Genomic DNA, 144,179 nt, shown 5'->3' with positions numbered 1-144,179 from the left:
AATGCAGCCCTTTTTCGTGGGGCACTTTCATTGCACTACCTGACAGCTTCTTTGCCTTTGCGCCCGTGTACATAATAAGGTGCGGGCAAAGAAATTCCAGCATTTGCATGTGGCCACGCCTCATGCAAATGAAGGAACACCCTCTTGAGATAGCGCTGGCACTACATGTGAACCAGAGCTATCTGTATAACAGAAGGTGCCACACAAGTTCCAGGGCCGCACAAAGAGGGCACAAATGCCCGTTGCACTTAAAGGGCACTTTCTGTAATATAGCCCCAGGACAAATTCATCATGTTTATATCAGCCCAGAAATAGCTGCTGGAACCAGGATCCAGCGGCATTCCGTCTACTTTCTGATAGTATATGAACATTAAAACAATTGAACACAAGAAACATTGCTCCAAAGGCCCAGCACTCTCTTCTATTTAAAATGCCCTTTTTCCAGTTGTAGACTACCAGATGAGGCGTGGACCACTTTATCTCAAATAAGATCCCTTAAAGCTGCAAAAAAGATTTGTAGGCCCACCATAAATCCAATATGGAAATGCAGCTCTTCCCACCGCAGAGATGTTTTCATTAATATGCTGAGTCAAATCAATAAATCCAGTGGATTAAAAAAAATTGTAATGTTTTCTAATGAGAATTGCGTCAGAGTCTTTCTTTGGAAGGTTTTATTCACATCCCATTTCTTTTTCATTTACACCGAACTGATGTCCAGAAAAATAGCAAGTAACATTAGCCTGAGGCTAACACAGATGGCAAGTACTGAGCAAACAAGGGTAAAGCTGGAGACCAGCAAGCTAGGCTCATCTGTCATGAAGAGGTAGGGAGGAGGTAGACATCATAGTTAAGTTAGTTCTATATGTAGTCGCAGTACATGTGAATGACTTCTGCTTAAAGAAAAGGGGCGTATTAAAGTCAGTATTTCAAATGTTTCCCAACATGAGCACCTTTTGATAGCTTGATCCTGGCAGTCCATCAAGACTGTCACTGAGCTGAATTTTCGGAGTTGTGCACTGTACTTTGTTATTGTCTGTAGGAAGCAGCGTTGGGTGGTGGGTCAATGTCCATAGAGAACAGTATCAGCGGAATCTATTGCAACATGGCGGCCTGGTGATCATAGGATGCAGCGATGTGTGCTGCGTTTATCTCCCTGATATGTTGTGCTATGTGCGGGGCCAGTAAAGTCTTAGCCAAGAGATTACATGTCAGATGCCACTTGATCCCGTTACAAATAATTCATAATGTAAGCTCTACTGAAGAAATGCCTAAAAGATATAACATTCCATCTAACTCAGCTTTGACATTGGTAAGTCAAAAATGAACACCGATCACAGTCCTACAACCAGAGCTGGAATGGCCATTTATTTTATTGGGCATTTCTACAGTCATCTTCCTGATGGCCAAGAGAACTCTGTCCTACTGCCTCTCTGTCTCTCTCAGTTTGAACTATGGGAATTATCCTTGGCCACAGATGTTCCTTCTCGCAAGTCAGCCATGTAGCAGTGATCTGTTTCTCCATTCTCAGAATGCTCGTAAGGCCATCCCCTTTCTTCCTTTGACAGCAGGTATGACAGTGGTCCAGTAGTTTATTATTTCATATCTGAACTGAAAGTCTCCTCATCTAAGGCTACCGATGGTTCAAAACAGCTGCCTGGGGGTTACCTAATCTGCCCCTGTGCGCCTCTATAATGAGTCACTTAAAATACCTTCACTGGTTTCATATCCAAAAATGTTCTTTCAAGGCACTATGCATTGTCCATCATGCCATCCCCAACATGGGCCCCTTCTAATTTCAGACAAAGATTTCATACTTACTATTTGCTGCATTCCTTACATCTTCTCACAATTTATTAAAGGCCTCCCGTATTTTCTGCATCCATTCCGACAGCAGATCCTTTTCCTTCCTTTCTCTATAGACTTGTAAGTACCATCTGCGAAGATAAAGAGTACTCAGCCATCTGTATTTCCAGAAAAAGTAAAAAATCTGGCTTTTTTCACATAACTACCTGGATTACCTTCCGTCAACCTCTAGCACTAGGACACTATTCTGGTATCTGTTGCACTTAACACATTTGTTCATTCATTCACACTGTTGCGTAAGGTTTAGACTACCCAGTTTTGGACCTGTATTGTGTGCGAGTCTCACTACCTGATACGCACAGTGACTTCACTGTAATTGGACTGAATGTGTTAACTGCCACTGTTTGCATTTTAAGATAAGTCCACAGCAACACAGCTAGGGTAAGGGACATTCTGCTGGTTACTCTTGAACGCATGTGCGGGCTCCACGTGAGACACTACCATTGTGCGTGGCTCTATAATTAAGGACAGGTAGCCTGGCACAGAATGGACTTTGCAAAGATAGGTGCTGATCCAGGGTAGCCCTTCTACTATTAGTGGGCGTTTATAGTTCGGTCAGTAGAGTTTACTGGAAAGTCAATAGTCAGTACCTGTACAATACATATAGGCAACATCTGCCTTAAGGTGCAGTTTCACTCGACTTAGGCCTACACAGTTCAGCAAAATGTCAAACTGGGGTAAACGATGCATGCTGAGTTTGAAATTGCAGTTGTCAACAATATATATAAATCTTATGAGATTTCAGGAATTGTAACATTTCTCTGACTCAGCTCTTAATTCCAAGAGTTTATCCGCTCTACTGAGCCACCTTAATCAATCTGATACCCAGAAGAGGGAACAAAGGCCTCCTAACAAAAAAGGGAGCAGGTATCAGTGTTTGACCCAGTACCTGGGAGAGGAAAGAGGCACGGGGGAAATCTGTATCTGATAATTAGTTTGCCACATTGCACCTGGACTAGGACAGCCCAGGCCCACCGAACAAAGGAGCAAGACCAGCCATCTGAGCCAACACAGAAGGCGCTAGCCTTTGAAGTTTTGGTAGGAAGGGATCTGGCAGTGATGTCAGCTAGGAGTCAAGCAGAGGCCCTCAGAGGACCTGTGTCCAGAGAAACCTTGAGATCACCATTTAGGATTGTCTGAGAATGATTTGCAGGAGGGTTCGGATAAAGTTGGAGGGATGATGTGGCTTCCTAGGATTGGTCAGGGGTGCCTAGCCTCTAGTAGTTTCCATCCCAACTTAAAAGCTCGCCCCTGTGCAAGGGAGACAGTAAGTGAGATCCTGGCCCTGGGAGATGACAACAGCATAAGAATGACTAGCTGGAAAAAGAAGCCACCTTAAGCCCTGTAAAAATGAACAACTTTTTTTCCCAGCTGAACCTCAGGACTAGGATAGGTCTCTCCGTGGCCAGGGGCACTAGTACCTAATGCACAAAGAACTAAATGGTGGAAGACCTGGACTCCACTGCCACCCCTGTGTGTCCTTAAAAACAGCCAGGAGGCTGTGGGGCCTGGAAGTGCAAGCAGGAGGTGTTCTGCTGGCTGGCAGTGGAATGGCTGCAAGATATGTCCCTATCAGCTGGAGAGGAGCAACACAAGAAAGGCAGAGGAGAAGGCTGGCTCTGGGAGCCAGTAAATTCAGCTCCCCGCAGTGTGCCCTCTTAGTGGCCAGGAGGTTTGCTAAAAATGCTTCTGGTGGCTAGAGCTCAGCACGAGGAAAAAACAGAGCCCAAGAAGGAGAAAAGTGGTCCAACAGGGACACAGATATCCACCTGACCTTTCACCCTAAGCAAGGAGAAGCACAAAAGTCTGAGCGTTACACTCAGCCATCTTTCTAAGAATTATCCCTGGAGATGGCGGGGGGGTATTTCCACAAATATACTTATTTAGTTAACTGGGGAGCTGGGCATGTGGGGCCTCCCTCTCCGAGCCAACTTTTCACGCCGGGAAGGAAATTCCAGGAAACCCATTCCCTGGCAAAACAGATACTCTAGCGTGTTGATACAGGTGCCTAGAGTCCCAGGAACCCCTTTCCCTGGGACCAGAAGTGAATTGGAACACCGCCTTCTCGCTCCCTGTGACTGGGGGAGCAGGAGAGGCACAATAGTAACCTTCCAGCAGACTCAGTGTGGCAGCTTCCACACTGGCAATGAATAATGGATAATGCATGCTGGGTGGAGAGCTGGCACGTCCATGGGGTCCTTTGGACGACTCCTGTGGCTACCCACAAAAACACAAATGAGGACACCTACAAAAAAAACTCAACATATGCCACAAGACCACACTGAAAGAAACAGTGGATGAACCCAGTGATCATAAATTTACTACTCCATCTCTGAAGCACACCATGATTCTCTGCAAGGGATTTATTTACTTAATTCCTCTTGCTCTGTGGTTCTCCAATCTGGTTGAGAGTGCCACCAACTTGTTTTACAAGTGATGTGGGGGGCTGCAGGAAGTGTAGCAGCTCCCCTTTAACTTCTAGAATCTGACCCTAAGTCTCCTGGGGCCTAGCATCCATGACACAAGTAGAGCCCTATTTCAACTTCAAGCAATACCAGAGCTGAACCTTTTGCTCTTGAGCCCTGGAGTACAGAGACCCCTTGTGATTGGCCCTATGAATGCATTATGCTGCCAGACAAGGTAAAAGATAAACTGAGACGCACATGTTTCTGACTGAATTGAAATGCATTATTATTAGTACTTTATTGACAATGATTTATGAACATTGCAATGCTTCCCTTAATAATGGATGCAATTAAATATGGTTGATTCCATTGGCTTTCATGGTGAAGCATAACATGGTTATTGATATTAATGTGATGACCCCTTGGCAAAGCCAATAGCCCTGCCTGATATATATGAGTGAGGTTTTCTGTATTTAAAATAACACCCCTTGTATTGTAATGTAGCACCTCCTATACATGGTGTCAGGAGATTACCCAAAATGTCAAACTTCCACAGGAATAGATGCCTTTTACCACACTCCCTCCAACAGATGCGTGCTCAGACTTCACTGATTATCTGAACCCTGCATCTGCTAGGGGAAAAGGGGAATGGGAATAGAAAAAGAGAAACCGCCTCCAGATCCAGTTCCAACCTGTGTTTCCCACTTGAAGATAGGATATTCAGTGTGTGCTTCTGTAACCTGCACCTTTCTTCTTATTGGGATTTCTTTACAACAAGGACCTGCACTCAGGTGATAAGAGCATAGATAAGTACATTCCTACTGTGCATTCAACTGTTCAGCCATTCACATTCACACAATTCTATTGTTCTCCTAAACTGGATCTTTTGAGAGACTAGCCTCTCTCTAAGAGAACAATGTTAACTTAATATCTTCTTTTCTCCAGGAGTCAGAGGTATCCAAGGTTCTCTGGAGAACAGTTCAAAGGTTCACAAATATACAATCTATTAATGTATTTTACAGGAAACAAGAACTCCTTCTCAAGGTTCAGTTTTCTCAATCACAGTCTCTAGGAATTAGTCTGAGCACTGAGGGTTGTCTCTAAAACTGGCAAGTCTGCAAGGCAAAGGGTTTTTGAATATATATGTACATATATATATTGGCAAGTCTGGAAATCATACAAAAGGATCCCTTACTGCAGTTGCTTGAAGTTCTGTTAAGCCAAAACAAATTCTCCTCAGAAAGCCAATAGCCAGTTGTCAGAAGAAGGAAAAAATGCAGCTTCTCCAGAAGGGAAAAAGTAGCTGGTATGCACACCGTAACAAGAAAAATAATTAATTATTCAAAACTGGAAGAATTCTCTATGAAACGAAGCACCTCAGGAACACTGCTCATTCTCCTCACGATGACAGTTGAAGTGCACAGCTCCCAGAGAGAAACAGCTTGAGCAAAGCTTCAGCACAAGAATAAGGTAGAAACACTAGAGCGCTGACCTCACAAAGATTTGCGGCCACCATCTTGAGTGGCAGTTAAACCTGAAGAATCTAGGGCCAGATGTAGCAAAATGCAAATTTGCGACTTGCAAATTGCGAGTCCCTGCGACTCGCAATTTGCAAGTCGCAAATTGGTATGCAGTACGGTGTCTCAGACACCGACTGCAACTCGCTATGGGGTCGCAATGACCCACCTCATCAATATTCATGAGGTGGGTCGCAAATTGCGGCCCCATAGCGAGTATAGGCACTCGCAAACATGGAGGCCTGCTGTCGTCAGCAGACCTCCATGTTCGTGACTGCTTTCAATAAAGCAGTTTTTTTAAGTGTAGCCCGTTTTCCTTTCGGTATTTTTTCAGGGCAGGGAGTGGTCCCTTGGACCACTCCCTGCCCTGAAAAAATATTTGTGGGTCCAGTCACAAACTGGAAGGGGTCCCATGGGGCCCCCCTCCAATTTGCGAGTGGGTTACCATCCACTTGAAGTGGATGGTAACTGCGATGCCATTTGCGACCGCGTACGCGGTCGCAAATGGTATTGCATCCCACTGCGAGTCGCAAATAGGAAGGGAACACCCCTTCCTATTTGCGAGTCGGAAATGCATTTTGCGAGTCGGTTCCGACTCGCAAAATGCATTTCTGCATAGGAAAGTGCGTTTTGCGACTCGCAAACGGCAAATTTTGCCGTTTGCGAGTCGCAAACAGTTTCCTACATCTGGCCCCTAGTTCTTAGAACAGCTTCCGCAAGTATCACTGGGAGTGGGGATGCCGCTGCAAGCAACGTGAGTACAGGAAAAAGGCGAATCGTTTTTGCTGAGGGAATAATATAACAACACTGGCAATAGTTTTCCTGACAGTACCGCCCTACAAAGAACTCCCTCCCACAGAAGGTTTGTTGGGAAAAGTGTTGTGAAATTGCTTTATCAACCTTGGAGCATGCACATTTTGGAAGGCTTCCCAGGACCTTTCTTCTGGGCCAAAACCTTTCCAATCAATGAGGTAATATAATGTTTCTTTTTTGAACTTTGAGTCTAAAATTCTATTCATATTCTAAATGTGAATCTACTTGGATAGGATCTGGAGGGGTGTTTGTCCTAACATTGGGATGGCTTCTTTTAAGTAGCGAGACATGGAATACTGGATGAACCTTAATCTGAGGAGGCAAGGCGAGTTTGACTGTTACGGGATTTACAGTTTTCTTAATTTTAAAGGGTCCTACATACCTAGGCTGGAATGTTTTGTTCCCTCTTAAATGTAAATGTCGAGTAGATAGTCAGACCTTCTCACCCTCGCAATAACCAGGATTGCCTCTCCTCTTTTTGTCAGCATGCTTCTTGTAAGAGATCTTGGCCTTAGTAAAATGCCCTCTAGCGGATTGGTAGGTCTTTTGCATTTTCTTACTGAACTCATTTGCAACTGGGTCTGAGCCTCCCGACCTTCCTAAGATAATGTTTGGGTGCCTACCAAAGTTCAAATAGAAAGGAGTATAACCCGAGGTAGGCAAGAATAGCATTGTTGTACGCAAATTCTGCTGTCCAAATGAAATCTGGCCAATCATTATCTTGGGCGAAAAGATATAAGCGCAGGTACCTCCTGGTTAACTCTTTCTGTCTGTCCATCCGTTTCCGTATGATAACTAGTAGAATAACGTGAGTCTATTCCATTGTTTCATAAAGGCCCTCCGGATTTGGGAAACAAACTGGGGACCTCGATCTGAGATTACAACCACTGGAATGCCATGAGCTCTCAGTATGTGCTGTGAAAAGAACTGTGCTAACTGATAGGCTTCAGAGAGATGAAATGGCTCATTTAAAAAAAGGTGTCCACAAAAACTAGGATTGTGTGAAAACCTTGACTTGAAGGTAAATCTACAATCAAATCTATAGTAATGGTGTGCCAGGTATATGGTGCAATGGGAAGAGGCTGAAGCTCACCTTCAGGAGCTAGTCGTGTTGTCTTTCCTCAAATGCATTTATCACAGGTTTGAACGTATTGTCTTATTTGAGGAATCATGGCAGGCCACCAGAAATACCTCTTAATTAATTCATCAGTCTTCAAAATTCCTTTATGGCTAGCTAAAGGATCATCATGACACGCTTGTAGCTCTAGTTCTTGCAACTCACAAGCTGGCAAATATAAATAATTTTCAACAAAAGGGAGATTTTCTAGAACCTTTCTTCCTTCCTTTTTGTTGGCCCAATCTGAAATTTCTTAGTCAGACATGGATTCTCGAACCATTCTTTTTAGTTCGGAAAATTGTAAGGTACAAACAAACTTGTCTGCTGGAATAACTGGAATCTTTTCAGCTTCTCCGGCTCCAGGTATATTATTCATTCTCAATAACGCATCTGCCTTACCATTGTCAGAACCAGGTTGATAGGTAATGGTAAAATTCAAATCTGCAAAGTACACAGACCATCTCAATTGCCTTGGAGTTATTGTCTTAGCAGTCTTTAAAAACTGAAGATTTGTATGATCAGTGAACACAGTGACTACATGACAAGCCCCTAATAAATAATGCTGCCATTCCTGAAAGGCATCCTTCACTGCCAATAGCTCTTTGTCAGCAATTGGATAATTTAATTCAGGGGGAGTTAATTTTCTGGATCGAAATGCCACTGGGTGAAGTTGACCAGTTTCCTTTTGCCTCTGAGAAAATACACCACCAATTGCTTGGTCGGACGCGTCAGCTTCCACAAAAAATGGCTCCTCAGGGTTAGGACGGAGAAGGATCGGAGCTGTCGTAAAGGCTCTTTTGAGAAACTCAAAAGGTTCTTCAGCATCAGTTGAATGGAAGGGTACTCCTTTTCTCAAATGGTTTGTAAAGGGGACCACCCTTTCTAGAAAACTCGTTTATAAACCGGCGGTAAAAATTGGCAAAGCCAATTAAACTTTGCACCTCCTTCACCGTTTTAGGGGAAGGCCCCTCTAGGATTGTTTGAATTTTAGTAGGATCCATGGAAATTCAATTTCCCAATAAGACAACTCCCAAGAATTCTACTTCCTTTGCATGAAAGGCACACTTTTCTAACTTCACCTATAGGTTATTTTCCAACAGTTTCTTTAGAACTCCTCTCACGTGATCTACATGGTCTCACAAATTCTGTCAGAAGATTAAATTATCATCAATGTAGAAACATCGTTCACAAAGTGTTGGAAAGCGGCCTGCGCGTTACAGAGCCCATAAGGCATCACTTGGTACTCATATAGACCAAACCGGGTACGAAAGGCTGTTTTCCATTCGTCTCCCTTAGCAACTCAAACTAAATGGTACACTCTGAAGATCTAGTTTGGTGTAGATTTTTGCATCTTTTACCTGATCTAGCAGTACTGAAATCAAGGGCAGGGGATATCGATTCTTCACCGCACCTTGATTTAACACTCTATAATTGATACAAGTTCTTAACTCGTCATCAGCCGCGGCCGTCCTTTAGGGCAGAGGGGCCACACCTCCCCACTTTTTGCCACTCATGAAGAGTGGCTGTCAAGTATTTAGTAGTACTTGTGTAGTCAAATTTGCTTTTCCTTTTTTTAAAAAGAAAAGCATTCACAAGACAGTATTTTTTTTGGTTATGTTGTTGTGTGCCAGACAATTCGGATTGCTAGCCCACACCAAACCACATCACCTAAATAGGCCTTGGACTGGTCAACTTTGCTACCCTCAGAGAGTCAAATGGTACAATCTTGTACTTGGTTTACAGTAATAAGACAATTGCAGATGTATTACTTGGGTTAGACACACATCCTTTGCAACTAATAACTCAATCTCTTACACCACAACCAACACTATAAATAAATAAATAAATAAATAAAACACATGAAAAATGAATTTGTTTTGTCATATTGTGATAATGTATAGTATGTTGATGGTAAAAGTCTAATAAATTGTCAAAGGACATGGGCATTTAAAATCCAAGTTTCTGCATGTTCATGTGAGTACCACATTGTGACTGCCATGCTGGGTCATACAAGAAAAACATAGCACTATGCCACTTGCTTTCACGGATCCATAAAGCTAAGGGTTGTTCCACTTCGTTTTCCCAAGACAGGTCAGGCACAGTCACAGGGGCTGCACATGGAATTCTTTTCCCAATTTCACTTTCACCAAGACGTAGTGACAAATGGTTTAGTTTTAAGGAATAATTCTCTGTTAGGGGGTATCGAGCTTGCCTTTTACTCATATTAGTGAGTCATATCACTCTTTCCCTCACTGAACTGGGAGTTAAGGCTTAAACAGGATTAAAGTTTCAGAATTTTTTATTTACCACATGTGGTTCAGTTAAGTATTATTTATTAATTTAAAAAGTATGTTTTTGGGAATCCTGCTTGAAGTACTAAAATTCTCTATAATGGGACATTTGCTTACTATATCTGCCACCATTTTAGTGACCCACCGTCTAAGATAATCACACGTTATAGGAACACATTCTAGGCCAAACCCAGACGGCCCATAGTGCCATTTCTCATTGAGCCTTCTGCTGTTGGCGCAGGACAACTCATGAAAGAAGGTCATAAGGTGGAACAAAAATATTTCAGTGTCCATACCTTGAAATATGTAATTCTTTATCTTGATGCTTTTTTTTTTTTTTACTTCTTTTAAAAACGTATTTTAGATGGTGTTATATGGATCATGCTGCTGTCAATCGTTCGATGAACTTGGAAGGCCATGGTTAACATAGTTCTTGGAGAAAAATGGATGCACTTATGAAGATTAAAACTAATAATGACTGGAAAAGGGTCTGACCATGGTATATATAAACATCTTTGATGAAGAATATCTGATCAAGTAAGCAACAACATGACCTTGAGGAACGATAAATTTAATCAAGCGATTTACAAAATATGCATTGGTTTGGTTCCTAGAAGAACATTTTCTGTTATGGTTTCAATTCCCATGCAATATGTGGATTTTCTTAATTGTTTAGGGGGTTGCTTAATGCCCAACAAATGGCTATGACAGCAGAGGCATCTTCCAAGTCTCCACTAGCCCATCTTATTAAAAGATGTCACCAGGTCGTTTTTTTTTTTTTTTTTTTAACCGAACAGCTTTGCCCAATGGCAGAAGATGCTTCAGTTTAAAGATAGTGACATGTTGTGGCACTTTTTATTCCAAAAACAGATCTGCGAAGCGGGAGTCCGACTTTGAAAAATAAAAACCTAACACCCCTGTCATGATGGGAGGCCACTAAGCATGGGGCATACGTTTGCAATTGTCATGCCTTGGACCGCCACGGTTGACATTGCGGACACAGATGAACACGTTTCTTACATTTGGTAGTGCTTTTTTGGTGGATTCCCCATCTAACTGCAGATTTCTCACCTTGTGAATACCTGCAGGTGCTATTTCTCAGCAATTCCCTCGTACATTGGTAAGTGGCTTCATCTGGCTCTGCATTGGTATTGTCACTCCAAAGAAGTGACATAAGGATACCTATATAGCCAGTGCTTAATTTGTAAATAAAAACGCGCCGGTGCTCAAAGCATAATCCTGAAGCCATCTCGGGCCACTTTAATCCATTTACAGCCACTCCCTGCCCCTTCAACTCACTTTTCCAGATTTCTGCTTTCTCCCATTGTGAAGCTTTTTTGTTTATCTCTTCCTCCGTCTTTCCCATATGTGTATTTTATTCGCAGCAAATGCTTGAGGCAGAAGAATAAGCACCGGCACTCAAAAATATGTGCCGGTGCTCAGCACCGGAAAAAACAAGCACAAATTAAGCACTGTATATAGCTGACACCTCCAAAGGAGAGAATCAGTTTCTTTCAGATCTCTATCCATGCTGTCAAAGGTAGAACTTTTAGATATCAGATTGCGTCAGTGTGCAGCTCTCTCAAGTGAAATCATATTAATATGGACTAAAAGAGTCCATTCCACAGAAAGGGGAGGAGGGTGGTTTGGTGATGAATGTGTGGTAAGATAAAGTATCCACCAGAAAAAGTGTTACCGAATGCAAGTAACTTATTCTTCTGAGGGATACTTCTAACCTCTGATTCTTCACCTTGTTAATAGATACCACAGAAGTACCCCCCCAGGTGGTGAGTCTGTGGAATGGCTCAGACTAGGAAATTATGCAGGACAGAAGAGGGATATAATGGGTGAAATGCCCTCATCCCGAACCTGGCTATCCAAACAACAGTGCTATATGAATGTGTAAAGTGACACCCACATAGTCACCTGGCAAATGTTAAAAACTGGTACACCGTGGTCAGCGCAGTAGTAGTAGCCTTTGCTCTGGTGGAATGATCATGTAGGCCTTCTAGAGGATGTTTCTCAGCCAGTCCATAATGAAAATAGTTATTTTTTGTAAAGCTTTCCCCATTTTCATCCCAGATATCCCAACAAAGAGCTGATTGTCCACCCAATATTCTTCGGCACGATCAGTGTACAAGCTTAGAGCTATCTTTCGGTCTAGGTGATTAAGTCTTTCTTTCTATATAGATGGATTAGGCGAGGCAAAGAAAACTGGCATGGTGGCAGACTACCAAATACAGAAAGATGTGACAATCTTTTGGAGAAATGCTGCTTTTGTCCTGAAAACGAGCTTGTCGGGGAAGAAAGTGGTACATGGCTGCTGGCCACAGTGTCTGCAATTCAATCACATGACGAGCCGATGTAATCATTTTGACAGTTGTCTTCAGTGTAAGCAGGGCCAAAGAGCAGGCGTGCATTGCTCCAAATGGAGCATACATAAAAAAAGTGAAAATAAATTAAGGTCCCTCTAAGGCATCATAAATGGTGCTGGTGGGAACATATGAGTCTGCCCTTTCAAAAAAAAAAAAAATCACAACAGGTGTTTGGAATAAAAATCTCTGATTAGCTTAGTGTAGGAAGGCCAAAAGGGCCAAAAGATAACCTTTAACTGGTGCCACAGCCCGGCCTTACTGGGCTAAAGAAAAACAATACAATATATCGGACAAGTGTGCCTGTAGATGCTGAATATTTCGGGTGTAACACCAGAAAACAAACTTCTCCCAGCATCCTGCATACATTGTTTTAGTGGGGGGATGCCTGGCTACTGAGATAACATCTACTACTTTGGGAAGAAGCTCAGACATCATCAACTGTTTCTGCAAAATTTCAAAGCATGGAGGTTTAAGTTGTGCAGGCTCAGGTGCAGGTCCCTGCCCAGCTGCTGTGACCAGGGTCCTTCTGAATGGGCAGCCGGATCGAAGAACAGATGCTCATGCCCAAAAGTACAGGTGACCACTTTCTCCTTACCTAATCTTGAACCAATAGTATGACTTGCACTTAACTTTTCCTGATGATCTTCACAAGAGGTGGTGGACCTGTCATCTTTGTCAAGGATAGGGATGTTATAGTGCTGTGGTAGAGTCTTGGAATCACAGTAGGCAAGAGGATGAGGTGGTTGAGGCAAATCCACCTACAAGTCTGAAAGAGCTCCTCCTTCGGCCTTGGTGCGGATGCATTGGGCTGCAGCGTTGATTATATAGGGCTCAGTGCCAACCTATGAGTTGGGACTAACCCCTGTAGATGGGCTGAGGCCCACAGCTAGCATCATGGATGGATCTGCCGGAGATAATCCGACTGAAAGTCCACGCAGATTCTTAAGGCCAGCAGAATACCAAACTCTTCTGAACTCCTGGATCTGCTGCAACGTCACTGATAAACTATGGAATGTTGGTTACATCGGCAAGAGGACCAGGGTCAGTTCTGATGACAGAGATCGGGTTTGTGGTCTTACGGTAACTGGGGCATCAGGAGACTGCATGGCAGAAGTGGCGGGAAGAAAGGGAGCCGTGTTTGTATTTCATCATCTTCTTTGACTTTCCTGATGAATTGGATCTCAATTAAGAATGGCCCTGGGATCGACCTTGAGATCGAGAATGCATCTGCATCCTAGACTTTGAGCAGGACCAGGCCTGTCTGGCTTTTTGCCGATGTTTTGCAATGTATAACTTACATATAACTTGTCCTTGTGGTCCCAGGTGGCCTTCGGATTCAACTTCTTGTACTTGTCATACAAGGCTGATTTATGTGAGAAGCCTAGACACCAGAAACATACCTTGAGTGGGTCTTTCATCGACATCTGCTTGAGGCAATCTTTACAAAGTTTAACCCCTGTTATTTTTGGAGAGGACAAGTCTCTTGCACACAAGGGAAAATTGAAGGAAACAAATTTGTCAAGCCTGACAGAGTTTGCAGGAGTAAGCTGCAGATACGCATCAAACAGCGCTGAAGGAAAGGAACTGATGCCAGTGTGCAGTGGTGGCTGCTATGTAGTGCCATGATGTCACTTCTGGAGCAAGAGGAACCCGATGCAGAGCAGTACAACGCTACCTACTAATGCGTGAGGAAATTGCAGAGAAAATTCTCAGGATTCAGTCTGACGCCTGAATGTATTCACAAAGTGAGGAATCGAGGTTTAGAAGCATTCTTCAGAAAGGGAAATCACTGGTAAAACTGGCAAGTACCTCACCTGGAGGATTTTCTGAATGACTTTGCCACAAGGAAACTGCTATCCATAATCCCCTAAGGATGTGGGAGTTGCAACGAAGGAAAGATGAGAAATCCAGTAGTTTTTGTGAAATTGTGCATAAAAGCCCACATCTAAATGGAGTCCTTAGTGAATGAGTGGCGATTATTTTCATTCCTCTCGATCATTATAAAATTCTGATGAGATTATGCTGCTCTGTGGGTTGACAAACTGAGTTTGTGTTTTGGATTCATTAAGCACTTCACATAAGCTTATGAATTACCTTGAGGTTGACAAAGTGCCATTTGCGACTAATTACACTGGCATGGAGGAGGCTGCATGAAATGCACACCCTCTCCCTTACTGCAATTCACAATGAGATGTTGGGATACCAACACCCGGCGGATAATGTTGCTTTGATTCAGAAAGGGGAAGCTGTCCCTGTCCAACAACATTCCAACGTGAATGGCGGCTGCCAGTTCCAAGGTAGAAAACAGTAGCCCAGGGGAACACTGCCATTCCCTCAATGTCTTCCCCTGCATGACTATCTCCCCTTTGTAAAAAAGAAAAAAAGGTAACATACATGGAATGCAAATGCAGGGATGGGTGTATGCTGTCCCTTTTGGGTCCCCATTCCTACATTCACAGCCTTTAGCATGGGGGTCAGAAAATGCTTCCTGTCTTATGCCCTTATCCATATGAATAAAGCACAGTTTTTTTCACCTCATGTGAAAGGAGACTTTGCAACACGATTAATTTGTACATAAGTGGCATTGCAAAATAAACAACAGGTTACAAATCAGTCAGTGTGCAAAAACATTGATAACTTTGCACCCTGGCCTTAGTACACCGGACTCTTAGGGGCATATTTATACTCTGTCTGCACCGAATGTGCGTTAAACATTTTGACACACATTCAGCGCAAACCTTGCCCCATATTTAAACTTTGACGCCTGAGCCCATGGATGTCAAAATCCCGCCGTGTGCGTCATTTTCTGGATGCGGGAAAGCGCCTTGCGTTAATCATATGCAAGGTAGGCTTTCCCGTTCAAAAAATGACTTAAACGCCCGTGTGTCGTATTTATAGTTCCGAGCAAAAATCCCGCACGGCCGGGAGGCGGAGGCGGAAAATGACACACAGCCTGATTTGCGTAAAAAATTAACACCTGGGTCAGGGCAGGCGTTAAAATGGGGCAAACACACCTGTATTTAATCAGAACACACAGAAGCAACAGCAGAGCAGCAAAAGGGAGACATGGAGGTGCTTCTCATCCAGCATGCACAGCAGCTACCACAATACCAGCAGGGACCCCAAAGGCAACGCAGAAGGCAGGAGAGGATATTCCACACCAGGACAACCCTTGATGGCCGCAGAGAACATGACATCATCCAGAGGTACAGGTTGAACTGGCAAGCCATTCAGCAGCTGCTGCGCAACATTGAGCCACAGCTGGCACCCAGCTTGCTGACACCCCGCACCATCCCAACAGAAACCAAGCTGCTAGCTGTACTAGACATGTTGGCAATTGGCTCCTTTCAAACCACTGGCACCCTGGTTGCTGGGATATCACAGCCATCATTCTCCGCCTTCTTGACCAAAGTACTGGATGCCATCATCGGACTCACACCTCGCCACATCTGCTTCCCAAACACACAGCAGAAGCAGCAGGAGACAAAACAGGGGTTTTACCTCATTAATGGATTCCCACACGTCCTTGGTGCCATTGACTGCACACATGTACGCCTTGTGCCACCTGCTGCAACTGAACACCTATACCGCAACAGGAAGCTGCAGGCCATTGTGGATCACCAAGAATTGATCACCAATATCGTGACAAAGTATCCTGGGAGTGTCCATGACTCATTCATCTTCCGTCACTGTACCATCAATCAGCACTTCCAGGATGGACGATATGGCAATGGACTACTTGTTGGTAAGTACAGAAACCTACTTATATACACACTGCACAGCAACCCTCTAGGACAAATAACACATACACCACGACATCGACATGTGGACAGGAACACACTGAGGTTGTGACACCGCTAGGCATGTTTGATAGGTCTGCAGTGAACGTGTCACACATCTGAAATTAGTGTACAGTCTAATGTCAAGACGTCAATGATCACAACGTATGGAGAGGTTTGGCTAATTGTCACCTTGCAAAATGTAAGCATCTCGCTGATGTTAAAATGAATCCATTGCATATGTCTAAAGGTATGGAATGTCCAGGGTACATAGATGCTAACGTGTTACCACCACTGTCAAATTGAATATGTGTATAGAACCATCATCTCACCCCCAGTGAAGACACAGGAACACCTGTATCACAAGTCACAATGCTAGGGAGTGCACACTGTACTGCCAATCCCAAAACATACTGCTGACAACCGGTCAGCAGGCAAACACTGGTTCAGCCTGAAGAACCAGAACTTTATGGGCCTGGCGGCGCAGGGTACGCCTGAAATCTCCTTGGATTCACCTGCCTCAACTAACAGAGACACGGGACACTCTGTCAGGCGTAAAAGATCAGATTTTATTAGCTGCAGCTAGTACAGTTGTCCAAGAAGTACACAAGGTATGTTCTCAGGAGACTGCCACTTTACTTTGTGGCGCACAATCTTATATACCGTATAAAAACCATTTATTAACTACATACACTCCCAGAACACATAGAAAGGAGCCAGTAAGAATAATGTAAAGATAGAACAGAGCCAATAGAAATGTCGGAAAACAAGACAGCACCAATAGAAGGAATTGGAAAACAAAGTATCAAGTGACTTAAGGTTGCCTCCCCTCCAGCTGTGTTTGTCACCCCTCCCTTGAACTAATTCATTAACCGATCCACAACGAAGTTGCATGTGGTGCGATAAGTTTGTGTGCGTTTGGAGGACAGTTGTGAAATGAGAGAATACTAGCAAAGGACAGCGAAGGCCAGACGATAAGATAAGATCGGCGGAGAATAGTGTGAGCCTACAGATAGTTGAAACAAGGATTAGAAAACCAGACAGGGATTAGTGTACTCGGTCAGACCTTAATACCAGCCTTGTAAAGATAGAGGCAGAAGGCTGTTTTGAACACCATGTTGCAGAATAAGCAGAAAAGGCAGAATGGACTTCGTTCGCTGTGCTGCCTGAGTGAAGGCAACATAAAATGGCGGCGGGCCACAAAATGGCGGGTCGATACGATCGTATTAAAAATCGAATTTCCTCAGACCCTCCTTTTGCCAGAACTCAGGCAAGATACACAAACTCATGTTAATCTGAGTCGATGTCTATGGCCATGAGGTCATCAAGCTGTTGCTGTACCATCATTTTGATATTCTCTGCTCTTTGTGACTTGGGTTTGGGAATACATGCAGTAGCACATAGGTTGCAGATGGCAGGACCGCAGTGCATACAAAGACAACAAGAGAATATAAAAGCTAAAATTACTCCAAAGAATGTCAATACCTTCCAACCCCATTTGGACAGTAATCCCCAAAACCACTCTGAAAAGGACCAATCTCCTTCGTCCTGATGAATCGACTCGGAGATTATGTGTAACTTAGAGATAGCTTGGTATACTGTCGGATCGTCATTAGGTATGAAAATACAGCAACTTGATCCGATCAATTTGCATACTCCACCACGGTCCGCAAGAACAAAGTCTAAGGCAACACGGTTCTGCAAGGTCATAAGACGATCAGCCTGTAGTTCAGCTGTAATGTTACTTAAAGCTCCTACAGTGATGTCTATGGTGGTTTCTACGACACGAACCAATTGCCTTATATTTCTGCTGTTGGCCATTGGACCCCAGAAGGGAAGAAATCCTTTGAGGAAATCTCCTCCCTCTTGTCCTGCTGTGTCTTTCGAATCCACAATCCCTCTGCCATATCTATTTTTATGATGGTTCGCAGGAGCGGTGTATGTAGGGGGAAGAAGAAAGGCTATATAACAAGTACCAGAGAAATCAGCTGGCAACCATGTATAAGCCCTATCGTGGCAAACGAAGTATGTACCTTGAGATGGTACTAACGGCAGTGAATTCAGGGCTGAATAAACATATGTATGGGAACATAAACTTTCTCTTTGTCCGGTGTTTGGAGTTCTACCATTTATTTGCAGACAGAAATTTCCTTGTTGGGGTATGACCCGTATCGGAGGAGATTTTCCTTGCTTAACCTTATCATTGAGGCTGGAAATATAATTAGTTATGTTCCAATTGGTATATGCTTTTCTTTCATCTATGGAAGCTTCACTTTTTTCCATGATTTTAGCCATAGCTACCATTCCCTTTATCAATAAACTATGACTGAAATTTGAACCAACACTATGTGAACTGACAGGTTGTTTAATTTTATTTTGATATGCATTAGTGAAAATGACAAAATAAGCCCAAGCGGAACCTTCATAGGAGAATGGAAGAACTAAATATGGCATTCCTTTTTCTACCGTATGTGGTATGAGTCCACACACCCAACAGTCAGTTGTATTGATCACTAACTGATGTTGATGTAACAACTGGACGAAGGAATTGTTAAAGTATTCAGTTCTTCTGATGAGTTCATGCTGGGGAAGAGTGTGAAATAGGTGCGGAGAGATAGTAGAAGAAGATGTAGAGGTAGGAGAAGAGACAACTTTTTGCTGCAGAGTAATAATGATCCAGTTTACAGATGCCAAAAGAATACACGACAATATAATGACGCATAGAGCAATACTACAACGACTACATATTTCTTTACAATTATTCTTTACATTTTTACTTTCTCTTTTATCTAATGTAGCCTCCATCTTTCTAAGTGGATGCTCACGGCAATCTTCCTCAATCACTGTAGTCACGATTATCTACCGTCCTATGACACTGTGAGGTCCTGCAGGCCTATTGCCACTTACTCAGGTCGTAACTAAGACTCCTACCGTGACCCTGCAACCGGGATAGAGTACTACATAGGAGAGAAATTTACAAGTTCTTTGGTCTTGGTCTCAAATTATAGCGTTCCTGTCCAGAGGCAGTCTGGTTTTGAAACAATGTTCCTGGATTTGTCGTGTTCAAGCGACGATGCGATGGTATTGCTTCTTGAAGGATGTCGTCGTCCTCTTTCTCAGAAAGTGTTCCAATTAGACGCGCATCACTGAATGGTACAAATTGCGGAACTTTCTCACTTTCAGAGTCACTGATGCCTCTACGGACCCACTGATCGAAAGGCAAGGGCAAAGGCACTTTCTTGCAGTGCACGGCATGCACCCAGTTTTTCTTTCCTTTGACTTTAACTGCTGTTCTTGTGGTCAAAAGAACCAGGCGTGGCTCTCTCCATCTGGGCTCCAAATTTCTCTGTCGTTGGAAATTTTTCGTGCAGACCCAGTCACCTGGTCGGATGGAATGACCTGGGTCTGTGGAAGCCTCTGGTAGAGCACTCTGAACCTGTTGATGTAGAACACGCAATTTAGTTGTAAGGTCATGCAAGTAGTCAATCAACATCGGGTATGGCAAGTCTGAGTATTTCTTAGGGCGAGGAACTCCCCATACATTAGCTGGGCGACCAAATATCACTTCGTAAGGGCTAAGCCCCAAACGAGAGTGTACTGCTGTTCTGGTGGACAGAAGAGCCAATGGTAAAGCATCAGGCCAATTAAGTCCTGTGCTAGCTTGCACCTTAGCAATTTTAAGCTTCAAGGTTCCATTGTAGCATTCTACTAAACCAGCCGACTGTGGGTGATTCACCGCGTGGAACTTCTGTTTTATGCCAAGACCTGCACAAACTTTTTGCATGACTTGACCCACAAATTCGCTCCCATTGTCACTCCAGACAATGCGCGGCAAACCAAACCTAGGGAAGAATTCTTTCAAAAGTATTTTGGCAGTTGATAAAGCAGTATTGTCCTTCAGAGGGTAGGCTTCTACCCATCTAGAAAAAGCACATACTACCACCAGAACATATTTGAGGTTGTTGCATCGTTCCATGTGAATATAATCGATCTGCAACACCTCAAATGGATATGTTGGAGGAGCAAAATGACCTGCTGGAGTTGGGGTTCCCTTTCCCGGATTGTACATCAAGCAAACAATACAATGTTTTACTACATTATTTGCACACTTTGGGATCCCCTCATTTTGCCACACTGGAGCCAGAAGTTTACATATTCCTTTTGCACTTAGGTGAGCTGGACCATGTGCCATAGTAACTACAGGTAGTACATAAGCATCTGGTAACAGCCAACGTTGATGTTCTGATAATTCAACCCAACATCCCATCTCATCTAACATTCCTGTACTTTCCTTCCACTTTCTCAACTCATTCTCCGTAGCCTCTCCTTGAATTGATTTCACACTCTCTACTGTATCTTCACACATTCCCTTTTCTCTTACGCAGTTTGCGGGACCTACAACATACATTCGACTTGTGTTGTCTCTGGCTGTCTTTTTCGCTACCTCATCTGCAAATGCATTTCCTCGACCAACATCGTCCACAATCTTTTTGTGTGCACTACACTTCACGATTGCTATTTGAGTAGGCATTGTAAGTGACTCAAGAAGTTCAGTCACTAATTGACCATGTTGTATCTTAGTACCATGGGAAGTAAAGAATCCTCTTTCCTTCCATAAGCGCCCAAAGTTAAACGCTACACCAAAAGCGTATTGGCTATCAGTGTACACGTTTACTCTTTTTCCTTTGGATAACACACACGCTCTAGTTAAGGCTATCAATTCAGCTGCCTGAGCTGAATTATGTCTAATGCGTGCTGTCTCCACAATCGTATGCAAAGTAGTAATAGCGTAGGCTGAAACTGTATCTCCATTCGGGAGCTTGAAACAAGAACCATCTACCCATAGTGTTCCATCTGGATTCACTAATGGCGTGTCTTTTAGGTCAATTCTACCCTTAGTCTCTTCTTCAGTACGGAGAAAACAATCATGCTGTTCAGAGACATCTCTTTCTTCTGGAAGAGGCAACAAAGTAGCTGGATTCAGGGTATTACATCGTTTGATGTGTATGTGACTAGCCAAAAGCGTCAGCTCATATCCGGACAACCGAGCACTCGTAAGATGCTGCGTTTTTGTCCTATTTAGTAAAGTATCCACTGCATGTGGCACCATAACAATGAGAGTATTATCTAGCACTACTCCAGCAGACTGTCGAATAGAAATTGCTGCTGCCGCTGTCGCCTTAAGACAACTAGGCAATGCTTTAGCTACTGGATCTAACGTAGCTGAGAAATATGCGCATGGTCGCTGTTGATCTCCAAAACGCTGCGTTAAGACTGACAATGCACAACCCTCTCTTTCGTGGACATAGAGCGTAAAGGGCTTACTGTAATCAGGAGTACCCAATACAGGAGCAGAACACAAAGCAATACGCAAATCAGTAAAACTCTTCTGACACTCGTCAGTCCACGGAAGAGGCTGAGGCGTATCTTTTAAAGTTAGCGCCAACAGCGGTTTAGCCAATAAAGAGAAACTCGGAATCCACTGTCTACAATAAGAAGTAATGCCCAAAAAGGCATGTACCTCTCTTTGTGTGGATGGCACTGACATTTGTGCAATTGCCTGAATTCGTTCGGGGGTCAATCGTCGTCCCTCCTTTGACAAGAGATGACCCAAATAAGTCACCTCGCGACAGACATATTGTAATTTAGAAGGAGAAACCTTGTGATTCAGATCAAACAAATGACGCAACAGTGCAACGGTCACGTTTTTGCAAATCTCCTCTGAATCAGCTGCAACTAATAAGTCATCCATGTACTGAATGAGAGCGGCACCGGACGGTAAGGAAAAGGCATCAAGATGACATTTTAGAGCTTGACTGTAAATAGAGGGACTTTCACAATAACCTTGAGGTGCGCGTTTAAACCGGAAGCTTCGGCCTCCGAGGGAAAAACCAAAAATATCTCTACTCTCTTCGGCGATGGGAATACTAAAGAAAGCATTCTTTAGATCAATAACTGAAAACCAAGTCGCTGTAGAAGGTATCATCGTCAACAGAGCAGTGATATCTGGGACTACAGGAAACTGCGGTACGACAATCTTGTTTACCTCCCGAAGATCAATTACAAAACGATAAACAGGAGGCTGAGAAGGATCAGTGCGTTTAAGAACCGGAAGAACAGGACTGTTACATGTATTTCCTCTCGTTTCCTCAACCACACCCTTCTGAATCAAATCATGGACAATTTCCAGAAGTGCTTTCTCACCTTCAGTAGAGATTCTGTATTGCGGAATACGTGGCATTTCAGCATTGGGCTTAAGAGTAACAACATAAGGTGGGATCTCAAGACAACCAACGTCATTCGGACCCGTAGCCCAAAGCGTTTCGGGAAGAGAAAGCAATTCAGGTGGGAATTGATCTTTTGATAAGTACATTGGACTAGTCATTTTCTGTCCTAGAGTGAGGTATACACCAGAAGGTGAACAATATATCGTAGCATGCATTCTTTTTAATAGATCTAAACCCAACAAATTTTCACCACAACCATTCGTCAGAAGAAGCGGAGCTTCTAAATCATAAGGGCCTATTGAAACAGGCAAAGGGCAAGAAACTGGATTGCGAACAGGGGCGCCAGAAAATACTACAGATACATTCGTTAAGCCAGACAAAGGTGCGCCAGGGAGTTTAGAATGAATGATAGAGCTTCTCATGGCACCAGTATCTAAAAGAAATGGCTCTGAAACACCCATTGTAGTGACATTAACATAAGGTCCATTCTGATCCACTGGAATTGACGTAACCCCCTTACTTTGTCCATGGCTGTCCTATTCAAAATGAAGACTTTCATTCCCTCCTTCAATATACTGATCCTCACTGTAATACTGTGTAGACCTAACATTTTGCTGGTCAAAGTAATTTCCGGAATTTGGAGGAACAAAAGAACGCTGCTCTTGGGTTAACACACCTCGACCTCTACCTCTATTTGCTGACTGAGGACCACCACGACCTCGTGAAGCAGATGTTGCTCCATTACGCTGCAACAATGCCGGACAACTGTTCTTAAAATGACCTTCCTCCCTACAATAAGTACATTGATTGGGACCTAGCAAAGGTCTTGGAATGAATGGTTCAGGCTTTTGATACAACCTCTGAAACTGCGGAGGCTGTTGAAACTGAGGCTGAACATAACGAGGAGGATAAGCCTGTTGCAAGAGAACTTTAGTTTTTAATTCTTTCGTCTTTTTCTCTTGTTTTTCCCTTTCTTCTTTGTCTCTATTTTCATAATATTGTGCAGTAGCCAATATCTGGGCGGAAGAAGAAACTGCCCATGAACTCTCGGAGTCTTTTAGCTTGTGTGATAGTTCAGGAAGCAAGTTATATACGAACTTATCCACAAATAATCGCTGTCCCCCTTCTGTAGCCATATCTTGACCACTGTGATCAATGAATGTCTCCTCGAATCGGGTAAAGAAATCGGAAACACTTTCATCTTTCTTTTGTTTACATGCTGCTAGCTTATCCCAATTAACTCTCAAAGCAGGCATCATTGTTTTCATTAATGTAATAATCCTACCAGGGAGTTCTGAGATCAAAGCGTCGGGCTTTGCACCACCTACTTGACCTCTATCTGCGGCAATAATAGCGTTCCAATCGCCGCCTAATTCTTGAGCGTGATCCTCTCTACGAATTTTAGCCCATATTGTCTGTGGAACTACATTTCCCATCAACATGTCAATATCTGCTAGATTCATAGTACATGCATCAACTGTTTGCGACAACTCTTTATAGTAACCAGCAGGATTTTTGCGTGAATCTGGTAGTGACTGTTTAAGTGCTAAAACTTCAGACCTTTTCCAGGGGACATGTATCCATATGCGCTGAAAATGCGCAGGAATAGCTGGATTAGCACCTGCTGCTGCAACTTCTTCCTTCCATATTGGAGAAACCTCTCTCATGGGATAGTTTTTCAGTGCTGTCCTAACTGAAGGATCAGAATCAGGAAAAGTCTGTGAGAACAATAGGGATCTGAAAGAAATAAGTGTTCTGACAGCGTTTTCAACCTTAGGACCCACAATAAGTCCTTTGTGAAAGTCAGCCTGAACATCTAACAGATCCTGTGGGACCGAACCCAAATTCATATCCTCCCATTCTTTAGCGAGAGTATCGCACATAACTTTAAAAACATATCTCTGCGTAGGTGCATTCCATTGCAGAAAGGTGGACATAATATCAGACGTACTATATTGGGGACCCTTCTTGATCCATCTACAAGCAAGTGAGTCCAATTTTTCTCGCTCTTCGGAGTCTGGGAATTGACTACGAGACTGTCTTCGAGAAAAAGCTGGAGACACATTTAAAGCTTCAAAGAAAGGTGATAAGAGACCAGAGACAGTATGCAAATCGCTTACGCATAGATGGAGAATTTGACATAAGGATAGGGGACAAGGTATTAGGTGAATTAACTAAAGGAGCATTAGGAATTGCCAAAGGAGCAGAAGGCAAAGGAGTTAAAGGCAAAACTGGCATAGGCAATACTTGAGGAGGCAAATGTGGAAAAGCTGGAGCAGGCGGAAGCACAACTGGCGGCTGAACAGGCTGTAACATCGGGGGTGCATTAGCACCTTGTACATAGGGCGGAGGCAATTTCAATAAGTGGGACATTAAGGAATCTTCCTCAAAATCTTTTCTCTTATCAAGGGAAGAGATAGGCAACGTCGGATAGCATTTATCTATTGCCATTCGATGCTGTCTGTCTGAAATTTCCATTGCATTATCTATTTCATCATCTTTGAATTGCTGAGCAGCCTGTATAATCGTCATTCCCTGTGTTTTCCTATCTCGTTTCGCTTGTTTAATTTCTCTCTGTTTGGCTTCCTTACGCCAAAGGCGAAAAGAGTCAAACATTGCCGGCCGGGCTTTTCTTTTAAATAACGTTGCTTCTAAATTATCTAGCACATCAGTTTCGAAACTACCATTTTCTGGCCATTTTAAAACACCATCTTTCTTTGTATATCGGGTCCATGTCTTATTAAAGGCAATAGGACCAACACCATGTTTAGAATAGAGCTCATATGTGGGAGTTCCAACCGAAGGAATCGGACAGGAGTCCTCAAGCTGGGAGTCCCTATTACAACCAAAGCAACAAAGTTTTCCAAACTTAGTCAGACCAGACATCTCACGATTTTTACTGGCTGTTCACAAACATCAAGGGGGTAAAACTTTCAGTTTACACAGCACAAATGCACTTACCCCTCGGCTTTGGCCACTGCAATGGCCAAATCTAAGGACCTAAGGACAAAACAAAGACCAAAATTTGTGGGCGCGACCCACCAAATACTTAACTAAGGATGTCTTCTTACACCAACAGAGGCCCGTCTATCGTCTCGCTTTACCATACATCATCAAAGAAAGGGCCAAGGCAGGGCGGCAGTCAGGGCAGCAGTCGTCAGTAGCCGTCAGGAAGGAGTAACCGCGCTGAAAAAGACCTTCGGACCACTTCGACATACAGGGGTCGCTTGACGTGGCTCGCGATTCCTCCAGAATTTTCTTGCGGGGTTCCTCACGACCTTCAGGCAGAACCGGTACCGCTGAAGCCGCCCCACGTTGGGCGCCAGTTGAAGAACCAGAACCTTATGGGCCTGGCGGCGCAGGGTACGCCTGAAATCTCCTTGGATTCACCTGCCTCAACTAACAGAGACACGGGACACTCTGTCAGGCGTAAAAGATCAGATTTTATTAGCTGCAGCTAGTACAGTTGTCCAAGAAGTACACAAGGTATGTTCTCAGGAGACTGCCACTTTACTTTGTGGCGCACAATCTTATATACCGTATAAAAACCATTTATTAACTACATACACTCCCAGAACACATAGAAAGGAGCCAGTAAGAATAATGTAAAGATAGAACAGAGCCAATAGAAATGTCGGAAAACAAGACAGCACCAATAGAAGGAATTGGAAAACAAAGTATCAAGTGACTTAAGGTTGCCTCCCCTCCAGCTGTGTTTGTCACCCCTCCCTTGAACTAATTCATTAACCGATCCACAACGAAGTTGCATGTGGTGCGATAAGTTTGTGTGCGTTTGGAGGACAGTTGTGAAATGAGAGAATACTAGCAAAGGACAGCGAAGGCCAGACGATAAGATAAGATCGGCGGAGAATAGTGTGAGCCTACAGATAGTTGAAACAAGGATTAGAAAACCAGACAGGGATTAGTGTACTCGGTCAGACCTTAATACCAGCCTTGTAAAGATAGAGGCAGAAGGCTGTTTTGAACACCATGTTGCAGAATAAGCAGAAAAGGCAGAATGGACTTCGTTCGCTGTGCTGCCTGAGTGAAGGCAACATAAAATGGTGGCGGGCCACAAAATGGCGGGTCGATACGATCGTATTAAAAATCGAATTTCCTCAAGCCAAGGAAACAACCCAATGCAGATGGTACATCCTAGAAGCCTAGGAATCAACACAATAACACAAAAGAGCCACAGACAACACAAGACAACTACTGGCATGCAAGGTGATATGAATGGGGCAAGATACGTCAACATGATCCCAATCATTTTCTCTTTCAGCTGATCAGGGGTATGGGATCCAGCCATGGATTATGACACCATTTGGCAACCCAAACACTGCAGCAGAGCATGCCTACAATGAGGCACAAAGGAGGACACGCACCATAGTCGAGAGGACCTTTGGCATCCTCAAGTCGAGATTCAGGTGCCTTGACATCACTGGTGGCAGCCTCCTATATTCACCAGAAATGGTCTGCAAGATCATTTTAACATGTGCTATCCTGCACAACATTTGTGTATGAAGGAACATTCCCCTATTAGAACCAGAGCCACAAATGCCTGAAGAGGAGGAAGAGGAGGATGCTGGCCTGCAACATGAGGGGGAACAACAAAACACAGCTGCTCGATTGCGTAGGCGCCAACATATTGTGAACAATTCCTTTTGAAACAACTCACCATCACCACTGTAGCAACATATGTAAATAAACACTGATAATAATCACCATATCATGGCTGGCTAATAATTTTTGCTCACCTTTATCTCTAACTATCAGAATAAGAGTGTAGCCTCATGGAGCATTGCTGACATACCGATCAGGACACAGAAAATTCCAAAGCAATTGTGATGCGTATTATACAACAGTCACATACACACACACACTGTAAATGACATATATCCTGTACATTTCACCTTTGAAGGGCAATAGCAGAGGACCACACCTATTTCACACATACATGTTGGCAACATGGTTCATCGCAGCATATGGCACACAACTATGACACCATCAGTCAATAAGGGAAAAAAATGCCTCATGCATGAGGCAGTGCATGTGCTATTGCATTGGTAACAGGAATGTATGACCAGACCCTTGACAGCAGTAAGTCGTACTGCACCTATCTTTGCAAGGACTATCTGTGACTAGAGTTCCAAATAAGCAGAACATAGACAGCAAAAGTGCCACACCTATGACAAGCATTGCGCACATGACATTCCATGTACATGTCAGCCCATGTCCTAACTCCTGACACACCCATGCTCCTGGTCTCACCCCACCTGTCTTAAGAGGTCCCTTGAATGGTAATATGTGTACCCAGATATTCCCTCCTCTACACACACACAGACTAACAATAGTAATCCAGTGTGCTTCACCCTTTTGTATGGTATGCCATAGTCATAGTACATATCACTGCATGGACGTCAGGTCAAATAATGCACTTGCTTGTAGTTGCTAAGCCCTGTTATCAGCTGTAGATTGCTTCCCATGTGAAAGGTACTGTTGGCCATTTGAACTCAAATCTCACCTACAGGACTTGTGAGAAACTGATGCAGCACACACCTGTGAGCACCTCCATGCAGACCACCCATTTGAACATGCACTGCCCTTGCAGATGCTGGGAACAGCATAGAAGCTGCCATTTTGTCAAGTACTCTGTTATGCATTGCTAGAAAAATAAGCCATGTAACCCAGCCCTTGGGTTTATGTGTCACCTTCCAAAACACAGGACAAACACAGTTTTCCATGTCAACTGTCTTGTTCTTTATCCGACCAGTCTTATTCAGACCACTGAGTATGAACCTTGTGAAATTGCTGGATCCTGATTGACCCTGCATCCTGTCAGCCTGACTGGCACTTGTCTGTGCGTTACCCTGAAGGTTCCTTGTGGCTACATATGTAGCATACTTGCTCTCCCAACCCTCACATTCCTCAGGGGGTATTTTTTGTCAGGTGCTTCCTCAATGCATACTCAAATACATTGTATAGCATAATCAGCTTTTTTATTGTACCATAATTGTGAACTTGTCTCCAAATCCCCAAAATCATGGCCTATCCCTTGTCTGGGTCTCATGTATGCATGAGCGACAAAGTGTGACAGTGTACCAGGGCCGTATGCAGGGATTGGGTATGGTGCCTCCAGCAGAACCAGCATTCTCTGATAATGTGCATGAAAATTCCACACATGTTAGGACCCTGACAGTTCACACGCTGAATCAGATTGCTCACAACATATTGATGGCCTGTGCGTGCTGAATAGCTGCAAGATTAATCAACACAGAGGGTATGATGTTCCCAGATGCAGTGGGAACTTTACAGGCCAACCTGTGTACAAATTTTGTAATAACACCTGCCGGAAAATGACTCCTGAGATATGATCTCACTCAGCACACCAAGGTTGCCCTGTTGACAGTCTCATAACACGTCTGCAGTGATAGGGTGGGACCATCCCTATGTAGGTTCTCATGTCCTCATTGGCTTTACTTCCATTGATCTCCGAAGGATACTCAGTAGATACAGGAATAGCCGCCACTGACCCATGATGAGACCTGGACGTAACTGTGACATCGTAGACCCCTAAAAATATACAGGATTAACATTGGACCACACATGAACCAGACACCTCTGTGCAATTGATCACTGGGAATATGTGGCCACGTGCTGCCTCGTCTGCTGGTCCACCACTGCCACAGGAGAGTTGTGGCTCAGTCATATGACCACAACTGTGGGGTGAAATTACATTTGTGGGTCACCTTTGGCTTTCCGTGTCAATAACATGGTACCCACTTAGTCTGTACATGTGCCTGACTCACGGTGGGTTCACTAACAAGTGCCTAGGAAGAAGTATCCAAATTTCCAGGACATGTGATAGGCAACTTTTGGACCATTGACATGAACAAGCGTCTGCCATCTATCCGGTGCATGCTTTGTCATTTGTGGTGTCTACGTTACCCAAAATTTTGGAAGTGCACACAACAGATGTTGCTACATGTATAACTAACACATGTCCTCTCTCATTTCCACACTGACTTGCGTCTGAGGTTTGGACACATTGACTTCACATTCATACAAGCATATTTGCAATAATGCATCTTGTGATGCACACACACTGGGTCAACAACTACATTAGTAGCCAATGCACACACATTGAGCCATAGGCATTGAGGTATTGTACTTATGTGCGTCACATTGCTATCCTCTCCTGACGCCAAACATGCCCAATTTGTGCAATACATATATGTAGGCCACACATATGGCCATCTAGTGCGTCAGCCAAGAATGAAAATCCTGTTAATGAAGTAGCGGATCATGGTCTGCAGTAATATGATGTCTCACATGTGCCCATACACCGTCAAGACCAAAGTGGGTGCAATCAGCCTATGTCAGTTGTGTCACAAATGTTACATAACATTAAAATGGTAAAATGACCCAAACCCAGTTAATGCCCTGAAATTTTTACGCATATGCATAAAAAAATGATGCACAAGCATCAAAAAATGACACTTATGCCCGAAAAACTACGCATAATGCCCTGATAACACCATTGACTCTTCCACACTGCACCTCAGAAAATTGGTTAAGTGTTAGACTATTTCCAAATATAGGGATGCAGGCTCATTTCTACTCCTGTGCGTTAAAAAAAATGACGCCCAGACTGTATGCGTCAAATTTTTTGGACGCATAACGATAAAAACGGCCGCCATTTTAGGCAGGAAGTGATGTAATAGGATATCCTGTTTACAGATTATGTACAGTGGGTTGAGTTTCATTTTCACTTTGCAGTCTGTGATTCTTCTGGACTGTGTGGCTGTGTTGAGGGTTTTGTCTGGTTAAATTGTGCTTTTGTCTCCTGTGTGGTCCATTTCTTGTTATTTTGTATATAAAATATTGTTGTATCCTGTCTGAGTGTTTATTGTGTACAATTGTGTTGTATAGTATTGTCTTTGTTGTTTTTGGGAGTCTGTTATGAGTAGTGATAGTTTGGGGTCTAGTTGGGCTGTTTTAGTTGTTTAGTTTAAGTTTTTCATATTCTACTTTCCCCCTTTTCTCCTTTGTTCCACTTTATCCCCTATTTATCTTTTGCTGCTAAGATGTTGGGTAGGCCTCGTCTTGGCAAGATGGGTGAGGAGGAGCTTGGTGGTTTCATATGGCTGGTGTGCCATTTCCTTCCCCTTATGATTGAGGCAGGTGAGCGGGTGATACAGCGGTATCACACTGGGGCACGGAGGCTCCGGTGGGCAAAGGTCTGGGCTGACCTCATCTCCAGGGAGCATCTGACCACCTGGGCATTGTGATTGGTGGCCCTGTTGGTGAGTACAAATCATGTAAATGTGCACGATTAAATGCTCTGTAGTGACATCAGATGATTTGTACAATATCTGCCGGCAATGTTGTTGAGTGTGTGGAATGCTTCGGAAACATACAGGGTCATTTATGTACTATGTTAAGGACCAGAATTGCTAGCTGTTAGGAAGCAAGTGCTCTGCAAACTTACTGAATACTTTTGTTTAATGTAAGTTGGTGCCACCTTTGTGTCAAACAGCAACACAAATCAGGAGCCAATTATGTATAGATAAAGGTCACATTTGCCTGTGAGGTATAGAAATGTCCAAATCATTACCAACATTTGTTGACGTAACAGCTAGACTGACTTTTGAAACACTACATGAGGCTGTAAATGAGTGCAGGCTTCACGTCAATTGATGATAGCAATGTGGCCCAAACATGTCTCATGTGTGTCTGGTGAGTGTGTAAGGAAAGCGATCATGGAAATTCAAAAAATCTTAGGGATTATTGTGGCCCTTCGTTATTTCGGATACATGTCAGATCTGGATTTGGAGACATCGGGAACAAGTTCAAGCTGCCCTCAGCTAACATCTTAGACTGGTATTTGGTGTTTGTTGTTCCACCTTTCGTTTAGAGATGGCTGGCAAAAGGTATGCACATGGGTTCATATTTCTATGGTTGGTGCAACTCATCATAGCTGGGCCACATCAAATGAAGAAACTGTAACAACATGAGGGCTTATAACTGTCCCTGCCCCTCTGTACATTGTACCTGTGTGTCATAAATTTGTCATGGGCATAATGGCTGGTTGACTAGTAATGCACTCCTCAAGGAAAGTGGCTTTGGATGTCTCTCTTGGATACACATGATGAGACGAATACACTCCATTATTACGTCTGCTCACTAATGAAGGAGCATGTTTGCCACTACATGATAGTTAGGGCCACTGCATGTGTGCAGATATGTGTGTAAAACTCACAGGAGACCCATGGTATGTACATGTTAGCCAGGCTATATCGGATGCAGTATCATCATGTCTGAGTGGCTTTACTTACTTATGTAATCTTACACATAATATTTGTCTTTGGAATTGTTGGACAGTGCACAGAATTTGAGCACATTTCTCCCTTCCATGCCTTACAGGTGGACCCGCACCCTACACTGTTGGCCAGGTGGCTACATTTGAGGTCCCAGACAACTCCAGTAAGTGTTGATATGTCTGTTATGTGTTGTGTTGGCTGGTGATGTGTGATGGACTCCTGTGTGTTTAACACATAGCAAGGTGTGATGCGCTGGCCAATCATTTGTTTTGTTCCATGAGTGGGATTTCATTTTATCACCATCTTTGAGTTGGCCAATCCTTATCCTATTTTCTTATTTAGGGATTCTAGGTCAGTCCTGTAGGCCCCGCAATGTGAATGGGGATGAGTCATGTGGATAACACTTATATCAGCAAGAGTCGCACTGGACCTAATCTGTGATTTAGACAGCCTGTCAGACCCACATTCTCCCAGAATGGGGCTGCTAAATGCTTACCCACAGACTTCTGCTTCCCAATTCACTAATGTACTTATTAAACTGTAGGTTGAACTTCCTAGCAGCATGTAGCTCCACATGTAGTGCTACGAGTATGTGGCACTTGAGTGCAATGGCCTAGGTGTGCATGCAACTCATGGCCAGGGGAGTTCTTGCATCTCTGTGTTTGTTGTAAGTCATGGCTTACTGGAAGTATATGATGTGGACAAAGGTCTGCATTTCCAGACATGTGTGGCGCTGGGATTGGTCAAGGGTTGGCTGTCTCCTATTTGTAGATACACCTTACCTGCGGTGTGTGTAGAGCCAAACACATGTCCAGCTTTCCTAAGCTTCCTGGGTGTCCATGTTGTTTGCAATTGTTAGTTGTTAGTCCACCCCCCCCCACCCTCAAACACAGGCATGGGTGTAGTAAATACCAAATGAAGAAAGGCAAAACTCTTGATGTAGAAGTTGTAGGTTCTTTTATTTGAACATCCCATCCACCATCCAGCTAGCCCAACAGCTCTCATCAAGTGATCACTGCTCCATCTCTACATTCCACATTCCACCCCTATGTCATGGATGACCTCAGCCCAAGGCAAGGCTAGTGAGCATTCTGATCAGGCTGAACTCATCCAATGCCTATACCACACATCCTTCCCCTTAATAAAGAATAAACATACAAGTAAATACAGGAACTAAAGGGAAATAAACAAAACTACTCTCCCTTAAATTTAACTACTCTATTAAGATTCCAAATCCTACCATCCTTAACCTTAACAGCATTTCTAAACAATTTGATAATCTCAAACGGACCTAAAAATTTACTTCCACCATTTCTCCACGTTGGTTTCTTTACCATAATAAGTTCTCCAACTTTAACATCAAGAAGTTGTGCACCTCTTTTAATATCAAAATATTCCTTTCTTTTCTGCACACAATTCTTTTCAAAATTACTCTCCTCACTCACACCCCTACACTCTGATACACTCTTGCTCCAGTACACCCATGCTGGTGAAAGAGAGGTATTTGCTTTCCTGCCTCTAAAGAGATCAAATGGAACTTTCCCTGTTGTGGAATGAGGTGTAACTCTATACATATAAAGAAACCTTTTCAAACCTTCCTTCCAATCTCTATTTGCCGCCACTTCCAACTGAATGCACTCCTTCACACACCTATTAAACCTCTCAACTGTACCATTTCCTTCCGGATGATACAAAGAGCACACTCTATGTTGGATCCCATTCTTTTGGAGGAAATCCTCTATTTCACGTGACACAAACTGAGGTCCATTGTCCGTCAAAATAGCCTCTGGCAAACATCCCGACCAAAAAATATCTAAAAGAAAGTCAATAATTCTTCTGAACTCAGTGGAACTACATATGCCAATTTCGGCCCACCTTGAGAACTGATCAATCAAAACTAACAAATAACTTGAACCACTTCTTCCACCTATAGGTCCAACAATATCCACAGCCACTACCTCCCAAGGTCTACTAGGCATATCCCTCATGCACATAGGAGGAACTCTAGTCTTATAAATTTTGTCACTACTACAACAACTAGCACACTCCCTTACAAACCTTTCAATCATCAAATCCATCCCAGGCCACCAATAATCTAACCTAATCCTTGCCTTCGTCCTGCTCATACCCTGATGGCCCTCATGACCCAACTCAATGATTTTGTTTCTTAGTTCAGCAGGAACAACTAACCTTAGACCTCGTAAAAGGATACCATCCTCTACAGATAATTCATCCTTTACTCTCCTGAAACTTACCAGATCCTTGTCCTGTTTAACATCATTCCTCCAGCCACCCCTGATTAGTTCACAAACCCGCTGCAGAATCTCATCCTCTCCCACAGCTCTCACCCACTCATCGTGTTTGATCACACTTCCAGTGACCATACATACAGAGACATCACCATGGATCTCCATCTCCTGTAACTCTTCTACCTCCACACTCAGTCTCGAAAGACAGTCTGCAACCTTATTGTATGCCCCAGGAACATAGCACACTGTATAATCATAATCTTGGAGACTGACCACCCACCTACTGATTCTACCAGAGATCAAATCAAGACCCTTTTTCATGAAGACCTCTACCAAAGGCTTGTGATCGGTAAGTATTTCAAACTCTCTACCCCATATAAAATTTCTCAATTTACTGATAGCCCAATACACGCACAATGCTTCTTTTTCTATTGTGGAGTAATTGATTTCCGCTCCTCTTAAGGTCCGGGAACAAAATACTATGGGTTTAGGACTTCCATCACCCAGATATTGCAACAACACAGCCCCCAAACCAGTCTCACAAGCGTCCGTCCTAATGACACATTTTTTGTTTAGATCAAACGAATTCAATGACCCAATTGAGAATAACTCTGCCTTGATACAGTCAAATTCTTTATGACATTCTATACCCCACACAAATTCAACATTCTTCCTGACAAGTCTCCGCATGCTGAGTGTTTTGGACGCCAGATTAGGAATAAATTTAGCATGGAACTCTAACATTCCTAAGAACGATAATAATTCTTCTTTTTTCTCTGGAGCCCGCAAGTTCAAAATGTTTTTTACTAACTCAGGTTTTGGACTCAATCCATCTGCAGTTATCTTATGACCAAGGTATTCAACTTCCGTTTCACCGAAAGAACACTTCTTTGGCTTTAAAGTCAGACCATGCTCCTTGAGTATACTTAGAACTCTTCTTACTCTAGAATTGTGCTCATCTTCACTCCTCCCATATATCAAAATGTCATCTTGGTAGCACTTAACTCCAGGCTCTGATCCAAATAAATTATACATTAAACGTTGGAACACCGCAGCTGCCGAAACCAGCCCAAAAGGCATTCTTATGAACCTGAAGGTCCCAAACGGAGTGATGAAAGTGGTGTAACTACGCGAATCTGGATGCAACTTAATTTGATGATACGCAGAAGTTAGGTCGATCTTACTAAAATACTTAGAACCTGACAACATCGTGACCATTTCCGTGATGTTGGGTAAGGGAAATTGATCGCTGACTATACACTTATTGAGGTTCCTTAAGTCTATGCATAACCTTAATTCCCCTGATGGTTTCCTGGCTACTACAATCGGGGAAATCCACTCAGCTGACTCCACCGGCTCAATGATGTCTTCATCACAAAGTCTCTTGATTTCTTTTTCCACATCATCTCTTAAAGAGATGGGAACTGGACGTACCTTGGATGCTACAGGAATAGAACCCTTCTTTAACTTTATTTGGTGAAGGTACTTCTTGAGACAACCCAATTTCTCACTAAAAACTTCCTTGAATTCCTCAACCAAAACAGGCAAGAGAAATTTTTTTTGTACCTGCAACTCCTCAATGCAAGTTAGAGAGTTAACATAATCTTCCTTAGTCATGACAGGCGAAGGCAAATTTGGATCCAGTATTACTTTCAGGTCACCCTGATGAGGCCAGCTCAGAACATTGTCTCCCTTAACAGGAACATAAACCTTCCCACGGATGATGTTAGACCGGTAGGTAATTTCGGCTTCAAAATATCCTCTGAGATCAATAGTCTGACCACCCATAACCTCCAGGAATAACATCCGGATCTTTTAACGTAACTTTATGACTGAGTTGTTCATCAAAAACTTCATTTGATATCAGGGTTAACCAAGCTCCCGAGTCAAACAACATTTCACATGATACCCCAAGAATGGTTACCATATCCTTGGGGTGTTTTCTCTTCACAGCGCCCATGGAAACCGTCAGGATGCAGTCTTCAACTACCTTCACAGAAGTCTGACTCTTGGAAACTCTGCAACACTTGGCAAAATGCCCTCTTTTATTGCATAACCTGCAAATCGAGTTGGCCGCTGGACATTTTTTATAGGACGCATAATGTCCTGGATTCCCACAACGGAAACATTTTGCATCTTTAAATCGTGTCACCATAGAAAGACTATCCTTGCTCTCTTCACGTTCTACATTGTACTGCATGGTAGCACTTGGTTCTGGTTTTGTAACAATCTTGCTCACATCCACCTTTTCACTTTTCTTTTCTTTCTCCAGTTCATGAACACACGCCATGGTATGTTCTACACTTTTGGCCAGCACTATCACCTCTTGTAACATTGGATTATCTCTGCTCCATAATTCCTGTCTAATTTTATCATTTGTGCACCTCAACATAAACTGGTCACGAATTCTTTCTTCTAACGTGGTACCAAATTTGCATGTTGATGCAAGCTTCCTAAGCGCAGTTATATACTGTTCAATAGTCTCTCCATGTCTCTGCTCTCTCATGCCAAAATGAAACCGCTCCATGATGGTACTGATCTTAGGTAGGAAATGTAAATCCAGTTTTTTCAAACACATTTCAAACTCATTGATATCTGTAGCTTCCTCACCAAGATCCGGTAGATTTTCAAATATCTCTTGGCCCTCACACCCTAAGCAATGCATGGATCGTTTTAGATGCGCGCTGGCAGCGCGAGGCGTCACGCGATGACTCAGTGTTTGAAAACAAATACACGTGGTAAGATGAAATGCTTGCTGACATCGGCTAGATGCGCGCTGGCAGCGCGAGACGTCACGCGATGACTCAGTGTTTGAAAACAAACACACGCGCTGACATGAAATGCTTACTGAAATCGGCTCGCGTTAGATGCACGCGATCGATATTCTTTCCCTTCTGAATGCTCGTGCAGCTGCCTCACGCGCTCATCCGTTAAAAAGAAGAACTCGATGACAAAACAGAAAACAAAATAATTAGAAAGTCCAGTTCAACAGTACCTTATATATACACGTGATAGGCTGAAGATAAGGAAACAAACGAAGCTGTTTTCATCTGTCAAGGTTGAAAAACACAGCAAACTTGTAGTAAACAGACGTAGATTCCTTGAGATGCCCTTCTGTGCCTCCTGTGTTGAGATGTTCAATGGCACCTTCGTCGCCAGTGTAGTAAATACCAAATGAAGAAAGGCAAAACTCTTGATGTAGAAGTTGTAGGTTCTTTTATTTGAACATCCCATCCACCATCCAGCTAGCCCAACAGCTCTCATCAAGTGATCACTGCTCCATCTCTACATTCCACATTCCACCCCTATGTCATGGATGACCTCAGCCCAAGGCAAGGCTAGTGAGCATTCTGATCAGGCTGAACTCATCCAATGCCTATACCACAATGGGTTTGTGAATAGTGTACCTAGAACTGATGATACAAGTTTGGTACACAGACATGAAAATCAGTGGATCTTTTGTCTGAACCTAGTATACACACTCATTTTTCCCACATGAGTACTATACTAGCAAGTCCATTTACAACTTGCAGTTCATGTGGCCCTAGATTTCCATCCCGTACAATTACATTTGTAGCCCTGGCATTGGCGGAGGATGTGCTGCATGATTGTTAGCTGACAACTGGCAGAACTATGATGCCAAAACATGCCAGTTGTTACCCATCTTGTAGGGTTTCGATGTGCTATGTGTGATAGAACCTTTGTAGGCTGGCCTGCCATGTACTTCCTCAGGGACAATCAGTGATCTGTATGATGATATGAGCTGTTACAAGTACAGTAGATGTATTGTCTGATTTACTTCTTGTGCCATTTCACAAATGCAGTTCCTAATGTTAGTTTTTCGATTTGTCTTCACAGCTGCAAATATGACACCCATCCAGGTGCGGGAATTTCAACGGCGGGCAAAGAGGTATCAGCACATACTTCAGGTAGAGTCTGGGTACCGAAGAATGTCCCGCAGATACCGGAACGAACGGGCCTCCGGAGCCTGGAGGGCATTCCCACAAGGCGTCCCTTCTTTGCTCACCACAGCCACCACCATCACCACCACCACTACCACCCAGGTGGCACCACCAACAGCTGGGACCATTGCGGCAACCATCTCAGCAAGGGCTCCAGCCCCTAGCACAGCACCACCTGCAGGGCAGCCCACAGCCATGGACACTACACAGCCCCACACCTCCTCAGCTGGCACCCAGACCACCCCAGCTGCAGCTATTGACCCTGCTGCTTTTGGACAGATGCAACGTAAATTGTACTGTGTCCTGCGTAAAATGAGTCGACTGCAGCAGGAAGTGCGACATGTAAACCGGTGGGTGCGGTCAATCAAGCGGACCCTCCGGAGGGCCAACCTGTAGCAGTGTTGACGGACATGATTCCCTCCCCTCCCTCCTCTTTCCTGATTCTTAACTTTGTGGGTTTAGCGGGCTTAGTGTTAGGTCAGGTATAGGATGTTAGTTTAGTTAGTGTTAGTGGGTGGGGGGTCCTGATTATTTCTACTGTTTCTTTTTGAGTGGGTGGGTGGGGGTCAATGTTGGGGTCCTTGTGTGTTAAAAAAAACACACAAAAAACAGAATTTTTTTTAAAAACAAATAATACAAAATAAACAATTACAAAAAAATATATCTTTGTTTAGTATAGGATAGTATGTGTTTAGGTTAGTATCTGTTGTCCTTCATGTGTCCCATCTCATAAGGGGGGTGGGGGGTTGATGTTTAGAACGTTTCGTTAAATGTGATAAGTAAGTTTAGTTTTGGTTAGTTAGGGACAGTTGTGGGTAATGAGTAGTTAGGGTAGATTAGGGTAGGTAAGGCTTTTCCCCGAGTTTTCACTTCTGTTTTTACAGTTTAATAAATATGTAGTAAACCCTTTACAGTATGTGTGACATGCTTGTAGATCAGGGCCTTGGCATGAGTGTACATGATTTCTTTTGTATTACAATTTGTGTCCTATGCTACAAACAAATCCCAAATGAGCTGTAACATTGGCACCTACCCCAAAGCTACCTTGCAAAGATTAGACCATTAATTGCAACCACCAATCACAGTTACTATGGATCCCAACGTGTTGTTTTTCAATAAGTATGTTTTCAATGTCACATACAGTGCTTCCAGATTTATGATTGGGGACACTGTGTTATGTCTGACTGCAGTCTGATGTCCAAGGAAACCCTTATAAGGTGAGTGGTAGTAAGCCCTCTTGTAGTATAGTGTCCATGACTCACATAGATCATTTGTTACACTGTTCAGCATGATTACTTATTTGGATGTAAACTCAGACACCTCCATTCATGCAGTTTGGTGACTGTTCGCTTAGATTTGTGGGCAATGTGATATGTGTTAGTTTTGTATGGAGGCAACATTTTGAAGGCACTATTTTATGGCTTAGATATCCCTTGAGGAAGCATTATTCTGTCCAACACAGCATTATGGTGTATAGTTTCTCTATTCATCAGATATTACCCTCAGGAAGAGCAGAGTATGGTAGAATCCAGGCCACTGTGCATAGTTATCAGACTATATTATTTCAGGACAGTTGTAATGACAAGCTATGTAATTTGACAGGAGGCAAAATTCAGTGGTCTACTGCACGGTTGATATGTCATATTACACAGAGACAAAGTGGTTGTGTAAGTGCTATTTATTGAAAAGTGCTGTAGTGCTATATGTACATTGTCCATGATTGTGAGTCCATTATAGTGACATCTTCCATTGTGATCCTACACAAGTGCTAAAGGACAATTCATTGGACATGCTGGGGTGGTGTGACAGACAGTGCAGGATTTGCCAATGAGTTTGTGAGAGACAATCACAAGGCAGGCTGACAAGATATACAGTGGTTTGCAGAACAGTGCTTGAGTACAGTTGTTGCAAAACTGGCATGTTACGAAGCACAGGATCTTGGTAATAGGTGGCCATGTGGCAGGGACTAGTACTTCCGGGTACTTTTACGTGTGAAGGTGATCTGTTCCATGTCTTCATCTTCTGATGTGTGTGTTGCCTCCTTTGTCCTTGGTGGTGGTGGTTGTGAAGGGGAAACACACACCTCAGTGTTTGAAGACATGGAGTCAGACATCCCGGTAGCTGCTACCTGTGGGGGTCTTAAGGGCAGTACTGCTGCAAGGAGGATCTGCTGGTTCTTAAGAATAGCTGCCACATCACGATGGAAAGGCAGCCAGGTCGGCCCTGAGGGGGTCATGATTGCATTCGTGCATGCAGTGGAAGGTTTGGGGTGCGAGGTGTTGTGGAAACTCCCTTACTGCAGTGGTGAATTCCTTTACAGTTTGTTGTAGTCCTTGCAGGATGGATGTTAGCGCTTGCATGGCTGCTGCCTGATCTGCAGATGACATCATGCACGAACGCATCCCCCTCAAGGCTGGCTGCCATATTTTGCCTCCCCACCCGCACCTCCTTGGCTAGCTCCCGCTGTACTCCGACTACAGTTCTCTCAAAGCTGGTGCCTGTGTCGTCTGAGTCCTGAGCTGTATTGGAGCTGGCAGGTCTTACAATTGGGGTGGTGGGTATGTTTCCTCTGGGATGGCTGCTTGCTCTGTGCTCCTCCTTGTGACTGAAGGTGGGGTCTGGAGGGTTCCAAGGACATCTTGGAGGGTCTGGTGGCTGATGTTTGTCAGCTCGTCATCCATGTCATCAGGGTGGTCCTGGACAGGCATATCCGCAGGAGATCCATCATCCTCTGCAATGAAATAGGGTACAATTAGTGTGTCTGTGTTGTGGCATTAGTGATGTGACATGCCTGCCTTGTGATGATTTCACATTGTGATCTTGGTTCCTGTTCATTGATCCAGTCTTTCATATGGGCATTCTCCCAGGCCTATGCCCCACCTGCATGTCACATGTATTGTGGTAAGTTATTAGACTTGTCGGCATCATCTCCTCTAGGTGTTGGTTTTGGCCAAATAGTGATTTGCCACCTTCTTGTCCTACTCAACCCTCCGTCTACATCCATTCTCATGGTGAGACCTTTCACTGGCTGTGGGTGCTCTGATGGCACTAGCAGCACACTTAACAATCTGGACCTGCCCCAGTCTCTGATCTTTCACATCCACTTATATGCAGTTGAAATGTAGCGTATTCTATGCATAGCATTCTTATGGCACAATATGGATGTCAGCATTGGTAATGTGTACAGCTGATGTTGGGGAATGTGTGGTACATTGGATTGCCCTGATAGTCGTAGCAGTGTCCTATTTCCTCCTTTGACTGTGCAGGTGTATTTCAGTGACCAGTTACATGTGTCTTCCCCCTCAATGCTGTTGTCTGCGCAGAATGACATTTGGGATGTTGCATTTTGACTCAGGCACAGGATGGACCCTGACATATGCAGCATGGGTGTGACCTTAGTGCTGTGTAGCTCCTAATGTTGATGACATTGGGTGATGTTTGCGGCAACTATGGGCATTCACATTTGACAGGACTGGAACATTTGTCTTGTTTCAGGGGATTGTTAACGTTGTCATCCTAAACCCTCTAATTTAGGTGTGTATGATCCATGGGACGTTACTGCCATTGGCTACTTGAGCTGCACACACAACGGAGGTGGTAGTGGCAACTGTTGTCAATGTTACATTCCAGTTGTCAGTATGGCTAGAGGTTGTTAATTGGGCCCTAGTTAATGTAGGGGGTATAGTGGCTGACGTGTGACAGGATGTCAGTTTGACGTTGTGCTCTTCCCTCCTGGCATGGCTTTACCTTTGCTACATCGTTGGCATGGCAGCATTCCCCCATGGAACTGTTGTTGGTGTTGTGTTATGGTGTGCCCCAGCTTTTCTCTGTACTGGCCATGCCCCCGTGCCGTACCCCTTTACCCATGCCACTCCATGTATATGATGACTTCCATGCATTTTGTAGTCGGTATCCCGCCGCCCCCGGTTGTAGATGACATTAGTGCATTTTAATTCCCCATGCTACTTACCCTGCATGTGCGTTGTCTCCTGGTAGTCTGCGCTGTCCTGTCCTTGAATCCCTGTGACGATCTCCTCAGGGATGACGGCTGCCACCATCTCCTCCATCTGGTCCAGGGCCTCCTGGTGTGCTGGACTCCCACCTCCAGTCTGCAGTGCTGCTGTCCTGTTCCTGGCCATCTTTTCCTTGCTCCTGCGCTTGCAGTCATGCCAGCATTTCTTGCACTCGATCACTGTTCTGCGTACTTCTGCCACACTGTTAATCTTGTCAACAATTTGATGCCATATAGCCTCTCTCCTACTGACGACGTGACGCTGCGGTGTGTGTAAAAAAAAGACTTACACCTGTGGTTTGCGCCGCCATGCGTCAAGATATAAATTTGACGCCCGCACGGCGCACAGTAATGGCGTTAGCCGGCGGTAGTATTTTTTACACAAAACTGCGTTGGTGCAATTTTGCGTCAAAAAGTATAAATATGGGCCTTTGTTCTTTCATTAGTACCTTTGCAGCACTGTAACAGGTCTGATTTTACAAATCTGCATTTGGAATGTCACTGACCTCAGAAAGCGTAAAGGCTAAATTAGCCCTACTTGGATCCAAACTAGCAAAGAAACACAATGATATTAGCAGCCAGCGTTTAATAAGTGTGCGTTCTGCTCTTTCGTTCGCAACTCACTCTATCACGTTTTTTTTATTTTTTATTGAACAAATAAGCTACAATTACTGATTAAAAAATGTACATTTTCTCAATACATATCTGAAGATTATTACGAATAACATTCTTGCTTTATTTGACACGTAATCTGTAGTTTACAATGTCCCAGTAACATGACTGCTTTGGCGGGAATAGCAAAATGTGTATGCATCAGCAGTGATACGACGATAAGGTCACTAGGTGGTATAATCCATATCCATTTATATATATTTCACACTGACAGTACATTCACTTACATGCTAAATATATTCAATGTTGGAAAACATGCATGGACTGAGCTCGTGCGTAAACAAATGTCATCTCGGCCTAGATGGCGGTTGTAGCTAATCAATATTGAACTCTGGTTGTATTTTGTTTTTTTTTAGAACGTTTATTTTCTGGTTTTGTATCAAGGGGTCTTCGACTCTAAAGGGTCTCAATTAAATCTCGTACATCGAAAGCAACACATTCGACTTTGATATTAACAAAATGAAAGCGCTACGAAAATCTGCCATGCTAAAACTGCAACAGCGTCACTTCAGTTACAGTTTACAAATTAATAACAAGCATTGCAAAGCCAAAACGTCTTGCCTTTGGGAGACACTGGCTTTGTCAATGCCTTTTGCCAAGATGCTCTGCAGCATGGGCAAAAGTAAAAATAAATTAAACAAGCACTGGTAAATATATTAGGTTTCGCCCACGTGATTAATATTATTTTTATTTTTTAAGTGTTAGCTTGGTGAGCAGTTGTGCAATATAATTTAAAGGAACTCCATAAAAGTTTTATGACTTGTTTATTGAGAAAGACAATATATCCTGCAGTAACAGGTGGTAAGGCAAAAACGGAGGGCAGGGTTAATGGTTTGGAGAGCAATGCCTCTGGAAGAAACAAAAATTACAACGAGAAGTAAAACAGAAACAAGAGAAACAAATGAAAGACACTGGATTAGACAGCGGAAACTCCTGACTAACCAATTAAACTCTTAGCTGCTGGTCCTTTTCCCCGTGCTGAGTCCTTTTTTGGCTAATTGGTGTAGTTCACGCTTAGGCCTTCATAACTTTTTGCCACATAAGCTATCCACACCAAGTTTGCGTCCTTTCTTCCCAACATCCTAGGGATTCTAAAGGTACCCAAGTTTGTGGGTTCCCCTGGAGAAGACCAAGAAATAAGCCAAAATACAGCTTTTTTTTTTAAAGGGCTGCAGAAGAATGCTTGTTTTTTTCCCTGAAAATGGCATCAACAAAGGGTTTGCGGTGCTAAAATCACCATATTCCGAGCTTTCAGGAACAAGCAGACGAATCAGAAAACCACATTTTTCAACACAATTTTGGCATTTTACTGGGACATACCCCATTTTTACTATTTTTTGTGCTTTCAGCCTCCTTCCAGTTAGCGACAGGAATGGGTGTGAAACCAATGCTGGATCCCGGAAAGCTAAACATTTCTGAAAAGTAGACAAAATTCTGAATTCAGCAAGGGGTCATTTGTGTAGATCCTACAAGGTTTCCTACAGAAAATAACAGCTGAAATAAAAAAATATTGAAATTGAGCTGAAAAAAACAGACAATTTTCTCCACGTTTTACTCTGTAACTTTTTTTCTGCAATGTCAGATTTTTGAAAGCAATATACCGTTACGTCTGCTGGACTCTTCTAGTTGCGGTGATATATAGGGCTTGTAGGTTCATCAAGATCCCTAGGTACCCCGAGCCAAGCTGCACCTTGCAATGGGTTTTCATTCTATACTGGGTATAAAGCAATTCATTTACTGAAATATAAAGAGTGAAAAATAGGTATCAAGAAAACCTTTGTATTTCCAAAATGAGCATAAGATAAGGTGTTGAGAAGCAGTGGTTATTTGCACATCTCTGAATTCTGGGGTGTCCATACCAGCATGTGAATTACATGGCATTTTTCAAATAGATGTCTTTTTTACACACTGTCTTGCATTTGGAAGGAAAAAATGTAGCGAAAGAAAAAGGGCAATAACACTTGTTTTGCTATTCTGTGTTCCTCAAAGTCTCCTGATAAAAATGCTACCTCACTTGCGTGGGTAGGCCTAATGCTCGCGACAGGAAACACAACATGGACACATCACATTCTTACATTGAAATCTGACGTGTTTTTTGCAAAGTGCCTAGCTGTGGATTTTGGCCTCTAGCTCAGCCGGCACCCAAGGAAACCTACCAAACCTGTGCATATTTGAAAACTTGAGACCTAGGGGAATCCAAGATGGGGGTGACTTGCGGGGCTCTCACCAGGTTCTGTTACCCAGAATCCTTTGCAAACCTCAAAATTCGGCAAAAAAAACACTTTTTCCTCACATTTCAGTGATAGAAAGTTCTGGAATCTGAGAGGAGCCACAAATTTCCTTCCACCCAGCGTTCCCCCAAGTCTCCCGATAAAAATGATACCTCACTTGTGTGGGTAGGACTAGCGCCCACGAAAGGAAATGGCCCAAAACACAACGTGGACACATCACATTTTTTTATAAAAAGCAGTGCCTACCTGTGGATTTTGGCCTGTAGCTCAGCCGGCACTTGGGGAAACCTAGCAAACCAGCGCATTTCTGAAAACTAGAAACCCAGGGGAATCCAAGATAGGGTGACTTGCGGGGCTCTGACCAGGTTATGTTACCCAGAATCCTTTGCAAACATCAAAATTTGGCAAAAAAAAAACTTTTTCCTCACATTTCGGTGATAGAAAGTTCTGGAATCTGAGAGGAGCCACAAATTTCCTTCCACCTAGCATTCCCCCAAGTCTCCCGATAAAAATGGTACCCCACTTGTATGGGTAGGCCTAGTGCCCGCAACAGGAATAGATCACACAACGGTCAATGTTGGTCCTTACATGAGGCAACTGTTGACCCTGGGGTGATCCATTCCTGACAAAGGCGCTAGGCACAGGCACTCAAGTGGGGTAGTGTTTTTATCAGGACAGGTGAGGAATCACTGGGTGGTAGGAATTTTGTGGATCCCAGCATATTCCTGTAGTTTGTGTGATAGAAATGCAAGAAAAATAGAGTTTTTATTCAACATTTCAGCTCTGCAGGGTATTCTGGGTAAGAAAACTTTGGGGAATCCACACAAGTCACACCTCTGTGGACTCCCCCGGATGTCTAGTTTCCAGAAATGTCTGGGTTTAGTATGTTTCCCTTTATGGCCGCCGAGCCCAGGACCAAAAACACAGGTGCCTGCCTTACAAAACCAGTTTGTTTTGTGATATATCATTTTTATGTCTCCACAATACGATTTGGGTGGTGAAATTTGGGGCTGAACTAAATTGGGGAGCTGCCAAGAGAGCACTCTATCTTTGTGCTTGCCGCCGCATTCACCTGCTCTCTGGGTTGGGCTAACCCGCTATTGTCCCGTTACACAGACTGTGCTTGCGAAGGGACAGCAGGACTGTCCTCATCACCTCCCTCATAATTACTGGAAGAGGAGTTATTGAATGGGACGCCTCCGACTGAAAAATCACTCCCAGAGTCTGCGCCATTGTCCTATTCCTCAGATGCTGTCTCAGTATCTGCTGTCTCAGTCTCTGATCCTATGTCAGAGCTGTCCTCTATATCCCGAGTGAGGGTGTGAGCAGCAGTCATCTAACGAGATGCCATCTCTGCTACTGGCTAAACTGTGGCTCTAAAACACTAGCTTACGTAGACAGTCACAAAATTGCTGGTGTGTGTGTGATACGTGCAATAGTAGAGGTCACCTTACCTGTGCTTCTACCCTCAATCAGCACGTTCTTTCAAGACACTCAAAAAACACCTTGTCACATACCAATCGTCACAGTCTTTCGCTCCTCTAGAACCCAGTCCAACAATCATTAATGGTGCTCCCACTCCCATGTCCTCCCCCTCGGATTCCCTCACTACCACCCAGCAAAAGGGCCCTTCATCTCTTCATAGCCACGCCCCCGCACATTCATTTCATTTGTATTATAGCGGAGGTAATGGCTGACTTTACTAATGTACTCAGCTATTTACAAAAAATACAGATTTGCTCTTTGAAGTAGGCATATAAACCTTCTGCGCTACTTTATGGCGCCAAAACTGCCACTAGGCAAAAGTCTGATCCTTTTGTAGCAGAAACATAATCACAAGACTTACTGGACTTTTTTATTGCTGCCTAAAAGCTACAGTTGAAACGCGTCAGTAGAAGTATGTGCATTGCTGTGAAGACGCAAGCTGCAACTGCAAGACAACTAATGGCAAATATATATATATATATATATTTATATAGATCACTTTTATATGTGGGTCTGGTTTTCGTGGGAGCCGATTGCAGCCCCCAGGGAAACCACACATGCATTGACAAAAGTGATATATATTTATATATATATATAGATATATCTATGTAGATGGATATATCTATCTATCTATGTAGATAGATATATCTACATAGATAGATATATCTATCTACATCGATATATATATATCTATATATATTATTATATATCTATATATAGATCTAGATATTTTTTTAGTAGTTGTATGGTTTCCTTGGGGGCCATAATGGCCCCCAGGGAAACCATACAACTATTAAAAAAATTATTGCCCCCACAGGGGGTCACCCTGCCCAAGGGCGACCCCCTGTCAATTTCTCTTTAAAAAAAATAAAATGTAGCCCCTTGGGGGGGCGCATTCGGGCACGATCACCCCCCCCCCCAGGGAACACCTACCTTCAGTGAAAAAAATATGCCCCTGGGGGAGGGGGGGTGGCCCGTTTGCTGAGGGGGCCGACCCCCCCAAGTGAAATCCACGGTGTCTAGTGGGGTTTCCTGGCCTGCGATCGAGGGCCAGGAAACCTGTTCAGGAAGTCCTCGTTTAAAAGGGGAGAATCTCCTCTTTCAAACAAGGCTTTCCCAAACATCGGGAAGGCCGTTTGGGACCGTTTGGGCCTTGCGGGCACTTCCTGCTCCAATGGGGAAAACAAAACAGTGACGTCTGCATGGCATCACAAAAGATCAGGTAGGGGGCGGGGAGAGACACGGAAGATCTTCTGTGTCTCCCGGGGGTTTTTTGGAGAAAAAAAAAAATCCTCAGGTGCGACGCACCCAAGGATTTTTTACCCCCCTCCAAGATGTCGGCCAGTGGCTATGCAGGCAAATCCATAAAAAAAATACTTCTTCACAGTATTGGTTCTAATATGCACTCTAGCTCGATTTTCCAAGTTCCCAACAAGCTCTAATTCCACACGACACATCTTAATTTGATTATGGGGTGCCATTAGCAGGCCCTCCCTCTTGCATTTTCTTCTGCCTGCCCACACAAATGCTTATTAAATTCATCTACACAAATAGGCAAGGGTTGCGACTGCTGATATCCTATAAAAAGCAGAAAGAGAGGGAGAGCTGCTCAGTAGCTGGCTCTTACAATGATCTCTTGTAATTAAACCTAATTTATAACCTTCCCCTACCTGCCCTCCCCATGAAAAGTAACCATTGTTGTTACTTAAAATCATTTGTAAAGCGTGATAGGCCCATCAGTCCCCATCTAGCTGCAGAGTAGGTGCGGGAGAGAGGGGATTTTGGGGTGGGTGAACTAATGCCTCAGCCGGAATGCTTTCTGCAAATTAATATGTTTGGATGGGCCAATGATTGAAATGGGGGATGGAAATGGATGTTATATTGTAGGCCAGGGAAGATCTACTGTTTTCATTTGTCTTTACAGCAATGTAAGTGCTTTGTCATTATGATGTGCATGAAGTTTCATTGTTGTGCCACTCAGTTACAGCTACTCATGCCATCAGTCCCATGCGCCTGCAGGCCCTATATATCCCTGCAACCAGAGGAGTCCAGCAGACGTAACGGTATATTGCTTTCGATAATCTGAAATTGCAGGGAAAAGTTACAGAGTAAAACGTAGAGAAAAATTGATGTTTTTTTCACCTCAATTTCAATATTTTTCTTTTTCAGTTGTTATTTTCTGTAGGAAACCCTTGTAGGATCTACACAAATGACCCCCTGCTGAATTCAGAATTTTTTCTACTTTACAGAAATGTTTAGGTTTCTGGGATCCAGCATTGGTTTCATGCCCATTTCTGTCACTGACTGGAAGGAGGCTAATAGCACAAACAATTGCAAAAATGGGGTATGTCCCAGTAAAATGCCAAAATTGTGTTTAAAAATTGGGTTTTCTGATTCAAGTCTGCCTGTTCCTGAAAGCTGGGAAGCTGCTGAGTTTAGCACCGCAAACCCTTTGTTGATGCCATTTTCAGGGGAAAAACCACAAGCCTTCTTCTGCAGCCACTTTTTCCAAATTTTTTGAAAAAAACGAAATTGTCACTGTATTTTGGCTAATTTCTTGGCCTCCTTCAGGGGAACCCACAAAGTCTGGGTACCTCTAGAATCCCTAGGATGTTGGAAAAAAAGGACGCAAATTTGGCTTGGTTAGCTTATGTGGACAAAAAGTTATGAGGGCCTAAGCGCGAACTGCCCCAAATAAGCAAAAAAAGGCCTGGCACACGAGGGGGAAAAGGCCTGGCAGCGAAGGGGTTAACAAGCACCCGCTGAGTGTGTGAATTTGCTTCATTCCAAACGGAAGGCTGAACAAACAGGAAGTGGCGTCAAGCGGAGGTGCACACTGGAGAGGAAGAACGCTAGAATGCTGACCATTGTCGGCAACAAGAGATAGGGCCTGATTCGGCCGCCCGCCAAGGTCCCACCGACAAATGACCGCACCGCGGTCAAAAGACTGCGGCGGCCATTCATACATTTCCGCTGGGCCGGCGGGCGCTCTCCAAAAGAGTGCCCGCCGGCCCAGCGGAAATGCCCCTGCAACGAGGATGCCGGCTCCGAATGGAGCCGGCGGAGTTGCAGGGGTGCGACGGGTGCAGTGGCACCCGTCGCGTATTTCAGTGTCTGCATAGCAGACACTGAAATACTTTGTGGGGCCCTCTTACGGGGGCCCCTGCAGTGCCCATGCCATTGGCATGGGCACTGCAGGGGCCCCGCGGCACCCCCTACCGCCATCCTGTTCCTGGCGGGAGACCCGCCAGGAACAGGATGGCGGTAGGGGGTGTCAGAATCCCCATGGCGGCGGAGCGAGCTCCGCCGCCATGGAGGATTCTGCAGGGCAGCGGGAAACCGGCGGGAAACCGGTGGGAAACCGGTGGGAAACCGGCGGGAGACCGGCGGGAGACCGCCGGTTTCCCGCATCTGACCGCGGCCGAACCACTGCGATCAGAATGCCCTGCGGGGCACCGCCGGTCTGTCGGCGGTGCTCCCGCCGACCCTGGCCCCGGCGGTCAGAGACCGCCGGGGTCAGAATGACCCCCATAGTCTTCCACAGTAGCACTGTGTGCTTCATGGACTGACAAAGAGACCGCAGTAATTTCCCCAGTCACGCTCTATTCACACAGCAGCCCATAGATCATATGGAGATCGCTCACAATAACAAAGACGTTTGGCAAGAGTCTGCAAGTGTTACGTGATAAAGAAGTTCAGCGGATGAAGAGCACTACTAAGACCTCGGTACACTGATAAGAGCAAACACACACATGTAAAACAAGCACTAGTAAATGCAGTAAACAGTGGTACAGCCAAAAGACATGGAGGCAAAGTAAGTGGCAAGCACAGGGACCAATGAAAAGCAAGGAAAGCAAGGGGGGCTGAAGGTAAACCTCTTTTAAGATTTATATTAAATACAATAGATTTCACAAGCACAGCACAAACGCTGTTCAGGTGAAACCTAAAAAAAGAGAAAAAATTAAGCAGCAGGCCATACCATTTTGTAGGCGCATGCACTATCAGCACCACGCCTGCCTGCCTATGAAATGACGACCATGCTATTTTCAATTTACATATCCAAGAGGATCAGTAAATAAAAAAATAGGAAGCTGCTTTTTTAATATTAAAAAAAGGGAACAAGAAAATGCAGGGAAGGGGAAGAGCAGACAAGGATGGTAAACAATGAGGAGCGGGTGGCAGGGAAGGGAAAAGCAGCACGAGGACAAGCAATGAGGAGGGCGGTGGGAGAAGTTTATGATGGAGATAGCAGCATGGGGGTTTGGCAAGTGGAAGAAGCATGAGACAGAATTAGCAGCACAGAAGGGAGACAGTGTTGCGTGGGAGGGTCGGTATTTGGGTAGGGCAGAAGCAGACAATGGAGCGGTGGAAAAAACAAGCACACTCATGCAGAGCTAGGTTCTAAAAAAACGTAGTTCCTAGCAGCGGAAGGATATACACAAGCCAATCAGAGAGATGGTAAAGAGGCTACGCTTTAGAGGAGGGACGCAGAGATGGACAACATCTGACAAGAAATGCCATTGAATAAGAACTAAGTGAGTGAAAATGGTAATAAAGTCAACCAATGGTAAGTACTAGGGCGTCTGTAAGATCCTGTGAGTTCCTGGTATGCTCACAACAGGTCCTCTGTAACCAAACTGCACAACCTAAAAACTGATGAAGGAGTGGGTGTACTTTATTATCTTTGCAGAACAAAAGTTTTTTTATTTGTGCCAGACTGAAAATGCGCCCCCTACAAGCAAATTATCACGAGGGAAAAGTAATTTTTCTGTGAAGCCATGGTCAAAAAGATGACCTGATGCATTGTCTCTATCTGTGCCAGAAAGTAAGACCTCAACAAGCAAAACTGATAAAACACTTTCTTTAAAAAGAGTGTTTTAAGATCATGCGACTGGTGGTTATGATGAATAAGTGTTACAGCTTTTTTAACAAAGGGGATAAAGTAATTAAGACCTGTACGGATACAGTTATGCATGTGTGGTATTTGGTGATGTTGGGATGCAAGCATACTGAAATATGTATCTTGCAAATGGGAGATTTTCTAAAGCCATCGTGCAATTTTAGATGAATATTATTTGAATATGGGGAAATCGGAATAAAAACATTTTGAAATAAACACATTTAAATATCTACATCAAGGATATTTTCCTGGTGCCAGGTATTCCTGATCTGTTTGTAAGTGAAACAGAGACTTTTGTTCACCTTACATCTTTTTAGATCTTTCACTGAAATGTCTACCCTAATGATAGAGACAGTGCGGCACAGACTGACGCAGGACCTCACATCACAGCACCAGGGACAAGAATGTACAGTATTCTGGCGACCAACTTTAGTCCTGTACCCGGTCCACACTCCATCATGGTAGGCCTGAACCTGTGACTTAGTTGCAGTCCATGTTACTGGATAACTGCAGTTGGCCCTTTTAATTTTACTTAAGACTTCAAAATTCAGTATCTTTAGTTCTACTGACTGGATTTTTGTTGTTCTGGTATCATTTTACAATTAAAATTTACTCAATTTTTCTAATTTTGGGGGGGATTTTCTTGTGTTGTGTTTTCACTTTATTACTGTTCGTGTGCTGTATAAATACTTTACACATTGCCTCTATGCCTCCAAGTTAACCCTACCAAGCTACCAGAGGGCTAAGCACAGGTTACTTTAGTGACTTTTGTGATTCACCCTGAGAAGGACTTTGGTTGTTGACCAAGGAGACTTAAAACCCCACAAACAATAACCCAATTTCTTACACACTGCTACTTTTTAAAGTTAATAATTGCTTTTTTTATCATTCTTTAGTTAAAATCATCTTTGTCAGTTTGTTCTAAATAAAAGTGTTTTGATGATTCACTATGAGCAAATGTGTCTTTCAATGTGTAGTCAAACTTGTAAAATTCAGATCATGTTCTGGAGTTGCTGATCCCATGAGTTTGATAAGAATGTTTGAGTGGCTTTATTATATGGAGTGTTCACCAACAGAGCTAGACGCGTAACTGACCCATCCCCATACAACTTGGTACAAATGTGTTTGCATAGTTTGCATCGTATGAACTTCAGCTCAAAAGGAAGGAGCAGCAGGTTGACTTATTCGTTGTCAGAAGATGACATGGAGATATCTAGGGTTGACCAACAGAAGTACTGCAAAATTAAAGCAATGCTGCTGAGGCTGTTTGATCTGAACCCTTAGATACATTGAATTAAGATTAAAACAACAGAGATGAGGAATACACTATATGACCTTTAGATGTATTGATGTATTAAGAATGTGAAAGGGTGGGCAAATGAAAAGAAAACTTGGCAAACTTTTTACTCTGTTTTTAACTGAGCACATAGGCTCCCCGAATGATCACCACTATTAAGAAGTGGAGGTGCTTGCGTGCCTCAGTGGCCTGAAGAGCTATGCAGGCAGGAACTTAGTCTCCTGGAAAAGTCACCCAGGGTAGACAGATCAAAGGGCAGAGACCAGACAAGGCATGATCTACTGGCCTCCCAGACTGGGGGCTAGGCACGCAGTTAACAACCTTGTCCAATAAAAAGCATTAGTTATAGAAATAGCAACAAGAACCACTAAATCTGGTCATGAGGGACCCGCAGAGTCTCTGCATGAAGACATGCATAATGAATAGTAGTCAAAGCCACTAGGAAACTATTTACAAGATGATGGAAGTTCTGAGTGCCAAGTGCAAGACCTTAATCCGATTTTTGAAAGAATGGGCTATGTATGACACAGGAAAGCTGGCTCAAGAAACATCTGAGATGAGGCACTACAACCTACATACCCTGGGGGCCAGCAAAAGTAGGCAGATCTGGCAGAACGAAAACGACCACAGGAGCAATGGTACTGTACTTGGGAATTGACAATGACAAAGATCATAAAGGAGCAGCTATCATCCTAAGCAAGGGGACAGAGAAATATCTAATTGAATGGAAGTCAGTCAACAGTAGTCCCATGACAGCCAGGTTAAAAAGCAGACACAGCAACACCACAGTTATCTAGTGATATGCCCCAACAAATGATGCAGAGAAAACAGTCAAGTTGATATGCTACCAACAGATACAAGCTGAGCTTGAAGCCATGCTGAACCGCGACCTGAAGACTGCGATGGGAGACTTAAATGCTAAAGTGGGAAATGACAAAATAAACCATGATACAGCCATGGAAAAGGAAGGTTGTGGAACAATGAACGACAATGGAAAAAGTTTGTCGGGATTTTGCACCATAAGTAATCTGGTCATACAAGGGGTCTCTTCCCCCACCATGGTATTCACAAAATAACTTGGTGCTCACCAGTGGCAAAGACAGAAGCCATATTTACCACATGATGATAAGCGGTACCTGGCAACACTCACTGCAAGATGTCAGAGTGAGGAGGGGAGTGGACATATGCAGTGATCACCATCTAGTATCCAATCTTGAAGAGCTGGAGCTAACAAAAACAGAACGCAAAACATCAGAATGACAGCACTTCGATGTGGCAAATTTTACAGGACCCCAAGACCAAGAAGGCATTTGTCTTATAAATCAAAAACAGGTTCGAACCCCTGGTAGACACAGAAGATCAGTCTGAGCTAGTTGCAGAGGCAGTCCACAAGAAATGGGAACAGGTCACTTTAATATGTATAAAGAGCAGTGAAACATGCCTGGTGACCAAGACAATGAAAAGAAAAGAATAGATACAACAAGACACATAAGCAAGCAATTCAAGATGCCATCACATCACACCACGGCTCATCAGATCCACTAGAAAATTTTCCATTCAAGAGCACATCAGCGCCAACGCACACAACAGCAAGGAACATTCCACTGTAGTCAAGGAATTCATAAAACTCAGCATGGATACTACAGACATCCCACCCTCCCAAGACCTCTGTGACAAACTTGCCACCTTCTTCCACTGAAAAATCCAAGACATCTACAAAAGATTTGCAAGCAAAAACTCGCCAACAAGTACCACCACAGACTCCAACCACCGACCGATCATGGACCACTCGACTCTCCTCACCCCGGAAGTCGCCTTGTAGCTCATTAAAAGCATCCACTGTGGGGCATCCTCGGACCCATGACCCCACTACATCTTCAATCAAGCCGGCCCCATCATCGCACCCAAACTATGCTGTATCATCAACCGCTCTATCGAGACCAACACATTCCTGGATGTCTTTAAACACGCTGAGATAACTCCCCTACTGAAGAAACACTCCGCAGACCCAACAGAGCCGGAAAACTACAGACCAATCTCACGGCTCCCCTTTTTCCAGCCAAGGTAATCGAAAAAGCGATCAACACATAGCTCACAAAGTTCGAGACCAAAAACATTCTCGACCTCTCCCAATCCAGATTCAGGAGCAACCACAGCACCAAAACCACACTCCCAGCAGACATGAATTATATCTGCCCCCTACTGGACTGCAGTGAAACAGCTGCCCTTGTGCACCAGACTACACAATGCCGGCATCCGCAGCAAAGCCCTGGAGTGGAACCACACATTCCTCACTAGCCGAACCCAGAAAGTCAGGCTCCCACCTTTCACCTCAAAGCCGACGGAAACCAGTTGCGGAGTTCCCCAGGGCTCCTCCCAGAACCCCACCCTCTTCAGTGTCTACATGACACCACTGGCCGAGATCGTCAGACACCACTGGCTCAACATCATCTCATACGCCGATGACACACAGCTCATTCTCTTCCTCACCGATGAGCCATTGATAGCCAAAAAAAACGTTCACAAAGGAATGAAGGCAGTCGCCAACTAGATGAAAGACAGCTGCCTCAACCTCAACTTGGACAAGAAGGAGATGCCCATCCTGAGCCCCACCCCTACCGCCTGGGATAAGTCCTGGTAGCCCAGTGCCCTCGGGAACTGCCCCATCTCCTACCGACCATGCATTCAACCTTGGCATCATTCTCACCTCCTCACTGTCTATGACCCACCAAGTCAATGCTGCTTCATCCTCATGCTTCCACACACTCTGCCTGCTCTGGAAGATCTTCAAGTGGATCCCCATCAATGTGAGAAGAACAGTCACCCAGGCACTCGTCAGCAATAAACTCAACTACAGCAAAGCCGGAATCAACATGAAACTCCAAAGAAGACTCCAGAGAATACAGAACACGGCGGCCAGACTGATCCTGGACATCCCAGGGCAGAGGAGGCAACACACACATCAGAAGATGAAGACGTGGAACAGATCACCTTCACCCGTAAGAGTACCCGGAAGCACTAGTCCCTGCCACATGGCCACCTATTGCCAAGGTCCTGTGCTTTGTAACATGCCAGTCTTGCGACAACTGTGCTCAAGCACTGTTCTTCAGCCCACTTTTTATCTTGTCACCCTGCCCTGTGATTGTCTCTCACTACCTCATTGGCAAATCCTGCCCCTCTGCACTGTCTGACACTTCACCCCAGCATGTCCAATGACATGTCCTTTTGCACTTGTGTAGGATCACAATGGAAGATGTCACACTAATGGACTCACAATCATGGACAAAGTACATATAGCACCAGAGCACTTTCAAATAAATAGCACTTACACAACAACTTTGTCTCTGTGTAATGTGACACATCAACCGTGAGGGAGATCAGTGATGTTTACCTCAGGTCAATGATTATTGATTGTCAATACACCTGACTTGAACGAATACTGGCTGATAACTATGCATAGTGATCTGGATTGTACCATCATCTGCCCTTCCTGAGGGTTATTTCTGAGGAAAATAGAAACTATACACCATATTGCTGTGTTGGACAGAATAATGCTTCCTCAAGGGATATCTAAGCCAGAAAATAGTGCCTTCAACTTTTTCTTCAAGCCAAAACTTACGTATGTGACATTTGCCCCAATTTTTACCTAACACACACCATACAGCATGAATGGATGTGTATGAGTTTCCATACAAATAAGTCACCGGGCTGAACATTGTAACAAATAATAAGTGTGAGTTATGTATACCATACTACATGAGAGCATACTACCACTCGCCTTATAAGGATTTGCTTGGACATCAGGCTGCAGGCAGACTTAACACAGTGTCCTCCATACCAAATCTGGTAGCAAAGTATATGACATTGAAAACATACATGACAAATTAACCACACTTTGGGATCCATAGTAACCGTGAATGGTGGGTGCAATGGATGGCAGAATCTTAGCAAAGTAGCATTGGTGTAGCTGCCAATGTAAAAGCTCAGTTGGGATTTGGGGCCAGATGTAGGTAGGTAAAAATTTGCGAATCAGAAATAGCGACTCCATGTGAATCGCTATTTCCGACTCGCAAAACCAAATGCCATAAAGACTTGCCATACCAAATTGCGAGTCGCAGAGGTGTCGCACCGCAATTTCCGACCTCTGTTTTTAGCGAGGTCGCAATTTGCGCGAAGGTTGTGGTCCGGTGTCGCAAATTGCGACTGCCTCGCAAATTGGCTGCAGGTGGAACATAACAGTTGGGAAACCCACTTCCTGGCTCTCGGTGATGACATCAGAACCAGGAAGTCACCAAATAGAACTGGGAGGAGGGAGGAGCACACCCAGCCCAAACTGCAGAGCCACACCCAGGTGAGAGGAGCTGCAGCAACAATGGAGAAGGAGACAGCCAGTGCCGGCAGGAAGAGAAAACTAAAGTTCTCAGACAAGGAGTTGGAGGTACTAACGGAGGAGTGCTGCCTGCACCATGACCGACTCTTTGGCAAGGCAGCAATGAGTGTCCCTGACACTCAGAAGAAAAACAATTTGTCAAGACATCCAGGAAAACATAAATGCCATTGGGGTAAGCCACTGCACTCTAGATGAAATCAGGAAAAGGTGGAATGACCTTCTCTCCAGGACCAAGGAGAGGGTTGCGGAGCGCATGAGAGAGATGCAGGGCACTGGAGGAGGCCCATCCACCGTTCCACCACCTACAGCCCTGGAAACCATGGTGGAGACAACACTGGAGCCGGAGGCTGTACTGGGCACTCTAGAAACCTCTGGAATAGTGCATTATGGGCAATGTAGTACAGTAGTCCAAATATTGGGAAATGTTTATTATGAGGCAAAAAACAGATGTGCAAGACTGACAGTGTATCCCCTATGTCCCACAGGTCTCCCACAAGGCACCCCCATCAGCGAACAAGTGCAGGGAGAGGAACATGGGCCAGACCCACAGGAGGAGGCTGGCACTGACACAGCAGGAGCACAGCAGGACACCACCACCCATGGAAATGCCACTAGCGTCCATGGAAGATCCTGCGCTGGATATGGAGGCAGCAGTGGTAGCACCAGGGCCCAGGCCTACAGAGAGGTACACACAGCCAGCAGCAGGAGCAGTGCGCAGACGCCGGCGCAGAGTGCAGTCTGTGCACAGGGAGGATGTCACAGATGTTGAGTTTGCGGGGCTTGAGGTATCACTAGTACAGGGTCAGCGCCTGCAAAACAGACAGTTGAGGTCAATTAACAGGAACCTTACAAGACTGCAGACCACTATGACCCATGGGCTGGCTAATGTGGACAATCAGTTCCAAAATATGAACACACATCTGGGGAACCTGACACAGGCCATCGAATTATTGGTCAGGGAACTGGTGGCTGACAGGGCACAGGCACGGCACAGGGAGCGCAACACTGCAGCCCGGTTCAACAGACTTGCAGCATCCATTGGGCACCTGGCTACAAACACCACCTGCCTGTTAAGGCACACTGTCAGCCTGCAGGTTGAACTGGGTCATTTCGATGGTGATGTGGCACGGGGACTTGCCGCATCAGCCATGCGGTTGACATAATGGAGACCAGACAGGCTGCAAGGGGCACGGGGGATACCCCGCAGGACAGCGAGGAGCGCTCTACAATAAGCAGTGTGTCTGCCACTGATGCGCGTGTGCTGCGGAGTAGCAGTGCACGGCAGGGCTCAGGGGACCCACCAGGAGTGAGCCATGGTGGCCGCAGTCAGAGGAGGCTGTGAGCCACCGAAATGTACTATTACTGAGGCACATGCAATTAATGTGTCTGATTTGACTGTTTACAATTCCAGACTGTGGCATACTGCACATTTCTAATGATATCATAGTTTAGCAATAAAAAGGTTTTGTTTGTTTCACTACAAAACTGCGCTATGTGTGTCTGACATTAGTGAGTGTGGTCACGGTTGCCACGTACCTGCCAAAGTATTGGGTTGCAATGTGGTTCCGTCTCTGTCTGCCCTCATTTGCGATGCTTCTCTCCCCGGGCTGTCGGTGTGGTAGCTCTTGCTCCTCATCCTCTGTGTCTGTGTCTTCAGGGATGAGATGTAGCCCACGTCTGGTGGCAATGTTGTGTAGGATTGCACAGGCGGCAACTATCTTGCATGCTGTTTCTGGGGCATACTGGAGTGCACCTCCACTTTTGTGGAGGCATCGGAATCTTGCCTTTAACAAGCCAAAGATCCTCTCGACTACAGTTCTGGTCCGCCGATGTGCAATGTTATATCGCCTCTCGTTCTGATTGCCAGGTGTTAGGTATGGGGTGAGTATCCATGGTCTCAGGGCATATTCACTGTCGCCTGTTTGACAAAAAAGGCAAATTTAGCAGGGCATCACAGGGTTACACAGTGACCTGTATGTATGGCTTCAGAGTGCAGTCACCAATACCTAATAGATATCCGTCTCCAAAATCCCCACGTTCTAGGCGTTGGTGTATCCCACTGTGCCTGAATATGTATGAGTCATGTGTACTCCCTGGATATTTAGCTACATCGTAAGTAATGACATTATGGGCGTCACATACCACCTGGATGTTTAGTGAGTGGGTACATTTCCTATCGCGGAACACATATTCCAGATTTGCAGGTGGGCAAATTTGTATATGTGTCCCGTCCACACACCCTATTACATGGGGGAAGTTGGCAATTCTGTAGAAGTCCAACTTGGTGCTGTTGATTTCTGCCTCATTCCTGGGTAGGTATATATATCTGGACATGTGTGCGAGTATGGCATCCAGGAAATGTCTGAAGAATCGTGAAAGGGCAATTTGGGATACTCCACCTGCCACTGCAATCACCCCCTGATAGCTATCCGAGGCCAAGAGGTGCAGTGAGCATAGCACTTGCACATGTGTGGGGATGGCGCTGTCGCGCATTGTCTGTCGTTCAAGCTGAGGTTTCAGCAGTTCAATTATTTCTAAGATAACAGCACTGCTCAGTCTATATTTGTCATAAAATCTCCTCCTCAGTTTGTTGGAATAGTGTCTGCCTGGTTCGGTATATCCTCTCCTGTCTCTGCCTCCTCCTCTGATGGGCAGCCTGGACTCTCCTCCTCCATGCAGTCACGTACAGTTCAGCCATTTTGAGTCACCCAGATGCCTTCTGGGTCTCCTTTTATACTTTGGTTCTGGTTACCACCTGCTCTAAATCAGTGGTAATCTGGGTGTGCAAAACGGGCTTTTTGCAACTGGTCGCAATTTGCGACTGGCTTTTGCATATGCGACTTCCTGATTGCGGGTCAAAAAATCAGATCACAATTTTTGAGAGTCGGTGCTGGGTCGCATCGCTATTTGCTATTCGGAAATGGGATTTTTGCATCCCATTTCAGATTTTGCGGGGTCGCAAATAGCGATTCGGGCCATTTGCGACTCGCAAAACTTTGCTACATCTGGCCCTTGGTTGGAGCATGGGACACAAAAGCTAATACAAAAGAGACACTGTTCACTCATGCCAAGGCCCTGATCTACAAGCATTTGACACATACTGTAAAGGGTTACCTAAAGATTTAATAAACAGTAAAAACAGAAGCTAAAACCAGGGGAAACACCTTACCTAACCTAAACTATTCTAACTACACATTACTCACAACTGGCCCTAACTAACCTAAGCTAAACTTACTTGTCACATTTAACGAAACGATCTAAACATCATCCCCCCAACCCCTTATAAGACGGGACACATGGACACATACTATCTTATACCAAACAAATATATATTTTTTAGTATTTTTTTTGTATAATTTTTTTTTTATTGTTTTTGTTTTGTAAAACACCAAAACCTCAACATCGTCCCCCACCCACCCGCCCATACACATAATAAAAAACAGATATAAAAAGGATCATACCCCCACCCACTACTACTCACTAATCTAACAGCCTATACTAACCTAACACTAAGCCCCTAAACCCACTAATTAAAAGAACCAGGAAAGAGGAGGGAGGGGAGGGAATCATGGCTGAGTATATTGTCTACAAGTTGACCCTCCGCAGGGTCTTTTTGATGGCACGCACCCTCCGATTTACTCGTGCCACCTCCTGCTGCAGCTTGGTCATTTTCCGCCAAATATGGTCCAAGTTCCGTTGCATCTGTAGAAAAGCTGCTGGGTCTATGACTGCAGCAGGGGTGGTCTGGGTGCCAGTGGAGGAAGTATGTGCCCTTCTCGGTGCCATGTCAGTAGGAGGAGGTGCAGGTGGTGCTGTGACAGGTCCTGGAGCTGTGGATGTTGACGGTCCAGCAAAGGTGCCTGCTAATGTTGGTGCCACCTGGGTGGTAGGGGTGGTGCTGGTGGTGGTGGCTGTGGTGGACACGGAAGGGCCCCCTAGGGCAAATGCCCTCCACACTCCAGAGGCTCTTTCAGGGCGATAATGCCTTGTCATGTTGCGGAACTCCGACTCCACATCCAGAATGTGGCGGTAACGCATCGCCCTGCGCTGAAACTCCCAAATCTGGATGAGATTCATATTGGCAGCTGTTAAAACAAATATAAAACCAAACATTAGGTACTTCATTGTGTGATTTGGCTCCAGAAGTAAATCAGACAATACATCTAATGTACCAGAAACAGGCCATATCATCATCAGATCACTGATTGTCCCTGAGGAAGTACATGCCAGTGCAGCCTACACATGTCCTACCATCAAACAGCACAGCAAAATTCTAAAAGATGGGTAACAACTTGAATGACTTTGGCATCATTGTTCAGCCATTTGTCAGGTAAAAATAATGCTGCAAGTCCTCCACCACTGACAGGCCAACTAATTACTATGTTCTTGAAGACAATCAAGGGACACAAAATCTGTGAGGTGTAAATGAAATTGCCAGGATAGAATGCAGTTGCTAATCATGAGTGGGTATCCTAGGTTTGGACAAGTGACTTACAGATTTACATGTCTGTGTACTAAACTTGGATCATCAGTCCTAGGTACACTTTTCACAACCCTACGGCTGTGCCTGAGGGGGGGTGGACAAGCAACAAATACTTTCAAACAACAAGGAAACCCAGGAAGCTTTGGACAGCTGTACATGGGGTTGGGCAACCCACCACAGGTAATGAGTAAGTCCAACTAGGATACACCCAAACCTTGGACAATCCCATCCACACTTATGTTTGGAAATGCAGACCATTGTCTACATCATTTCCTACCAGTAACACATGACTTACAACAAGCAGATAGATGCAAGCACACATCTGACCATGAGATGCATGCACACCTAGGCCATTGTACTCAAGTGCCTCATACTCATTGCACAACATGTGGAGCTAAATGCTGCTAGGAAGTCAAACATACAGTCAAACATGTTCATTAGTGGGTAAGACTTTGGCATCCCTATTCTGGGAGAATCAGGGTCTGACTTGCTGACTAAATCACAAATATGGTCCTCTGCTACATTTTCTGAATTTAAGTTGTATCCACATAACTCAGCCCTATTCACATGGCCGTGCCAACAGGACTGACCTACAATTCCAAATTATGACAATACGCTAATGATTGTCCAACTCAAAGATGGGGAAAAAATTACACTCCACTCAAGGAACATATCCGATCATTGACCAGCGCATCACACCTTGCTATGTGTCCAAGACACAAGAGTCAATCAAAATCATCAGCAAACACAACACAGAACAGAAATATCAACACTTACTGGAGATGTTTGGGTCCACAAATCGAGCCACCTCTCCGATAGTGTAGGGTGCAGGACCACCTGTAAGGCATGGAAGGGAGAAATGTGCTCAATGTCTGTGCACTGTACAACACTTCCAAATATAAATACTATGTGTAATATTAACTCTGAAAGTCAAGCCTCTCAGACATGATGATACTGCATCCTACATACCACTGCAAACATGTACAGACCCGGGGACTCCAGTGAGTGATACACACATATCTGCACACATGCAGCGGCCCTATCATGTGGTGGCAAACATGCTCCTTCGTTAGTTAGCAGACTAATTCATGGAGTGTATTCCTCTCATCATGTGTATCCATGAGAGACATGCCAAGCCACTTTCCGGGAGGACTGTAATAGCAGTCACCCAGCTATTGTGACTAAGACAAATTTAAAACACACAGGTACAATGTACAGAGGGCCAGGGACAGTTGTTAGCCCTCAATTTGTATCATTTTCTTCATTTGATGTGCCACAGCTATGGTAAGTTGCACCAACCATAGAGATATGAACCCGTGTGCATACTTTTTGGCATCCATCCCTAATTTAAATGTTGCACTACAAAGTCCAAATATCAGTCTAAGATGTTACCTTAGGTCAGCTATAACTTGTTACGTATGTGTCAGAATCCGGTTCAGGCATGTATCACAAAACATTGAGGAACACTATATTTTCTGTAAAAATCTGGATTTCAAACGTGTTTCCTGATACACTCACAGACCTTGCATGAAACATATGTTAGAGCCACATTAGCATCATCAATTGGCGTGAAGGCAGCACTAATTTGCAGGCTCCTGTTGTGTTTTGTAAGTTAGTCTAGCTGTTACGTCAACTAATGACAGTAATGTGTAGGAAATATTGTATATCTCACAGGCAACTGTGGCCCATATTTATAAAAAATTTGCGCCGCATTAATGCTGCTTTTTTATGCAAAAGCGGCGCTAACTTACAAAATACAATTGTATTTTGTAAGTTTGCGCTACTTTTGCTTAAAAAAATGACGCAAATGCTGTGCTAATAAAGTAGAAATATGGGCCTGTATGTTTAACTTGCATTCCACATGTTCAAAAACATTGCCTGCAGCATATGAACAAATCCGCTACTGTCACTACAGAGCATTTAAATGTGCATATTACTCTGATTTGTACTCACCAACAGGGCCACCAATCACAATCCCCTGGTGGTCCAGCAGGTCTTGCTTCCGGGCAACCCGGTCAGCCCAACGGTGTTTCAGCTGGTGGTCATTGCGCGGTGCGTTGTAGATTCGCTGTAGATGGTACAGGACCTTTGCCCACCGGAGCCTCCTTGCCTCTGTGTGATAGCTCTGTATCACACGACCACCTGCTACAATCATTAACGGCAGGAAGTGGCACCCCAGCCAAATAAAGCCACCCAGCTCCTCCTCTCCCATCGTGCCAAGACGAGGCCTAACCAACATACTTGCACCAAAAAAAAGGGAATAAAGGGGTACAGAGGAGAATGGAGGGAAAGTAGGACAGGGAAATGCAAAAAAACTAACAGAACACAGCCCAACTATCCCCAAATTAACAATACTCACAACAGACTCCCAACACTACAAAGACAAATGTTGACACCAGAAATGACCAAAAAAACACTAACACATGATACCACAGACACTTATGAAATACAAAAAGACAATTTAAAGACCACACTGGAGACAAATTCACAAAATGCACAGAGAGACAAGTCAAAACACAGCCACACAGTCAGGAAATATCACAGACTGCAAAGTGAAAGTGACAGTACACCCACTGTACCAATTATGTAAACAGGATATCCTATTAGATCACTTACTGACTCAAATGCGGTGCGATTTTATTGTTATGCGTCAAAATATTATGAAGCTCACAGTCTGTGCGTCATTATTTTTGACACACATGCTTAGAAAAAACCCTGCATCCCTATTTTGAAATATGTTTCATTTTCAGGGGGTACAGTGTGTGAATTACCGCTCAGGGCCAATGGGTGTTTTATGGCAATCAGCGTCATATTTCGACGCATATGTATCATTTTTTGACGCTTGTGCGTCTTTTTTGACGCATATGTGTCAACATTTCTGTCTTTAACTGGGTTTGGGTCATTTCTCATTTGTAATAGTACATGACAGGTGTGACAATACAGAGATAGACTGATTGCACCAACATTGTGCATTCCGGTGTATGGGCACATGTGACTAATCATACTACTGCGGACCATGATCCTCTACTTGTTGTACCGGATTTGCACTCTTCACTGACGCAATAGATGGCCAAACGTGTGGAATACAATTATGTATTACCCGGTTTGGGCATGTTTTGCTTCAAGAGAGGATAACAGTAACTCAATGCCTATGGGTCAATGTGTGTGATTTGGCTCTTACTAATGTAGTTGTCCCACAGTGTGAACATCACAAGACGCATTTTTGCAAATCTGTTTGTATGCATGTGGAGTCAATGTGTCCAACCCTCAGATGCTATTCAGTGTGGAAATGAGAGAGGACATGTGTTTGTCATACACGTAGCAACAACTGCTGTGTGCACTTCCTAGGTTTTTTTAAATATAAGCACCACCAATGACAAAGCATGCACAGGATAGATAACAGACGGTTGATCATAGCAATGTTCCAAAACTAAGCCATCACATGTCCTGGATACTACTTCCTAGGCACTTGTTTGTTTACTCCCCATGAGTCAGGCATGGGATAATGCTATGTGGGTACGGTGTTTGTGACACCGAGTCCCAAATACAATCCACAAATGTCATGTCACGCCACAGTTGAAGTAATATAAATGAGCCATGTCTCTCCTGTGGCAGTGGAGGACCAGCAGACCAAGCTGCACGTGTTCACATATTTCCAGTGGTAAAATGCACAAAGGTGTCTGGTTCAAGTGTGTGAGGCAATGTTTAGCCTCTATCATTATTGCGGTCCATGTTGTCACAGTTAAGTGCAGGTCTAGTCATGAGTCTGTGGAGCCATTTTCTGCATCTACAAAGTATCCTTCACAGTTGAATTGAAGGAAAGCCAATGAGGAATTGAGAACACACATGGGGATAGTCCAGCTATGGCACTGCAGACGTGTTTTGAGATTGACAACAGGGCAAACTTGGTGTGCTGACAAAGTTAATGGATCAGGATTCTTAAACCGGCAGGTTTCCTCACAACATTTGTACACAGGTTGGCCTCTAAAATTCCCACTGCATCCGGGAACATCAGTGCCTCTGTGCTGATTAATCTCACAGCTATTCACCACGCAAGCCCCATCAATATGTGGGGGGCAATGTGTATCAGCGTGTGGACTGTCAGGGTCCTACCATGTGTTGACATTTCATGCACATTATCTTACGTTGTTTATTGTGCTGGAGGCAATCTACCCAATCCATGCATACAGCCATGGTACACTGTCACTATTTGACACTCATGCGTACATGAAACCCAGACAAGGGATAGGCCTATTCATCTGCAGCGGTTGCAGTCTGAGGGACAAAAGAGTGAGGAGCCTGTCACAAACTGAACATTAGAGCCACAACAGTACAATGCATGATGTTAATTTGTAATGGTCAAGTGGGATTTGTCCTGTATGTCCTATTTTTAACTGTGAAGCAGTTATTATCCAGGGCCTGCACCCCCCCCCCCACCGAAATGGAATCCACCTGTCCTGTGTGGAGGGACAGGTGGAAGTGAGGTAATTCCACTGACGTGCGCCATTGCGGTAGGCTGTTGGGAACGGCGTGCAACTCCTCATTGGTTAACATTGGGCCCTATGGGGTACAGTGGGCAATGGTGATGTACGCCGGCGGTGACGGTATGCACCGCTGCGGATGTCGCCGCCATTTTCTAACTGATCACTCACTTGGTACCTGACCTTTAGCAGGAGAAGACCTACACTGCATGTGCTGCTGTGACCTGTGTCTGGAACCTACCATGGCCTGTGTGACTGGGGAAAGGGCACTACCCCAGTACAGACTGCTGTATGGGCCTCCAGACAAACAGGTGAGTACACTGTAGGCACGATGCATGTGGCATGAATGCATGGAGTGGTGTGTGTGAAGGCCTTGTGTAGGGGGGTGGTGGATGTCCCCTGGGCGGCGTACTGCTTGTGTGCTGGGCCATGTGTGTGTAAATGATGATGTGAAGGGGTATGGTGGGCCATAAGTGTAACAGGCAGGATGGTCTGACTGATACCATTTCCTGTGTGTATTTCCTCTGCAGGTCAGCGCCCATCAAAAGAAGGGTATATGGCATGCCATCGCCAAGGACGTGCGGGCCCTGGGGGTCTATGGCAGGCAGAGCACCCACTGTCGGAAACAGTGGGAGGACCTGAGATGCTGGGCACGGAAGACGGCGGAGGCCCAACTGAGGATGGACTCCCAATGAGGAAGGGGTGCCCGTCGAACTGTGACACCCCCGATGGCCCACATGCTCGCGTTGGCCTATCCGGACCTGGATGGGCGCTTGAGGGCATCACAGCAGCCACAAGGGGGTGAGTACAGTGCCTATCATTACAACTTACGCATGGTAGGGGGGTACCCGGATGGGGATGTGTGTCAGTGGGTGCCCTAGGCCAGGCCTGACATTGCAGAGTAGGTCCCATGTTGACCAGGGTTCTGAAGTGATAATCCTGGTACCTAGCTCGTAGGCATCCACAACTGGTCAGGGCTGTGTGGATCCCAAGTGTGCTGCATTTGGTGGTGTGTGCCCCTCCCCATGCCTTGGTGGCTAGCATTATAACTGGTAGTGCAATGCATAGTGGATAGGGCTGTTCCCTGTGTGTGAGGGTGGTGTGTACTCCAATGGTGGTGTTGGTGCAGCCATTGACCCAGTGTATCCTTGTCTCTTCCCCCCCTTTTTGTTTTGTCACCCTGTCCTTATGTGCATTAGCATCATCTGGCAGAGGAGCAGAGGCACCACCGACGGAGGGAGCTGCATCCCTCAGGACCCAGGAAGCAGAGTCCACCGACGCTGAGGGCACCAGTGGGACTGAGGGCGAGGGAAGCACCACGGCGGAGACTGGAGGGGACAGTTCGGGCACAGATACCTCCTTCAATGGAAGCTCCCTGGTGGTGGCAGGCACCTCTGTGCCCACCCCAGCTACAGGTACAGCCGCCACCCCCATACCACACTACCCTTTTGGACTCTGTTTTCTATCCTATTAACCAGTGACTGATTGTAAAACTGGGACTATAATGTCTATACAACAATAAAATCAAGAACTTTCAGAGTGGGACTTCACCTTTTTGTATACTAAGAAAGTGGAATGCGAACCAAGAATGAACCCCTAGGCTAGTGTAGTGTGTAGGGGGTCGCTGGGAGTGTAAGAAAACACTTAGGGGCATATTTATACTCTGTTCGCGCCGAATGTGTGTCAAACATTTTGACCCCCCATTCGGCGCAAACCGTGCACCATATTTAAACTTTGACGCCCACGGACGCCAAAATTCCGCTGTGTGCGTCATTTTCTGGATGCGTGAAATTGCCTTGCGTTAATGACATGCAATGTTCCCGTCCAAAAAATGACTTAAACACCAGTGCGCCTTATTTATCCAATCGCACAAAAATCCTGCACGGCCGGGAGGCGGAGTCGGAAAAAGACGCACAGCCCGATTTGTGTAAAAAAATAACGCCTGGGTCAGGGCAGGCGTTAAAATGGGGCAAACACACCTGTACCTAATGAAAACACACAGAAGCAACAGCAGAGCTCCAAAAGGAAGACATGGAGGTGCTTTTCATCCAGTATGCAAGCAGACGCAGAGCACAGGACCAACAACAGCAGCTTCCACAACACCAGCAGGGACCCCAAAGGTAACACAGAAGGCAGGAGAGGATATTCCGCACCAGGACAACCCTTCTGGGACTCCGCCAACAAGACATCATCCAAAGGTACAGTCTCAACTGGCAAGCCATTCAGCAGCTGCTGCGCAACATTGAGCCACAGTTGGCACCCAGCTTGCAGACACCCCGCACCATTCCACCAGAAACCAAGCTGCTAGCTGTACTCCACGTGTTGGCAAGTGGCTCCTTTCAAACTACTGGTGGCCAGGTTGCCGGGATCTCAGAGCCCTCATTCTCCTCCTTCCTACCCAAGGTATTGGATGCCACTATCTCCCTCACACCCCGCCACATCAGCTTCCCCAACACACAGCAGAAGCCGCAGGAAACAAAACAAGTGTTTACCAAATTAATGGCTTCCCACTCGTGCTTGGTGCCATTGGCTGCACACATGTACGCCTTGTGCCACCTGCTGCAACCGAACATCTATACCGCAACAGGAAGCACACACACTCCATCAATGTGCAGGCCATTGTCGATCACCGGGGAGTGATCACCAACATCTTGGCAAAGTATCCTGGGAGTGTACATGATTCATTCATCTTCCGTCACTGCACCATCAATCAACACTTCCAGGATGGACGATAAGGAAATGGCCCACTTGTTGGCAAGTACAGAATCCCAGTAATATACACACAGCACAGCAACCCTCTAGGACACACAACACATACACCAAGACATCAACACGTGGCCAGGAAGACACTGAGGTTGTGACACCGCTAGGCATGTTTGATATCCTCACCCAATGGGATACACACCTATGGACAAATGACAGTACGAAATAACAACAGATGCCACTCCACAGACACAAGGGGACAATTTAAACAACACAATGACAATGACATGGCCTCAACTGGCAGTACAATTTGGAAGATTAATCTTTCAATATCACATCAATAACACTCAATCAAACACCCTTCCAACCAATACGTACTGTGTAAGGTGTGTAATGTGTTATTCTGCAGGTCAAACACCATGACACACATAGCATTATGATGTCTACAAAGAAGGTGACATGCAATCATTGAGGCTGTACCGATATCTCACTTCACTCCTGCTCTCACATTGCCCGCTAGCAATAAGCAAGTGGACTGTGTGAAGAACACATATTGATGGGACAATATTGAAAGTGCACATTCCTACACATACGGATTGGGACAAATTCACACACACACAACAGATGTACAGGCATACGGTTCTTCTGACACTCAAAATGACAACCTCGCAAACAAGTTAGCCAGCTGAACTAGAACATGTTCAGTATTATAGGTACACGTTACAACCTGAGTCGAATTGGCAAGGGCAGAGAAATAGGCCTGCAGTGAACGTGTCACACATGTGAAATTAGTGCACAGTCAATTGTAAACACGTCAGTGCTGACAATGTACGGAGATGTGTTGTACATTGTCACCTAGCCAAATCTAAGGGTCTCACTGATGTTTAAATAATTCTATTGCATATGTGAAATTGGATGGGATGTCCAGGGTATATAGATGCACCCGTGTTACCACCACTGTGGAATTGATTCTGTGTATGGAAGTATCATCTCACCCCCAGTTAAGACACAGGGACACCTCCTTCACATGACATAATGCAAGAGAGTACACACTGTACTGCAACTCTACAAAAATACTGCTGACATCCGGTCAATCAGCCAAACACCCGTTCTGATAAGGAAACAACCCAATGCTGATGGTACATCCTAGAAGCCTAGTATTCCACACAATAACACAAACACAGATGAGTCACAGACAACACAAGAGAACAACAGACATGCAAAGTGATAATTATGGTGCAAGCTACATCAACATGTTCTCACTCATTTTCTCTTTCAGCTGATGAGGGGTATGGGATCCAGCCATGGATCATGACCCCATTTGCAAACCAAAGCACTGCAGGAGAGCATGCCTATCGAAAGACTGAACGGGTGTGGGATGGGGTGCTTTACAATGCCCTTGTTTTGAAAGATAAGGTCCTGCTGGTGGGGGAGCTTCTCATGAGAGAAAAGGGAGAGTTCAAGCAGGGTGATGAACCAGGGCTGGCATTTTGCAGGTTGGAGCTACTAGATTGAGAATGAGGGATGTCTACCTCAGTTTCCAAACCATGAACGGAATGTGTGGGAGAGGAAGAACAGGCTAAGCAAACATCCCTGACCATAGTTTATTGCTCATGGACCGTGGGAATCTGGAAGTGGAGTTGGAGGTGGTGAACAGGTCTATCTTTGGGAACCCCCAACAATGAAAGTATGTAAGTAGGACTTGGAGGTGTTCCCATTCATGGATTTCTTGATGCACCCTGCTGAGCAGGTCTGCCAACTCATTGTCCATCCCAGAATGAACTGAATCAGCAGATGTACCCTGTGATGTATCGCCAAATGCTAATATAGACAACTGGAGTGAGTGTGTTCCCCCCAGTTTTTGTAGGTAGACCATGGCAGCCATGTTGTCCATTCAGACCAAGACTAATTTCTGCTGTATTAGGGGAAGGATTGCCCTGAGGACTAGCTGGACAGCTAACTTTTTTAGCTAACTGATGTGCAACCCAAGGTGTGCAGGAGCCAACACCCCTTGGATGGTGAGGTCCTGTAGGTGCACTCCCCAGTTAGTGAGCGGGGCATCTGTGGTTTTGGTCTCTGCACAACTGGGTTGAGAAAAGGCCATCCCTGCAACAGGTTATTTGCATTTTACCACTGCAGAGAGCGATGAGTACAGCCCCAAATGAACATTAGATCCTTCCTCCCAATCACCCTCCGCCTGAGACCACTGTGCTGCTAGGCACTGTTGTAAAGGATGCATGTGAAACCTGGCATGAGGAACTATGGTGATGCAGGATGCCCAGTAGGCGCAGTACTATCCTGACGATTACCTGACGATCTGGCTCAAAAAGTGATAGCAGAATTTGTAATGCTTGCATCCTTGCAGGGCAAGAAAAACCTTCCCTATGCAGGACGAGATGGCCCAGAGGAACGGCTGGGATTTGGATGCATTGATGGTGAAGCCTACGCCGTGAAAGGGTGTATGGTGGTCTGTGTGTGCTCTAGGCATTTGTGCAGGATGGCGCTCTTGATCAGCCAATCATCCAGGTAAGAGAACACGTGGATGCCATTCAGTCTGAGGTGAGCGGCTACCACAGCTAGACATTTAATATCCCATGGTGACCTCACAGGTCAGCACTTTGAACTGATAATGCTGGCCACTCACCATGAATCACAGGTATCTTTAATGCACCACATGGATGGGTATTTGGAAGTAGGCATCCTTCAGATTGAGGGCCGTCATGAAGTCACCTTGCTGTGCAGGGAGATGACATTCTGGAGTGTTACCATGTGAAAGTGCTCCAATAGGTTGAGGATGGGACTAATGGAACTGTCTTTTTGGGGGATTACAAGTATTGGGAGTGCACACCCTTGCCACAATGTTGAAGTTGTACTTGCTCTTTGGCTCTCTTGGCGAGTAGCACATATAGCTTCTCCTGGAGCAGACGCTGATGTTGCTGTGGTTGCGAGGGGGGGCATCAGTGCAGGAACCCCCAAAATCTTCCCTGAACAGGGGTGTGAGTTTTTGCTGAACTTCAATAATGGGAGTGGTGAAAGAGCCCCTATGGCTTTTACTGTGTCTTTCTTGATCTTTTCTAGCATCTCGTCGACTTGCAGCCCGAAGAGGTGCTCCCTATTGAAGGGCATGTTCAAGACATGTTGTTGGACTTCTGGCTTAAACCTGAAAATGCACAGCCATGTGCTGGCGGAAAAAAAAGAACGCTAGTATTTATGTTGCAAGCAGCTGTGTCAGCAGCATCTAAGACACAGATGGTGTTGGAAATGATTTTTCCTTCGCCACTAACTCCTACTCCATTTTCAATATTGTTCTGGGAGATGTTGGATGGGGTTTGCCATCTCATCTGATCGTAGAAGCCCTATGGAATTGGCAATGCGCCAATGGTTGAAATACTGTGAAGCAACACGTTTACCACTGGTATCAATCTTCTTACTCTCCGGTCTTGGCATGCTCTGTGCCCTGGGAGTTCCCACACTTCCTAGCTGTGTGGACAACTAAAAAATCGCGGGTAACTGCCCCTGATGTAGGATAGGTCAGAAAGAGAAGCCTTGAACTTGAACGCCTGAACACTTAAGGTTGGACTACTCTTGCTTTTATGGGCCCTTTAGCGCTGTGCCCAGCAGGTTTAAGCATGCCCTTTTGCATCAGAAGGTACTGGAGGGTTTGCTGTGTGGAAGAGAGGGACTCCATGAGGAAGTCTTCTTCCTTGTGCTGGACATAAAGTTCCACCTTGTGAAAGTTGGCCGCTCTATGCAAGATCTCATAGTATGATGTGGTATTGTCCTGAGGCAAGGGCTTTCTGGCGTATAGGTCGAGGTCAGTGTCAGCTGGGGGCTCCACGTCATAATCGTGCCAGGGGTCAGAGGCCTGGGGATCATAGGGCAGGTAATAAGGAGAGCCCAGGCTGTCCCCTCCCTCAAATATGAAAAACCCTGTGGTGAGAGTGACTGAGCTTCACAGGCAGCAGAGGACAGGTAGGGACGGGGAAGAAAAAGGAGAAGGAGGAAAATGGAAAGGAGCAGGAAGCAGTACAGAGGTACCTCTGTCATGGCACAGAGGATTCTTGTGCATTGGCTCCTCAGATACACTGCTGCCCGATGTTGAGCTGTTCTTGAAGCATTGGAGGACTGGCTGGTTGAGATCCTCAGAGGCAGCATGGGATGCAGCTGCATATGGGGGCATGGAAGAAGCCGAGGAGGGTCAATGCCAAGAGGGTGTCGAAGTGAGCTTCAGGTCAGTCGATCTTGACTCCAAGTGCTTTGGCTTGGGGTGTCTCGGTTCCAAGGATTTTGGTGCCACATGTCTCAGCTTTGACAGTGTCTGAGAATGCTTCTACGGATCTGGTGCAGAGGCAGCGGTTGATGTCAACCTCAAGACTTCAACAGGGACTTCAGCACCGATTACGATGTGGGCGTCAGGTCCAGGTCCGATGTTTAGTGCCTACATAGGCCATGAGGCTGTGGCAGTCTGGCGGCATCTGCTAAGGTACAGAAGCTTGAAGCCGGTGCACCCTTATAGTGAGGGGCTTGTCGGAGAGTTGTACTCACTCCAGCCTTGGTTGGCAGGGGCTAGCCTGTTTCAATATCGGCCTCAGAGTCAAATCTTTCAAGTGAGAATGCCTCTTCTATCTCAGTGCTGGGAATGCCAGGCTGCTGGAGATATCTTCCTCCTCCTGTCGATGCACCATGGAAGCTGAAGTGATGCATTGCACCTGTTGATTCTAAAGTGTCTTCCTTTTGATGAACACGAGGCACGTTGCACAGGAATCTTTTCCATGTTCAGGGGACAGGCAGAAGTTACAAATCTAGTGTAGGTCTGTCCTCAGGTACTCTGCAAGGCAAGTAGGGCAGAATTGAAATGGACTCCCTTCCATCATGTGAAAATTCTCAGATCTCTAAGTGCTGGTAGGCCGAAGGGCTGAGCCCCAAATGGTAGAATTTGTTGACTGCTAGACAGAATCTGAGAAATATGCGACAGTGGAGACCAATGAGTGAGAATGAAGAGCCAACAGTTGAGGAAAAGATCAGAGGGTCCGGTGAGAACACCACGTAGCATCTGAGCTCATAGAGACATGTCTAAACTAGACAATGGAGAAAAACAATTTACAATTGAGCTGATGCTCATGCGCATTACCAGAGATAGGTGAAGTCACTAGATCTAGTGACTCAAAAAGACTTCTTCAAACAAAAACAAGTTGTACAAGTACGAGCTAAATACTAGATGGCAGGAGAATGCACAGCATGGGTATCTACAGCTACACAAGCAAAGAAAATATGTTTTTTTGGTCTGCTTGTTTAATTATGTAAGCTTGGAAAAATTGGCTAGTCTCTGCATGATAAGCATACACTAGGGGCCAGATGTAGCAAACATTTAGCGAGTCGCAAACGGCAAAATTTGCCGTTTGCGACTCGCTAAACGCGTTTCCCAATGCAGAAATGCATATTGCGAGTCGTTACCGACTCGCAATATGCATTTCCGACTCGCAAATAGGAAGGGGTGTTCCCTTCCTATTTGCGAGTCGCATTGGGATGCAATACCATTTGCGACCGCGTACGCGGTCGCAAATGGCATCGCAGTTACCATCCACTTCAAGTGGATGGTAACCCACTCGCAAATTGGAAACTTCCAGTTTGTGACTGGACCCAAAAATATTTTTTCAGGGCAGGGAGTGGTCCAACGGACCACTCCCTGCCCTGAAAAAATACCGAAACAAAAGGTTTCGGTTTTTTTTTTAAGTGCAGGTCGTTTTTCTGTTAGGAAAACGGGCTACACTTAAAAAAAAAAAAACTGCTTTATTGAAAAGCAGGTCACGAACATGGAGGTCTGCTGACGTCAGCAGGCTTCCATGTTAGCGAGTGCCTATACTTGCAATGGGGCCGCAAATTGCGACCCACCTCATGAATATTGATGAGGTGGATCATTGCGACCCCATTGCGAGTCGCAGTCGGTGTCTGAGACACCGTACTGCATAGCAAATTGCGACTTGCAATTTGCGAGTCGGATGGACTCGCAAATTGCAAGTCGCAATTTTGCATTTTGCTACATCTGGCCCTTAGTTACTAGACTAACTGATAAACCTGTTCTTAATATCAATACTAGTGCTAAAATCCCTGGATTACTCCCAGCTATATTCAAAGTAATATCAGGAGTCACTGAGAAGTCTCTTTTGGGTATATCCTGAGTCATGTAGCGCATTTTCTAAGACCCAGAATCTCTCAGAGTTTGTTCACGATTATAACCATAACTCATGCAGAACTTGTTTCTCTATACCAGCAGTCTGTCCATCACTTGTATTTGGGTACATGCTGAACAGGTTACTCTAAAATAGAAGGTCGCAAGGCAGACAGAGGGAGTCCCTGAGGCTCAGAAAGTTAAAAAAGCTGTTTAGGGGCATGTCATACATGGAAACAATATAGCAACTGCACCTTTCAATGCCCCAGTGAATGGGTAGTGATCCTCAATGGTCACTCTGATTAACGCAACTAAGGCAGGATTAAAATTGTGACAAGGAGAGTAGCACACAAGAACAACGCTACCATATTGTTACTAGAGTTTGTAGAGATAGTTCCTACCTAGGCTATGTTAGAGAACAGCATGTTAAGCTCTAATTCTGCCCTTCAGGTTTCCCCGGGGAAGACATCATCCCTCATAAATAAGCAGTTGCAGCGAAGCAATCAGCATACAGTTGTGGTCATCTGGCTGGAATCTCCCTCTAACATACATGGGTTAAAGTAGTGTTTTTATAATAAAACAGCTGATGTTCCAAGAAAGGATTCCCACGTAAGAGTGTGTATGTTTCTGTGAACATTGGAGACAAAGCGTACCACTTTTGCTGGCAATCTATCTTACTGCAGCCTTGAGAAAAGCACAGAGTGAAAGAAATGTCTTGTTTAAGAACGCAGTGTTGACCTAGGCGAAGAACAGCTGGAAAGAGAAAATAAAACAAGACCTCAAATGTGGCTAATTATTAAAATAATATAACAAAGCTAAAATAAAATATATCTAGGTTAAAGTGCACAGCGGCAAGCCTAGTTTGCTAAAATAACATTTATAAAACTATAGCTAAAATGGCTACACAACAGCATGACCAAAGTATCATGAATGAAGTATCACCCAAACAAGTACCATAAAATGTGCATGAACACGGAAAAGTACATTTTAGGTGTTAAAGATTTTATATACCCATTTGTGCATCGCCAGTAGGTATCTCTGGGGATACTCATGTTATAGCTCATGCCTCAGTTACTTGTAAGAATCATGGATACATAATAGCCTGCATTACTATAGAGCACCCATTAGGACTAATATAGACCCATTTCAGGCGACTGTACTGTCCCAGGGGAGCAGTACCATACATAATAGAAAAGGTGTTTCAGCAACCTAAGTTGTTGCATGCTACACAACACTGAAGTGGGGTGTTCTCTACCAATGCATGATGAGGAGACTGAAAACACAAGTGACGAAAACGATGATGAATCAAACGTGAATATGATGCACATCATGACAAGTTATTTCTGAACGTAACTAAATTCAAAATAGACGCCTGATAATTAAAACTTAAAAAGCTGTGGCAAGTTATTTAAATTAAAAAAAAAAAATGTTTGTTTCCTGCCCAACAGTTCTCGTGCCCTGGTTGTTATAACCTATCTTAATCCAGATCTAACCTCACAAAAACCTACTCCCCAATTGATCTCTATTAACATCATACATCCTCACACAACGTGCACTAGCTGTCAAAACAATCCCATCATAACAACTTTATAGGCACTACTCTGCAACGGCTGTACGTTAACTCCACCCTGGCTCCAACAGAGCAAATCTACAATGCAACCCACTTTTAGGCAGGTGCCTGGTGAGCTCTTGATTTGCAACGTACAATTTCAGTGCTTGCTTACAGACTTGTTTGATGTGAAGTATGCCAGAAGCGTTCGAAGATTGTCGATGGAGAATGTTAATAGAGGGCGCTTCAATCTTGTCCTACGATGGTTCCACACAGTCGTCTTTTAGGGATTAAACCTGGTAGATCAATGACTGTAAGAAATAGTACAGGCACTGACTAGCAGCAAATGTGCAGAGATCCTCTCTCCATGTTCATTCTGGACTGTTTTATGGCGAGCAGCTTCCTGAAAACACCTTACATAGTTTAACATGTATTTAACACTCGTGTAACATTTTCACATGTGCTAATTTCACAATGTTTTATGGCAGGATAAACCAGCATGTAAATAGTACCACTAGCAAGTGCATTTTACATGTACTCGAATGCTAATTCAGTGTGCAGTAATGGAAATCAGCAAACCACAATGTTAGCTAAAAAGATGTGCAAATAAAAACATACAAAACATTTACAGGAGTTGAAAGCAAAGTACAGTTTCAGTAATCTGTTGCTGATGTCAATGAGACTTTTTTCCCGAAGGAAAATTGAAATTGACAAAGCATATCCAAATCCTAAATTGCGAGTAGAGTGAGAAATAGAGAGTATTTTTTTTTTTAATTCCAGGCAGTACTCACTTACCGTAACCCAGCATCATTCCCCTGATGGAGGAGGAGGTTATTTCCTGAACATATTAAATGGATGACGGTGTGTTGTTGAGGCTTCTTCCTTAACCTGAGGACTAATTCAGCATCGAAGATGGCGCACGTTTCTCAGAATAAGGTTTGGGCTGCCACACATATGACCCTCTAGTATCACAGCCTTGTTAATGGGATGGAGTAGGATCAAAACCTCTTTCATGCTAGGGATATTTTACCAGCTCATTAAAAGTAGTATTGCGATAAGGAAAACATGCAGTAATCAAGATGCTAATAATCAACATGGGAGGAAGAAATGGACTAAGGAGTCCAGAGATTGCAATTTCCCTAATATTAATCCCAAAAACAAGAGTGGCAATCTAGATAGGGGTGACCACTGTGAATCTGAGAGTTGCTGAGTGGATGCCCGCCTATGGGTTTCATAAAAAATTGGAGGCAAATCCTCAACCACCAACGTAAGTGACGTGCTTCAACACAAGGTTTGCCTCAAATCTGTCCAGGCATTTTTTTTTAGAGGGGTGGATGGCCTTGCCAGAGAGCACAGGGAGTACTTGGGATGGAGCATCATGTAACCTCTATTTATGGAATTGGGACTCAATATGAAGAACATAAAAACCACAGACATTCCGGGAACTCTTTGTTATTGGATTCCATGGGATGATTAAAAACAAGAATATTATGGGAGATATGTGATGTGCCTAAAACTGCAACACTGATAAGCTGATCACAGCAAGAAGCAACAGTACTCATAGGAAGAATGCTTGTGGCTGAGCAAATTTTGTATGAGCGGATGAAAAAAGCTCTGATTAATAGGTCTGGGGTGAAACCACCTCAATACCTGCAAAATTTTAATGACAGCAAGAAAGCGGATAGCATTTTGTTGAATTCATGCTGTGTTGCGTGAATGGAACAAGTGGTTGACAGGGATGGAGGCTACAGGTTTTATGCTCTGAATTAGCTCATGATTAAAGAGAGATTCATCGAGGAATACTTTGCCCCACTTAAGCAATGTCTGTCAGATCTGACAAAGAAGGATCCAAGTGCACTTTAAGCGCTACTTGACAAACAGCTAACCACTAGGGTTAACAACGTTTTGGAGCACTAAGGTTCTAAGTCAAAACCCGTGGGGAACACTCCACTTACTGGTTACAAACTGGAGGGTAAGGACCAGGGCAATTCCCAAAGTTGTAGAAGGGGACTGGGGCAAACAGAGGACTGGGTTTCTAGTAAAAACAAAGAAAGGTAAGAGGGGCAGAAACCTTCTCCCATATAACTTATTATAAGTGTCACAAGGAGGGACAATTTAAGAGAGAGTGTCTGATGAAAGATTCCGTACCACTCACATCTGTCATAAAATGTATGCTAATTATGGGGGAAGAGACCCAAGAGGGTTCTGTTTCTCTTCACCTCATTACTATGGACATTTGGGAAAGGGACCCAGATGCTCTGAAACACATACTCCCAAACACCATCAGGTTTGTGCCGGAGGCAGGTGACTTCCCTAAGGGATACAGGAGCTAATAGAACTATGGTGACAGAAAGTGCCTCAAATCCAAAGATTCTCCTACGTCCTATCAGTAGAGGTTTAGTAGCCAGTGGAGGGGATTTGGAGTACCCCATTATTTGAATGGAGTTGGAGCTCAATGGTAAATCAGTTCCAGGAAGTACAAGAGAAGCAAGTTGCTGAATTTCTCTTAGGCAATGATTTGATTGCCCCTGTTTTAGTACCAGGACCAGAAGCCTGTTTGGCTTGGGCAATGTCATCTATGTAGACCAGAGTACAGGTTGCACATCAGTCTCAGGAAGACACAGAAACCATTCCTTATTAGCAGGAAGCATGACAATGTATACAGCAGATTAAGGCAAGCACTTAGAGGACACTGGCTGTGGCATCCTCTGTCCCTGCTCCAGACAGAGAGGAGAGTGAGATACCTGAGGCCTACCAGGTCTCGGAGCCTGGTTCACTGCCAGGAATGCATGGATTGTTAGCTGTTGGAGCACTTACCAGATAAGAATTCTGCAAGGCACAGGTTGAGTGTCCTACGTCTGTAGGACTTTGGACATAAGCTTAGGACAGGTTTGCAAAGGACATGTTGGCTGGGAAGATGGCTTGCTGGGAAGATAACTGGGAGAACTGGGGTGGCATGGTGAGCAGAACAACAATGTATTTAACCCACATCTGTGACTGAGGGTAAGTGTTTCAAAAGTTTCAGCACTCCTTCCATCATCCTTTTGTGTTGCTAAAGTTGCCCTTAGTGGCCACTGTGTGACCAGACTTGGGTCCCTTGCTCACTGTGCCACTGAATTCCAGCTGGCCTGACTGATGAGAGGATGATACCCAGAAACACGTCCCAGAATGCTTGTTTCCGGTCCAGGGAGGACCTGGCATGGCAGTTCGGTCTGGACTGTTCCCACGGGGTGAAGGGTCACAACTGATTTGCACATGGCTTTGTCCAAACTGGGGTGGCATGGTAAGCAAAAGAATGAGGGACTTAACGAAAATCTGAGTGTTTGAATAGTTTCTGTCCTCCGTCCTCTTCCTTTTGTGCTGCTGGGAAGATTGCCTGCTGTACAATGAGCTGGTGAATCCTGGATTAGTTATTAGCACAAAGGTAGTGGTTCTACTAGCTGACAGAAATGTCCTGCTGTAACTGGTCGACAGCAGGAACCTTGGAAATTAGAAAGACCCAGGATATGTTGAATCTTCTTTTCTACAAGCCAGGGGTGCACTGAGGCACAGAGCAGTTCTGTAAAACCTGTCCTACTTGCTAGTTGAATGGGAAGTCATGCGGTAAGACCAGGGCACTATTAGTGCCTCTATCTACTGTAGGTGTTCCGCATGAGTTACCCATTTGACCCACCCATAACATTAGCAACCCTTACATCTTAGTTGCGGTGGATCACACCACCAAGTACCCATGGGTGCTAACCCTGAGGTGCACAACAGCAAAAGTGGTACCTCGGACTCTCCTAGGGATCTTTACAAGGGTTAGGGGTCCAAAGAAATGATCTGACCAGGAAACCAACTTCATCTCCTCAGACATGAGAGAGCTGAGGGTGCAAGCTGGTTTCTCCATGGTATACCATCCACAAACCATTGGGTTACTGAAGCAGTTTAACAAAACCTTGAACAGCATACTAGGAACTCTGCCAGATAACCTCAGGAGGAAGAAGGATCTTTTCCTGCCATGCCTCTTATTTGCCTAAAGTGATATTCTGCCAAAGGAAGTTGGATTTAGCTCATTTGAACTTCTGTTTGTACACCCAGAGTAAATTCTGATCAATAAAATGACACAAAAATGACAAGAATACAATAAAGGAAAGAAGAGTTATGACGTTTTAAAGTTTAAATGTAAAAATAGGGCCAAAAGGTGTTAATAGTCAAATGTGGACGTTAGCTTCCCAAGACAGTACCTAGGCGCAAGTTCAGGCTTACCATAATGGAGCTCGAGTCAGATTCAGAAACCACACCACCCAGTTTACCTGAATGACCCTAACCCTAGTACAAGAGGGTGGGGACGCTAATACCAAAGCAAGAAGTACCCAATAGAACCAGCAGAGGCCACTAAACACACCAGGCTCCACTCCCGGGAATCAAGTATTTGTGCATAACTGAATGTGTAGCGATCTTCTATGTTTATGTGTAGTGAAAGTACTTGCTTTTCATACAAAAAGAAGCACTTGGGTAGACATTGATTTTATTGCACTGCTGTGGGGGTGGTATAGATTATTGTCCGTGAGTAACCACCACAATAACCTCCCTGAGAAGAGAAGCATGTGACTATTCGCCTATGCTACCAGTGAAAGTCAAATGCTAAAAGTGTTGCTCTTGTCCCAGTTTGCAGAGCCACAGTAGGGCTGGCTCCATGACAGCAAAGGTAAGAGGCCTCAACCCCCTCACCTCCACTAGCACCAGTCCTGTGCAAAATGAGAACTTGGATTACTCTCAGATCATGATAAGCAGGAGTGCAAAGACCCACAAAACTGTTTGTGCATGAGCACTTGGGACTCAGATTCTGGACGCACTTGTCACAACCTCGTTAATCAGAACAGTTAACACTGATCAGATAAAGAGAATCCAAGCCAGCTTTATGTTAGTATAGGATATGTTAACAATAAACGTATTCTCACCCGATGCTGTTCGTATCTGGTGATAGTACGACAGATTAATCAACTCTTACACCAAGTATTCCAAGGGTACAGTGTTGATTCCTGCCATTCTCACTTCACACCCAGGTCTAGAGCAGACACAAGCAGTGACGAAGAGTAGGGACCCTGTTACTAGCAGTGTGTATATTCATTGTACTTCTTAGTGACAGTGTGCACGTGCACAGCTTTTGTTTGTCCCTTTGTAGAAACCGCAGTGTTTGTGCTCAAAGGCACACATGAAGATTCATTTCTACCGTGAATTACAGAGTGTCTTCTTTAAACCTATTTACCCTAACACTGAACATAGAGACAAAGATAAATTCAAGTAAAATACGCTTTTTCCGCCGTATAACGGACTTTTTTAAACAATATATTGGCAAACCACGATAGCAGAGTTTATTTATGCTCACCACCTCACTGATAAAACAATGTTATCTCGGAAAATGTGGTCGTGTCGCCGAGAGAGCAAAGGACACAGTAACACAGTTGTACTTCCACAAGTAGTACAAATTATGGTATTGCAAGCTCACTACCTACAGAGATTATTTCTGGGTAATTGAACCCCCACTGCCTATTTGCATATCCTATATTTCATGAATGACTTCTTGGGAATGATTAGGCAACAGCTAGCACTAGTGAATGTAAACATAGAACAGACTTTTGAATTATGTATCAGTGAGGTAAGCAGGAGGCCACTGCCACCTTCAACATTTTAACATATTGATGAACAGGGAGCCGATTGGTCAGTGTGAATTATGTTTACATTTAAACATAAATGAATTGGTAAATACCAATAGGTTATTTGTGTATAAAATGCTTTGACGGTCAGCAGGCAAATAAACCGAAAGACCTCCGTCTTCAAGCCCTGAGCATCCAAACAGCTTACGACCAAAAGGATAATGGCAGCAGGTAATTTAATTTTAATCGAATGGGTAGATGTAGCCTAAAGTATGCAGTATTTTTAAACAAATACCTCTAGCTTCTGTCCAAACGTAAATGCTAAAGAACTGCAATATTACTTCTTTTATTATAGCACTAAGGGGCCTGTTTACAAGCGCCTTGCACGGCAGTAGTGTCACTTTGTTTTTGTTTTTTTTACACTGCGGTGGCGCAAGCAGTCCGCTAGTCTGCTCCACATTTACAAACCGGTGCAGTGGGACCATTGCATCAGTTTGTAAATCCCTGCTTCACATTGTACCTGCGCCAGGTATAATGGGTGCAGGGTGGGGAGTCTAAAAGGCACCAGAACTGGCACAGTAAAATTTACTACATTTCACTGCGTCGTTCTGCGACTTCACTGCATCAAAACTTTAACGCTTGCTCAGAGCAGGTGTTAAACTGACGCTGAGCTTCTTAACCTGGGAGCCTTCTTGGATTGGTGGAGTGGCATCATTTTTTTTTACGCTAGCCCAGCAATTCGTCAGTTTAGCGCCAAATATTTGAAACATTTGTGGAAATATGCACCATGGAGCACTTATCATAAATACAGCGCTACCATGGCATGTATAATGGCATGGCTGTCTTTAAGGCCTGCACTACTACCTAGTTTGTCTCTTTGGGTTGTATTCTAGGTGGCTTGTCTGTTTGCTCCGAACACTATTTTTGCTTACTAAATGTAGTCCTTTTATGGAATAACTGAAGAGAACCTTTTATTTGCCCAAAACTCCCCTGAGTCTGAAGCAGCTGCGGAGAAACTCATGTTTTCGTGTTATACATTTGCAGATCATGAAAGTTAATTTCATGCAAGAAAGAAAGAGACAGAAACAGTGAGATTGCATAAATCTGCAATGTTGGTCGACTGTCAAAAATAATCTAGACCTTGAAACTTTTTTTGGCTGAAGAGTAAACTATAATTCTGTTTATCGAAATGCAAACAATTCTGTTTTGGAACAGCACTTCATAGAAACATTGACTTTAACACATCAAAGTCATCATTGCCCCATCAGAAGTGGCCCAAACGAGCACAGGCAGGGCTGCCTATACAAAAATCTAAGATTTCCAGACTGCTCCATCCCTCTGACAGATGGGTGGGCAACTAGCAGTGCCTGAACATTTACCATGACAAAGTGACACTTACATGGCAACTTAGGTCCTTAACCAGCATGGGTGAGAAGACCCCACACAGGTCCCTACACCAACTATGGACCCAACAAACAAAGTGTCTAACTCAAGTCTTCTTAGAGCGCTATCATCCTACATGACAGGAACCCATATGTTGCTTGGCTCAATGTAAACAAAATCCCAATACGCACCTCAGGGCTCTAGGCCACTGAAACGAGATACTTTGCTCTCGTTTGGTCTAGTTATATGAGCACCTATTAGCGGATTTAGTGACGCCACATGAGAGACCATCCACTTAAAATCCCATCTTTCACGATTCTGTGGCTCAAAAGGTAGGTTTTGACCTTGTGAATGCTGCCGTTGTTGCACCCTACGTCTGAGCCCATAAATAGCTTTGTGAATCGGGGCCATAGTGTATGCTTGAAAACACTGTTAATGCTGGCTGGGCCTACTATTCTGACTGATTCATTTCTTGGCAGGTTTATGCTTCTCTCCCGTGCTTCTCGTTGTCTGTGCCATAACACAGCAGTACAATCAGGCGGTGTCGGCTTTCCCTGGCGTGCCCCTAGCTAATCTCTTCAATAACGCAGTGATTCGAGCTCAACATTTACACTTCCTCGCAGCCGACATATACCAAGAGTTTGTAAGTATGGATGTAGATTTATTTTTCCATTCTCTGCAGTCAATAATAATGATCTTATGTCTTTGAAAGAGGATTATCGCCATCAATGTTCTATGCCAAGGTACACTGGGAGCAATACAGACTGTGGATCAGGTGATTGAATGCAGTGCAGCTGTGCGGACTCTGACGTCAGAGTGTTTGGTCAGCTACACTTAAATGTGTGTGAATACTTCACGTGAAGTGGAGCTGCCGAATGGCTCACTGCTCCGAGCGGCGCCGTCAGCTACCTAGTCATTGCTGGAACATTCAGGTTAAATACGGTTGTGCTTTGCTTGACTATATTGCACTTCAACGCTTAACTGCTTCTAGGCGCAGGGCATTAAGTACAGAGGGAAACAAACGGAGAGTTACGTAGTTACATTCGATACACAAAGACAGTTTCAGATGTCACGCTGTGACTACGTAGTGCAGGGAATGGAGCCAGGGCCGAGAGGTTGTGGACGCAATGAACTAGACCTGAGAGAATATGTAACGTCGATGTACATCGAAAGCGGGAAGCTTAATCATCCATACTACACACTTAACTATACACTGGGCAATATACTTGTTTAATAGAACAGGAGGGTCTTTAGCCTCTACCTATACTTCAACAATGATTGGGAGCGCCATTTTTGTGTGGACACTTTACTTCAGACGTAAGGAACTGTCACTTAAAACCATCTAGTTGTGGGGATGATCATCAAACACACTTTTAGTGAGTGTTGGCTGCGTAGAGGGTCATATGCCTCAAATTTATCTTACATGTACTTGGGGGCTGTGCATTTTAAGAATTAATACATGATTCTGTCTTGACTGGAAGCCAATGTAGGCTCTTGAAGTAATATTCAAGAGGATCATGTGTTTTTAATGTGAAAATCAGTCTTTCAGTCACATTTTGGTTTCCACTTGGTAGGGTGGCATCCTTTGATATAAAGGGTTGCCATATTCTACTCTTGAGTTGGTCACCCCCATCAGAAAGGGGTGGTATTCGGATGTGTGTTTTTAAGGATTCTGATTTGAGGAAAGCACGTTTTTACTGCTTTTTGCAGGATTACGTTGATGCAAGGGTGAGAGTCCCACCACAATCCCCAGTTCTTATTTTTTTTATGAGTGCTTATATAACAAAGAGGTAGGTGGAGGGTACAGGATATCAGTGTTTTTTAGGAGGTGAGTTGTTTCCTGGCCCAGAGCTTCCATTTAATTTGTGGCGGTTATGCCTAATCAACAGTTCTATTCTTCAGACTCCTTTGCTGAGAAATTTGTTGGGACCTGGGGTATACCTCTGTGCTGTCTGTCTAGACAGGAACTGGAGGTGGGGAGGAGGTCACATTTCATACTATTTTAACTATTTTAGCATAAACATAAATGGAGAACATACTCCTTTCTCCTTCTTAAGTGTGAATGATAGAACGAGGCTCTAGACCAAATAAGCTTGCTTCATTTTGCTTAAAAATGTTGTTATGTTCTAGAATTTGGCTGTTACTATCTCGAATCCACATGTAACACATTGCAAAATAATTTATGCACGATGAATAAAAAATGTATATCTAACAACCGTCGGGGTGCTTATAGAAAGCCATTCAGTTTAGAGTGTTTTCTCTTGACCAAAAACATTGAAAATCAAAAAAGGTATTGCCCCCCTATGTCTCAACAATATGGGCACTTTTCTCCAAGGTGTGTGGGTTATTTTGTATGTTCCTCACTGCCAGGATATTCCTAGAGGTGATGGATAGTCACAAGAAACCACGGACCACCAATACTGAATAGTGGGGACAGTCAGATGCCTTAACTCCGATGGTCCGCACTTCCTTCCTTGGGCCGTCAAAGGAAGGTTTACACAGACAGAGCAAGGTAAACTGTAAATCAGGCCCGAAGTGATTTGCCCAGAATTACAGGATGTTGAGATGGGGTGTGGACTCAGACCTAGTGCCCCAGTTCCTAGGTCTGCAACCCTGACCACAAGAGAGGAGATGTGGCATAACTGGCTATTACTTGAAAGGTTAAACGGACATGAAAGAAAAGCGATATGGGTAATTTTGGTGCATGTTTCTATCTAAATGACTGCAGGTAGCCCTCTAGTAGGCGAATTCAGATTCTTGAAAATATTGTATCGAGTTATGTGGCAATCGTGTGGTGTGGCCCGTTTGTCGAATACTTCGACTGTGGTGTCATCATATATTCGCTTTTGTAATTGATCACATTTTCTCAACAGGAGCGCACTTACATTCCTAATGAACAGAGGCACACAAGCAGGAACTCACAGACAGCATTCTGCTGCTCTGAGACCATTCCAGCTCCAACTGGGAAAGACGATGCACAGCAGAGGTCGGTAAGTTGCCAAATGAGTGCTTGAACATTTTTGGTTCCGACTGGCTACCATAAACATTTGGAAAAGATTTAGGAGACGTCATGTCGATCTTACATTGCATTTTGAAGATAAGATTGTGATCCTTTGCTAACTTTACAATAAAAGCAAATGTCCTGGATTATGAAGGCATCACCCAGCTCTAATTTAATGAAAGTGGATAAGATGTAGTTTAATGGTTCAAGCCTGGATGTTGGGTGGTGCATAGGGTGAGATAAAATTGCCCTCCCTTTGGGCTTATTGAGGATTTCTCAGAAAAAACTCTATAGGGAATTACAGTTCTTTGCCTTCAACACCTTGGCTGAGGTCCTGACCACTTCATTAGATGTCTCCTTGAAGGACCCAAACTAATACTGAGATTAAGGAGGTCAAAAAATGAAACATTTACCCTCAGATTTGAGCTGGTCTGTCAAGCTCACAAAGGCACTGGTATGCAGGCCTGATGACTGTCTCTTGGGACACTTCCTTCATCCCAGCCATGGGAAATGATAGTTCACAAAAGGAGGAACTCCTTATGAAGTTCTGTACCCCATTTTCCCTTGAGGGTCTTGCAAGAGTCCATTTTCCATGGACCCATGGAGCTGAGAATAGGTTTAAGAAGCAGCATTTCAGGGAAAAACTTGCGTGAATCACTCAACAATCTTTTCCCATGTAGTCGATAATTCTTAAGTGCAGGCCATGCTATATTCTTTCCTGTCCTAAGAGCTTTTTTACATCCAGGCCGGGGAGCAGTAATTTATAATAGTAACTCAGTAGTGATTTGTGATTGAATTTCCCTAAGCCTTTGACAGCATCATTTCCATGCATCCTCTACTATCTTTCTTAGCACTTCCTATGGTTACTGGCACCCTAGAAATATTTAGCTTTTCTCCCTTTCAGGATATTGAATTGCTGCGGTTCTCTTTGACTCTCATTCGATCTTGGCTGACACCAGTCCAGGCCCTCAGCAATGTAATTTTCCCAAACAGCTTTGTATTTGGCACGTCTGAGAGAGTCTATGAGAGGCTTAAGGACTTGGAGGAAGGCATTCAGATTCTCATCAAGGTGAGTTTGGACATTCAAAGGATATTCTTCCCTGGTTAGTCAATCTCTTGAATGATGTAAAAGACAAAGCACATTGTGGTTCAAAAATGTGTGTCAAATGGTTGCAGTTTTCCATTAAACTAATAAAATAGTTTTCCACAGATGTTTTTTTTTTTAGCCAGCCACGAGCTTCAGTACACTCATATCTTGTCAACTGTACCACACAACAGAGCTCTAAACATAATTAAATAATTGGGTTTTCACTTTACTGCTGTTTGTGTGCTGCATAAATAGTTTATCTCTAAGTTAAGCCTGACTGCTTGTGCCAAACTACCTGAGTGTAAAGCACAGGTTAATTAGTGACCTTAGTGGTTCATCCTGTCCAGGATTGTAGTTGCTGCTTCAGTGGGACTTCCACTCATTCTACCAATAACCCCATTTCCTACACAACGTGATTCTTTATGTACTAAAATGTACTATTAATGTTTGTCTTAAGCTGAGTTGTACAATTAGGTTCTCTAACAGTGTAAGGGGACCTTCCGGCAAACAGAATTGATCAGCTTTTTTTAATTACAGAAAAATGCACATGCTCAGTCTGTGGAGTGGAGGTGTAATATGCACACTACATAATTTCATGAAGCAATCAGCCTCCTTTGTGCATCAAGGGAGGATAAGCATTGCACCAATATGTTCACTGCAAGTCTTAAATGTAGCTGATAATTCAGTATTCAGCCCATTTAGGGAGACCACATTTTTTTGTTTACATACATTGACCTACCCTCATACATACATTTTAATAATGCTGACCTCTGACACAAGACAGTAGAATGCTAGGGCACAGTCACATTAAAACTTGAGATAGGACTGGACTAAGCCAGGTGCAGTAAATTGGGTTTACTTCCTTAGACTTCAGTTGCTCTTAGATTATATTCTTAGGTTAAAGCTGTTGCAAGAGCATTGTTTCCTCTGTCCCCAACCCTCCAGATTAAATCTCAAGTGACAGTAGCAGGTCACCGACAGATGACACACTTAGTTAATGGAGGGTGGAGGAGCAGGTTGGTACAGCACAAGTCACATCAAAGACATATTCAAACAGTAACACAGACCAAGACATAACAGGCATTGGCTCTTCTACTCTTGGGTCCACTCTTCCAGAACATCTTCACCGCATTGATCAATAATGCACATCATTTTGTTCCTGGCATCAGTGAATATCACCAAAGCAATTGGTATGCTTGAATGGGCATACTTGATGCAGGTACTCCAGAGGATGAGTCTTGTGCCATATTTCTGCAGCTGGTGAAGCTGCTGTACACAGCTCCGAGGGAGCGGAGTGGAGGATTGGTTTAGACAGAATGGGATGTTAGGAGAAGTACAGGACAGGGCTGCCCACTGCCCCCACCCCTACTTGTTACGCGCTGGAGCCCTTGGTGTCGAAGCTTAGCAGAGATAGGAGACTTCAGTATCGTTGTGGGGGATTCCACACACCTTATTTCCCTGTATGCAGATGTATTATTTTATCTACAGCAGCCCACTGAGGCAGAGTAGCAATCTGCGAACCTGATACTACCCTGAATTCCTCCAACTAACAGGCGCACGATGTTGCTCTTCCCGCTGGCGGTCCTGAGTGAGACCCTGAAAGGGGCTCTGGCTCCGATGGGACTGCGTTGGGGGATTAAAACATTCAGATGCCTTACAGTTATGATTGTATACTCGCTGCACAGACAGTGTCAGTACAGTGTTGATTCACTGTTGAGTGGACTGACAAAGTTGGTACACTTCTGGAACACTCTGCCGCTGTCCATGGCAGGAAGAATCGCAGTGGTGAAAATGGTGTTCCTCCCCAGATGTCTATATTATTCAGAAAGCACTCTATACGCTGTCTTGCAGGTTTTTTAAAACTCTTGACAAGACTCTTGACTTCATTGGTGCAGGCTGTGAAGAGGAGCCAGGTGGCTCTGCCATTGCTCGAGCTCAAGCAGGAACTCTGAGGGAAGGCATGGGCCTCGACAGAGCTGGAACTCTTATTATTATGCCTCTAACCGATAGCACACAACACACTGGTCAGCAGGGGAGGACAGCTGGGAAAAGAGGCTAATGCAGGGTGCCTACGGCACACATTAGTTAGTGGTGCTGCTTATGCGAAGGTCACGGAAGGCAAAAGATATTCCCTATCTGATACAATAGGTCACAGAGGTATTGGAAAGGGTGGTGACTAGGGTCTTGAAAAGGCCGCCTTTTGCTAGGGACCTCGTCATTTGGACGTTGCAGCCCTTTAGCCATATTAGTGAGGACATGTTGGTGGTGCACTGGAGGGCAGGGGGATGTGAGACATTGGGTGACCTCTACCCAGGAGAGAAGTTCCTTTTCTTCGTGGAGGCAGGGGAGGACTTTGCAGTGGGAGGCAGACAGTTCCTACAGCATGCTTAATTACCGAGCACTGCAAGGGAAATTTGGACAGATTTCCCTAGTACGCGCAGGTAGACGTAAACTCTACAATTGATGTTGACAGCCGGGACAGTGAGGCACCAGGTGGCACTTCTTTATGGAGCATTTAAGAGGAATAATATCGGGACTGAGCCCGCAGCACGTTGACTATAGGGGGGATGAATTGGCAGCGCCCTTTTCTGACAAAGAGTGGAGCGTGACCTGGGAGTTGGTGAAAAGGTTACACCCAATGCTAGGATTAAGTTGGCACACTTTAATTATGTTCACAGCACATATCTAACACTAGTTAAAATCAGTCGGATGTATATAGACAGAAGCACAGCTAGCCTGAGAAGTGGGAGAAAGGGTGCATCCTTCTTACATATGGCATGGAACTGCCCCAGTATACATGCATACTGGTCATCAGTGATCACACAGCTGCAAACAGTGACAGCAAAAGCGGTACAGAGGCTGCCCCAAGTGTGTTTGCTGCACATTGCTAAACAACCAAGAGGTGGAAAGATGCACTGGAAGTTCCTTCAGTAGGCCTTAGTCTTGGCCAACAGGAGGGTGGCCATAGGATGGCTAAGTACGAGATTCCCTTTGACTAAGATGTTGTATAGAGACGTCACAGAGTAGGAATTTGCAGAGGAAGGGGCAGATGAAAACCAATAGCTGAAATTACAAACTACAGGATGATTTAGAAATTTAGGCAACACTGTTGGACATCATGCAGACGGGGCAGTTGGTGGTAGCGAACAGGGGTTACAATCACAGGACACAGAACACTCTGACCAAACAAAAAGGCTGCCGTCAGAAGAAAGTGGGGGGAGGGGTGGCTCAACCCTGAGAGGCCTTTGGGTGAAGATAATTAATGAGATGGAAGGAGGGGTTCTCAGAAACATACACCCAGGGGCTCAGGTGTATACATAGTAATGGACTAATGATGCAAATTGTGAAGCACTTGCTGGGGGGAGGGAAGGGGATGGGACTGTGGTGGGGAGAATTCGGTCCACTGTGGCTAGTTGGAACTGGTGAAGTGAACACAGAGCGACTATAACATCTATTGTTATTTTTTGTTTCTTTGGTTGTTTGGCAACTGTGCCGTAATGCTTTGTTGTTACTTGTGAATATGGCTATGGGCTTGTTCTGGAGCAGAAAAACTAGTAATATTGAAAAAAAAATAAAAAATAAAAAATTTAAAAACCTCAAATTTTCCAACGATTTTATGTCTTTCCAGAGAAGCTACCCTAACAATTTTAACACCTTTCTCTTACAGGAACTGGATGACGGAAGCTCCAGGGGATTCTCCCTACTTAAACTCACCTATGACGGTTTTGATGCCAACCAGAGAAATGAAGATGCCTTGTTTCGGAACTACGGGCTGCTATCCTGCTTCAAGAAAGACATGCACAAAGTTGAAACATACTTAAAAGTCATGAAATGTCGACGATTGTTAGATAATAATTGCACTATTTGATTACCAAAGTATTGGGGGTTCGAAGAAAATGTAGTTTTTTAATATTTGTAGCTGTTATCCCTTTTGGAGCCATTCTTTCCAGAATAACGCAAATTTTACTATCATTGACTGTACAACGTGCTGCATAGTTCACGTTTGCTGTGTTCGATAGAAGAAAACTGCATATAAATATATATCTTGATACACATTTTTTCTGTCAAAAATAAATATGAAAAACAAAAAGGTGTGTGTAATGTATGAGCATTTGCATTTAAAATCATTGGGTATGCACGTACCATTGCCTGGTGCAATCACAGACATTAGCATATAGCGAGACGTGAAGAATTACGTTTTATAATTAGTCTAAATGTAATTATATTTTTTTACTAGGTGTCTGATTCACAAAAAAACGTAGCAAATCTGCACCTGTAGGCGCAAGTTTGTGTGAGGGCAGACTTACTACTTTTGGGGATTCATAAACATTCCCAGAAGTACGCATGAAATGATGTGCCAGGCGCATCTTTTAATACATATTTCTGACTATTTCCAAGGGCTCCTGTTTCCACTATGCAGACTTCTACAAAGCAGAGAGTTTTACATGAAAGAACGAAAACCCCTGTGCAAACGCACATTATTTCTTTTTTTTCTGTCCACTATGGACCCAACACTAGATGGGAGGAGTATGCACAGCATGTGTATCTACAGCCACACATGCCATCAAACATTTTTTTTCCTCTTGGGGAAAGTCCTGTTCCTACACACTGAGCAGATTTGAGGTGAGCCGTTCCCCAAACCTGTACTCAAGCCTTTTGCTGGAAAAAACCTCTGACAATTTCCAGGGTGAGAAGGGGGCGGAGACCTGTTTGGGAATGTAGAGTTGTTTGTGTTCCTAAACTTACAAGGCTCAACATGCCTCGGAAAAGCCACTTCCCACATACTGAATAAGAATTAAGATCACATTTGTAAATGGTATATGCCTTACTGTAATCCTGTTGTCGATACTGGCAGGTGTAAGAAAGTAGTAAGATGGTTCTTCTGGGTTGTTCATGGATGTATGAACCACAACAAATTTCTGATATCTGATAAAATCATAAATGAGAGAATATACCAGAGTGGCTGGTAGCACCTCCTGGGGCGTTACAATATGTTGCATGGATATGGGACAAACCATGCCCGTGCACAATATTACAAAAGTAAAATGCAATATCCTCAGTACAGGTGAGGGAAGATAGAGCATTGCATGGATGTATGAACCACAACAAATTTCCGATATCTGATAAAATCATAAATGGGAGAATATACTGGAGTGGCTAGTAGCACCTCCTGGGGCGTTATATGTTGCATGGATGTGGCACCAACCATGCCCGTGCACAATATTACAAAAATAAAATGTGCTATCCTCACTATAGGTGAGTGAAGATAGCACATTGCTAGGGACAATTTTGTAAGGCGGAGTCATGGTTTAAAACTGCCAGTACAGCTTTCAAAGCAATGCGGCCACCCTGCTTTTACAGATGTTATATTGTCATGTTCTGAGTATCATGTTCTGAGTATATGTAAATCGCACTATCACCAGTGATGATATTCTGGCACTTAGCAGGTGTGTGTGCACCTAGCCCTGCCTAAGGTAGTTTGGTAAATTGAAAAGTGAGGTATATATCTTCTTGCAAAATTCAAGAAGAGAGAAGGATGCTCTGATGTGGAGGGAGAGGCCATTCCATTCTTTAGGAGTGATGGAAGAGATCATCTGTTCTCCTGATGTGGTTCTGTGTATGCGTGTGATGTGTGAAAGTAAGAATCCTGCAGAGCGGAGGTGTATGGGTGGTTGCCGGAAGGAGATCTGCCTGCTCAGGTAGGTAGGACATAAGTTGTGTAGTGCCTTGAATGTGTGTGTGGTGAGTCTGGAATAGGCATTGTTGTGTATCAGGAGCCAGTAGAGCTCCCTGAGGTCTGGTGTGATGTGAGTTCTGTCTGCGAGTTTAGGATGAGTCTGGCTGATGAGTAATGCATGGTTTGTAGTCTTCTAGTGAACTGCTTGGTAATCCGGGCACTGAGGGTGTTCCCACAGTCCATCTTGATGGTGCCTAGGGCGTGAGTGACAGTTTTACTTTTGTTGCTTGGCTGCTTATTTTAGATCTTTCTCAGCATCTTCAGGGTATGGAAGCAGGATTCAGTGATGGCATTGACTTTAGCAGTCATGTCAAATTTCTCTCAATGATTATTTTGAGGTTCTTGGAACGGGCGATGGGTGTAAGTCCGAGTTTGGCTGGCCACCAGCCGGTGTACCATGATGAGGTGTTCTAGCCACAGATCACTACTTCTGTCATGTTGGTGTTGAGCTTGAGAAAGTTGTCTTTTATCTAGTTAGTGCAGGCAGTGAACTTGTTTCTTGCACTGGGTGTCTTGTATGAAAGGGAGAGTATGAGTTGTGTGTAGTCAGAGTAGGAGAGGATGTTGATGCATTTGCAGATGATATTGGCCAGAGGGATTATGTATGCATTGATGAGTGCGAGGTTGAGCGGTGAAACTTGAGGCACTCTACAAATTAGTTTGGAGCTTCCACTGAGTAAGATGACAAGCTGGCAGCTTGTGTTTTATCTTTTAATAAGGAGCAGATCCAGTGGCGCGAGAGTCCTTGGATGTCAATCTCATGCAGGTGCCTGATGAGGATGGGGTCTGACTCCGTGCCAAGTGCTGCAGATAGTTCCAGGAGAATGAGGGCTGCCATGTCTCCTTTATCAAGGATCCTGTAGTTGTCATCTGTGGCAACAAGGAGTGGCATATTTCCAACTGTCCGAGAATGTGGCTGAGTCGATGGTGGTGATGAGAATGGATGTTAGTTCTTTGCTGATCTGTAGGAGTCCTTTGATGATGGCGTTGTGTGCCCAAGGGTTAGATGGTGGTGACTCTGGCCACAAGGTCATGGACCGTTCTTTGGCCTGATGGGAAGCTGAGTTGCGACAGTGAAGGGGTACGGTTGAGGCTCCAAGTTGCTATATATGAAAGTGATTTTGTTACAGAAGAATTCTGAAAGATTGTTGCAAAGTTCATGTGAGGGAGTGATGCTGCTGGAGGTGGCAAGAGGCGAGTGAAATATTTGATGATGTCAAAGATTTCCTTGCTTCTGTTAGTGCTGGCAGGCATGGAAGTGATCTGCAAGAGCAGTGCGCTTGGTGTTCCATATCTGCTGCTGGTAGCATCTTAGGGTTGTTTTGAAGATGTATTTATTTGTGGTGTCTTGACTTGTTCTCTATTTGTGCTCCAGTTACTTGCAGTGGCGTTTTGTTAACCTGAGTTACTCTGTGTACGAACTGGGCAGTGGTCAGGCTTTTGCTGTTGGGTTCCACTTGAGGGGAGCCAGGGTGCTGGTGCATGTTGTGATCCAGCTGTTGAGGTTCTTGGTGGCTTTCGGCAAGTTGTTGTGTGCTCTGGCTGTGGGAGGAGAGGGCGGAAGCCCAGGCGTCTTCTGTGTTCAGATGAGGTGGGCGATTACGGTGGTGGTAGGTCTGTGGTGGTGATGGGTGGGTATGCCAAAAATGACAAGAGTGTGGTCTGTCCAGGTCATTGTTGCTCGCTTGTTGACTAAGATGTTGTGGATTGAGGAGAAGATTAGGTCCAATGGGCGTCTGTCGTCATGTGTGAGTTTGGTAACATGGTGCATGAGAAAAAGGTTTTCCACGAGTGCTGTAGAGTCTGGGTCGGCACCTTCATCTAGGTGAAAGTTAAGGTCTCTGAGGAGGAAGAAGGAACTGGTGTGGCTGATGAGGGGTACAATGAATGTAGTTGTGTAGCTGCTGAAATTGGTGCGGTGTCCTAGTGGTCTGTATACAAGGGTTCCGCTCAGGGAGAAGTTGGCTGTGATGCGTATCTGGAGCATGAGGTGTTCTATGTATCTGGTGGGTGTGTCTGTGTAGGTGGTGTAGCTAACGATATCTTTGAATATCATGGTATCTCCACCTCTGGACTTGTGATGACTGCCATGCCTGGAGGTCTTGTGGCTGATGGCAATGGCTGTAGTGAAATCTGGCACAGAGGTTGGGTTTAGCATGTTTCTGCAGGGACTGCAGGTCCAGGGTGTGGTTGTGCAGTAGGTCCTATGTCTCTGTGGCGCATTTGGTGAGGGAACATGCACGCAAGTGTGGCATGTTGTGTGGGTGGTGTTTAATCTGTATAAGTGGGTGCCTAATTTGTGTGGGTGTGACCGAATAGGGTGCTGTTTGTACAGAAGTGTTGGGTGCAGGGTGTCAGATACGGCATGAGAACTTGCAGGAAGTGCATGTGAACGCTTATTTCATGTTATGTGGTGCTGCAGCAGAGCAGTGGCAGGAGTTAAGAGCATGAAAGGGCACAGCAGGGTAGTCATGCATAGGGGGAGAACCTGGAAACCTGGCTCTGGGTGCCATCCAGGCACAAATGCCAGTATGTAGGAGGGTGACTAGTGCAGGGTGCATTTGGCGTAAAGCCAGTAATATCACTTCCTGTGCAGATGGATGATGGATGGGGGGACTGACCCACAGGCTGTGCAGATTGCCTGACTGTGCGGTCCCTTTAAAGGGCGGAGCGCAAAGCCTTTAAGACTGTGCGCTGCACCGGGACGCTTGCTTGTTGTAGTGCATCTTTTCCCCCATACTCAGCTGCTCCTAAATGTTGGTATCGGCGTTGGAGTTTTTTGCTGCTCCTGCCGGCGTTCCTTCTGCCTTTCGTTTCCTACTCATCCAGGACCTCAACGTCATCTGCTCCTGCTGGATTTCAGCGGGTGCGTCCTTTGGCATCAGGTTTCCTGTTTTTCTTGGCGACATGCAAAACATAAAAACAAGTAACATCGCATTAAAGCGGCAAACTCTTCAATTTGGGTAACATAATTCCAACCTGGGGTGGGCCCTGGGGGATGGCAGTCCCCAGGGCCATCAGTGGCTCCTTGAGGGGGTGCGTACACCTTCTCCAACAAGAGCCCCAGGAAGGTGGTGGTCCCCGTGGCTAAGGGGGTCTGAAACGGACTCCCTATGATTATTTTTAATATAGCCCCGGGGAGGTGGCAGTCCTTGGGGCTGTGGGGGGGGGGAGGGTCACGTGGCCTCACACCCGCATCCCAATAAACTGAAGCCCTGGGGAGGTGGTGGCCCCTAGGCTGTGGGGGAGGCTGACGGCCAGGTGCCCCCCGTTTTACTTTAAAACAATGCCCCCGGACTTGGCCCACCCGGGGCTTCAAGAAAACGAGGCACAGGAGAGCGTGCTTCTTTTTTTTATTTTCCAATTTTTGCCAGAACTGCAGCAAATCATGGCACAAATGTTTGAAAAATGCTTTTTTGCTCGGTGGGGGGGTTCCCTGTGGGACCCAGCACCAGCACTAAGGGGTCAAGGTATCAGTACCCTGGCCCCTTTTTTGTTGTGTTTTTTTAAACATTCTTTACTGCAAGTCGGGACGAGTCTCAAGATGGCTGCCAACACTTCCTGGTTTGAAGTGTTGGCAGCCAATCAGATCTCAGCACAAGATTGGAAGGGGTCGCAAATTCTTCATGTTCCTAGATATACAAATTTGGATTTTCTTAAATTTCTCAAAAAATACTGAACGGATATTCACCAAATGACAATTTTGTGTAAGTCAGTCCAGTGGCTTTGGCGCTATCGATTATCAATTTTTCCTATGGGAATTAACATTGGAAAATCTCTAAATTTCACCACCGCCTTTATCTCGGCCCTCACTTCACGGATTACCCCAAAACTTTCCAGACAGTTCAATTTTTTTGAAATTTTAATGAAGAGCCCTCAAGGGGCGTCAAAGATATAGGCAAGCAAAATGTATAAATGAAGTATGTTTCCCTGTATGAGTTAAATGAATTAACAGTTCTGAGTTCTGCTTCCTAGTTATAGCAACTAGTGGATCCAGCCAAAAGGAACCACCTATTTATTGAAGAAGTAAGGAACATTAGGTATGCAGAAGTGGGTCACAGTATTATAACAATCTTATTCAAGCATATTCCAGCTTTAGCTCTAAGCCGTGTTATTTACTTTCCAGAAGCTGTAAAGACAATCCCAGTGTCGTCCAGTGGGAGACTGGTGTCCACCTTGTCCAAGCTTCATCCCGGTGGGTCAGACGAACATTCTTATGGTCTGCTTGATTCACAGGAAAGTGGGGAACTACTTCGTGCCCATTTCATTCCTGCAAAAAGGTAGCAGCCTGTAATTCCTAACAATGGGAAACCCAGTGATGTCACATCCTGTGCAGATGAATGACGAGAAATCCACTGATGGGCGAGATTCCCCTTATAGGTGTGTCTAGTGTATGACTGCACTAGAATATGTGGATGTCTGTGAGGCATGAGGCATGAGCACTACAAAAAGTGTACTGCACAAACCATATTACAGAAAGGGCCTTCCAAGCATCTGTGGACCCTTCTGTAATACAACAGGGCTCTGAGGACGCAACAAATGAGTGCAAAGGCCCACTGCACCCCTGGGGAAATATCTCTAATATGATCAATGTTGGTGACTTTGGAAAAGCTGTGAATTGCCACTGAAATCTTCTCTGGAGGAGCTAGACCAGAGGAGATTAGACAGTCTGAGTTTTACAGCAGAGTTAAAGGAATAAGCAGGCATGTGTAGTGACTGTAGGCAGTCAATGCGAAGGGTGTGTCCTGGGCCACCGCAGTAGCGGCCCAGTTAGGCTGGATGTGGCGTGTGGGGGCTTGGTGAGCCTCACTTGCCTGGACCACTAGTCTGCCTCCTATTCCCCCATCCCTAACACACTGACTCAAGCTGGTCGGGAGTGGCTGGGCAGAGCTGTGTCAAGGAGACACACACACAGCGCTCTACACCTTTCATCATCTTCCATCAGGAGAACTAAATGGAACAGGCCAAACAATTTAACAAGTCCAAATATAAGAATCACAAGAAAGCTACAGAAAAAGGAAAATATGCGTTCAGGAAAACCAAGAAAATCTCCTCCCAACAACACTCTAGCAGGGAAGAAGAAAAGGAAACCCCAAGAATCAGCAAACCACTTCAAAACTCAGACAGCTCCTTCACTCATCGAGATAGAAGCAGACAAAGAAGTAGCAAGTCTCAGTGTTAGTGATAGTACAGAACAAGCATAAAATACTGTACTGCTGATCTCCAGTCAAAAATCTACACAAAGTTCTCCTTCTTGAAAAACACCAGATCAGCCATTTTCTCAAGAGCAATATCCAGGACCTGCAGCCACAGCTACAACCAATCTCCACTATCCACACTATAAACAGTTCATCTCTCGCAAAATCCTACCACAATGGTAGAAGTGTTATGAGCAAGACAAAGTCAAATTACAACTACTAGCAAATCCCTATCATCCCGGTGGCAATATGAGTAAACTATCCAAGCAGAGATCCATGCAGCACTTGGGCAGGACCTAGAGGCAAAAATGGCAATAAGCTATTTTAAAAGTGGACACTGCAAAAACTCAACAGTTCCTGAGGGAGGTAAGTAATAGTTAGTTTCTCACGTAAGTAAAGCACTTACAAGTTCAGTCTCCTGGGCATAGGCAGCCCACTGTTGGGGGTTCAAGTCAACCCCAAACACCCAGCACCAGCAACACAGGGCCGGTCAGGTGCAGAGGTCAAAGTAGGGCCCAAATAACATAGGCGCCTATGGAGAACAGGGGTGCTCCGGTTCGAGTCTGCTAGCAGGTAAGCACCTGCGTCCTCAGGGGCAGACCAGGGGGGTTTTGTAGAGCACTGGAGGGGTCCCAAACAGGCACACAAAGTACACCCTCAGCGGCACAGAGGCGGCCGGGTGCAGTGTGCAAAGTAGGTGTCGGGTTGTAGATAGGAAACAATGGGGAGACCCCGGGGGTCACTCTGGTGATGCAGGCAGGGCACAGGGGTGCTTCTCAGGCCAGCAACTGACTGGACTAGGAAGAGGGCCGCCTGCTGGTCACTCCTGCACCGGTAGTTGGTTCCTCTCAGTACTGGGGGCTGCGGGTGCAGCGCTCCTTCCAGGAGTCGGGTTCCTCTGTTACCGGGCAGTCGCAGTCAGAGGGAGCATCTGGATCCTCTCTGCAGGTGTCGCTGTGGGAGTGCTGTGAGGTCAACCCAGGGTGTCCACGTCATTGGAGTCGCCTGGGGTCCTCTCTGCGGTGTTGGTTCTTCTGGACACTAGGCGGGGGCGTCGGGTGAAGACGTGTGAAGACTCACACTTCCGGAGTGAGGCTGGAGACTTCTTTAAAGATGGTTTCTTTGTTGCAGTTTTGGACAAAGCCGCTGTCCTCAGGAGTTTCTTGGGGCTACATGTGTGAAAGAAATGATTTGCGACTCGCAATTTGCGACTCGCAAAACCGTAATGTGAACAGTGTCACTGACACTGTTTGCGATTGCAAGGGGGTTGCAAATGCCCTACCTCATGAATATTCATGAGGTAGGTCGAAATTTGCGACCCCCTTGGGAATGGCCGCCCTCACAGGGATGGTGGCCTGCTGGAGACAGCAGACAACCATGTCTGTGACTGCTTTTAAATAAAGCAGTTTTTTTTTTTTTTAAATGCAGCCCGTTTTCCTTAAGGGAAAACGAGATGCATTTCAAAAACAAAACATGAAACGTTTTCGTTTCACTTTTTCAGAGCAGGCAGTGGTCCGTAGGATCGATACCTGCGCTGAGAAAATGTTTTTACTGCCATTCACAAAGGGGAAGGGGTCCTCACAGTCAATGTCGTGTAAAATAGATGTAACGCGAGCTGATAACAGTCCTGGACTGTTCTTGTACCCTTGTGGGAGTCTCCCAAAAAGTTCTGAGAGCCTAAAGTGCTGAAACTTGTTACGTCCCTACTTTCAGGCCCTATGTTTTTGCAGAAAAACCCATTGGAAATATCCATGGTCGTTTTGTATTTTTTGCGCACTATATTGTTCATAAGTGTTGTGCTGTGTGCATTTTGTATAGCAAATGTGAATGTATGACTGTTTAAATGTCTTTAATCTAAGACTATTCTATATGAGTGGTTGGGTTTAGAAACAGGAAATAGTAGATTGTTCATTGCGAAACACAGGGTTCAATTACACCCTGGTATTAACATTTTTGGACGATTTCCCTCACGGGTGCTTTAGCATCATGTTTTATTGGGTTTTGGGATTGAGGTTGGGATTTAATTGGAATTACATGATAGGAGGAATCTTTATTCCACCCTACGTGGCTGCGATATAACGCAGTTGCCTGCGCTACTGCCCAATCAATGCAGTGTATTTCCACAAGCTTTCTGGGAACAAGGGGCGAGAAGGATTTTTCAATAACCTCTTCTCCATATGGGAGATCACGGACAAATTCTGGTGGCCAGTCTTTTTCGGCCAGTAAAATATCATAAATGCTGACGGCGCGGTCCCAAAAGAACAAGTTACTTACCTTTGGTAACGCCTTTTCTGGTGGATACACTAGCTACCTATGGATTCCTCACCTAATGAATTCTACCAATGCGCCAGCATTCAACGGACATTTTCTTCCCAGCTCTGCACGTCAACGAGGACGTCACAATTGCCCAACTTCATGCGACGCCGTCTGACGTCAACGAGGCAATAAGAGGTCCTCGCCGGCGTGCTGACGTCGGTTTTCACCATTTTTTACGTGCCTTCAAGGCGAACAGGTGACTACCGACTATACATACCTGACACAAAAACATAAATGAAATATAAAACAAAACCTTCATTAAAATAGAAACATCTAAATATCAACTCTACTTAAAAAGCACATATATGTACACATAAAGCAAATATATGTACACACATCTACAAATAACATCAAAAAAAAAAAATATATATATATATATATATATATATATATATATATATATATACGCATATATATACACACCTCTTCGTGTATACACACCCCAGGATATCTTGTTAAGACCAACCAGGCAACGGGGAAGCCGGTGGGACCGTGAGAAATCCACAGGTAGCTAGTGTATCCAACAGAAAAGGCGTTACCGAAGGTAAGTAACTTGTTCTTCTGATGGATACAACTCCCTGTGGATTCCTCTCCTAATGAATAGAGTCCCAAAGCAGTACCGCACTCGGAGGCGGGTGCCTGAATGGGCACACCAAGAAATCCTGCAGCATGGACCGTGCAAAATGACCATCCCTCCTGACCTCTGAGTCCAAGCAATAATGCTTCGCAAAAGTATGGAGGGAAGACCAAGTTGCGGCCTTACAAATCTCAGCCACAGGAACACCTCTAGCCAAAGCCGAAGAGGCCGACTTAGCCCCGGTGGAATGACCTCTAATTCCAGCAGGAGGAACCTTCTTTGCCAAAGAATAACACATTTTAATGCAAAGAATGACCCACCTGGATAGTGTTCTCTTGTGGACCGCCTTGCCCTTCCTCTTCCCCACGTAGCCGATGAAGAGCTGATCTTCCACTCGGAACTCTTTTGTTCTGTCAACATAGAAGCTCAAAGCTCTTCTAGGGTCAAGCCGATGAAGTCTCTCCTCTTTCGATGGATGGGGAGGAGGATAAAAGGATGAGAGCGTAATGGACTACCCTAAATGGAAGGGTGTAACAACCTTTGGTAGGAAAGCCGCCCTGGTCCTCAGCACCACTTTGTCCGCATGGAAGGAAGTGAAAGGGGGTTTTACGCTAAGCGATTGCAGTTCACTCACTCGCCTAGCTGATGTGATGGCTACAAGAAAAACAGTTTTTAACACCAAAAACCTTAAGGGGCATGAATGTTGAGGTTCAAACGGTGAACCCATCAAGAATGTGAGTACCAAATTCAGATCCCATTGAGGCATAATAAAGGGAGAGGGAGGGAACCTATTAGTAAGACCTTTCAAGAACCTTACAACTATAGGGTATTTAAACAAGGAGGGTTGATCAGGAAGGCACAGAAAGGCCGACAGCGCCGACAAATAACCCTTAACAGTCGCAACTGCACAACCCCTCTGCGCCAGGGACAACGCAAATAACAAAATGTCCAACAAATGGGCACATAAGGGATCAATTTGGTTCTCGACACACCAAGCCACAAATTTTTCCCATCTGCCAGCATAGATTGATTTGGTGGAGTGTCGCCTGGCTGATAAAATAACATCCACCACCTCTCGGTGGGGGAGAAAAGGAACTCAGATTGCCCCGTTCAATCTCCAGGCATGCCGGTGCAGACTCTGGGGGTGGGGGTGTATAACCTGCCCCTGCGACTGCGAGGTCTGTTCTGTGAGGGAGACGGAGCGGAGGGCACAGTGAGAGTTGAAGAAGGTCTGTGTACCACACCCTTCGCGGGCAATTCGGAGCTATAAGAATAACTTGCGCCCGGTCTTGGCGAATTTTCCTCAAGACCAGAGGAATCAAGGGCATGGGGGGAAACACGTAAAGCAACTGGCCGTGCCAGGACATCTGAAACGCGTCCCCAAAACCCCTTGCACTGGATACTGGAGGCTGCAGAACGGACAGTGCGCATTCTCCCAAGTGGCAAACAGATCTACCTGAGGAAATCCCCACATCCTGAAGATGTACAGGATCAGGTCCGGATGGAGACGCCACTCGTGATCGGCTGAGGAGTGCCGACTGAGACTGTCCGCAGGTACATTTTGAACTCTGGCCAGATGATTTGCTACTACGCTAATCTGATGGTCCTGAGCCCAGGACCAAAGCCATAGAGCTTCTCTGCAGAGAAGTTACGACCCTACTCCTACCTGCTTGTTGATGTACCACATCGCAGTAGTGTTGTCCATCAGGACCTATATCGACTGACCGTGAAGGGAGGGGAGGAAGGCCTTGAGAGCCAAACGTATCAACGGCAATTCCAACAGATTGATGTGAAAAATCTGTTCCACTGAAGACCAACAACCTTTGATCTCCAGGTCCCCCAGATGAGCTCCCCACCCTAAAGTGGAAGCATCTGTTATCACCGTGGTCACCGGAGGCGGCAGTGAGAACGGCCTTCCTTGGGAAAGGTTGCCGTCCACAGCCCACCATCACAAATCCGCTGCAGTGTCTCCGGAGATCGTTATCGACTCCTCGAGATCCCCTTTGTGTTGAAACCACTGCCTGCGGAGGCACCACTGAAGAGCCCTTATGTGCCAGTGTGCATGAGCGACCAACAGAATGCATGAGATGAACAGACCGAGCAGACAAAGGACCTTGAAGACTGGAACAACCGCTCCACTTTGAAACATTGGAATCAATGCCTGGAAGTCCTGAATCCGCTGAGGCGGAGGAAAGGCCCGATTCAATGTTGTGTCCAGTACAGCCCCTATGAACAGGAGGCGTTGAGAGGGCTCCAGGTGAGATTTGGGCACATTTACCAAAAAGCCCAGATCAAACAACAACTGGGTTGTCATCTGCAGGTGACGCAACACGGGCTCTGGAGACCTGGCCTTGATCAACCAATCATCCAGGTACGGGAATACCGCTACTTCCTTCCTCCTGAGATGCACTGAAACCACTGCCATCACTTTCGTGAAGTCTCGAGGCGCGGAAGGAAGACCAAAAGGAAGGACCGCAAACTGATAGTGTTGCGTCCCCACCACAAACCGGAGATACTTCCTGTGCGACTTGAGAATAGGGATATGGAAGCAAGCATCCTGCAAGTCGACAGACACCATCCAGTCTTCTTCGTTCAACGCCAAAAGCACCTGCGCTAGGGTCAGCATTTTGAACTTCTCCTGCTTGAGGAACCAGTTCAAAACCCTCAGGTCCAGGATAGGCCTCAACCGACCATCCTTCTTGGGGATCAGGAAATATCTCGAATAACAACTCTGACCCCTATCCCGCTCTGGAACCAACTCCACTGCACCTTTTGATAATAGGGTCTCAACTTCATCTTGCAAAGGGAGGGACGGGGAGGGATGGCAGGAGGAAACTCCTGAAAGGGAAGTGCATAACTTTTCTCCACAATATTGATGACCCAGGAATCCGATGTGATCAGTTTCCAAATGCGGAGAAAATGAAACAATCTTCCCACTACAGGAGAAATATGGGAAGGAATGGATGGAGGACTAAGGCTGCTTTCCCTGATGCACCTCCGCGGAGGAAGAGGAAGAGGCAGGGTGCTGCTGGGTAGCTCCTCTGGTTCGGACTCTACCTCTCCCTCTAAATGACCTATGAGGAAGAGTAGATGGTTGTTGGCCTGCAGACTGGAGTCTCTCCCGAAAGGAAGAGCCTCGACCAAACCCCCTGAACCTTCTAAATGACATGAAGGGGGTCGTGGCAGAAGCCTGCAAACCTAGGGACTTAGCCGTAACCCTACTCTCTTTGAAGCACTCTAAGGCAGAGTCAGCTTTCAAACCAAATAGTATATCTCCATCAAATGGTAAGTCTAAAAGAGTTGTTTGCTCATCCGAGGAAAAACCAGAAGACCTCAGCCAACCATGCCTTCTGGTTACAATGGATGTCCCCATTGCTCTGGCCACTGAATCTGCAGTATCTAACCCCGACTGAATGACCTGAGTCGCTGCCTCCTGAGCATCAGCCAAAAGACCCTGCATGTCCTGGGCCAAATCTGGTATCTCAGCCTTCGCAGCGTCCATCAAGGCATGAATGTATCTTCCCAACACACAAGTTCCATTAGCCGACTTCAGGGCCATACTGCAGGATGAAAAGACCTTCTTGGCTGACTGCCCCATCCTTTTCGACTCCCTGTGTGAAGGAGCCCCGAGGGAACAAACCAGAAGCTGAATGTGAGGAGCAGGAAGCCTGAACCACCAGACTCTCCGGAATCAAATACTTAGAGAGGAAGCCCGGATCCTCAGGGGCAGATCTGTACCGTCTCGCCACTGATCTACTAACTACCGTTGAAGATACTGGTTTCCTCCAAACCTCCATAATCGGTTCAGTGACAGCCTCATTAAATGGCAGGAGTGGCTCTGCAGCAGCTGAAGCTGGATGTAAAACCTCTGTTTTCACCTCAGCTGCAGGTAACGGGAGATCTAAAAAGTCTGCTGCCTTTCTTACCACGGAGTGAAATGAAGCAGCCTCCTCAGTGAATTCACCTGGAGAGGCCAAGTCCCACTCTGGGGAAGTATCAAGACCGCTGGCAGAGTCCAAGCCCTGAAAATCCCCCAGGGGCTCTGCGTTCTCGCCTTCCTCTAGGAGCTGTCTCTGATATTCTTGCTCCTCCAAAAGTCTGAGGGCCTTCCTCCTCGAGCGCAACCTGGCCTCTATCCTCAGCGTCGATAAAGAATTAGCCGACGACCCCGGCTGACGCTGATCTTCCGATTCTTCTGACACTGGATCCCTCGGCGCCATGGGAAGTCGAGCTCTCTTCGCCTGCGTCAATCGGAGTCGTGTCGAAGTAGACGGTGCCACCGGAACAGCCGAAACCACCGGCGTCAAAGGTCTCCTCGGCGACGTCAAAGGCACCAGCGCCAGACCAGCTCATCCTACCGGGCAGAAGGGCGTAAAAGGCGTCGACTTGTATTAAGCCGGAACACCCAGATCAAAAGCCAATGGACCTGAGAGACCAGCCGATGCACCGCCAGGAGCCATGGCACTAAAGATGTTGAACATCGCATTTAAGAAGGCCGCCGGATTCGCTCCTGGAGCCGGGAAGGCAGGATACCCCTACGGCATCGACTGCGACATCGGTACTGGTTCCAGCCCCTCTGACTGAGAAGGTGAGAAGGCAGGACTCTGGGCAGGCTCGTCCACCTCGAACACCGACAGCGCCGGTGACGCCTGAGGACTTTGAGGCTGTGGCGTCACTGTCGGACTGACCTCCCACGTCGAGCAGCTGGAGACCTTGAACGGGATCGATCTTTCCCTGACCGACGTCGGGAATCATGAAGATGGCGAGAGTCATGATGGCGCCGTTTTTTGTGCGAAGATTTTGAAGAAGATCTGTAATGTCGATGTTTTTCCTTCTTCGACTTCGCTAAAAAGAGCTTGGCTTCACGCTCTTTCAAACGCCTTTGGATTCATTTGCTGACAGGAGCCACACTCTTCCACGTCGTGTTCTGAGCTTAAGCACCATAAACAGTCACTATGCAGGTCCGTGATGACATACGACCTCCACATTCCCTGCAAGGCTTGAAGCCGGACTTCCGAGGTGCAGGCATTTTAACTGGAAAGTATCTCTTCCGAGAAACAGTAGCTACCCAAGAGCCAGGAGAAAAAAACATTACTCGAAGGCACGAAAAAAAGGGAACTGACGTCAGCACGCCGGCAAGGACCTCTTATTGCCTCGATGATGTCAGACGGCGTCGCGTGAAGTCGGGCAATTGTGACGTCCTCGTCGACGTGCAGAGCTGGGAAGAAAATTTCAGTCGAATGCTGGTGCATTGGGAGAATTCATTAGATGAGGAATCCACAGGTGGTTTTATCCATCAGAAGATAGCATCTATTGTGCGTTCAATGTCTCCCTCCAACTGTATAGTTACTTTATACACCCTGTCGGGTGTGGAGACACGCATGTCCACAGTCTCAACTTGTAAGAAGTCATCAGTTGCTATCACCTGCAGATGCTCTTAAAGATGCCTATGAACTATTGTGACATCTGCTGCACTGTTGTACAAGTTACTTACCTTTGGTAACGCGTTATCTGGTAGAGAGACAGACTAGCCGCAGATTCCTTATCTTAGAATTCTCCCCCAGGCATCAGACTGGATCCGGGAATTTTTCCTCAGCAGTACTGCTGCGCGTGGGTAGAAGGTGTCTAGCGACTCCGCAGCCATGTCCTCCATGGACATGACATCAGTGGAGTCCATATATTCCTTCCTCTGACGTACTTTAAAGACGCAAAACAATGCAAAGCCACAGAGAAACTGGCAATGGAATAGAAATACAGTGCAATAGTATATATGCCAACCAGAAGAAAAAGAGATGTCTTGAGGCATAGCAGAAGAACAAAACACCCAAAATCACTGTAAGAGAGACTGAAGAATACACAGTTTGCAAGCGGGGGATGGATGGGTCAATAAGGAATCTGCTGCTAATCTGTTTCTCTACCAAATAAGGCGTTACCGAAGGTAAGTAACTTGTCCATCTCATATAGAGACAACTAGCCGCAGATTCCTCATCTTATATAAGATACCTAAGCAATCCCAACCCATGGCAGAGGGATGCAAACTGACCAGAGCAGTCTCGCAAGAACAACCCAATAACACAGAGGAAGAACCAGACTCCAGACAGAGTGGGAGAGAGAAAAACATAAGTGAGTTATGGCTGGTAAGGAAAAGCCTGCACCAGAGGCTAGGCAGCAACCACACCCCTAGGGAAGGTACACTGTGAACAAACCAGCAGGACCAGGGAATGGAACCCTGTAAGGGGCACCATAAAAGACACACACACGTGAAAGAAAACGCGTAAAAGAGGTAAAGTAGAAAGACTAGCATAACTGGGACATACAAAAATCTCACAGGCAGAAGGACATAGTACTCCAGTCAGAGAAGCAAATGAAGACTGGATGGTGAGCTCAGATGGAGCAGAGAAGCAGCACCAGGCCCAAAAAGGACAATAAATTGGGAAACACCAGGAAGGCCTCGCGCAAGTGCAAAGTCTATAGATATACACCAGGTAGAGTAAGGAAAGGAAAGGAAAGGAACGGAAAGGAGAGGAGAGGAGAGGAGAGGAGAGGGGAGGGGAGGAGAGGAGAGGAGAGGAGAGGAGAGTAGAGGAGATGGGAGGAGAGGAGAGGAGAGGAGAGGAGAGTAGAGGAGAGGAGAGGAGAGGAGAGGAGAGAGAAAGAGCACTGAAAGAGAACCGGAACAACAAGGTGAAAGAAGCAGGCGTTCCAGTATGAACTCAGAGCACAATGGGGAACAGGCTCAAGACTGATTTGCATATGGCTAGGTCCAAACAGGGGTGGCATGGTGAGCAAAAGAATGATGGATTAAACCCAGATCTGCGACTGGGGGTGAGTGGTTGAAAAGTTTCAGCACTCCGTCCATCATCCTTTTGTGTTGCTAAAGACAGGGAAACTGGACGCAGAATTATCAAGTCAAAGAGCTGTGCAATAGAAGGCACAGATAACAACGGAAGGAGCCTAGTAAAATGTAAGAGCGTTGGAGAGATATGAACCCCTGGAGAGGGAAAGCCTGCTACACAAAAACAGTAGACCTAGCCACCAAGCTAGAGCTCTTTAAAATCATAAAGACACCAATTTATGACACTCTGTACGGAATATGAAGGGAGGAAGATTTGGCATCTGAGACTCATGAAGGGACAAAAGTCCGAAAAAAGTGAGGGTCTGTGAACAGGTCCTGAAGGACGGAAAAAGATACTGAAAGACAACCATGGCCCATGCCAAGGAAGAAAGATAGGAAACATGCAAAGTGTCAAGAACAACAGCAGTAAGAAAAAACTACAGAACTATCCCGGAGGCAGAAGGATTGTGGGTCTTGGAGAGATCCGACAGGATTAATGGAAAGTAATAATGACCAAATAGTCAAAAACACTAGGGAAGAAACCCTAGAAGCATGCCCAGAAGGGGACCAACTCATGTGGTCCATGAAATACCAAACAATGGAAGGAATACCGACAACAGGTCCCAAAAGGTATTACACCTACCAGGCCATCACTATGAACAATGAAGGCAAGGGACTAAAAGGGCATCAAGCAAGTCGTAAATCTTGCAGAAGCCAGTAGTGGAAGTAGCACCATACCCAACCTACTGAAGTGGGGGGGTGGGAAATAGAAAGTGTTGCCAGGAATGAAATCCAAGAATAAAGGATACCTCCGGGAAGGTGAAAAAGAGGAAGCGCACTGCCTGAAGAAGAGGGAGTATGAGAAAAGAACCCACAACATCCTGTGGAAAAGAAAGCAAGAAACTGTGAACAGCAGCATGGGGAGGACCCAGCTCAGGATGTGAACAGAGGAAAAACCCCATAGTGAAGAGTACAGTATCAGTACAGTACTACAGTATAAATGCCAAACGCTAAAGATTTCCCCCCCCCCTTTCAAGGCAACCTAAAGGCACCTTGATTTCATAGGAGGGATATGAAGCATTGATCTATAGGTGTCTATGACACCAAAGGCACAAGACTTGACCCCTGAGCTACAGCTCCTGGTTGAGTTGGGGAACCAGTGCCTCGAAAGGCAGAAAGCACAATCATTGAGCGAGGGCGGAATGGTCCTGGAAGAAACGTGATCAACAGTGAACACCAAATTTTTGCAGCCCCTGACAGCAGTGGTGGGAAGTGAACCCCTGTCCTGGGGAGCCTGTATCACGAGTGGCAGAAGACCTTGCCACTGAACCATAGCTCCCTGATCCCAAAAGACAGGGAGTGGAACATGCAACAAGCACAATATGAGGCCGTAGCAGAGAAAAAGCAGAAAATGGAAAATAAACCTTCCTAGGAAGAGATCCAGAGGTAAAGACCCTACCAAAAGTAGGCAAGAATTGGCTCCCGAAGGAGTACAACAATATATGTCCACATGGGGAATAAAACAAGAGAAATGCGTAAAACAGCATCCACTACCAAAGCTCAAAGAGCGAATGTCCAACCCAATCTTTTAGCAACAGAGATGAAGGGCAAAGTGCCCAGGGTAAATCAAAGGAGAGGCAATGTTGGAAGGTACGCACAACAGAAAGAAACACACGAACCGTGCTAGAAAAAGACCCAGTGAAGGCAGACTTTCTGCCAGCAAGCAGGCCAAATGAGAAGAGGGCACTCTGCCCATCTCAAAAGTAGAGACACAAGGTAATAAAAGGGAGAGTTAAAACTCACCAAGAAACCATAGAGGACCATACGGTTATGGCTGCGAAAATAACCCCCTGTACAAAGGAGGCTGCACCAGCCGAGGCACAGGCTATGGTCCAGAACCACTGCTCTGCTGAAATGAGCAGCAGAAGAGAAAAGCGCTGTGCATGCTAAAGGAAGCGCAAAAAGATCCAATGGGGATGACAAAAACGCAACCAAAATAGGAGTCTGAAATGACCCAACTAAATTAACAAACGCCAGCACAATAGAGAAGGGGTTAGAATGCTCAAACCTGAGAGGAACATGACAGTTCACAAAAAGTCGCAACAGATGAGGACGTGTGCTAGAAGAGGAAGGACACTAGTCCATGGGAATCACAGAAATGACGCAAGGCAGAATCTGCATGCGCCCCAAAAAGCGACTTGCAATTAAATGGCATATCAAGGAGAGAATCTCATACCAGAGATGAGAAGTTGGAAGCCACTAACCAAGCCCTGCAATGTATGGCAACAGAAGTAGCCATGATCCGTCCAGGGGAGTTGGTAGAATCCAGACCGGAACGAACTACAAGTCGAGCAGCCTGTTGACCATCTGTGATCAAAGACATCAGAGCAGGGCGAACATCGTCAGAAAGCGATCGTAGTAAACATTCCACAGAACCCCAAAGAGCAGAGGAAAAGCGGGCCAATACAGAGGAAGTATTGATGGAACAAAGAACGGTACTAGAAGAGGTGAAAATGTGCCTCCTGGCAGCATCCAGCTAGCAAGGGTCCCTGTGCGGCTTAGTAGGTGGAACATGTTCCAGAGCAGAAATGCCCTAATCAGGTTGGGTAACAAACCCCCAAGGGTTAGGGTGGTAGTGAAGACACAAGGGTCTGTCTGTGCCAGCCGATGCCTGTGTGAAACAGAACGATCCACTGAAGGACCAGAGAGAGGCTGAGTCCAGACACCTAGAAGGATGTCGTAAAGAGCCATGCAAAAAGGCAGAACTGGTTTGGTGTTAGACTGATCCGTGTTAAAAGACAACAACGGGTCAATAGACAATTGCACCATAGGAAGATGCAAGTTTAAAACGTCAGAAACCCGCCTCAAAAAATCTGCAAATGCAGTGCTGGCTCCCATCACCAAGCCAGGAGATGAGAGCAGGCTAGATGCTGGGGAGGAGTCTAGACCCCTAGCATGTCCTAAATCAAGCACCCAATCTGAGGAAGAACCTGGAATGGTGCAACGGGGTTAGAAAGTGGACCCTGCACAGAATCCTCATGTAAATTCCCCAGAGAACGAGAAGACGCTGAAGAGCGCACAGACGCTTGGGAAGACCTACCTTGAGATGTCGAGGGTGCAACTAAGGTCGACGGAACCATCCGAGAACGACTCCTGGAGTGCTCCTGGGACCGCGAAGACGAAGACGGACTGCGACATTGGCACGAATAGGACTTGTCCGCTCCTGCCGCAAGGAGCTTCATGTGACGCTCCCTCAAAGACTTCGGCTTCAGATGATGGCAGGCGTCGCAGTTGTCGACATCATGAGACCCTAGACACCACAAATGGACAGAATGAGGATCCGTGGCCGACATCTGCTGGCAAAAGGATCCACAGGGCTCAAACCCAGAAGGCATATACACTATTACTGTAATAGATATTTGCAATAAAACAAGAAACCTCTGTCGGGTAGAAGAAGCCAAAAGGGCCCGTGGTACTACAATACACCGGATCCACGTTGCTGCATTAGCGTGTCGGAGAAGGGAATACATGGACTCCGCTGATGTCATTTCCAGGGACGACATCGTGGTGGAGTCGCTCAACGCCTTCTACCAAAGCGCTGAGGTACTGCTGAGGAAAAATTTCTGGACCCAGTCTGACGCCTGGGGGAGAATTCTAAGATAAGGAATCTGCGGGGAGTTGTCTCTATCAGATTTGCAGTGCCAATGTCCACTTCCTGTTCTTCAATAAAGCCCTCTTCCTGAGATGCATGTCGAATTGCAACTGCTGCCACTTTTTTCTTTCCAAACTGTGGTTTTTGTTGGGGAAGTTTCTCTTCTTTCTTAATGGAATTTTCAGACAAACTTTGTGAGTCCTTTCTTGGTTTCAATTACTTTGTTCGCTGTTCTGACCGCCCACCTCTCTCACTGCGTTTTTCCGGTGAGTCCTGAAAGGAACGAGATGGGCATGTACCAGTATATTGATATCTGTCAGGTGTTTTTATATTATCTCTATTTCTAAGATTATATCTATTTTGAGGGGTCTCTGACTGTGGAGATTCTCCCCTTACTTTTTTAGGTGTTTGTTGTTTTCATCAGTGTGTGTTTATTGTGCTGAGATGTTTGATATCAAATTTCCCAGTATTCAGCGAAGACAATATGTTGCTGTGGGGTTTGTAATGACAGACCCCAAGACCATTTACTCAATATGGCTACACTGCACTTACAATGTCTAAGAATGGACTTAGACACTGAAGGGGCATATTGCTTATGCAACTATGCCCTCACCTATGTTATAGTGCACCATGCCTAGGGCTGTAAGGCCTGCTAGAGGGGTGCCTTACCTATGTTACAGGCAGAGGTTTGTGGGTATGGCACCCTGAGAGGGGTGCCAGGGAGACTTGGGCTTTTTCTCACCACCAGTACACACAGGCTGCAAGGCAGTGTACATGTGCTGGGTGAAGGGTCCCCTATGGTGGCATAATACATGCTGTAGCCCTTAGAGACCTTCCCTGGCCACAGGGCCCTTGGTACCATGGGTACCTTTTACAAGGGACTGAACTGAGTGCCAGGGTTGTGCCAATTGTGAAAGCAAAGGTACAGTTTTAAGGAAAGAACACTGGGGCTGGGGCCTGGTTTGCAGGGTCCCAGCCCACTTTCAATCAAAGTTGGCATCAACATTAGGCAAAAAGTGGGGGGTAACCATGCCAACAGTGGCACTTTCCTACAGAAAGACTTTGCCACTTTTCTAGCTCAACGTTTATGGCACTGTGCTAATCTTATGCTTAAAACCTCTGCCAGAAAACAGACATTTATTCATGAAAACCCCCTACCTATTCCTGAACCCCACAAAACCCTTCTACCCCTCTTCGCCCATCTCTGAATCCTCAAACCCTTTGACCTTTACTGAACCCTTATAAACTCTTATTACCCCTTACATATTCCTGAATCCTAAAAACAATCAATCAATCAATCAGATTTTTCAGACCACACCACTCACCCGGAGGGTCTCAAGGCGTTTTGGGGAATGTGCTCAGGGTTCAGTCGAAGAGCCAGGTCTTCAGGTCCTTCCTGAATTAAGGTAGAAATGGTGACTGTCTGAGGTGGTGAGGGAAGGTGTTAAAACATTTTGCCGCAAGGAAGGTGAGCGATCTCCCTCCAGTCGAGGACTTCTTTATGCAGGGTACGGTGGCGAGCAACTGCTGGGAGGAGCGGAGAGGTCTGGCAGGGGAGCAAAAGGTGATGCAGTCGTTGAGGTAGCTGGGTCCAAGGTTATGGAGGGCCCTGTTGGCATGTACAAGGAGCTTGAAGTTGATCCTCTTATCGATGGGGAGCAAGTGGAGATCTCTCAGGTGTCCTGTGATGTGTTCTGGGCGGGGATGTGCAGGACAAGTCTGGCGGAAGTGTTTTGGATTTGTTGTAGCTTACTCAGGTTCTTCTTGGTGGTTCCGGCATAGATGGCGTTGCCGTAGTCAAGTCTGCTTGTTATCAGGGCTTGTGTCACGGTTTTGTGGCTGTCACTTGGGATCCATCTGAAGATCTTTCGCAGGAGTCGGAGGTTGTGTAAACAGGTGGAGGCGACGGAGTTGACCTGTCTCGTCATGGTGAGCGCTGAGCCAAGGACGATGCCAAGGTTGCATGCGTGCTCTGTAGGGGTGGGGGGAGGGAGATGTGGCAGACTGCCAAGTTCTGAGGGCCACCAGGAGAACTCCCAGGTTGAGGAGGAGGGTCCCAGGATGAGGATCTTGGTCTTGTCGGAGTTTAGCTTAAGGCAGCTCTCCTACATCCAGACGTCGACTGCTTCCATCCCATCTTGGAAGTTCTTCTTGGCCATTATGGGGTTTTCATTCAGGGAGATAATCAGCTGGGTGACGATGTTCAGTCCGTAGTTCCCAGCGACTTGGGCTAGCGAGGCCATGTAGATGTTAAACAGCGGGGGACTCAACGAGGATCCTTGGGGTACTCCACAGCTGATCTCTGTAGGTTCTGGCAGGTGTGACAGGAGTCTGACTCTCTGCATTCTGCCTGTCAGGAAGGAGTGTATCTACCGAAGGGCCTTACCGCGTATGCCTGCTGTGTGGAGTTTGGCGCATAGGGTGCGGTGTGACACTGAATCGAAGGCAGCCGATAGGTCTAGTAGGATGAGGGCTGCTGTTTGTCATCGGCCGAGAAGAGAGGTGATGTCATCTGTAGCGGCGAACAGGGCAGTCTAGGTGCTGTGATTAGTTCATAAATTCTGTTCGGGAGATGTCCAGAATATTGTTGTCCTCGATGTCTTGGTGGAGCTGAGCGTTGATTGCTTATTTAGTGACCTTGACTGGGAAAGGCAGCAGCGAGACGGGCAGTAAGTCTTGTGATCCGTTGGGTCGGCTGTGGGTTTCTTCATGAATGAGTGGATTTCAGTGTGCTTCCAGTCCTCATGGAAGGTAGCAGACTCTAGGGAGCAGTTGATGGTCTTGGGGAGTTCGGGTGCAATCAAGGCCCTGGCCTTGTTGAAAATGTAGTGGGGGCAAGGGTCGGCGGGGGCTCCAGAGCAGATGCTGCTCATGATGGAGTGATTCTCATCCATTGTGAGGGGGTCCAGGCGTGCAGGGACAGTGGGGGTTTGGTGGATTCGGGCTGGGGTGTTGGTGAGTTTGGAGAGTCTTGGGGTCCAAAGCTGTCGTAGATATCCTTTATTTTCCGACGGAAGAAGGCAACTAGTCAGTAGCAGAGGTCCTGGGATGGAGGGACGTTAGGGGCCTCAGCTTGTGGTTTGATGAATTCCTTGATGACAGCAAAAAGTTATTTTGTGTTGTTATTGGTGGCGTTGATATGGTCCTGCAGGGCGGTAGTTCTGGTGGATCTGATGAGGCCATGGTGTGATCTTGTGGCGGATTTGAGAGCTGCAAGTTCCTCTGGGGATTTGCTGTTCCTCCATTTCTTTTCCAGTTTCGTTTCCCTGTGGTCGATCGGAGTGGAGCTACAGTGTTGGCGCATTTGGCGATCTATTGGCGGAGTGTAGGAAGTTGGCTCTGTATATACTATTTCAAAGTAAGGAATAGTGTGCACAGAGTCCAAGGGTTCCCCTTAGAGGTAAGATAGTAGCAAAAGTAGATAATTCTAATGCTCTATTTTGTAGTAGTGTGGTCGAGCATTAGGCTTATCAGACGGTAGTGTTAAGCATTTGTTGTACACACACAAGCAATAAATGGGGAACACACACTCAAAGACTTACTCCAGGCCAATAGGTTTTTATATTGAAAAATATATTTTCTTAGTTCATTTTAAGAACCACAGGTTCAAGATTTACAAGTAATACATTAAATGTAAGGTACTTCACTTAGATACTTCAGGAACTTTGAATAAAAGCAATATCACATACAGTCTTTGTAAAAATGGCAATACGCTATTTTCAAAGTGGACACAGTGCAAAAATCAACAGTTCCTGGGGGAGGTAAGTGAAGGTTAGGTTTGAAGGTAAGTAAAACACCTACAAGTCTCAAAGTTGGGGCATAGGTAGCCCACTGTTGGGGGTTCAAGGCAACCCCAAAGTTACCACACCAGCAGCTCAGGGCCGGTCAGGTGCAGAGGTCAAAGAGGTGCCCAAGACACATAGGCTTCAATGGAGAACAGGGGTGCCCCGGTTCCAGTCTGCCAGCAGGTAAGTACCCGCGTCCTCAGGGGGCAGATCAGGGGGGTTTTGTAGGGCACCTGGGGTGACACAAGAAGGCACAGAAAGTACACCCTCAGCGGCACAGGGGCGTCCGGGTGCAGTGTGCAAACAGGCGTCGGGTTTTAGATAGGAAATAATGGAGGGACCCGGGGGTCACTTCAACGATGCAGGCAGGCAGAGGGGGGGCTCCTCAGGGTAGCCACCACCTGGGCTAGGCAGAGGGTCGCCTGGGGGTCGCTCCTGCACTGGAGTTCGGTTCCTTCAGGTCCTGGGGGCTGTGGGTGCAGTGTTGGTTCCAGGCGTCGGGTCCCTTGTTACAGGCAGTTGCGGTCAGGGGGAGCCTCTGGATTCTCTCTGCAGGCGTCGCTGTGGGGCCTCAGGGGGGTCGTCTCTGGTTACTCACGGGCTCGCAATCACCGGGGAGTCCTCCCTGAGGTGTTGGTTTTCTGCAGGTCGAGGCGGGGGCGTCGGGTGCAGAGTGGAAAGTCTCACGCTTCCGGCGGGAAACATGAAGACTTTAAAGTTGCTTCTTTGTTGCAAAGAAGTTGCAGGTTTTTAAACAGAGCCGCTGTTCACGGGAGTTTTTTGGTCCTTGGGTGCAGGGCAGTCCTCTGAGGCTTCAGCGGTCGCTGGTCCCTGTTGGATGCGTCGCTGTTGCAGTTTTCTTCGAAGTTGGGAGACAGGCCAGTAGGGCGGGGGCCAAAGCAGTTGTCGTCTCCGTCTTCTCTGCAGGGCTTTAGGTCAGCTGTCCTTCTTCTTGTTAAGGTTGCAGGAATCTAGTTTCCTAGGTTCTGGGGTGCCCCTAAATACTGAATTTTAGGTCTGGGAGGGTAGCAGCCAATGGCTACTGTCCTTTTGAGGGTGGCTAAACCCTCTTTGTGCCTCCTCCCTGAGGGGAGGGGGCACATCCCTAATCCTAGTGGGGGAATCCTCCAAACTCAAGATGGAGGATTTCTCAAGGCAGGGGTCACCTCAGCTCAGGACACCTTAGGGGCTGTCCTGACTGATGGGTAACTCCTCCTTGTTTTTCTCATTATCTCCTCCAGCCTTGCTGCCAAAAGTGGGGCATTGGCCGGAGGGGTGGGCATCTCCACTAGCTGGGATGCCCTGGGGTGCTGTAACAAAAGGGGTGAGCCTTTGAGGCTCACTGCCAGGTGTTACAGTTCCTGCAGGGGGAGGTGAGAAGCACCTCCACCCCGTACAGGCTTTGTTCCTGGCCACAGAGTGACAAAGGCACTCACCCATGTGGCCAGCCACATGTCTGGTGTGTGGCAGGCTGGCAGAAACTGGTCAGCCTACACTGGAAGTTGGGTATGTTTTCAGGGGGCATCTCTAAGATGCCCTCTGGGTGTATTTTACAATAAATTGTACACTGGCATCAGTGTGCTGTCCCAGTTTTCAGTGCAGCCATTATGGAACTGTGGAGTTCGTGTTTGACAAACTCCCAGACCATATACTCTTATGGATACCCTGCACTTACAATGTCTAAGGTTTTGCTTAGACACTGTAGGGGCATAGTGCTCATGCACATATGCCCTCACCTGTGGTATAGTGCACCCTGCCTTAGAGCTGTAAGGCCTGCTAGAGGGATGACTTACCTATGCCACAGGCAGTGTGAGGTTGGCATGGCACTCGGAGGGGAGTGCCATTTCGACTTAGTCATTTTCTCCCCATCAGCACACACAAGCTGAGAGGCAGTGTGAATGTGCTGAGCGAGGGGTCCCTAGGGTGGCACAAGACATGCTGCAGCCCTTAGAGGCCTTCCCTGGCATCAGGGTCCTTGGTACCAGGGGTACCAGTTACAAGGGACTTACCTGGGTGCCAGGGTTGTGCTAATTGTGGAGACAAAGGTACAGTTTAGGGAAAGAACACTGGTGCTGGGGCCTGGTTAGCAGGGTCCCAGCACACTTTCAAATCATAACTTAGCATCAGCAAATGCAAAAAGTCAGGGGGTAACCATGCCAAGGAGGCATTTCCTTACACAGAGGTTGCGTTGGGGGGTGGTGAGTTGCTGAGGGTGTTGACGAGTTGCTCCTCTGTGGTCTGGTTCAATTTCCTGTGGTGGGGGTGGTGTAGGTGTGAACTGTAGGTGTGGTGATGGAAAACAAGATGCAGTAGTGGTCAGTCTAGTCTAGCGGTGTTGAGTCGTTGATGGTGATGTTGCTGCTGGCAGAAAAGATGGGATAGAGTGTGTGTCCGGCGATGTGCGTTGGTGAGGTGACCAATATGTAGTTGGTGGAGGCGAGTGCATGGTGGCCTATGAGGTTAACAACGGAGTCGCTGAAGGCTGGGCGTGGGCCTGGTGGTCTTTAGATGAGGGTGCCGGTGATAGTGGTCTTCAGGGTGACGTGCACTTGGAAGTGGCGGTGCGCCATGAAGGGGGGGCGGTGTGAGTGTTCCTGTGTTTTTATTGGTAGGACGAGGGTGGTCTTGTTAGCTAGTCTGCTGCCCGGTCTGGAAGGTCAGTCCTTGTGGAGCAGTTTGTAGTCACTGGGGATGGCAATGGCGATATCCGGTTCGGATGCTGTGTTTGTCCATGTCTCGGTGAGGGATGTTAAGGATGCACTTGAGGTGGTCTGGAGGGGTTTGTGATGGTTCTGAGGCTGGGAGGTCTGGTGCTTGGAATGCTGAGAAAGTGCAGTGGCAGTTGCAGTAGGAAAAAGGTGTGTGGGTGCTTCTAGGGGATGCGAGGTGACAGGAGGTTGAACGTCCTGGACTCAGTGCATGGAGGGTTTTGGAGTCGTATCAGATGGTGTGAGAGCCAAGGTCTGTGGCACTGGGCGCGGTCCAAGTGCGGCTGGTCTGAGACTAGCTTGCCTTTGGAGTGCCCTTTACGTGGCTACACAACAGCGCCCCAACAGAAGGGGAGGGTTGGTGAGCTGGGAGAACAGGAAAACATTTTGAGCGCAGGGCTGTGGGAACAGCAGCGGCAGGGAGCAGGAAGAGTGCAGTAAGTGCAGAGGGAGCAGAAAAAGGAGTAAAACAGCAAAACAGCAAAAAAAAGAGAAAAAGAAGGAGAGACAGACAAACCAGACAGACACAGATGGCCACTAGGCCGCCAGGGATAAGGCACAGGCTGCTACCTGCGGGTGGAGGCGGGACTCGGACACAGAGCCAGCAGGCTCTGTCAGGCACAAAAGCAGCAGCAGTTGCCAGGCAGGAGGGAGCGACAAACACTAGCTAGAAAGGTCAGTGAAGTCCCTTACCCAATTCATCCCTGATCTAAAAAAAAACCTTAGTACCTTTACCCATCCCCAAATCCTTTTTAAGTGACATAATTTAAATGTACAGACATACACATGTGTGTGCATGAATATGTGTGTTTGTGTTTATAAATTAATGGACTAAAAAAACGAAGGTGACAGGGATGTTATAGTTAGATTCAAGTTTCACACACACAAAACCCTAGAAATTTAAAAATTGTAGTTATACTTATCTCATGAAACTATAACTCGTGTCCGGCGGGAATTATAACTTGTGTGTCCGCCATGAACAGTTTTCTCATCAATAATTTTGTTACAAATACTGCAGTGATATTATCAATGATTTCATAGATGTCATGACTGAAGTAATATGGGGGGTAATTAGCACTGCATGGCAAGGGCATGAGGAAAATGAAGACTTAAAACATATTGTATATCTAGAAGGTTGGGTCTGCAAGAGTCTAGTGTGAGTCTCACTGGGGTTCCAGTCTAAAAAAAAAAAAGAATGTTCTTTTTGGCCCAGGGAGCTTTTTTTCCCCTGGGCCATCTCGCTCCTGCAGGGGTCTGACTCTAACTGGGTGCTAGCAACATGAGAAATATGTTGTTGGCAGCCATAACAAGACTTGGGGACTTAGATCCTTGTCCTGGACTTGTTAAAAATATATATAACATAAGGGGGACACCCAACTCACCCAGGCCCCATGGAGTGGACTCAGAGGGACTACTGTTGGATTGCAGCAAAAAACTAAAAAACAAAACGGCAACCTGGCGCCGCATTGTTTAATTAAGGGGAGGGGGCTTGAAGCCCCCTCTCAAGCTGTTTCCGGCCCTGAGGACTCTATTCCCTGTAATCCAATTTCATCATTTAGGAGGAGAGGTGCGAAGCCCCCTCCCTAAGCTGTTTTCAGCCCAGGGACCCCATCCCCTGGGGCCCAATTACACTAATAATGGGGGCACACTGCCCCCCTCCTTGAGAAGTTTTCGCCCAGGGCCCTATACCTCAGGGCTCAATTTATTTGGGGGAGAGGTGGCCACATTCCCTGAGCCTTTATAAGGTCCCAAGGACCCCATTCTCCTAGGCCGTAATTTACAATAAAAGGGTGGGGACCCCCTTTCTGGACCTTTATTGGTCCCAGGGACCTCATTCCCTGGGGCCAGCTCACTTACTGTGTCCGAAGGAGCCCACCCTGGGGACACAGTAGTGTCCCTGCCTGCGCCGGCGTGGGCAGTGAAAAATGTTTGCTCCCGTCTATTGGGAGCATCTTTAAATCTCTGGCCAAACGGAAGTAGCTACAAAGCAGGCTACTCCGTTTCCCTGCCCACAATGATGCAGGTAGGGAAACAGAACAAGATACTGCGCCCACTGGGAGGAAGCAGCATAAGTAGCTGCTCCTTTCAGGTGGGAGCACTGCCGTCTCCTGCATCACGCACCATGTGGGGAGCTGGCTCCGGCTGACGGAGCTCTAGGGCTCCCCCCGCTGCTCCAGTGTGCATGGTTGTGCCCTGGGTGGGCACCCACTTGTAATAAAAGCAGGCCCCAGGCAATGGGGTCATACTAGGCTGGGGAAGGTGGCTGCACGGCCCCCTCCTCTTTTAATATATATACAGCCATAGGGATGGGGACCCCTGGGCCTAATGAGTTTCGAGGATAGAGGCTATGCAGACCCCTCCCTATTAAAAGAAGCATTTGCTTGAGTTAGAGCTATTAGCGTTGTAAACCCCTAAACAGACTTTTCTTGCCACATAAATTGAAAATGAAAAGTAATAGTTTCACATAAGCAAGCCAATTCAAAGCGGCACAGCATCAGCATGAAGCAGTACACAGTAGGAAAAAGAAGTTTGCTTGCAGTCAAACGTATCGGCAAAAGTGCAATTATCCATGTAACAGGGGCGATGTCCAAGGCGATAACTAAACCGCCTCAAGGAGGGACAAAGGTAAAGCATTTACCAACGAAAATAAAGGATTTTTGAAGGGCAAGCCCATGAAGGAGCGATAGTGATGGGCGTGCGGTGGGAGTGGTTAAAAGCCCAGATACATACCAACACATCGGAAAAGCAGCGCTTGCGTACTGCTGTGCTCGGCCTAAAAAGGGCCCCGGGGTCCCAAAGGTCTGAGAAGGATTGGGGAGGGGTGCTGCACGCAACCTCCTATTAGATTTTGGTGCAAGGGGATGGGGTCCCCTGAGTCTACAAAGGTTTTGGGAGGGGGCACACCCCCTCCATTAGTATATATGTTTTGGCCCCACGGGATAGGTTTCCAGCTGCCCAAAGGCGAACCCTACACTGCGCACGCCACAGTCTGTTCGTGGTGTGTGGTTGGCAGCCTACTGGAGGTTTGGCCCCAGGGTCGCACAGAGCAAGCCCAATGCCCAACCCCCACTGTGTATGGCCAAAGACTGTGCGAAGGGATTTGCTGCCTGTGGAGAATTGGAAGCAGTGCATTGCTGCAACACTGGCCCTATGGCTAACCCAAAGGCTGTGCGCGTCGTGATCTTAGCCCTGTTGCACACCCCCTGCTGTGCACAGCCAAAGGCCATGTGCAGTGTAGGTTTGGCTGCCATTATTTTGGGTGGAGGTGGGCCGCTACCCTGAGCTTTTAAAAGGTCCTGTGGACCCCCATCCACTGGGGCGTAACTTACAATAAAAGGGCAGGGCACCCTTCTTTGAGAGATTGGCCCGGGGACCCCATTCCCAAGGTACGGTTAACTTACTGTGTACCAGGGAGCACACCCCAGGACACAGTGACTTCCATGCCTGCACCGGCAGAGAAACAAATACAAGAATAAAAGAAGGTCCCAGAGGATAGGGTCCCTGAGGCCATAATAGGCGCAGGGAAGGGGGGCCCCTCCCTTTTAATATAGCCCTGTGGGATTGGGTCAACAGGGTCTAATAAGGGTCAGAGAGGGTGGGCTGCGCGACCCTCCGGTCCCCTTATGATATAAATGCAGATATGGGGGGTGGTGTCCCCAGGGTCCAATGAGTTTCAGGGAGGGAGAGCACGCGGCATCCTCACCTTTTTCAAAATAATAGACGGCCCCGGCAGGATGGGGTACCCTGGGGTCTGAGAAAGCTTGAGAAGGGAGGCTGCCTGCCCCCTCCGTTTTAAAAAATACAACACACAGCCCTAAGGTATGGGGTCCCTGGGGCCTAATGAACAAGTTACTTACCTTTGGTATTGCTTATCTGGTAGAGAGTATTTGTAGCAGCAGATTACTTACCTTTGAGTTATCCCCAGGCGTCAGACTGGATCCAGAAGATTTTTTGTGAGCAGTACTCCTGCACACCAGTAGGTGGCGTTTATTGGCTCCGTGTGCGTAGTCAGTGTCATCCGCACCAGAAGTGACATCCGCAGCATCTATATAGGCGCACTTGACATCCATTACTTTTCATGACGTTCTACGCCAGAAGCGCAGAGCCATTAGGTACACGGACCACTGATGTGAATAACTAGGGCCCTACAAGGAAATAGCCCTGTCCCTCGAAATCCGTTCGCAGAATGGGAAGGATGGGTGGGTGAGTAAGGAATCGAAAGCTATAGCCTTTACCACATAAGGCGTTACCGAAGGTAAGTAACTTGCTCATCTGATAGAGACTTTTAGCTGCAGATTCTTTACCTTAGAATAGATACCCAAGCAATGCCATCCTCGGAGGAGGGGCTGTGGACCAATTTCAGACAGGGAGGTCCTGTAGGACCGAAAGGGCAAAATGCCTATCAGAATAAACCTGACTGTCCAAGTAGTACTATTTGGTAAAAGTGTGCAAGGAAGCCGACGTTGCTGCTGACATATACCCAGGCCCTGGAGCTCCGTGTGCTAACGCAGTTGTTGCAGCTTGCCTCTGGTGGAATAAATGTGCAAGTGCTCAGGGTAGTTGCTTTTTGGCCATTGCACAGCAGATTTTAGTGCAGAGCATGGCCCATCTGGAGATGGTCTTACTCTGCACTGCACGACCATTTTTAGCACCGACATACCGCATGAAGAGCTGATCATCCGCCATGAATTCTCATGTGCAAAGTAGAATGGCAACAATTATTTGAAGTCCAAACGACAGAGAAGCTCCTCATCATTGGAAGGGTGAGGTGGACTGTAGATAGTAGGTAAGGTAATGGATTGACCTACATAAAAGGGCACGGCCATCTTTGGAAGAAAGGAAGTCCATGTGTGAAGCACCACTTTGTCAAAATGGATGAACAGGGTGGCGTAGATTAGGCCTGGAACTCACTAGCTCATCAGGCAGATGTTAAGGCCACGAGGGAAGCTGTTTTTATTGTGAGTAACCACAGGGGACAATTGTGAAGGGGCTCAAAGGGAGCACACATTAAGAATGTAAGCACTAGATTCAAGTCCCTCCGAGGCATGATAAAAAGAGAAGGTGGAAATCACACCTTTAAAGAATCTATGTATAATAGAAGATTTGAAAAAAGAGGGTTGGTCAGGCAATTTGAGGAATGCACAGATAGCAGAAAGATAACCTTTAAGAGTGCCCAGAGCAGAGCCCTGCATGGCAAGAGAAGGAATGAATAGAAGCACCTAACAAAGAGGAGAAGAAAGGGGATCAACATTTCTGTCTGTACACTAAGCCACAAATTTCTTTCACTGTCTTGGTGGAGGAACGCCTGGCTTCCAAGATAACATCACAGACATCAGAAGGAAGGTCAAAGGCTGACAACTACTGCCGCCCAATTTCCACGCAAGAAGGCCAAGCCTGGAAAGGTTTGGGTGGAGAACTTTTCCCTGCTGCTTCGGCAGATGCTCCTCCAGAAGGGGCAGCGTGATAGGATGATTGATTGTCATGCTCAATAGCTTGGGATACCAGACTCTTTGTGCCAAATCCGGTGCCACAAAGACGACTTGTGCCTGGTCGTTCTTGATCTTCTTGAGAAGTCTGGGAAGGAGTGGTATGAGCGGAAAGGCGTAACAGGAGGCCTGGGCTCCATTCTAGACAAAATACGTTGCACAGCCAGAGCTGGGAAACTCAAAGGCACAAAACTGCTGACATTGTGCGTTCTCGGCAGAGGCGAACAGATCTAACCAAGGCTCTCCCCACCACTGAAAGAGACCTTGCCACACCTCCGGATGGAGATGCCACTTGTGACCCTCTAGGCACCTGCAGCTGAGTTCATCCACCCTGGCATTCAGAGAACCCACCAAGTGTTGAACCACCAGAGAAATACCCTGACTTCCAGCTGAGTCCAGAGACACAGGGCCTCCTGACATTGGATCCACAACCCCATCCCGCCCTGTTTGTTGCAGTACCACATGGCGGTGGTATTGTCCGTGAACACCTACACCAGCCTCCCTTTAATAGAAAGTAGGAAGGCCTTCAATGCCATTCGGATCACCTGCAACTCTAGCAAGTTGATGTGGAGTCCGAATTCTGCCAGAAACCAGAGTCCTCTCATTTTCACCTCTCCCAGATGGCCACCCCATACTAGGAGTGACACATCTGTCACTACTGTGATATCTCGTTAGGGAAGGGAGGAGGCTCTGTCGCAGACGCAATCGTGGTTCAGCACCCTACACTTCAGATCTTTTGCAGGTCCCTCAGAGATCTGGACCATGTATGAGAGATTCCCATGAAGCTGTAACTATTGGAATTTCAGGTCCCACTGCAGAGCCCGTATATGCCAGTGGGCATGTTGCACAAGCAGGATGCAGGTGGCCATGAGTCCAAACAACCTCGGAGTCAGTCCCACCGAAATCCAGGAAAAGGCTGAAACATCGGTATGATAGCCTGAATATCTGAGATTTGCTGCTCGGGAGGATAAACCCTAAGTTGCACTGTATCCAGAACAGCTCCAATGAAAGGAAGCATCTGAGAGGGGGTCAGGTGTGACTTCAGCATGTTTATAGTAAACCTCAGCGAGTGCAGGAAGTTCGCCATAGTCTGGAGGCGGGGGACGACAGCCTGGGGTGAGCCTGCCTTCAGCAGCCAGTCTTCGAGATAGGGGAAGACTGACACCCCCTGATCTCCACAGATGAGCTTCAACCACTGCCATCACCTTGGTAAACACCCGAGGGGCAGTGGTTAAGCCAAAAGGGAGCACGGCAAAATGAAAATACTTGTGACCGTGAACCGCAGATAACGTCTGTGGGCAGGCATGATGGGAATATGAAAATATGTGTCCTGCAAGCCCAGCGCTACCATCCAGTCTCCTGGGTTTAGGGAAGACAGAACATGAGCCAAGGTGAGCACTTTCTCCTTCTTGAGGAAGTAGTTGAGGGGCCGCAGGTCTAGAATAGAACAAAGGCCTCTGTCGTTCTTCGGTACCAGAAAGTAGCAGGAATGGCAACCACAAACTACTTCTGACGCCCAGACCCTCTATATGGCTCCCTTGGCCAAGAAAGCTGCGACTTCCTTGTGGAGAAGAGAAAGATGATCCTCCGTAAGTCTGTCTTGAGATGGTGGCATGGGGTGAGAAGTCAGAAAGGGGATAACCCAAAGAACTAGGCCGTAGCCTGACTAACCTTAAATCTCTCGAGCGCTGAGTCCAATTTGTCTCCGAAGAGACAGGAGCCATCTAAGGGCAAGTCCTTCAAAAGATGTGACATCCCCCAAAAAGCCAGCAGTGTGTAGCTAGGCATGTTGCCTAAGGGCCACTGTCGACGAAACCGATCTGCCTAGCGAGCCGGTTGTGCCAAGTTTACATCCGATTGTGAGCTTTGCTAAATCTCTCCCGACTGCTGCTGGCTGCAGGCCAGGCCCTGTTGTCAACCCCGGCTGTGCATGGCCAAAGGTATGCGCAGGGTGCTGTTGGCAGCCTGTGGGGGGTTAGCCACAGGGCCAGTTCCTGCTGACAACCCCCACCGCACATGGCCTTTGCGGGAGAGTTGCGTTTACTTGTGGTGATAAAATATTACTTTAGGTTAAGAAAAAACCCTACCAATTCACTGAAAAAGCCCACAAAGGTTAAAGTAGTGTTACAGTTAACAGTAATAAAAAGATCTGTTTTTGTTTGAATTTTTTTTTAAATTAGAAATTCACTGAAAAAACTAAAGGTAAAAGTAACATTAGAGTTAGGTGAATTTCCTTTGAGATTTCATCAGTGATTTAATAAATTAGGTCATTGAACATGTCATGAGTGATTTAATATGTAAGGTAATAAGCAGTGTTTGGCCGTGATGCAAGTTACAGTTAGCTCTGCTAACTATAACTGGTGAATTTCTGAGTTTTATTTAGTTTAAAACATTAATGTTGTTAAAAAAACATAGGGGGTCATTCTGACCCTGGCGGTCCATGACCACCATGGCGGAGGGCGGCGGAAGCACCGCCAACAGGCTGGCGGTGCTTCCTGGGCGATTCTGACCGCGGCGGTAAAGCCGCGGTCAGAAAAGGGGAGCCAGCGGTTTCCTGCCGGTTTCCTGCTGGCCCAGGGTATCCGCCATGGCGGCGCTGCTTGCAGCACCGCCATGGGGATTCCGACCGCCTTCCCGCCAGCCTGTCACTGGCGGTGTCCACCGCCAGAACCAGTATGGCGGGAATGGGTGCCGTGGGGCCCCTGGGGGCCCCTGCACTGCCCATGCCACTGGCATGGGCAGTGCAGGGGCCCCCTAACAGGGCCCCAAAAGATTTTCACTGTCTGCTTTGCAGACAGTGAAAATCGCGACGGGTGCCACTGCACCCGTCGCACCCCTGCAACTCCACCGGCTCCATTCCGAGCCGGCTTCATTGTTGTAGGGGCTTTCCCGCTGGGCCGGCCCGCGGTCTTCTGGCGGTCGCCCACCGGCCCCGCGGGAAAGCCAGAATGGCCGCTGCGGTCTTTTGACCGCGGAGCGGTCTTTCGGCGGGAACCGCTTGGCGGGCGGCGACTGCCGACCGCTGCGGTCAGAATGACCGCCATAATCCCTTCCCTGCATGGTAAAGCCCTGGGTTGTAACGTACCTAAAATGGTCTTTGTGGTATTTATTGAAAGTACCACCACGTAATGGTAACAAACCATATAAACAGAGTACCTAAAAATTGTATGAAGATCATATGTATATAATGTCTAATTTTCATAATCGCATACTAAACACTGCTCTAGTAAAGTATTCCATATGTGTATCTATCCCACTTAATATTGATCTACAAAATCATAGTTTGTAGCTCCTTACTGTTGAAATGCTCCTGTTTACATAAATACTCCTGTTGCTTATATAAATAGAATATGCGCACATGCATACACATAAATGCCCTCATTTGCAAGGAGCCACATCCCATGTCAATAAAGCAATAACAACTTAACACTGCACATTCTCTGCAAGGGAAATGAGTATCTTAGAAAGGAACACAAGGTCTGCCATTACTTTCTTAATACTAAATTGTTTTCTTTTTTTCATTGTCCCGATTTTAATATTTTAATCAAACTTGTATTTCTTAATGATTGCGGCAGCAAAACCTATATTATTTTTTTATTAAAATGTGCATATGAAATTCTGGTGGTGGATTAAACGTGTAAGTAATAAAATGATCAGTAGTATTGTGAATTAATTTGTACAAATTGGAGACCATTGGAAAGACAAATATATTTAAATGCACAACTATGGCTAATGAGTTGTAAAAGGCATAGGATATGCATAATAACAGTAGTTCACAATAAGTGGCGCAATACTCAATTAAAATCAATTATGTTGAGCCAAGAAATAATAACGTATAATTAAAAAGTGCACTTTTATACAACAAGTTACCTACCTTTGGTAATGCTCTTTTTGGGAGAGACTAACTGTAAATTCCTCACCTTTTGAATATTCCCCAGGTGTCAGGTTAGATCCAGAAACCTTTCTCAGCAGTATCTCTGCACACCAGTAGGTGGCTCTGTGCAAGTTCTCGCTAATACCATTCCGCCCTGGAAATGATGGGCTAGCATACTTACACGTGCTGATGTCAGTTGCTTTCAAAGCTGCCTCTGCACCCCCAGACGCAGAGTCCCAAAAGCAAATTAGTTGTGACCACTGTGCACTTTCCTAAACCTAGGATCTTATTAAGATGGAGTACAATTCACAGAACGAGAAGGATGGAAGGGTTGGTGAAGAATCGGGGCTAAGATGCAGTCTCTACCAGAAAGATAATGAAATTTGTTGTTTTGATGGAGACTTCTCAACATAAATTCCTCCTCTTTTCAATAGATATCAAAGCAGTATCTATTTGGAGGTGGATCTGTGAATGGATTCAAAACAAACAGTCCTGCAGAACCAAGCAAGCAAAATGCCTTGCTTGGCTAACCTGGCTGTCCAGGCAGTAGTGTTTTGTGAACGTATGGTGTGACGACCATATAGCTACCTGGCAGATGTCTAATACAGGAACTCCACTTGGTAACAGCTTTGACCCTAGTATAATATGAGCTTGCAGTCTTTCCAGAGGCTGCTTCTTGGCCAGTGCATAGCAGATCTTAATGTTGAGAATGATTCAGCAGGAGATGGTACGCTCCTGCATGGCCTTGCCTTTTATCTCACCAGAAAACCCCAAAAAAAGAGCTGATCATCCACCTGGTGGTAGGACTGAGGGTAAAGCTCAGCTGTCTTTTAGGGTCCAAGTGGTAAAGTCTCTCATCCTCATTAGAGCAGGGAGTCGGAGAACAGAATAACCATAGGGTGATGGTTAGGCTGACATGGAATGGCGACAACTTTTGCAAGAACCAGCTTCTGTGGAAAGAAGGCGGTGTACAGCAGGTTAACACAAAGAGGTTGAAGCTCACTCACTTGTCATGCTGAAGTGATGGCGAAAAGGGACAACACCTTGATGGTGAGAAGCCGTAATGGCAGCGGTCAAGTGGCTCAAAGGGAATGCACATCAAATATGTGAGGACTAAGATCCCACTGTGCCATGACAAAATGAGAGGGAGGAAACAAGTGTTGCAAGTCTTTCAAAAAACACATCACAACCAGGGATTTAAACAAAAAGGGCTAGTCCGGCATCCATAAAAAGACCTAAGGAGCTGAAAGGTACCCTTTAACTGTACCCAAAGCAAGGCCTTACCTGGCTAAGGACAAAACAAACAGAACATCAGATAAATTCCCCAAAAGGGGGTCTGTCTGGTGTGTCACACCAGACACATATGTTCCAAAGACTGGCGCATACAGTTTTTGTTCTGGGGATGCCCAGCTGCCAGGATGAGATCAACCACCTCTGGAGGAAGGTCAAAGGTGCTGCTCAATCTACAAGCAGAAAGGTAGAGATTTCGAAGGAATGGGTGCAGAACCATGCCCTGTTGCCCTGTACTCCCTAAGGGGCAGCCTGATTAGAGGACAGATGCTCAAGGAGCTCTGGATACAATACTCTCCATGCCCTATCAAGGGCTGCTAAAATGATGTGGGCCCGTCAGACATGACCTTCTTCTAAATGCAGAGCAGAAGTATCGGCGGGAAGGCATACACAAGGTGGAACGTGCCTCCTAGCAAAAGATTCCTTGACAACTCCAACACACAGAAGTGCTGGCATTGTACTTTCTTGAAAATGGAGAATAGATTAAACCAAGGGACCCTGCACCAGCTCCAAGAGTAACTTCCATTTGTGATCTGCTAGGCATCACTGGCAGTCGTCTGTTCCGGCATTCAAATATCCTTCCAGGTAGTTCAGCACAAGGAAAATCCCTTGATGGCCCAGCCATTACCAGAAGCGTAGTGCCTCCTGGCAAAAGGTGCAGGACACTACTCCACCCTGTTTTTTTGTTTTTTTTTAAACCACATGGCAATTTTGCTGGCTGTAAACACCTGCACCAGCCTCCCCTTGATGGATGGAAAAAACACTTTCAATGCCAAGGCGATGGCCCGGAGATCTAGGAGGCTTATATATAGTCAACACATCAACCACCATTGTCTGAGCTGGGTGGGCTAGGAAGAGGGGTCTGTCGCTAACCCAATATCAGCCCATTCACCATCAATGCAGATCTTTGGTAGTCTCTTCTGAAATCTGGATGTGGTCAGAGAGGTCTCCTTGATGTTGAGCCCACTAGGACGTCAGATCCAACTGCAAAGCCTGCATATGCCAACTGGTGTGCATGGCCAGCAGAATGCAGGAGGCCAACAGTCCCAGCAGCCTCTGAGTAAACCTTACTGAGATTCAGGACAGAGACAGAAAGATTGGGATCATAGCGTGGATGTTCTGGGCTCTCCTTTCCAGAGGAAAGTCAAAATACCAAAGCATGTCCAGAATGGCACCAAAGGGGAGCATTTAGGAAAGAGTCAGGAGTGACTCTGGCACATTGATAGTGAACCCCAAAGATGACACAGGAAGTTTGGTGGTGGTTGACAAATGCCTAGGATGAGCCCAACTTCAACAGCCAGACGTTGAGGCAGGGGAAATACTGAACCCCCTGACTTCTGAAAGTGTGCTGCTTCCACCGCCATCACTTTCTTGCTCCCGAGGGGCAGTGTTGAGAAAAATGGGGAACAGAGTGAAGTGACAATGCTCCTGTCCCACCACAAACTTCGGGTAGCACTGATGCGCCTTCATGACTGGTACATAGAAATAGTAATAAAAAAATAGAAAAAATAGAAATAGTGTGAGCATCTTGAGTTTTTCCATCCAGAGGGATGCTTTGCGAGGGCACAGGTCTAAAATAGGACAAAGGCCTCCATCCTTCTTTGGCACCAGGAAGTAGCAGGGATAACGACCACCACCTACTTCTGGGTGTAGGGACCTTCTTGATAGCTTGTTTGATCAAAAGTGCTTGCGTTTCCTGCAGTAAAACTGACAGATGGTCCTCCTTCAGTCATTGTGGGGTCGGTGGAAGGTGCAGCAGAGTGGCAATAAAGGGCACAGTGTACCCTTTCCTGACTATCTACTGGACCCATCTGTTTGACATTACACTCTGCCAACCCAGCAAGAATTGCTCGATCGTGCCCCCAACCCAGTGGCTGTGCTACACTATGGGCACACTAAAGAGGTTTTGAAGATGGGGCTCTGGAGACAGAGGACTGAGTGGCTCACTGCCTTTGACCATGGAGGTACTGCTGGGCACTTTGCTGAAGTAGTAATAAGATTTGTAGGGCTGGTGAGGCGGGGCAAATAAGCCCAGAAAGTGTGCAGTGGTCCTGCTCTCTTTGAACGGCTTTAGAGCAGAATTTGCCCTGTCTCTAAACATGTGAATGTCATCAAGGGCATATCCATGAAGGTCAATTGGACATCACCTGAAAAACCCAATGACAGCAGCCAGGTATGGCGGCCAGCGACGATGCTAATGCCAATGGCGTGTCCTATGAAACTGGTGGTTACAATGAATTGTGAATGTGAGTGCATCACAATCATCCTGTATAGCTTGGGTTAGAAGAAGTTAGAGATCTTCTGGGACACCTGGAAGAATTGGTGTCATGGAATCCTAAAGAGCGTTGGAATAGGAGATCAGCAGCCAAATGCCATTCAATAACCTGAAGGCCAAGCCGGTAAAAGTAAACATCCTATTCAGAAGGTTTCTACCTGTTTGGACTACCTATCGGGTGGAGTAATTGGAAACCTATTCAGGTTTGTCTAAATGGTACGCCCCCGCACCACCCAGCTTTCAGGGAAGAAGTGTTGAGACAAAAATGGGGGGTTGCCTGGAGCAGGCTAATGGCATATTGCAATCTGGTGACAGAGTAGCTACAGCAAGGTTTGGCCCAGGCCCCTAAGACAGTATTTTTGATTGCCTCATTAAAGGAAAGTAGGGGCTCAGATGGAGCACGTCCATCAAAACAATGGAAGTGTCCAGGCTGCTGACTTCTTGAAGGTCATCATACTAATCCTCGTTGTGATATGGTTGCCCTATATTATCACCTGCATCATAATTGTTGTACAAATCTGCACCAAATAAGGAATGCAAAATATGTGTTCTTTGATTTGGAGAAGGCAAGTCAAGCTGAGTGGGTGGGTGGGACAGGGTGGGGACTGGCGGGTCGCTGCAACAGAAATCGAGCACAGCCTCGAATCCCAGGGGATTCCAGGATAGTGTGAATAGCATTGATCCCACAATGTTTTCCTTTACCCAGAAGACTTTGCAAACCTCAAACCCTGTTTCAAAACATGCATTTCTTATATTTCTTTTTAGGTAAAGTTTTTTTTTTAAATGCAGGGATCCACAAAATTCCTACCACTCAGCATTTCAACACTTGTATCCTGATAGAAACAGTATCCAAACACCCTCAATAGGAAAGGCCCCAAAATGCAACATGGACGGAGCTAATTTTTCCACAGAAAACCAACCCTTTTTTGCAATGTGAAGTTGTGGATTTTGGGACTGGGCTCAGCTGCCATGGAGGTAAATCTACCAAACTCAGCCAATTGTGAGAATTTGACAACCAGGAGAGCCCACAATAGTCTTGCTTGCGTGGATCCCACATTTTATTACCCAGAAGCCCTTGCAAACCTCAAACACTGGCTAAAAACACATCTTTTCCACTCATTTCTTTGAGGGGAAATTCCGTAATGTGTAGCGATCCACAAAATTCTTACCACTCAGCATTCTCATACGTCTACTTATAAAAATGGTACCAGATTTGTGTGGTTGTGCCAAGAGCCCACAACACAAATAGAATAAACCAAAAGAGTGCAAAGACCATAAATACTTCCTAATGTCCTTGTTTTGGTCCAGTAAGACCTCCCTGTCAATAACACCTGTCTGTGTGTACTCTTCACGTAGGGGCCATGCCAATAGTGCCTTAGGGGTGTGGCCTGCCCCACTCTAGCACGCTTATTTGCAGATGGATGTACACATGTGATCAGACAAATGCTGTCATGGATAGAGGCAGAATGTAAATTGCACTCATACAAAACATTGGCTGAAAAGGGCTGACCCAAAACCCTCTTTCAATGTATGTATGCGTATATATTTATAGATTTGAACTTATGTATGTTTGTTGAATCTTTTGATTACAATACCCTGACTGACAAGTAAGCATTCTGGGCTTTCTGAGGAGATTCTAGCAAGATTTAGCACCAGCACCAAAACCCTTGCTAACTAAAGTAATCTGTGAGATTTCTTTTAACAATATACATTTCTGGAGTCTAAAATGTTGCTGCAACAATTCGCCCTTTACAGCATACTGCCTTTAACATAGGTATTTCCTAACTAATCAGGGCTATTATCTTTGTGATAACTTTTCACAATAAACAGATTTGATCTATGGCATCTGGAATACCTTTTCCAAATTAGCCAGTCAGGCCTGTGGCCTCTATGACCCGCTTATCAGCATAGCTAACTACAAACTGTGATGCATGTAAACTTTTCCACAAGGCACTCATTAGATATACTGTCACAAAATGGCAAATATGTTTAAAATTACAGAGGTCCTGGTAGGGATCATAATAGTACAAATCTTCTATTACAGTTTGTTTGAGTGGGTCAAGAACACTAAAACACATGCCTCCTACTGTCTACAGCCAAGATAATAATTCACTGTTTAAGCCCTATTGGTTTTAACAAATTCTTTTCACAATAAATAAGCAAAGGCTCCAGCCTTTGTCATAACATTTCATAATAAACTGATCAAACCTTTCATCTGACATAACTTTTCCCAATGTACCATTCTGGCATTTAGGGCCATATGTACTAAGCCAGCTTGCATTTCTTAACAGTCCGAATCGATATTTTGGGCCGTTAAGAAATGCAAAATGGGCTTTTCATATGGATAAAGCCCTTTTGGGAATCACAAACTGCGATTTCTACCCAGAAGAAATCACAATTTGCGATCCTCTGAATGGGAAATCGCAAATAGGTATTCCTACTTTGCGATTCCTATTCAGATGTACAAAGCATTTCCTAAATGCGAATTGGGCATTTAGGAAATACAATTATCTTTCACAGATATGGAGCAAACATATGAGGATATTCCAACCAGAAGCATATGAAAGCTTGTAACTCAAACGTACCAAGCACTACAATAGGTTCATCAAATAAAATTGAGACCACTGTTGATACCGCTCCTCGTGCCCGAATCCTGGAATGTCAGGTAGCGGTCATACTTCAGACAGTCACTCTTCATTAAATATAGCTGGTAAAGCAAATGGGGTTCTAGATTTAAAAAAAAGAATGACACTGTTTGTAACACCATGGGTCTCAACCTCCCACCGGATGCATGCCCGTATGTGTTGGTTTTGGCGAGGTTGCTGCCCCCGAGTGGAAAGCAATCAGTCTTGGGAACAGACTTGTAACAAAGTGATCCACTGCCTTGGCGAATACAAAAACATTAGCACCGTCTGTGCAAATTAATTTTTAATGACACAAAGAGAAATCTGGATTGGCTCCCTATAAAAGACGTAGGAGACTGTATAGTTGTAAACTTAAAACATCATAGGAATGTAAAGAAACTGTTGTGTGCAAAAAACTTCGCGAGTCAAACAGGATCTAACATTGTCACCTTGCCAATGAAGAAGGGAGGCCCGCGGTCACCTGTCACCTAGACCTTACTCCCTAATATCTCAAAGCCTACTTTAGTAATAACAGATACGCAGTGCTGCCAGACTGCAACTAGATTGACTGACTTGGGGTGCCTAACCTTACAAAGGATATTGCTAGACTGAATGAGTCAAGGGTGAATAGTTCTCTTTCGTGTGTACTCCCACAGTCTCCCCCTCAGGCACGCCCTGTGACCGTGAAAGCACTGACATGTAAGTAGATTTGTTACCACTAGGCAACCCTTTGACAAACGGCTCCACCTCTGTAGAGTGCAGCCCCCTTCGAATACTGAGGTGGAATCTTGCAGAGATTCACAAAAAGAAGAGTTCCCCTGGATTGAAATACATTAATGAAATGTTATGATATATTGCTCTTTCAAGAAACCTGGGAGACCAGTCCCATAGCAGTAGAAGGTTATAAGTGTTTTAGTGTTCCAGCAACTCCGTCCCATTCAGGTCATGCGCCTGGCGGTCATACTATACTTAATGGTGATACAAGGGTCTAACTGGATAGGCATGTAGCCATACATGCAAGAGGAAAAGAGCTAGAAGTCTTCCTCTCAACTCATGATTTGTTTGATGCATTAGATGTCGTGGGTATCAACTATTTGAGGATGCCCACTTATAGGGGGAGGAACTGTGCCTCAATAATTGATTATATATTTGTGTCACGTAATCTAATAAACTTATTGAATTATGGTACTGTTATCAGCACAGATTTTGGAGCTCACCCCCCACTAGAAATAGCCCTTAATTTTTAATCTATCTACAGACAATCTTAGACTCCAATGGAAATTTTCCTGATCCCTTGAAATACTTAGGTAAGGTAATCTTGGAGAATATAGATCTAGTCATGGATTGTGTGAACAAGGAAGTAGATGGGGAAAGAGAGACGGTTAATTGTTTTGTTGCTTTATGCTCTAAAATTCGCCAGTCCCTTTCCAAACTTTCTATACCATCACAGCACGTCGTGCACTGGTTTGATTGGGAGTGCTCTTGGATTAATGGCCTCCAACACAAGGCCATGAGTCACCTAGAGACCGTATTGTCACAGCCTCCCTGCAGAAACATTATAAAACAGTGACAACACGGAAGTGGAACAAAATTATTTCTCAACATTGGGCCATACTATCATGTCTGGCATATTCGAAAGATAGCAAACAGTTTTGGAGAATAGTTTCAAGTATCTGCTTTTTACAGCGAACACTGACTACCATCAGTTCTAATATCAACAGCTCCGCTTGGGAGGCTTATTTTTTCCTCAATTTATCAGGCATCCGATTCTCCTCCAACGCTGTCCCTAGCACTGGACAGCCCAATACCATTACAGGCTTCAGTGCACAAAGTTACCATTGCGATACAGCAGAATAAAGGGGGCAAAGCACCAAACCCAGATGGTGTCCCCACTGGTTTAATTAAATGTAAAGTAGATCAATGGGCACCTCTGTTGACAAATATTTTCAACAACCTAAGCCATCAGACTATACCCATATCGTGGACAAGCTTGGTGACTGTCCCCATTTTTAAAAAGGATGACTATTCCAAGTCGCACTGTTACCACCCTATCTTTCTAAAAGACACGCCAGCCAAAATTCTTGGTAGAGGTCCCTACAATGGGATATTGGAATGGACCCACGATAATAACATCCTGAATTCATGTTAGTATAGGTTTTGTTCTGGAATTGGCACTATTGAACAATGCTTAAATCTAAATTGAAATCACTGGAAAATACATGGTGGCCAAACAATCCCCTATTTTTCTGGCTTTTATGTACCTGTCAATGGCCTTCAATTGTGTTAATTGGATAGAGATGTAGGAGTTGCTCCCTGAGATGGGACTAGATCCAAATTTAGTGCACGTGTGTTCAGTACTGCACACTAGCACAACGGCCAAGGTTAGGATCTGCCAAAATGGTGAATTATGAAACAAAATCAGTGTTAGTCAGGGACTCCGTCAAAGGTGTGCTCTCATGCCATTGTTATTTATTCTTTACATTAACAAATTAGCCTCTGAGTAAGTACTCCTGATGTGCTCAAAATGAATGTTGCCCCCGGGACCCGTTTTGTTATATGCAGATGACGCTGTACTCATGGCTCAAACTCCTAAAGCACTTTGTAAGCTAGTGCATTCATTCGCACATTTTATGATCGCTCTTAATTTATCAACAAATTATTCCAAATCTTTTTCTATGACTTGTAGCCTTAAGTGTGCTAAACCAGTGAACATCTGACAAGTTAACAAGCATTGGGACCCTTTCCTATCTAGGTATGATTTTTAGCTCATCAGGTTTGCGGGCTCAACACGTAGCAACATGCAGGTCAAAACTGGCAAGAGCTGTGGATTCTCTTCTTAGTCCCCCATGTCCGTCGGGAGGCAAGGCACTTGCTTTGGTGCTGCATTGTGTCCCAGTAGCAAATAATGGGGCTGAAATATGGGGTCTAACAGAAGATGGACCATTACAGGGGGGAGAAATAATTTATTGTAGAAAATACTGGCACACACCCCCCCCCACTCTCAAGTTCCCACTATGTTTGTCATAAGGAACTGGGTGTTAACAACTTGAGCAATTATATTCGCACTAAACCTTCGCTACTTTGGCTCTCTATTTGGAAGGAGGAGGCAGCACTAACTAGAGACGACATATTTGACTGCCTGACATGTGATAAGGTATCTATGATTCCATGGTTGGCGTATGCCAAAAACTTAGTTGGTGAGATTGGGCTGCCTCAGATTTTTACTGATGGGGCATCCTGTGCTCCTATGGATTGCAAGATGGTACAGACCTTATGGTTAACCTATTACCAGGGAGGGAGGGAGGGAGGGTCAACCATGAATGCTCTAAACCATCTGTGGAGATGTATATGCATTTAATCTCTCATATCCCCCACTAGCTGCATATGGACTACAAGAGGATGGCGGGCCCGTTCATTATTGTTTCAATTTAGAGCTTGCACAATATTTACTCTGTTTTCCACTTGGGTATCAATACACACTAGAAAGCACGGTTTGCCCATGCAATGAGGCTTCCAGTCAATCTTTTTATTTTTTTTGCAATTTTTATAAGTCCTATATTAAGAGGTACCTGGCTCCCTATTTAAAACTTAGGAACTTTAGTGATTGAACGAAGGTCTATCATTACCTCCAGCAACTTTTAGATGAAGAGGTCTGTGTTAGCTCTTTGTATCACTCTGCAGTACGATCACGTGGCACTATGCACTTTGAATAAATGAGCTATTTATCAAGGATGATTTACAATTTTAATTGCAATATTAAATTTTATGGTGTGGTCCCTGCTTTTTAATACTGTGCGCAGGAAGTATGTAGTTTTAAAATTTTACTTCTTTATTTGTGATATGCATTTGTGTGATTTTTTTAGTGGAATATTTGACTGTATATGCTTTTATGGTTTATTTATGAATCAAATAAAGTTATATATTTTTTAATTGATTGATACTGCCTTTATCACAAATTTTCATAATAATCAGATCGGGCTCATGGCCTTGATCATTGGCTTGCTACCATCAGCAACTCAGTCCCACAGTACTGAGCATAAGCTTTCCAACAATGCAAAAAGTACAACAGAAGCACACCTCTCATTGAAAATACACCACTTCTGTCCAGTCAAATGGTGTACTCAGGTAAAACCAACATGTGAGTGGAGCCTAAGCTGCTCTTCCAGTAGGAATTCTCAAAGCTCTCTGTTCTTCACACACGGTCTTGTGACAGCTGCCCTGTCACAAAAAACCTAAAAAAAACAGGCATTTTAGCTGGTAAGCAAAATATAAAATGCAAGGAAATCTCACCATCACAGACATCAGCTGGGAGCACTGCAGAACTCTATGGAGTTAAGAAACCCCAGCTGCAAGGACAAAGTACACAGGAAAGCAGAACACAAGATCAGCAAGTTTAGTAAAACAGGAAAACATGATTAACAAAGCCTTGAAGAATTTATGGCCATAGCACAAGCACGTACCCCATAGGAGAGGCGCTGTTAAGAAAATATTTGGTCAAAGGTCATTTTAGTCAGCATTATAGCAGTATAGAAAGTCAGAAAAGAAACTCTGGGAACAGAGCAAAAACACACACATCCAGGGAGAGAAGGATTAATATTTCAAAATTCTGTAAGGATCAAGATAAGGGGAACCAAGAGAGGAAGGACACAAGTTCAAGGTTCAGGTGGCGTGGTGTCTATGTGGAAAGATATCATTAACTTGTACTATGACTTGTTTATTGTTTTTTTAAAGATAGTGTGCATGAGGTTGTACCTTCTGAGTACATAAGGAGCTGCAGGTGAGCAGTACTTTGAGATCAGCTTCAGTTCTGCTGGGCTGATTGACCTCCCAGCCATTGCTGATTAAACCTATATTGTATTGCCAGCAGAATTGTGTCTTCGTTTGTTCTCAGTCAACATTTGGCGAGTTAGATATGAGTCTAGTTTGCTTTTACTGACTGCTACTGGTGGAAAATCACCTGCCCTGACTGAATAGATGAATGCACAGAAAATAAGCAGACACCTTGTTTAACTAAAGATCTGCCTGTTCTTACGGGCAGGTAAATTCCAAGGTTGCCATCATACAGGTCAGACTCTATACCTTAAAATTTGCAATTGCTTAATATTTTGGCAATGACAATGTAGAAGATTAAGGAAACACATGTATGATTGTTTGGATATTTCCTAATACTATAATGTATTTAGGAAATAAAATGTGGTAATCCCGGTTCCAGCTGGATGAAATGTGGTAGTCCCAGTTCCAGCCGGATGATAGTCATAATCCCTGTTCCACCTGGATGATAAGAAATAGACAGTGTATTACCCAGGGGTTTTCACCTAGAAGGGACATTTGCCCCAGAAAGTGACTGTGGCTGGAAAACCAGCGCATGATTGCAGACACTCAGTTCACAGATCAGGATGGAGTGGCCAGAGTAAGACAGCCCGGTCAGATCCGGAAGTATAGAGTAGAAGAAGTGAATCAGTGACCAGGCAACCGATGTTAAGTCTGACATTTCAGTAAATGTTGTGCTCATTGTATAATAACTGAAAATCTCAATAAATAGATAAAAAAAAAAAAGTCTCACATTTCAGTAAGGAGACATTCACATGACCGGGGCCGGCAGGCTTTACTCTCAGCAAAGTCAGACACTCGGCTCTCAAGTTCCCAGATTTAAGACATCTGGACAGTTCTAAGGGAAGACGACCAAGCCTGAGGCATCAGTGTGAGTCTGAAATTTTGGTTAGGGGACAACCAGATGGTTGGTGTCAGTTGGCTTCACACTTAACAGTGGGACAGGGGATTCACACTTAACAGTGGGACGCGGGAACAAAATACTAATCAGAATGCAGTATGTGCAGATGGACAGACATATTCGTCCGATGCACTAGATTAAAAAATAGCTAAATTCAAACTAATGTTGAAATCAGCTACACAATTGTTCTTGTTTCACATAGGCTCCTTAGTGGTATACTGACAGTTTGGTATTTGAAGAAAGGTTTTTGATACTCTTACATGTCAACACAGTACGGCATTCAGGCAGTACAAAATGATTTGTTACTGGCCAGCACTGCTGAAGGACAGTGCACAACAGATACTAAAAATGTATTGAATTTCTTAGTGTGCACTGAGACCATAGATTTCAATTCATCAAAAGAGTAAACATCAGTGACTGGCATATAATGTGCAGGTCCAGAATACTAAAAAAATATATCATGTTTTTCCCGTCATAATACATTACAACTTGGAAAGTAAACCCAACCAACATGTCTGTTTTACAAGACCGATGTAACTAAGTTGTGTTTGAGAAATATTTTGAACTACCAGACAATTACATAATGTATGACTTTTGAAGTTCTTTACTTCATTTATTCGAATGAATTTGTAGGCCGTGCAGATTTATGTGTCTGAACAACCAGGTATTTATGCGATCGAAATGTATAACAGACAGTTTGGTAGGCCAAATCCTTGAAAATGCCACCTCTCGGAATGAAATTCCACCTTTCATCATTGGTAATCTAAATGACCCAGGGTGTGAACATAACAGCCTGTGAACTCATTTAGAGGGATAAACCTGCTGCCAATGACTCATAATGTATAACTGTCTCCTATTTCACATATTTAGCTGGCATATAAATCAACAAAAAATAACAGTGATGTTCTATTTACACAGATTAAAATATATAATTATGTAAGCAATTTTACCATTTCCAGACGGCGGAAGGTATGAAATTTAAATCGACATAATGCCTCAGTCACAAAAGTCAACTGTGTAATTTCACCACTGGCATTATTATAGGAACAGACACACTTTCCCACAGAGCAAAGTGGTATACTATGACAAGAGTTATAAATTCCTTCTCCTATGGTGTTTGTTATTGTTCTTTGTGCACTACATTTAACAATGGGAATTTTCTATGGCAATAACAGTCCCAATATAACCTGTCTGAAGAACACTGGAAGAAATAACAGCTATAATGGGTCAATCGGCAGGAGGCAACAATTGCAAAATGATTATTACACTGTATATAATGCTAATTTTTGTACCTCTATTCGAAGTGAATGTTCTTGGTTTGGCACATGAAAGATTCTTTGGGAAGAGAGTAGTGTGTTATCCCAGTCATTCAACTTTTGTTTTGCGAACAGCTTGTCCCACTATCATAGTCAATTACACATTTGAGAGAACACTATTTCAAAGAAATACATGCCCATTGGGATTTGTTTATCCAGGGTAAAGGTTATCCTAGGTGTAACAAAAACACGTATTGAGATTAGTTGCATTTGATGAGGAGAATGTGACTTATATAAGGTTTTCACAAAAGCAAGTAACAGTGACCAAGGTATTGGCTATTATGCTGCATATTGTGATACAATTGCTATGAATGATACAGATTTGAGGTTAAATAGTTCAGGGAAATTGAAACGCAAATGAATCTTTTTATTATATGACAAAGGTGCCCCATAGACTGTTGAGCACAATACATGCTACGATACAATTCATACTTTTTTTTAGGTCTTTATACTCCCAGCCCAGATTCTTTTACTCTGTAATGGAAAGTATTCTAATATTTATACGACTCTGAAGATGTGGCATTAGGAATGGTTTTATCCCTTGGAATCTCTGTGCTGATATCCATCCTCCCATCAGATAGTACACGAGCACCCTTACTGGAGAGTTTTATGATGAGATAACTGACTTGGAAATAAATTATTCTAGTGAGGGGAAAACATCTGGATACATTTTAGCATCTATACTGACAGTAAAGCGTGCAAAATGTTCAGTAAAGAATAATGGGTCACAGTATTCAAAAGAAGTCAAGGAACTGATGTGTGTAAAGCTCTGGGAGTAATGATCTATCACTGGCACACTTTTGAATGGGGGTGGACGGACAAAACAGGAATACAGTACATGCTGCCAGACAAGTATATTTACCACTACACCCTTATGAACCCTCTGCACCTCCTCACCCTCATCCTCCTCCTCAGTGTGCCCTCCAGCCTCCTTGGCTGCCACCCAGGCCCTCAATGCCTTTTGCAGCTCCTCCTTCCGAGTGGAGCTCCTGATGGGGCAGGCAAGATCCTTACAAAACTGTTTCAGTTTAGCAACTGTGTAACTCTCCAGCTTCTCCAACTCAAAAACAGCCTTTGCAAACACAGCTGGTGCATCCCCAGACTGAGGCATGTGGGTAAGGTTTCACTGCAAATGCAAAGTTCCAAAATCAACAAAGCGGTCACCAAAAATATGGAAGTAGGAAAAAGTCCAAAAAGAGAAAAAGCAAAAATCATAAGAAAAGTAGTATGTGGTCACGTATTGGTCTGCACTGAAAACAGTAGTGTACACTTAATCACTGTATGTCAAGCACAAATACAAGTCAAATCCCAACTGCTGATCATCAATGTTAGAAATGGGGTATTTGGTTGGCAGTCAGGTTACCCCGTGTCCAAGCAAGGACCCTCACTCTAGTCAGGATAAAGGAGAATCACCCTCAGTTAACCCCTGCTCACCCCCTTGGTAGCTTGGCACAAGCAGGCAGGCTTAACTTCAGAGTCTAGGTGTAAAGTATTTGTACCAACACAGACAGTAACTTAGTGAAAACACTACAAAATGACAACACTGGTTTAGAAAAATAGGAAATATTTATCTAAACAAAACAAGACCAAAACGACCAACATCTAACATACACAAGTCATTAATTTTAAAAGCATAAGAGTCTTAAATCCTTGGGGAAACAGTAAAACACTGTTAGCATTGAAAAGTACCTGGGTAGCGTCAAAATAACACGCACAGACGAGTGTGCATCGGAAAGGGCTAGTGATGTGTCGATTTCTCACGCGCGAGTGATGCCATGCGTTGTTTCTCCTCCGGTCGCGTCAGCGTGCATCTTTTCTTCTCCCCGCAGGAGAGCGGTGCATTGTTTTCAACGCCCAGCGATGTTGCGTCGAAAGTCCAGCCACACGGTATCATGAAAACCGCGATTTGTGGGTTGTGACTTTATCAGCCTCTGTCAGCAGGTGTTGTGCGTCGATCAAGCCTGAGGCATCAGGCGTCGATCTTCCAGCTGCAATGCAAGTGGAGTGTCGATTTCAGCTGCAAAGCCGGCGGCGCTTCATTTCTCAGCTGCTTCTCGGAAGGTGCGTCAAAATTTCTACTGCACGGCGGTCTGTGCGTGGATTTTCAGCCTTGGTCAGCCAGCTTCACCTTCCAAGGCCCCAGGAACCAGATAGGGCACCACTTGGCAGGGCAGGAGTCTCAGCAGAGAGTCCAGGTGCTGTCAGGAGAAGTCTTTGATGGCCCTGAGACTTCAAAAACAGGAGGCAAGCTCAGGACAAGCCCTTGGAGATTTCTTCACGACCAGGAATGTACAACAAAGTCCAGTCTTTGTCCCCTTGCATAGGAAGAAGCAGCAACTGCAGGATAGCTCCACAAAGCACAGCATTTGATTTAAAGGCCCTGGGCACCTCTAGAGCACTGTACTAGGGACTTACTAGTAAACCAAATATGCCAGTTGTGGATAAACCAATCAACAATACTATTTACACAGAGAGCATATTCACTTTAGCACTGGTTAGCAGTAGTAAAGTGCTCAGAGTTCAAAAGCCAACAAAAACAGGTCAGAAAACAATAGGAGGCAGGAGGCAAAAAGATTGAAGATGACCCTGTAAAAGGAAAAAAGTCCAACAAGGGGGAACAGGGGATCAACTAAAAAAACCCTTCCTCTAAATCACACGTGGGACACTATTTCCACTCTGCAGATGGACAGATGTGTATTTTTGTTTTATTTTTCCTTTAACCCCTTCCCCGCCACGGACGTAATGGTTACGTCCATGGCAGCGCCCGTGTGGTGCCATGGACGTAACCATTACGTCCTGGGACTGGCAGTCGGGGGAAGCGCAAGCGCTTCCCCCGAGGGCCGCCCCCCAAACCCCCCAGGCCAGGGCTGAAAGGGGAATCCCTTTCACCCCCCCCCCCCCCCATGACGTCATGACGCCATGGGAAAGACGCGCTGGAAGCCATTTGCTTCCAGCGCGTCTAAGGGAGAAGGTGAGTTTTTCACCTTCGTGCGGGGTGGGGGTGCTCTGAAAGAGGCATTGAGGGAAAGGAAAGGGTTTTCCTTTCCCTCGATGTCTCTTTGAGCATTCCTGCTGCCCGATCGCAGAATGCCCACTAGACACCAGGGATTTGTGTATGTGTGTGTGTGTGTGATTTTTTAGTGTGTAGGGGAGCGACCCCTTGGGCAAGGGTCGCTCCCCTTTGGGGGCAAATGTATTTTGCGTCGTTTCTGCCCCCCCTGGGGGCAGATTGGCCCTATTTTTAGGCCGATCTGCCCCCAAGGGGGGCAGAAAGCCACTAGACACCAGGGATTTTATTGTTGATTTTTATTTTTTGTGTTGGGGGGTGGCCCCTTGGGCAAGGGTCGCCCCCAGGGTCCCTCATGTATTTTT

At 45.4% G+C, this 144,179-nt stretch overlaps 1 protein-coding gene across 1 annotated transcript; it reads left to right on the top strand.

Annotated features, from left to right (window-relative positions):
* Window positions 1-53,393: 53,393 nt before the first annotated feature.
* On the top strand, window positions 53,394-91,480 carry LOC138301525 (somatotropin-like). Its single transcript, XM_069242040.1, has 6 exons — window positions 53,394-53,541; window positions 69,855-70,043; window positions 83,795-83,958; window positions 86,189-86,305; window positions 87,221-87,385; window positions 91,071-91,480. The coding sequence occupies exons 1-6, from the start codon at window positions 53,394-53,396 to the stop codon at window positions 91,269-91,271; spliced, it is 984 nt and encodes a 327-aa protein (XP_069098141.1). The 3' UTR covers window positions 91,272-91,480.
* The last annotated feature ends 52,699 nt before the right edge of the window (window positions 91,481-144,179 follow it).

The sequence above is a fragment of the Pleurodeles waltl genome, chromosome 6 (assembly GCF_031143425.1).
Source record: "Pleurodeles waltl isolate 20211129_DDA chromosome 6, aPleWal1.hap1.20221129, whole genome shotgun sequence".
NCBI classification, from domain to species: domain Eukaryota; kingdom Metazoa; phylum Chordata; class Amphibia; order Caudata; family Salamandridae; genus Pleurodeles; species Pleurodeles waltl.
This window is presented reverse-complemented; position numbering and strand designations above follow the sequence as displayed.

Excerpts from the sequence above, each read along its gene's own strand:
- LOC138301525 (XM_069242040.1), top strand. The coding sequence starts at position 53,394 with ATGCTGAACCGCGACCTGAAGACTGCGATGGGAGACTTAAATGCTAAA. Across the intron at positions 53,542-69,854 it reads GTCGGGATTTTGCACCATAA|CTGATGAGGGGTATGGGATC; the intron begins GTAATCTGGTCA and ends TTTCTCTTTCAG. Across the intron at positions 83,959-86,188 it reads CCGACATATACCAAGAGTTT|GAGCGCACTTACATTCCTAA; the intron begins GTAAGTATGGAT and ends TTTTCTCAACAG.